This window comes from Acinonyx jubatus, chromosome F2 (assembly GCF_027475565.1).
Source record: "Acinonyx jubatus isolate Ajub_Pintada_27869175 chromosome F2, VMU_Ajub_asm_v1.0, whole genome shotgun sequence".
NCBI classification, from domain to species: Eukaryota; Metazoa; Chordata; class Mammalia; order Carnivora; family Felidae; genus Acinonyx; species Acinonyx jubatus.
In genome coordinates this window covers 61,745,345-61,867,240 of record NC_069394.1, presented here as the reverse complement: position 1 = coordinate 61,867,240, position 121,896 = coordinate 61,745,345, and the positions used below count along the sequence as shown (strand labels likewise).

At 37.1% G+C, this 121,896-nt stretch overlaps 2 protein-coding genes across 6 annotated transcripts; one reads left to right on the top strand and one right to left on the bottom strand.

The window, feature by feature from the left end:
• Positions 1–624: 624 nt before the first annotated feature.
• On the bottom strand, positions 625–32,901 carry LACTB2 (lactamase beta 2). The gene is made up of 7 exons (XM_015064704.3): positions 32,410–32,901; positions 19,660–19,823; positions 14,071–14,197; positions 7,564–7,742; positions 5,206–5,354; positions 1,559–1,640; positions 625–950 (listed from the first exon to the last, which is right to left on the bottom strand). The coding sequence occupies exons 1-7, from the start codon at positions 32,838–32,840 to the stop codon at positions 907–909; spliced, it is 1,176 nt and encodes a 391-aa protein (XP_014920190.2). The 5' UTR covers positions 32,841–32,901; the 3' UTR covers positions 625–906.
• XKR9 (XK related 9) lies at positions 32,774–71,163 on the top strand. Of its 5 annotated transcripts, XM_053208594.1 has the most exons (6): positions 32,774–32,900; positions 35,226–35,306; positions 37,978–38,080; positions 41,378–41,912; positions 62,456–62,676; positions 70,467–71,163. In XM_053208594.1, exons 4-6 carry the CDS (start codon positions 41,641–41,643, stop codon positions 71,093–71,095), a joined length of 1,122 nt encoding a protein of 373 aa, XP_053064569.1. In that variant the 5' UTR covers positions 32,774–32,900; positions 35,226–35,306; positions 37,978–38,080; positions 41,378–41,640; the 3' UTR covers positions 71,096–71,163. The 5 variants fall into 5 exon arrangements, with proteins under 5 accessions (XP_053064569.1, XP_053064568.1, XP_053064571.1 ...); XM_053208593.1 differs by lacking the exon at positions 37,978–38,080; XM_053208595.1 differs by lacking the exon at positions 32,774–32,900 and having other exon boundaries at positions 34,621–35,306.
• The last annotated feature ends 50,733 nt before the right edge of the window (positions 71,164–121,896 follow it).

Genomic DNA, 121,896 nt, shown 5'->3' with positions numbered 1-121,896 from the left:
GGAAAAGGAGCAGAAAGAGGTGAGGATATCAAAAAAAGCTTAAAAAAATTTTGTAGTCTTACCTTTACGAAGGAATTTTAAAAGGGCCATTTCTCAGGATTCTGAGCTCATTTTAGTATTGTAGTTTGGCAACCTTGTGGGTTAAATAAGCACTGGAGAGCTGCCCTGAGAACCTAACCCCTATTCAAGAACACTACTTCTATAAAAAATGCCCTGTCTTATAAATCCTCTAATTAATTAAAAAAACAACTTTTGGTATATAATTCATATATATGCTGATGACTACATACTAAAAACTAAACTTGAAAAAGTATGTTGGTTGTAGTAATGGACTACAGAAATAATTATTATATAATGACTTTACTTGGCATTATGCCAATGTTGATGTTCATAAATTATTGTGGGATACCATTATAAGAAAATATACAAGATACAGGGCTATAGAACTAAAATAAAATCATAATCGATAGAAGCATGAAAACAAAGCTGTTATCTACAGATGTAAAGAAGGATTATGTAGAAATCTGTGCTGTTAACTGCAGCAGCTGGAGAAAATGGTATTATTGGCCATTTGTAATAGATAACTAATCTCCAAGAATAATATTCAGTTTTAAATTACACAAATTCTATTATTTTTAAAGTAGCCATTTTATTGAATTTGTTGAACATGGATACATTGTTGGATTCTGAATTTTTGATAAAATGTTATACGACTCAGGTTAGATAAGTAACATGTAAAATGTAGAATGTAATATTTATTTTAGAAGAAAATATGACAATATTTTAAAGTATATCTAGGGTTGTTTTCAATGTTCTATACTCTGTCTTTCATATAAATAATTAATAGTTAAGAAAATCACACCATTCTCTAAAAACAAACCAACACAAGCTTGCATCAATCTGCAACTAAAGATTAGCTTTCCATTTCTTGTCAGGATCCATGTTGCTAACTGTGGAAAGAAAATTAGAGAGTAAAAATTTAACAACAGATAAGCAAATTTAATGGATTTTAAGTTATTTTGTGGCTAGTAAAAGCATTCATTCCTAAAATAATTTTATTGCTCAATATAAAGTGGGTATTTTTTTTATTTTTGGACATATAAGAGCATTGTTGAGGCTTCTACACAAAATTCAAGCTTTAAGCTTCTTGATTTTAAGGATTAAACTTCTAGAAAGATTAATTTGATGAATTAACCTAAAACTAGTAAAGACAGATTGACTGCTTTAATATCTTTGTGTTACTACCTTTACTACTGCTAAAACATTTGGCTGTTCCCAAGCCTTCTACATGTGAAATTCTTTGTGGTCTTGTGGTTGGGAGAGGAGAAACTATCTTTCCATTACACGCCTTTGATTATAGTTCTGGTGGGTAAGAACTGCAACCCCTAAGCAAAATTCTAATTCCTGTGGGAACTTTAGGTTCCAACTTGTGGTCCACTTTCACTATTAACCCTTCCTAGTGCGTTTCTCCATCTTACAGTGACGTTCAAGGAGGGACTTGTAAGAAAATATTTTAGATGCTGGTAATAAAAGAAGTGAAGTTTGGAAGTATACTTACAGATTTTTCCTTCTTTTTCTAATTTTATTAAATGAAGCAAGACATTATGTTCAGCCATCTTATATAAATGCTCAGGAACAGTCTAAAAGAAAGACAAGAGTGAAAGAAAATATTTCCTTTTTAAAAAAGAAGTAAATCGTTTTGAAACTATTGAAGAAAAAATGCATCAAAAGGGGAAAATTTTAACTTAAATACATTTTTATAGAGGAATAATCAAAATGATTTCACCTTGTACATGTCTTGCTTTAGGCCACTGTATTTCTATCTATATACCTGTAGATCAAATAGACTGAACAGTCTAGACAGTTAATAGTGTCAGTTTTGTTCATCACTGAATACCCAGTGCTTAGCATAATGGCACAGAGTAGGAACTCCACATTTTATGAATGAATGAATAAATAAATAACTATAAAAATTATTCTAGATAGTTTTGATGATGCCACAGATCCATCGGCCCTATGGTTTATTTATTAGGTTACATGATAGTATCTTTGTATGTTTCCATTGGTTATACTACCTCTCCCATCATTTAGTTTTCATCCTGAAAATTTCCTTAGACTTCTCTGAAAACACTCATTAAAAAAAAAAAAGTTTATTTAAGTTTTTTGAGGGGGAGGGGCAATGAAAGAGGGGTACAGAGGATCCAAAGTGAGCTCTGCATGGACTCATGAACTGCAAGATCATGACCTGAGCTGAAGTCAGATGCTCAACTGACTGAGTCACCCAGGCACCCCTAAGCATTCATGCAACAATGAGTTGTATTGTTGACTCACTTCTTACACAACCAACTTGGCACAGCAGTATCAGATATTAATGTTTCCAAATATAAACTTCTAACCCCCAACTCTCCCTTAAGCTCCATTTACCATATCTGCCATTGTGATCTTCTAATTTTTTTTAAATGTTTATTTTTCAGAAAGAGAGAGAGAGAGAGAGCAGGGGAGGGGCAGAGAGAGAGGGAGACAAAGAATCCTAAGCAGGCTCCAGGCTCTGAGCTGTCAGCACAGAGCCCAATGCAGGGCTTGAACCCACAAACTGCAAGATCATGACCTGAGTGGAGGTTGGATGCCCAACCAACTGATCCACCCAGGCGCCCCCAGCATTGTGATCTTCAAGATCTGATTATGTGACTCCTCTCCCAAGATCCTTGAGTGGCTATGCCCAGGTTTATTGGCTAAAGCCCAACTTTTTAGCATGGTGGTGAAAGCTTCCATGATCTGATCATGCTTGCCTTTCTGCCTCATTCCCTGGGATTCCTTTCCTGCCCATCCCCATATGCATTGTGTGCTCCAGTCATATGCAGTTTCTTTGTGGGTTTTCAAATGTACACAATGCTGGTTTATTACGCCCAGGGCATGTTTTTCTTTCTGTCTAGAATGGCTTCTTTTCTCCTATACTCTGGCTTGGGAAATGCTTACTCTTTAAGACTCAATTAAATGATTAAAATTTTAAAGCTTTTCCAGGCAAGCCTTAATACCCTGCATCTTCCATCAGATATAATTTATTCTTCTTTCTTTAATGCTCTGATATACTATAAAGAGGTCTTGGAGGAAGCCTGGTGTGATAGAAAAAGCAAGATATGAGTAGTATCTGACATCTCACTTTTGAGTATGTGACATCTGCTAGTGGTGTACCTTTGGAAGTTACTTAACTCAAACTTTCTGAGTCAGTTTAAAAAAAATTTTTTTTTAACATTTATTTATTTTTGAGAGACAGAGAGAGACAGAGTGTGGTGGGGGAGGGGCACAGAGGGAAGGAGACACAGAATCTGAAGCAGGTTCCAGGCTCTGAGCAAGCTGTCAGCACAGAGCCTGACACGGGGCTTGAACCCACGAACCATGAAATCATGACCTGAGCCTAAGTTGCTTAACTGACTGAGTTGCTTAACTGAGCCTAAGATGCTTAACTGACTGAGCTGCTCAGGCGCCCCAGTTTTTTGTTTTTTAAGTCTATTAAATTGGAATAATAGTATCTTCATGTATTGAGAATTCGAGGTATATGAATTAAGGACCTCAAATTACATTTGTAAGTGTGAAACAAGGAGTACAGCATCTAGCACATAATAATGTGTTCAAAAAATGCGAGTTAGTATTACAACTATCTGTTGAACGTGTCTGTCTTCACTAAACTATGAGTCCTTTGAGGGCAGAGATCTCTAATCATCTGTGTAACTCTGTATCTCGTCCATTGTGTGGCACAGGAATCTAGTAAATGTTGACTGAATACATCTCTGTGTAATACCTAGTACTATTCTGTATGCAACAGGTACTTGACACATATATACAGTGAGTATACCTCTGAACATACCTCTGAATGCAGAACCAGCATTTTTTAGGGTATGGGAAACTGCTTAATGACTCATCTGGGAGGGTTATGAGTTCTGCTGTCTATACTTAAGTTAGGAGAGAAAACCCCAGTGTACCAATGTATAGTCTAGAGTGGCTATACTCTAGTATTATGAGGAAATGGACTCTTTCACAGAATTTAAATATTTATGTTACCAGGGGCTCGTGGGTGGCTCAGGCAGTTAAGCATCCGACTCTTGATTTCGGTTCAGATCATGATGTCATGGCCGTGGGATTGAGCCCTGAGTTGGGTTCCACATGTGGAGCCTGCTTAGGATTCTCTGTCTGGCTCTCCCTCTACCCCTCCCTTACTCATGCATAAGCATTCTCTCCCCCTCTCTCAGAGAAAGAAACTTTATATTACCGCTTTGCCAGTGGCACTTTTTATCTTTAGCCATTTTAACCACTCATCCCTCCTTTTTAAAACAAAGCACACTGAGTATGATGTGATTGTCTTGATAACTTAGGCCTATGGAACGTTACAGTTCTTTACTAATTATAACTGGGCCCAGGTACTTTTCAAGCTCATCTTTATACTCCCATGTATCTTATGGCTATACAGGTTGTGGTAGTAGTTATATGTGATATGCTCAGAGACCACTGACGCGAGGGTTTCTTTTCTCTATATACTAAGTTATTTACTCATGTTCTGTTACATGTACTTTCTCCTTCTTCTTCCTTGTTAGGCATTGCTACTTCTCCCTGCTATCCCAGTATGTCTCTAGCAGATAACCCTTCTCACTTGCTACAGACTAGGACACCAACAATCAAGAGGGATACAATAATACATAAATCGCTATAGGCTGTTGGTAATGGTCTCTCCTACAGAATGAAGTACATAAGGTTTAACGATAGTTCAGAATGGTTTGTTTGGTATCCCGTGTCCATTTTTGTTTAACTTCTGTGTTCTAGAACGTTGAGATTGTTGATCTCAAATTTATACAAGCGCACTACTTATAAAATTAACAGACTTATTCTGTTCTGGGATGTGATAAGTCTACCATATGTGTTCTATTACATAGATTCTTCTTCTTCTTTTTTTTTTCATCTATTTATTTATTTTTGAGAGAGAGAAAGTGAGAGCAGGGAGGGGCAGAGGGAGAGAGAGACAGAGAATCCCAGGCAGGCTCTGCTCTGTCAGCTCAGAGCCTGATGCGGAGCTTGAACTCACAAACTGTGAGATCATGACCTGAGCTGAAATCAAGAGTCTGATGCTTTAACCGACTGAGCTACCCAGGTACCCCTGTGTAGAGTATTCTAATAAAACTGTTGCTATGTACAAATAAGATAAATGAAAATTACCTTGTAAATGTTTTTTACCAGGTCCATTGTTGTAAATGATTTTTCAAAATTATCATGAAGTAATGCAAGAATTTGCTGTTCTCGCATATTTCTGTGAGAAATGTATTCCAGAATTTTATCTTCGGCATTATGGATTACTGGGCCGTGTCCTGAATTAGAATTATAATATTTATTTCAAACAGATAAAAACCCCTAAGTACAACTGAAATTAATTCAGTCTGTTTAAAAATAATGCACATGATGTACTAAAAAAGCATACTAAGTGTTCTAAATATGAATTTGTGGAAAATGATACAGGTGTAAGAGATTTAAAAATTACATACAAATTTTAAAAATTACATACAAAATTTAAAAATTACATACAAACTCTGGCCAAAACCAGAGTATTATATCAGATAAAATCTGCATGAAATGTTACTATATACTTAAAAAAAAAATTAACAACAAAAACAGTAAGCACATGAGTAAGGATAGGTACTATTTATAGTGTGCTCATTATCTGCTAGGCACTGCTCTAAATGCATAATATATATTATTGTTTTTTTTAAATATGAAATTTATTGTCAAATTGGTTTCCATACAACACCCAGTGCTCATCCCAAAAGGTGCCCTCCTCAATGCCCATCACCCACCCTCTATATATTATTATTATAAGAGTCCGATGAGGTAGGCACTCTTATCATACCTTCTTTATAACAGAAGTGGGAGTGTAAGGAGGGTAAATAATTTGCCCACAGTTCAACAGTGAGGAGGGGACGGTGCTGGGGTTCTGACTTGTGAGCTTTTAATTACTCTTGTGCTCTTACCCACCATGCCACACTTATAAAAGATTGAAAGGAGGAATGTAAAAAGTAGCTTCATGTAAGTGACCAAGATCTATTAAAAATTCACAAGAACCACAGTAAAACTTTAAGCATCTTATGTATAGGCTAGTCATTCAGAAATGCTGACAACCCCGATTAAGTTCTAGTAAAAGTTTTTTTTTAAGTTTTTAAAATTTTTTTTTTAACATTTATTTATTTTGAGAAAGAGAGAGCACGAGTGGGGGGAGGGCAGAGAATCCAAGCCGGCTCCATGCTATTGGCGCAGAGCTTGACGTGGGGCTCGAACTGAGATGAAACCAAGAGCCAGATGCTTACCTGAATGAGCCACCCAGGTGCCCCTAAGTCATATTGAAATTTAGTTGCTCTTTCAGATAGTGCAAATTATGTATGACCCAAGTCTGCAAGAGGGATGTTTAAAATACTTGAGAACAAATTCAGCAGACAGAGCATGGGCTTTGGTTGGAATATTGACTATCACTTACTAGTTGCGTGGCCATCAGAGGTCTGAATCCCTGAGCTTGTTTCTTCAGCCGTGCAATGAAGATCCCACGACCTGCTTCACTGGGTTTTTGTGAGGACAACACTGTAAAGGTCCCTGCACAGTACCTGAGAGGTAGCAGGCCTTAATATATAGTAGCTATGGTTACAGAACGTATTTTAAGTTCCTGCTATGCCAGTAGGCCAGTTCACTGGAGTCACTAAAGCAAACACGTTAAGAACCTTTACCAAGGCAGCCTCTCATTAGTTTTACTCCAATGTGAGTACATCAAACATGTGCTCTCTTCTCTTTAAAAACAGCTGTCAGCTTCCATTCCTCTTAGGTCATAATAAATCCAAATGCCCAGCTCCACTATGTTTCCTATCCCCTCAGCAGTAGAAACTCATGAAAGAATATAAGGGGATTGAAGACACTGTAATTACAAGTCTCTCCATGGCTCTCTGGTTAGGAACAAGTTGGAAGGACTTAAACAATTAGGTAACCTCGTTTCTTTTTCCTTCTGGGCCCTCTTGTCCAGTCCTATGTCTTTCTTCACTTTTAGGATAAAAGGGAGGTTCATATTGAAGAGCAATGCTGTGACAGCTGAGATACTAAAACAGGCTTCTTTTTCTGGAGAAGTGAAATGAATACACAATTTTACAGTTGACATGGAAGCTACTGATATTTCAATAGCGTGAGTTAAAGAAACTAGAGCTCAGAGTTTACTGCTAAAATGCAGTCTACAACAGAAATCAAATTGACAGAAGTGAAGACAGTTTGTGGAATGAAAATGTAAACTTATTTCCTTTGTTTAACAGTTCTATTAATAGCTGTGTAGATATTAAAAAATAACCCTTATATCTTTATATAAAGTTATTAATATTACTCTTAGCCTTTTTAATTGCATGGCTTGATAAGACCTGGGGGGGGGTGATTTAAAGAAGCACTGTCTATCTCTTCAAGCCCTGAAAACATAAATACACATACAGACAAACCAAAATGAACCTTCTCCATCATGTCACACATGTGGATCGCTACATGTAAGAAACTACCCACCTGGATATATAATATCAGCTTTGACTTTCAACAGTTCTTTTAGGGAGTTCATATAATCATAAAGGTCCTCAAATATAGTTGTCCCTTCTCCTAGGATGCAATCTCCAGAAAAGAGAGCATTTTCCTCTTCTAAAAGTAGAGCCATATGATCATCAGTGTGGCCAGGTGTGTGTATAACTCTAGTTAAAAGACAAAGAAGAAATAGTAACAATTATAGACTCTTAGGCTTAGAAGAAATTTTGAGAAGTAAATTATTCTCTGTCCTCATCTCAGTAAGACACAAATAAATGATGTTAACCTGTTAGAAAGCTCCTTTAAAAATTTTTTAAAACTGTTTTTATTTTTGAGAGGGAGCGAGAGAGAGAGCACGCGCGCGAGAGAGAGAGCACGCGCGCGAGAGAGTGCACGAGCGAGCACGAGTGGGGAAGGGGCAGAGAGAGAGGGAGATACAGAATCTGAAGCAGCTCCAGGCTCTGAGCTGTCTGCACAGAGTCCAATGTGGGGCTCGAACTCATGAACCACGAGACTGTGAGCTGAGCCGAAGTTGGAGGCTTAACCAGCTGAGCCACCCAGGCGCCTTGGGAAAAAAACCAAAAAACAAACAAAAAGTCCTTTTTTTCTTGTGGCCCATTGAAAATTATCACCAGAAAATTCTCTCCTTTAAATCAGATTTCTCATTCTGAAGTGCAAACTCAATACTTTCCCACCTTTTTCTCAATAATAAGCATGCACTGATTACAACAAATTTTGAAAAGAGAAAGGAAAATACTTAAAGGAGACAACAATTCACAATCATTGCACTACTCAAAGACAGTGCTTTTATTATTTAAAAACAATTTTTTTTCAATTTCCTTTGCATATGTTTATTTTACAATATACTTTATGGCAAGACTATGAGAAAAAAGCACTTTCGTGAGTTGCTGGTGGGAGAGCAAAACAGTAAAGCCCACAATGAAGGGAATTTGGCATTTTCTAGCAAAATTACATAACCCTTTGACCCATCGCTCCCACTGCTAGAAGTTTACCCTGAAGATATACCTTCACAAAAACAAAAAATATATACAAGTTATTCATCACGCTATTTATAAAAACAAAGTATTAGGAACAACCCCATACCTATCCATAGGACACTGTGGTCACATTGTGGTACATCCTCACAATGGAATATATGCAGCAGCCATCAAAAAAAATGATGAAACTCTCTATGAACTGATATTGAGTAATCCGCAGGATATACGGTCAAGTGATAAAAAAAAAAAAGACAGCAAAGCGTGGTTCTTTTCATGCTTTGCTTTGTTGCTGGTGCAGGCTGCCAAGTCTACTTGGCGTTGCACCCTGGTCTTTCAGGCCATGCGCGGTGGGCCTCAGGACGAGGTGGCTGGTATGGTTCTGGGAGCCTGCGGGTGGGTGTCTGGCCTGGCGTTTGGACCCCGGAGACACACAGGCAGCTGTACTCCAGCACCCCGCACTGCCCTGATGAGAGCGCGTGGCCCTGGGCCAGCCCCTAACATCAACTTTGCTGAATGTGCCACGAAGCAGATCCTTGACCTCCCTCCGCCTACAGACCCCTCACAGTTGGGTAAGCTCTCCCCCTGCCCTGTCTCCATTTGGCCTTATCACCAAGCACCTTTTCCACACAGCCATCCAGACTGAGGAAGACCTGGAAATTTCAGGGCCACGGGAGCCACAGCCACAGACCCATCAGTAAGCACAGAAGCGCCCAGAAGGCTGGGATAATGCCGGTGGCATGCATCAGCACGGGACCGACTTTGACAAGTATCATCCAGCTTGCTTTGGGAAAGTTGATATGAGGCATCACGACAGAGGAACCGGGGCTTCTGCCCAACCGTAAACCTTGATAAACTGTGGACTGTAGCCAGTGGGCAGACACGGGTACATGCTGCCAAGAATAAGACTGGAGCTGCTCCTATCACTGGCGTGGTGTGATCGGGGTACTACAAAGTTTTGGGGAAGGGAAAATTCCCCAGACAGCCTGTCACCTTGAAGACACAGTGACAGTGGGAGAGCTGAGCAGAAGATTAAGCGTGTGTGTGTGTGTGTGTGGGGGGGGGGGGGGGGTGGGGGGTGGGGGGGGGTGCTGTGTCCTGGTAGCTTGAAGCCATGTGGAGGGAGGTTCATTAAAGGCTAACAGATGCTTTTCTCTTAAAAACAAAGTGTGCAAGAGTGTTGATAATTGCTCTTTTGTATAGAAAGTTAGGGAAATGAAAATGTATCTATTTCCTTATTTTTGTAAAAAGAAAAGAAGGATAAATAAAAAAATGAATGAATGTAGTTGCCTATAGGGGTAGGCAGGTAGGATGTAGGGAACAAAGATACAAGCAAGAAGTCTCTGATAGTAACTTTTTATTGGTTTTAACTTTTAAGCTAATATATTCTAAACATGAAACTAAATAAAAGGTGAAAGAAAATGTTAACATTGAATACAGAAAGAAGCCAATCTTACTATGCACCAGATAGATAACAGCCATACTAATGTTAACTCCAGTAACTTTTAAGTACTAAGATTATACATCCTTAATAGAATATATCCCAAGATTAAAAGAACTGGAAGGATTTTGAACTTGGCTTAATAGGTTTATTTTTGGCAGTGTGAAGGTTACCGTGTTTCTGAGATTATTTTGTGTTTATTGTATCATAGTATAAACGAGTAAGTAAATTGATGTTGAGAAGCAAGGTTTTTACTGTGGGATAAGGAAGAAATATATATGAATGAGGGAATTAAGGTTTTGGGTTGTTTCTCATCTGAACTGAGGAATCATTATGAATTCATTTTTTCTTTTTTCTAGCTCCATGAAAGGCCCAGAAGTAATGATACTCCGGTAGTAATGAGCACACCTCACACTTAGTTCTTTGTTTCTAAATACCATTTCCCACTTAATGAAGTCAGGGTTCTTGAAGACATGGCTGGCTCCAGGTCTGGGGCAGGGAAAGTAAAAAGTGATACGGAGACATCTCTTTTGTCTGGTTCAATGTTACATGAAAATAATTCCGGGAGGTGTATTTTCACAGCTATAAACATGTGTGGGTTGTTTGATATCTTATGGACAATCTTATGAACAATCACACATCCAATGCATTTATAAACAGAACCCCAATCTTGTTTGTTTTTTTTTAATCTACAAAAATTGATCAGGAGAAGCACTCTTTTTCAGAGTCTGCGGACTGTCTTATTATCTGTCACTGTGCTTGCAATGCGTCCTTTCTTTTTCCCTCCCATTCCCTACTCCTGAACTCAGTAATGGTTTTCTTTGATAACCAAGGCAATAAGATTTCTTAAATTAGGGGATCAGAAATTCCAGTTCTCCAGTCACCTGGGCAGCAAATGCTTTAATCTGCATAAAAACGGTATTAAAATTCACTTCACATAGGCAGGGGGAGGAAAGGAGATGACATCAGAGGTGCTTTGCCACAGATCAGAGGGACTGCAGCTGTGGCCTTCCCATTCATCAGGTGCCACATTTATCTAGTTCTGCCACTTGTGTGATACAGCAGACTTTATAAGGACGGCTCTCTTAAAAGATTTAGAACAGGTAACAAAAGCTGTCAGACTGACTTGTCTTTGAGAAATTGAATTTAGGTCACTAGAAAATTCTTGAAGGTTATATTCAGAATCAAATCCTACTGAAACACCTGCTTTCTTCTTTTTCACTAAAGGGTTCTTGGTGGGTCTTGTCTCTATCTCTATTGTATTTCTCCCCCCAAATTGGCAAGTAGACCAGATCAACTGGACATGAAGTACTTGAGGACTTAAGTAGATTTTAATCTTCTGTTTATGGAACTTTTGCTGAACGAATCTTCTCGTTAACATTTAAAACTGGGTTTTACTAACTTTATTAAAGATGGAAATTGGAAACCATGTCATCAGTAAACTAAATGTTTTATTCAAATTCTAGTATAATTTGGGGCGCCTGGGTGGCTCAGTCGGTTGAGTGTCCGACTTCAGCTCAGGTCATGATCTCACAGTCTGTGAATTCGAGCCCTGCGTCAGGCTTTGTGCTGACAGCTCAGAGCCTGGAGCCTGCTTCCGATTCTGTGTCTCCCTCTCTCTGCTCCTTCCCCACTTGTGCTCTGCCTCTCTCTCTCTCAAAAATAAATAAACATTAAAAAAAAAAAGGAGAATCAAACTCTGGTATAATTAGATTTTTGTGCAAAGGTTATTTACTAAGTCATTTTTAAAAAGTGTGTCTACTTTTTTTGATTCTTTTCATTTACCTCCCAGATCTTAAAATAGATTCCCATAATTCATCTTAATCAGAATTCAGTGAAAAATTAAATGCAATTCAGATAATATCTAGGGCTTTGGCATCAATTCACCCCATGAATCTAAGATCACATTCAAGTGAGGGGGAGGCAGTGACACGAAGCACGCACATGAGAGGCTTTAGGGCACTGATACTGTCATCACTTGATCCAGTGCTGCTCACATGGTTTGTCCAGTTTGTAATAATTCACCATGTTGCACACTGATATGTACACTTTTCTTTTTGTATACTTTAATAAAAAGCTTAAAAAGATATGGCCTGTTCATGGCAGATGGGTGGTAATTAGTTATCTGGGACCAAATGTTCTCAATCTGCAAATTAGGTATAAATCTAATATCCATGATTCTGTAATAACTAATAAACCAGTACCATGGTTCCCAAGCCTTTGAGACAGACCCTTACTGTGTGATGGGGGAAATTCATCATTGCTGAGAATACTCCCTGAAGAAGTAGTAATGTAATGTTTATTATCCTTAGGTATCATGAACAAATTATAGGAGATACTACCGTATTTCCAACAAGAGCATTTTTAGAAAATTGCCCATAAATTTATGGTTTATGAATTAAATTTATAAATCAATGGCATAGTAGGAAAAAGGGAACACTGGTTTGAAAGAGGGCACGGATACCTAGTTCTTCATCTTCTCTTTCTCATTCATCTGTTCATCTATTTCCCTCTTTGTAGATATTTACTATGTGTTGGTAAATATTCCGTGCCTTCTATGTGCCAGGGACTGAGGATCTGAAGATGAATCTGGTATCTGCCTTGTGTCAGAGAATAGCCAGCTTATCATCAAACCTTTCTCCTTTTTTCTGGGCATGAATTTAAACCATTTTTCCAGCCTTCCTGCAGTCAGCAGTGGCCCACCATGACTGAATTTACAGCCGATGTAACAAAAGGTCTGGTTTGTGAAAGCCTCCCATGAAAGATCCCTTCCATGCTCCTTCTCTACAACCCAATGGATTGACTGAGGTGAACAAGGTGACCTTGAAAACCAACTATTGAGGATGGTGGAGTCGTAAGATGAAAGGTATCCGAAACATTATTTGCAGGGGCAGGGGGCACTGGATGAATCAGGAAGCTTTTCTGGATTTTATGTGACTGGGAAGAAAACTTAATTCATGTATGAACCAGCATACATTTTGGGATTGGTTTATTACAGCAACTGTCATTAACTAACACTGTGAACCTAAGGGGTTTATTACCATTTAAGGAAATACCTACTCACACACACAAAAATTACAATACAACTCAATAATTACTATAATAAAATACAAGTTATATGAAAGTTAGAGGAAGGAGCAGTTAATTCTGCCTGGGTAAGTAACATGTGAACTGAAGTTGGAATATTTGGATACGGTTAATTGTGTTTACAAGGAAGTGGTAGAATTCAGGCCAGGAAAGTGGTTTGGGGCCAGACAGTGACATGGTAAGGAGAATAAACATGATCTTGTATGCAGTTGAGAGTTATTCAAGGTTTCAAGTGACATGGGGTATGAAGGGTAGATTGAAAAGGGGAGCCTGGAGACAGAAATATTAAGCAAGAAGCAGTGGTGGTGGACACGAAGAAAAGGGGACAGAATAGACAAATATTTTTAAGGTAAAAACTAACCTCGTTAGATGTGGTGGGTGGGGAAAGGGGGAGCGATAAAGGTGAAGTAGAGCAAGCTTTCATCTTAGAAGAAAAATTAAAATCTTACGTGCTGAGAGCAATAGGTGTTCTGAAGTCGGAAAGCAAGTCGATCATGGGGGACAGAGGAGAACCATCAGTTCGGTTTTTAAACTACTGAGTTTGAAACAACTCTTCAATCTCACTTAGGTTATGGGAGATTATGGGTCTGGCCTAAAATGTATTTACTTTAGGTACGGATCATCTTTTGGAACTGACAGCATGAGAAGGTCCTTAATTTGACTGAGAGCTCTAAACCACCCTGGCAGGAAATGCTGATCTATTTTTTTAATTTAAATTTTATTAAAAAATGGTAATCCTATAATTCAAACAAATTAATTTTAAAAGGGTAGATACAGTGAAAAGTCTCTTCCCCTATTTCTCAAGCAACTGGTTTTTCTTCCCAGAGTAACCAATGTTATCAGATCTTTTATATCCTTCTTGAGATACTCTTCACTCTTATAAGCAAATATGCAGAAATCTTCCCCTATTTACTTTTTATAAGACATACATAACCTCCTCCCCCCTTCCCTGGCTAAAGGATGTTTACTGACCTGAGAGTGGCACCCTCAGTTTTAATCATGTCTCCATCTTGCAGATAAACATATTGTTGCTTTCCATCTCCTATAATTTCTTCTCTTGGAGGGTTCCGTGGGAGTTTTTTAATGCAATAGGCAGTGTCTAGTAACAAAACATGTAAAATAGATTAAGTCATACTTTCAATGACAATTCAGCCTTTTAAGAGATCAGCTTTCATAGAACTAACACTGTGCATGACAGCAAAAAATACTAACATTAAGAGAGAGACAAGAGGAAATGATGGGTTATAGCAGCGTTACCTCTGGAATAGTATTTTTTCTACCCCAACAAAAGAGCTTTTTATTCTTTCATGTGCTTCTAGGTCTACATAAACGCCCTTGAGATTTTCTAATCACCCTTATTTTATACAAAAGTTTGAAAGTAGTTCTTCATAATCTCAGCTAGTTTTGCTATCAAGATGGGTGTTGAAGAGGCAGTAATACAGTACCTGAGAATTTTCTTTCTATCTAGGTCTTAACATAGAGTAGAAGTAGTCATGGCATCATGGCAGTACTTAATAATAAAAGGATGAGAGCACAGTGTTCTTTCTGTGAATGTTGAACGGAAGCCTCAAACCTGGGGCTAAGATATTAAATTGTTAAAATAAATTTAACCCATACTGGACCTCTCACTGATGTTAAGAAAATCAATTAACCAATCAATAGCTGAGTGTGAATTATCTAACCGGTATACTATACATAGTGAATAGAAGCACCATAACATCCAGATGCTTAAAAACTGTCACAGTTGGGGACATAAAATTTACAAACCAGAAATAATTAAAGAACTATCCTTGGTCTCATTTAATGAATACTACGTGGACAATTCAGCTCATAAATGCAATGCTAGTTAGGAGAAAGAAGAAACAATTAGGAAAAAAATTCATAGACTTGATATAACTTGAAGCGTGGCGTAAAGGATGAGTAATTTGGGAAAAGGTACTGAGAAGGACTTATAGATAAGGGGAACAGCATCTGGAAAAGCACAGAGATGACCACATGCATCTACCAACCTGTCTAATGCAAAACACTGGCTGAGAAGCGGAGATAAAGTGGGATTAGATGCGCTCAGACCATGGAGGGCCTTATATTGCCTTTCACAGAATAGAGGAATTTAAACTTTACCGTATGTGGCCACTGTACACTCTTTGGAAAGAAAATGAAATAATGTTAACCCGTTGATCAATATGGCAGCTCTAGGTGGGACAATGGAGGGGAAGAGATCAGAAAGACCAGGAGGGGATGACTAGGTGTCAGAACTAAGGTGACAGCAGTGGACAACATGGAGAAGAACACATTCAGGGAAACACTGACAAGGCACAGAAATCAGGCTAGAATGGAAGAGAAAAGAGATAGAAATACTGCAAATGTAATAAAAATAAAACAACTGGGACCAGACCTTCCCTCTCCAGCCCCAAACTCCACTATTTTGTATCTTGGAGGCTGAAGCAAAAAATAATATGCTATTCTGGGAACTGGCATTACATAATAAGGCTGTCTTCATTCTGGAGTGAGATGGGGAGGTTTTTTGGTATGTGTTTATTTTTAATCTGTATAATTTTGTCTTTCAGTAGAGAAGTAGAGGTATTACATTTCTTCTGGTTATGAGACCTTTGGTACACAATCCTTCCAAAAAACTCACCGTTATCTCAAAATTATAAAACAAATGTCGTACAATAACTTTGTGTTAGTTTTTAAAGTTACGTGCAAATATGAAAACACATGTCCTCCTCAAATTAACAACCTATATAGGCAGGATGGAGAAGGGCATGCTGAAAGCAATCATATAATAATAATTCTATTTAATAAAAGCTTATTGAGCGATAATTCAATAGTATAAAATTCATCCTTTTAAAGTGTACAGTTCAGTGTCCTTAAAGTATATCCAGGGGTGCCTGGGTGGCTAAGTTGGTTAAGCATCTGACTCTTGGTTTCAGTTCAGGTCATGATCTCACACAGTTGGTGGCTTTGAGCCCCGCATCTGGTTCTGCACTGATAGTGCGGAGCCTGCTTAGGATTCTTTCTCTCTCCCTCTCACTCAAGATAAGTAAACAAAAAAAAAAAAAAAAAAAAAAAAAAGAAAGTATATCCAAAGAGCTGTATAACTATCTCCGCTATCTAATTTTATAACGTTTTCAAAATCCCTCAAAGAAACCCTTTACCCAACTGTAGTCACTCCCTATTCTCTCCTTCTTCCAGCCCCTGACAACCACTTACCTACTTTCTGTCTCAATCATATAATTATTCTAACAGGGGGAAACCCTCAGTCATTTGTTAAGGTTCGAATAATGGTTTATAACATCATTGTTAATGCTAATTACTGAAGCTGATACAAGTGATATTGTTTATAATACCTTCTAATGAGAATACATTCTAATTGAATGGCATAGAAGCAAACATTTGACTCGTAAGACTGGGATGGGAAATAAACGGCAAAGACCCAGCTTTAGCTGCAAAATAACAGCTATCAGATTACAAAATATATTTTGTAAGATTTACTTAAAAATAAACCAAAATATTGGGCAAGGCTGGGGCTATATAGTTCTCATGTCTAGTAAAATTCTGGTTTCCTGCCAGCTACTGGGAGTTCCTAAATTATACACTGATTTATATTAAACGTTTGAAAGCAGGATGCTTCGAAGTTACTGTATCTTCTCACAGAAGTCTTTTTTTCTTAAAATTTTTAAATGTTTATTTTTGAGAGAGAGAGAGCAAGCAGGGGAGGGGCAGAGAGAAAGAGAGACACAGAATCCAAAGCAGGCTCCAGGCTCCAAACTGTCTGCCCAGAGCCTGATGTGGGGCTCAAACCCACAAACCCACATGAGATCATGACCTAAGCCGAAGTAAGACATTTAACCAACTGAGCCACCCAGGCACCTGGTCACAGAAGTCTTATAAATGGCATTCATAATTTAGGTGTGGCCTATAAAACCACAGGTTGTTAGCATCATAAAGCAGTTGAAAAATTTCTGCCATCTGATAGTTAACCAAAAATAGTAAAATGATATGGAGCAAAGAAAGTAATAAAATAAAATGGAACAAGAATGCCAGTAATTAAGGATTTAGAGAATGAAGAAATACATGGGACTCTTGCGGGGAGATTCTGAAAGGTACCTTTGTATGATTTCAGTGCTGAGCAACTCAAGGTCTGTATACAGTTGGTCTAGCTTCAATAAAGTTCAGAATCAAAGTCAACAAGTTACTTCTCAAAATATTAAAATTTTAGTGGCTATAGAGCAGTGTCAAATTTTTTTCTTTATTTCGGGGCTTGAACTCACGACCCTGACATCATGACCTGAGCCACCCAGGTGCCCCTTCTCAATTTTCTTTAAATCAACCTAATAGGTAATCTATTATACAAATATTCATTATTTTATATGGAACCCAAAACTTTTAATTTTTAATTTAAAGAAATAGGTCAAATGTCCATTGGCAGGTGAATGGATAAACAAATCATGGTATAGTCCCACCATGGATTACCACTAGGCAATAAGGAACAAACTACTGATATATGAAACCTAGGTGAATCTCAAAAACAAGACGCTGTGTGAAAGAAGCCAGAGAGTGATTCTGTATGCTTCTATTATGTGACATTTTATTTATTAAAAACATTTTTTTAATGCTTATTTATTTTTGAGAGAGAGCGAGCGAGAGAGCAAAAGCAGGGGAGGGGCAGAGAGAGGAGGACAGAGGATCCAAAGCGGGTCTACGCTGACAGCAGCAAGCCCGATGTGGGTCTTGAACTTGCGAGCTACGAGATCATGACCTGAGCCAAAGTCAGACACCAGACTGAGCCACCCAGGTGCCCCCCATTATGTGATATTTTAAACAGGCAAAACTAATCTATAGTGAAATAAAGCAGATTAATGACTGCTGGAGGGAGACTCACTGCAGAGAGGCACCAGGGGACCTCTTTTTAGGGGCATGAGAGTGTTCTTTATCTTGACTGGATTGGTCACAAAGGTGTTTATCAAACTATACTTTTAAAATGGGCACACTTTATGTATATAAATTCAAGTTCAATGAAGTTGATTTATGAAACAGTACGCCATAAACATTAAAAAATTTCAAACTGACCCTCATGCTAAAAGAGTTGGCCAAAGCTAGTCAAGAACCTTCAGCATTGATTTTTAATTCACAAAATTTAATGGGTAGACAGATAAGAGAAGGGTGAGGAAAAGTGACACTGAGAGATAATGATTTCCTATGGCATACGGTCCCCTAGGATTGTAAGAAAGGAGGTAAGAGGGGGAGACTGGGTGGCTCAGTCAGTTAAGTGTCCGACTTTGGCTCAGGTCATGATCTCACTGTAAGTTCGAGCCCCTCATGGGGCTCTGTGCTGACAGCTCAGAGCCTGGAACCTGCCTTGGATTCTGTGTCTCCTTCTCTCTCTGCTCCTCCCCCACTCACACTCTGTCTCTCTCTCTCAAAAATAAATAATAAAACATCAGAAAAAAAAAAAAGCTAAGAAGGTAACAAATGTTGGAGCGTTTTTAAATAATGGGCCTGGTGATATTGGGTGCCCTGGCTGAAAATATCTTGGTGTCCCAAATGTAATCTCAAGCCCAAAAAAGACGACACTTAAAAATATTTAAAACATGAGTTGAATGCAGATGTGCATTCCTTTTGTGAATGAATGCTCCTGACCTTCTGTCCTTCATGTGTCTTGAACTTGCCAAGCACACCCCAATTCCAGTATCTCTGCTCTTGCAATGCCTTCTGTCTGTTCAGACACGCCAGCCAGCCAGCCATACTGTATGGCTTACTCCCCCTCCCCGTCCACTCTTGATACAAACCACTGCCCTTCCGCCACTTTGGCTTCTCTCCCCTTTTACTTTACTTAGCTTTATTTTTTTCTTCATGGCACCTATCACCATCTGACCTATTATGTATTTACCATTTACCTTCCCTACTAGAATGCAGGCTTCAGGACAGCAGAGCCTTTGTGGTGTTCGCTGCTATATCCCTTGTGCCAAGAACAGTGTCTGGATATAGTGGTCACTTGGGTATTTGTTAAAGGAAGGAATGAATGAATCTGTGTGTGATGGCGAGATGGGGGAATAAAGAGAGAAACAGTAAAGTGTCAGTTCTGAATGGGTTTCAGGTACAGAGAATTATCAGTGCAATTTACCAGCATTTCAGTGTATTGCAGTAAGTGCCTTAAAGTTACAGAGGACCTGAGACCAGGTTTAGAACGTGGACAAAAACAGCTGCTCCCTGTAACGCGTTTAGCACAGTGCCTGGCACACAGTAAATGCTCAATACTGGTTAGTTATTGGATCTGAAGTAGTAACTGTCACACAGACAAAATTAAAACCGACCTTCATCACTGGGCAAAGGGGAAAAATAAGTGGGATAAGAGATCTGAAGTAGAAAACAGGACTTTCCCTCTCCTCTTTTGTTAACATTGGGGCAGTGTTAAAGTATATTAACTTCTAAAAGTATGACATAAATATATAAGGTACTCAGTAAATGACCAACTAGCTTACATAGTTATGTAACTGAAATAAATTATTCTGAAAACGTACTTTTCCTCAATGAGCTCAATTAATGCTTTCTGTTTACCATTACTGATGCTTTTACAAATATCTCCTATGCCCCCAGTATGATCACGGTGCCAGTGAGTCACTACGATTTCCTGGATTGTTGTATTAAATTCAGTCAGAGCCTGCTTTAAACAGTTGATATATTCTGGAATTGCTGGTTCTCCAGTGTCAATGAGGATTCTCCTGAAAATTAAATGGAAGATAATCACACAATTGGAACAGAGAGTATCAGCATATGTCTCACATAGATAATTCATATTACATTTAAGAAACTACATAAATTGCTTGGCTTTCAACCTCCTCAAAAACCAACTAAAGGATACTTTGCCTTAACCACAGTAATCTCACTGTAAGAAAAGTTCTTTGAAAAAAACTTATAGGGGCGCCTGGGTGGCTCAGTCGGTTGAGCGTCTGACTCTTGATTCCCCCTCAGGTCATGATCTCAGGGTTGTGGGATCAAGCCCCATGTCGGGCTCTGTGCTGACTGTGGAGCCTGCTTGGGATTCTCTCTCTCCCTCTGCCTCTCTCCAGAGCCTGTGTGTGCATGCTCTCTCTTTCAAGAAGAAACAAAAAACAAAACAAAACAAAACAAAACAAAACCTATAGTTAAATGTGAGTCTGAACTTGGCAAGTTCAAGGCACAATAATATCGAATACTTACATAGCACTTAAATATGGCATTGTTCTAAGGACTTTACATATTTTAACAATTATGTTCCTTATGAAACTATTTTTTTTAATGTTTATTTTTGAGAGAGACAGAGAGAGAGAGAGAGAGAGAGAGAGCGCGCATGAACAAGCGGGGGGAAAGGCAAAGGGAAAAGGGAGACACAGTATCTGAAGAAGACTCCAGGCTTTGAGCTGTCGGCACAGGGCCCAATGTGGGGCTTGAACCCACAAACCACGAGATCATGACCTGAGGCGAAACGGGATGCTTACCCGACTAAGCCACCCAGGCCACCTCACTCCCATAAAACTATTTAAAATAGGTATTTCATGGGGTGCCTGGGTGGCTCAGTAAGTTAAGCCTCTGACTTCAGCAGCTGATGATCTCACAGTTTGTGAGTTTGAGCCTTGCATGGGGCTCTGTGCTGAGAGCATGGAGCCTGGGGCCCACTTCCATTTCTACGTCTCTCCCTCTCTCTGCCCCTCTCCTGTTCACACTGTCTGTCTGTCTCTCTCTCAAAAATAAACATTAAGAAAATGTTTTAAAAATAGGTATTTCATTATTATATCCAGAAATTAAGTAACTTGCCCAAGGTTACTCTGCAAATAAATGGCCAAACCAGCATTCAAACCCAGATATTCTGGCTCCAGAATGTGCTTTTATGCACTCTCTCTTTAATGTTTATTTTTGAGAGAGGGAGACAGCATGAGCAGGGGAGGGGCAGAGAGAGGGGGACAGAGGATCCAAAACAGACTTTGCGCTGACAGCAGAGAGCCCGATGGGGGGCTGGAACTCATGAACTATGAGATCATGACCTGAGCTGAAGTTGGAGGCTTAACTGACTGATCCATCCAGGTGCTCCTATCCACCCTTTGAGATCTTTTATGACATCCTCAAATGTCTCATAGATATGGAAGAATTAGATTCAACGGTATTCCTAAAGAAACCTCATCTTCTGCGCTACATAAAAACTTACACTCAAGTTTTACATTGGTTCCCTTCCACATAAAAATGAAGGTAGGAGGGAAACATGGGGAAATGCCTGAGTTGCTTTATTTCTTGACTTAGACAACCCTGTTATATTTTTCGGCTTTGTGGTTCTGAACCTTCCTTATACTTTGTTTGTGCTTCCTCACTATTTTATGGGATGATGTTCTTTCTCTGTGAGGTTTTCCTGAACTAAAGAACCAGCTCACAAACTTCTTAATCCATGCTGCTTCACAGTAACACCTCCCTAATTTATATTGGGGGAGAGAAGATTAGTCTTAATGAAAAGTCTGAGTCATTCATTAATATAATAACTGTATGAATTATCTACTATATGCCATGCCTTTCTTACAAGACAAAAAATCCTGTTTATACTAGTGGAGGGTGGGAAGAGCTATGAAAACAAACAGTAACAGTTGACAGATAAACAGTTCAGCATTCTGCAGAACATTAATATGGGGTAAATGACAGGAAGAAACCGTATGGCTCTTTTATATTGGATGGCTTGTTTCCCTAACCCTATTCCCAGAGACCCAATAAAAACAAACTGTCTGCTTGCAGGATTGGGGTGTTTCTGTGTGTGTGTGTGAGGGGGGGCATGAATGGCCTTGTGGTCCACAGCCTTTTATCTACACCTTAAGTTCCATGGAGCAGTGGCCATACTTCACAAGTACATAGTATTGTAACTGTCCCTTCTGGAGACAGGGAAACTAGATGGTTATATTGGCCCAAGAATGCATTACGAGGTCCTGTAGGCAGTGGAAATGTAAGGAGGAGATGGTTAAAAAACATTGACACAATCAGCAGGATTTTTTTTTTTTTGAGGGAGACAGAGTGAGCGTGCACGCACATCTGTGCGTGCACGTGGTGGGGAGGGGCAAAGAGAGAGGCAGAGAATCTTAAGCAGGCTTCATGTTCAGTGCAGAGCCCAACTTGTGCTTGCTCTTACGACCATGAGATTGTGGCCTGAGCTGAAATCCACAGTTGGACACTTAACCAGCTGAGCCACCTGGGCACCTCAACAGGATTTTTTTTTTAAACAACTGGAGTCGGAAGGGAAAGGAAAGAGTTGACGATTCTGTGGTTTCTAGGTGAGATGACTGGTATGTCATTAACCAGGACTGTAAACACTGGAGGGAACAAATGTGAGATAAATCTGGTTTGGGCCAGGGTGAATTTTGATGACATTCCAGCCATCTTCCCTTGCTGTTTCTCCGTAGCACCTATTACCATGTGACACATTATATACTTACATGTTTATTTATTTATTGCCTATCTCCATACCCTCCCACAACCTACAAATTTAAGCTCTCTGAGGACAGAAACCTTGTCTGGCTTTGCTGGAACCTAGATAGTGGCATGTACTAGGGAATAAATGTTTGTTGGAGGCATTGGCTTTATTTTTATCTTATTTAATATATATAGATGAAGAAACTGAGGCCTTGACAAGTTAGACATATAAGTAATATAGTAACTTGCTCAGAGTCGCAAACTCTAGCAGAGAATATAATTGCATCCATACCTTTCTAACTGCAATGCACATTTTCTTTGGATATGAGGAATACCCTTTGAGGTGGATACTATTCAACTCTCATTGCACAAATAAGGAATCTGAAGCTTAAGTGAGTCAACTGTCTTGTCCGAAGTCATAAGCTAGGATCCAGATTTAGGTACAGAGTCTTAACTCTAGTTGCTACATTAGACTGCCTTTTCCTATTAAGAGATATACTATTTGCCATCAAGCGAGTTACAATTTTGATAGTAAAGGTTAAACTTGCAGCTTTTGGAGATTCTTTTTTTTTTTTATGTTTATTTATTTTTGAGAGAGCGAGAAAGACAGAGCAAGAGTGGGAGAGGGGCAGGGAGAGAGAGGGAGACACAGAATCCAAAGTAGGCTCCAGGACCCGAGCTGTCAGCACAGAGCCTGACGCGGGGCTCGTACCCCATGAACCGTGAGATCATGACCTGAGCCGAAGTCGGACGCTCAACCGACTGAGCCACCCAGGTGCCCCAGCTTTTGGAGATTCTTGAGCAGAGGAGGAACACGGAAACACTTGTCAGAAGATCTGGCTATTATCTGTCCACTCAAATGTTTACCGAATACCTGTGTACTGGGCATCACAGGATGGTTAGTAATGCTTTAGGGAAATTTATTTGGCATACACAGGCTAATGAGAATGAAGAATACCAGCTACAACTGCAGTAATTCAGAAATCTGAATCATAGTACTGATAATGAAAAGAAAACCTACAGAACCCTCATTCATTCATTCAGCAAATATTTACTGTACTACTGCACCATGTACAAAGCTCTGTGTGAGGTGCTGGGGATACAGTGATGAGTAAGCCTTCATTGCACTTAGTTTGGTGGGGAGTGGAAGTGAGGAAAGACATGAAGTTTCTTCTTACACAAAAATTCATTTTTTGGAGGAAAGATGGCGGCGTAGGAGGACGCTGGGCTCATGGCGTCCTGCTGATCACTTAGATTCCACCTACACCTGCCTAAATAACCCAGCAAACCACCAGAAGACTAGCAGAACGGATTCTCCAGAGCCAAGCGTAGGCGAGAGGTCCACGGACGAGGGTAGGAAGGGTGGCGAGGCGGTGCGCGCTACACGGACTGGCGGGAGGGAGCCGGGGCGGAGGGGCGGCCTGCCGGCAAAGCAGAGCCCCCGAGTCTGGCTGGCAAAAGCGGAGGGGCCGGACGGAGTGTGTTCGGACAGCAAGTGGGACTTAACACCTGGAAGGTTATAAGTTAACAGCTCTGCTCAGAGAATGGGAGGGCTGGAGGACAACGGGAGGGAGAGTTGTTGAGCACAGCTTGGCGGGGAACAAAGGTGCTACCCAGCACCATCTCCCTCGCCCATCCCCCAGCCAAAATCCCAAAGGGAACCGGTTCCTGCCAGGGAACTTGCCTGCACTGCGCAAACACCCAACGCTGTGCTTCTGCGGATCCATCCCTCCGGCGGGTCTGACTCCCTCCCGGTGCTGCAGGGCCCCTCCCGAAGCAGATCTCCAAAGGAAAAGCGAGCTGAGCCTGTCCCTCCTGCCCCCCTTGCACCTTGCCTACCCACCCCAGTTAATATGCCAGATCCCCAGCACCACAAGCCTGGCAGTGTGCAAGTAGCCCAGACAGGCCACACCACTCCACAGTGAATCCCGCCCCTAGGAGAGGGGAAAAGAAGGTACACACCAGTCTGACTGCAGCCCCAGTGGTGGGCCAGGGGCAGACATCAGGTCTGACTGCGGCCCCGCCCACCAACGCAAGTTATTCAAGACAGCACAGGGGAAGCGTCCCGCAGTCCGGCACCACTCCAGGGACTATCCAAAATGACAAAACAGAAGAATTCCCCTCAAAAAAAAACCTCCAGGAAAGAACGACAGCTAACAAACTGATCAAAAACGATTTAAACAATATAACAGAAAGTGAATTTAGAATAATAGTCACAAAATTAATCGCTGGGCTTCAAAACAGTATAAAGGACAGCAGAGAATCTATTGCTACAGAGATCAAGGGACTAAGGAACAGTCAGGAGGAGCTAAAAAATGCTATAAATGAACTGCAGAATAAAATGCGGATGACCATGGCTCAGACTGAAGAGGCAGAGGAGAGAGTAGGTGAACTAGAAGATAAAATTATGGAAAAACAGGAAGCTGAGAAAAAGAGAGATAAGAAAATCCAGGAGTATGAGGGGAAAATTAGAGAACAAAGTGATGCACTAAAGAGAAATAATCTACGTATAATTGGTATTCCAGAGGAGGAAGAGAGAGGGAAAGGTGCTGAAGGTGTACTTGAAGAAATAATAGCTGAGAACTTCCCTGAACTGGGGAAGGAAAAAGGCACTGAAATCCAAGAGGCACAGAGAACTCCCTTCAGACATAACTTGAATCCATCTTCTGCACGACATATCATAGTCAAACTGGCAAAATACAAGGATAAAGAGAAAATTCTGAAAGCAGCTAGGGATAAACGTGCTCTAACATATAAAGGGAGACCGATAAGATTCATGACGGATCTGTCTAATGACACCTGGCAGGCCAGAAAGGAATGGCAGAAAATCTTCAATGTGATGAACAGAAAAAAATATGCAGCCGAGAATCTGTTATCCAGCAAGTCTGTCATTTAGAATAGAAGGAGAGATAAAGGTCTTCCCAAACAAACAAAAACTGAAGGAATTCGTCACCACTAAACCAGCCCTACAAGAGATCCTAAGGGGGATCCTGTGAGACAAAGTACCAGAGACATCGCTACAAGCATGAAACCTACAGACATCACAATGACTCTAAACCTGTATCTTTCTATAATAACGCTGAACGTAAATGGACTAAATGCGCCAACCAAAAGACACAGGGTATCAGAATGGATAAAAAAACAAGACCCATCTATTTGCTGTCTACAAGAGACTCATTTTAGACCTGAGGACACCTTCAGATTGAAAGTGAGGGGATGGAGAACTATTTATCATGCTACTGGAAGTCAAAAGAAAGCTGGAGTAGCCATACTTATATCAGACAAACTAGACTTTAAAGGCTGTAACAAGAGATGAAGAAGGGCATTATATAATAATTACAGGGTCTATCCATCAGGAAGAGCTAACAATTATAAATGTCTATGCCCGAATACGGGAGCCCCCAAATATATAAAACAATTACTCATAAACATAAGCAACCTTATTGATAAGAATGTGGTAATTGCAGGGGACTTTAACACTCCACTTACAGAAATGGACAGATCATCTAGACACACAGTCAATAAAGAAACAAGGGCCCTGAATGATACATTGGATCAGATGGACTTGACAGATATATTTAGAACTCTGCATCCCAAAGCAACAGAATATACTTTCTTCTCGAGTGCACATGGAACATTCTCCAATAGATCACATACTGGGTCACAAAACAGCCCTTCATAAGTATACAAGAATTGAGATCATACCATGCATACTTTCAGACCACAATGCAATGAAGCTTGAAATCAACCACAGGAAAAAGTCTGGAAAACCTCCAAAAGCATGGAGGTTAAAGAACACCCTACTAAAGAATGAATGGGTCAACCAGGCAATTAGAGAAGAAATTAAAAAATATATGGAAACAAACAAAAATGAAAAGACACCAATCCAAATGCTTTGGGATGCAGTGAAGGCAGTCCTGAGAGGAAAATACATTGCAATCCAGGCCTATCTCAAAACAAGAAAAATCCCAAATATAAAATCTAACAGCACACCTAAAGGAACTAGAAGCAGAACAGCAAAGGCAGCCTAAACCCAGCAGAAGAAGAGAAATAATAAAGATCAGAGCAGAAATAAACAATATAGATTCTGAAAAAACTGTAGAGCCGATCAATAAAACCAAGAGTTGGTTGTTTGAAAAAATAAACAAAATTGATAAACCTCTGGCCAGGCTTCTCAAAAAGAAAAGGGAGATGACCCAAATAGATAAAATCATGAATGAAAGTGGAATTATTACAACCAATCCCTCAGAGATACAAGCAATTATCAGGGAATACTATGAAAAATTATATGCCAACAAACTGGACAACCTGGAAGAAATGGACAAATTCCTGAACACCCACACTCTTCCAAAACTCAATCAGGAGGAAATAGAAAGCTTGAACAGACCCATAACCAGCGAAGAAATTGAATCAGTTATCAAAAATCTCCCAACAAATAAGAGTCCAGGACCAGATGGCTTCCCAGGGGAGTTCTACCAGACGTTTAAAGCAGAGATAATACCTATCCTTCTCAAGCTATTCCAAGAAATAGAAAGGGAAGGAAAACTTCCAGACTCATTCTATGAAGCCAGTATTACTTTGATTCCTAAACCAGACAGAGACCCAGTAAAAAAAGAGAACTACAGGCCAATATCCCTGATAAATATGGATGCAAAAATTCTCAATAAGATACTAGCAAGTTAAATTCAACAGCATATAAAAAGAATTATTCACCATGATCAAGTGGGATTCATTCCTGGCATGCAGGGCTGGTTCAACATTCGCAAATCAATCAATGTGATACATCACATTAATAAAAGAAAAGATAAGAACCATATGATCCTGTCTATCGATGCAGAAAAGGCTTTTGACAAAATTCAGCAAACTTTCTTCATAAAAACCCTCGAGAAAGTCGGGATAGAAGGAACACACTTAAACATCATAAAAGCCATTTATGAAAAGCCCACAGCTAACATCATCCTCAATGGGGAAACACTGAGGGCTTTTTCCCTGAGATCAGGAACACGACACTGCTCTTGTTTAACATAGTGTTGGAAGTTCTAGCATTAGCAATCAGACAACAAAAGGGAATCAAAGGCATCAAAATTGGCAAAGATGAAGTCAAGCTTTCACTTTTTGCAGATGACATGATAGTATACATGGAAAACCCGACAGACTCCACCAAAAGTCTGCTAGAACTGATACATGAATTCAGCAAAGTTGCAGGATACAAAATCAATGTACAGAAATCAGTTGCATTCTTATACACTAATAATGAAGCAACAGAAAGACAAAGAAAGAAACTGATCCCATTCACAATTGCACCAAGAAGCATAAAATACCTAGGAATAAATCTAACCAAAGATGTACAAGATCTGTATGCTGAAAACTATAGAAAGCTTATGAAGGAAATTGAAGAAGATATAAAGAAATGGAAAAACATTCCGTGCTCATGGGTTGGAAGAATAAATAGTGTTAAAATGTCAACACTACCCAAAGCTATCTACACATTCGATGCAATCCCAATCCAAATTGCACCAGCATTCTTCTCGAAGCTAGAACAAGCAATCCTAAAATTCATATGGAACCACAAAAGGCCCCGAATAGCCAAAGTAATTTTGAAGAAGACCAAAGCAGGAGGCATCACAATCCCAGACTTTAGCCTCTACTACAAGGCTGTAACCATCAAGACAGCATGGTATTGGCACAAAAAGAGACACCTAGACCAATGGAATAGAATAGATACCCCAGAACTAGACCCACAAAAGTACGGCCAACTAATTTTTGACAAAGCAGGAAAGAACATCCAATGGAAAAAAGACAGTCTCTTTAACAAATGGTGCTGGGAGAACTGGATAGCAACATGCAGAAGGTTGAAACTAGACCACTTTCTTACACCATTCACAAAAATAAACTCAAAATGGATAAAGGACCTGAATGTGAGACAGGAAACCATCAAAACCCTAGAGGAGAAAGCACGAAAAGACCTCTCTGACCTCAGTCGTAGCAATTTCTTACTTGACACATCCCCAAAGGCAAGGGAATTAAAAGCAAAAATGAACTACCGGGACCTGATGAAGATACAAAGCTTCTGCACAGCAAAGGAAACAACCAACAAAACTAAAAGGCAACCAATGGAATGGGAAAAGATATTTGTAAATGACGTATCAGACAAAGGGCTAGTATCCAAAATCCATAAAGAGCTCACCAAACTCCACACCCAAAAAACAAATAATCCAGTGAAGAAATGGGTAGAAAACATGAACAGACACTTCTCTAAAGTCTAAAGAAGACATCCAGATGACCAACAGGCACATGAAAAGATGCTCAACGTCGCTCCTCATCAGGGAAATACATATCAAAACCACACTCAGATATCACCTCACGCCAGTCAGAGTGGCCAAAATGAACAAATCAGGAGACTATAGATGCTGGCGAGGATGTGGAGAAACGGGAACCCTCTTGCACTGTTGGTGGGAATGCAAATTGGTGCAGCCCCTCTGGAAAACAGTGGGAGGTTCCTCACAAAATTAAAAATAGACCTACCCTATGACCCAGCAGTAGCACTGCTAGGAATTTACCCAAGGGATACAGGAGTGTTGATGCATAGGGGCACTTGTACCCCAATGTTTATAGTAGCACTCTCAACAATAGCCAAATTATGGAAAGAGCCTAAATGTCCATCAACTGATGAATGGATAAAGAAATTGTGGTTTAAATACACAATGGAGTACTACTTGGCAATGAGAAAGAATGAAATATGGCCCTTTGTAGCAACGTGGATGGAACTGGAGAGTGTGATGCTAAATGAAATAAGCCATACAGAGAAAGACAAATACCATATGTTTTCACTCTTATGTGGATCCTGAGAAACTTAACAGAAACCCATGGGGGAGGGGAAAAAACAAACAAACAAACATAGGTTAGAGTGGGAGAGAGCCAAAGCATAAGAGACTCTTAAAAACTGAGAACAAACTGAGGGCTGATGGGGGGTCGGAGGGAGAGGAGGGTAGGTGATGGGTATTGAGGAGGGCACCTTTTGGGATGAGCACTGGGTGTTGTATGGAAACTAATTTGACAATCAGTTTCAAAACAAAAAACAAAAAAAAAAAGAAAATCATTTTTTTCCCCACTAAGACAAGGACCATGAAAAGCATAGAGTGCTAACACAGTGCATTATGTCAACCTAACATAGTCTAAGGGGCCAGGGACAGCTTCCTTGAAGAAACATTTTGGAAGAGTTCATCCTGAACTCTACAGGATGAGTGAAGATAGCTTGGTAAAGAGGAGAGGGATAAGTGGGAGACTTAGGGGAAAACCTGCATGAAAGCCAGGGGGCAGAATGAATACAACCCATCTGGCTGGGATGGAAGGGTTGTAGATGAGGTTGATGAGACAAGTGGAAGCCACAAATGCAAGACCTTCTAATTTTAATTTTGAAAATACTATTCCTGCCACATGGGGGAGAATGGATTAAAGAAGGACAAAAACAGTTCCAGAGAAGCCAGTTAGGCTTTCTAGAAGCGTAAGCAACAGTCATACTGGCCCAGTCTGGGTGACAGAAGTGGACATGGAGAGATCCTCCAAATGGCATGGAAGTGTGTGCAGGAAGCCGAGAAATGGCAGGGAGGGTGCTAAGCATTTGCACCGATCAAATGTGGGGATGGTTCTGTTTACCGAGATATGGATGACTGGAAGAGGACCAGGTTTGGTGGAAAGCACAGGAGTTCAGCTTGTGAAACACTGAGTTTCAAGTGGCTGTGTCATCCAAGTAGAGATTTAAGAAAAGGAGCTGGATATCCTAGTCCGAAGATCAAGTTTGTATTTCACCTAAACTGGAGCTATAACGTTGGGAGCTATTAATGGATAGATAATACGTGAAGCCAAGGAAGTAGACAAGATCCCCTAGATAGAGAATATAGCATGAGAATAGAAGAGAAACTACGATTATATCCTGAGGAACTCACACACTTAAAGATCTGGTAAAGAGGCTGATTCTATAAAGAAGATTGAGAAATAATAGCTAGAGAGGTAACAGGAAACCAGGAGACTGTGGTGTTAGTAAACCGAGGGAATGGTCAATAGTGTCAAAAGGTACTGAAGTCCAAGTAAGATAGGAATGGAGAAATATCATTAGGTTTGGTGATATAAGCACCACCTGTGATCTTAGAACTGTTTTGTGCAGAACAAGTGGATACCAATATCTGATCTCTTATTTGTACCAAATTAATATTCATCTCTTGCCACCCGACTTCTACTTTATACAGTAGAGTAACATCATCTGCACGTTATTCTAGCTCCACTGTAGGAATTCGTCATATATATGTCATATATGAGCGATTCCACTGGCCATTTCACCCCATGAGTTGACGTGAGTGGTAACATAAGCAGTATAAAGTGGGAGACTATGAACGTTTCCCTTAGTCACTTCCAGGTTCTCTATGTCCCTTTTACCACAAGCACTCTGCTACAGTGAAAGTGATTCCAGTGTTTAAAGATACAGTATGTATTTTTCATACAACATGGCCCCTAAATGCAAGCCAACTTCGTCATCTGGTTTTCAAACAGAACCAGCCATCTGCTTCATTGCTGGAAGAAAAGCAGGCTGCACTGAACTCATTGTTAGATAGTACACGACCTCCAACTTAGTGCCTCCTAAGAGACTTCTCAGGGTAATTCTGACTATATTCCATTTTATCATGGTACTGATGTGGGAACTAGTTTAAGATGACACGCTGAAGAGAGAAGAAATGCCTAGGGACTTCCTGGGGTGAGGGAGTCCCAGCCAAGACAGAGTCTATCCTAGCTCTGAGGTATGTTTTCTGCTGAATTTTCTATCCTTCTAGTTCTGGAGGCAGCCCAAAGCAAAGCTTTTGTACCTACTTGATCCTACCTTGTTACTCTGAACTTAAGTTTTGTTTTCCTGACTTTAGCATTTCCGATTCCTTAAGTTTTGTTTTCCTGACTTTAATACTTCCACTTCCTTTCATCCTGCTCCATCTAACATTCAGCAAATACAGCAGACACTTCAAATGAAAACTCCAATTATTCTTACTAAACTGTTTTTGGAAATCACATCTTGAAATATACGATTAAATTCTAGGTTCAAGGAAAACTATTATCTTATTTTTATTTTGTATTACATAGGATATATACTAAAGACGAAGCCTACAAAAACTGTTCAATGCACATTTGTGCAGTACAACACCTCCCCACTTCTGCAGAATTACACTAAAACAATGCAGCTGAATAAGAGAAAAATCTTAGAAATACAGATAGGTTATTCCACCAACAAAATAACTTAAATGAGTCCACACAATAGTAACAAAACCCAAAATCTGTTAGTGGGCTCCTCTTTCCCAAGAGCTGGGGGGGGGGGGGGGCTCTAGACTTGAGCAATTTGCAAGCAAGAAAATCCTGCCCTCTGCTGCTGAATTAAGAAAAAGGTCTCACCACAAGAAATCTACTTTCGTGAAGGGCAAGTTATACTCTGAGCAAAACACTAGGTCAAAGGCAGAAGGTGAGCAAAGTAAACGCTTTTCTGGATTACTAACTCTAGGCGATCCTAATTTCTCAACATCTTAAATACACTCACTCTGACATTCAACATCAAGCAAAGTAAGTGGGGTTTCAAAAACAGGAAGGTTCCCCCTCCTCCATTATTTCTCCCCCATCGGCTATTTGTCAGTTAGAGGGGCTATCACCCGGTACTACAGTGATTTAGGGGATGGCTGGAATCGGGGCATCTGACGGTGGTCCTGAGTGGGGCAGCCTGGCCCGGGCAGGTCACCGAGCTCCAGGGTGCCGGCTCACAGCCTCTCCGTCTCCGGCGAGCAGTCGTCGCAACCCCAGTTCCGTGTGTCCCGCAGGCCCGGGTGCTTGTCGGAGAGGAAGAGGGACGTTTACCTGCTGCCGGTCCCTACCAAGTAGGTGTTGGTGCCCTGCAGGGTCATGGGTCCCGGGTTACAGCCCAGAACGCGCACCACCCTGCTGGACAGCCGCTCGATGCGCTGCAGGATAGTCGACATCTCGGTTTCCGCCACCCGCCGACGCGCGGAGACCTGAGCGCGGAACTGGTGACTAGGCTCGGGGCGGGGCCGGCAGTCTGCTGACGCCGCGCTCGCCCGACGGGAGGAGAACGCAGCTGTGCTGGGGGCGGGGCCAGGGGTCAAAGGACGCCTCCCGGGCTGCGCGGGCACCGGCGGGAGGGCGGGCGAGCGAAGGCGCGTGGCTCGAGGCCTCTTGAGGCCGGGTTGGGTTCCGGCTCGTCGGGCGCTGTCGCCTGTCACAGAGCCTGGTGCCTTCACAGGGATTTGTGTCCAGACAGGCGAGTTCATCTCAGTGGTCGAGAGACGTTTTAACCCAGGAAGTCTTGTAGTGGAGCAAAGGGCAGGCAGGTGTGGGGTTGGTTACAAAACACTGGCCTCTCGTTGTTTTTAGGCCATGGCGGTGTGTGAGTGTGTGTGTGAGGGAGAAGGAGCTTGTGAATCTTTTATAATAGCGGCAGCTAATATTTACTTCGTCCTTACTGCTATGCTGAGTGCTTTCTCTAGACACTATTTAACCCTCACAACATTAAGACGTAGGCGCTATATTTATGACCGCTTTACAAATGAAAAACGATTTGGAGACTTGCCCAGGTGACAGCTATGAACCCCCGCCCAGCGTCTGCTGCTTTGCCCCCATCTGGTCACGTTCACGCAGCTTGTCACTCCCTCCGCGGGCCGTGTTCCTGCCCAGACACCTCGGTCGGCCTTGAGGAGTTGTGTGCCTGAGACCTAAGGGAGTTATTTTCTCTATAAGGAGTCCCTTTCTAAGCTGTTCAGCACTAACTATCCCAATATTAACCACTGCTACCTATTAAAAAAAAAAAAAAATCTAGTTAAAAGTTACCTGAAAGGAAATGCACAGATCCTATGATCAGTTTCATTGAGGTACGACAATCGTCTGTAAGCCCTACCTCAAAAGCGATCTAGATCATCTTCACTGTCCCAGCCCACTTCTTTTTCAAAACAAATGAGAAATTGACAGTAGATGCTTGTGGTTCTGAAATTTAGGAAACACAGTTTAACTTTTTTTTTTTTTTGCGGGTATTTCTGAAGAAAAGACTGCTATTAATTTGTACAATATTTATTTTGCAAATCATTAGTTTACTATTCCAGATTTCTTGAAAGACACACCTGTATCATGTATAACATTTTCTTTGCCTTGTGTCTCAAAGATGTACTTTTAATGGAAAAGTGTTTCAAAAACCTTTGCTGAAATAATCACGTAAATTATCCCCGTTGTTATAGGAAGGCTGGCAATATGCCCTTTAAAAAAAATGTTTGGAAGAATCATAAAAATTCCCCACATCAGGCATTTTCAACTTCCCAATTTTATTTATTTGTAGCCATCACTTAATGGGTATTCAGTCAGGAAGCTACTTCCATTTTCCTTTTTTAAAATCCCTGAGCTGGAAAGTCAGCCAACCTTTGAGAAAATGGTGGAACAATAATTTCTGGGACTTGTGGGCAGCTCCATTCTTCTATCCCTCGACTTTTTGTTTTAGGTTAGACTTTCCTTTGTGGGTTCCATCTCAAGTTCTTTTAATCCGTTGCCAAGCTCTTCATTTGGCAGAGAATGGACCCAACAAATAATATAAAAGTTGAGTGACTTGATTTGAGACATTAGACACCAGCAGAAGAGGAGGAACAGAGATTGGGTAGTGAACTTGGTTTGGACAAACTGAAATTAGGATGATTATGGGATATTCTGGTAAAGAAATATATAGACAGTTGGATATATGTGTTGAGCTCAGAAGAGTTCTAGGCTGCTGATACAAAATTGTCTTTGTGGATATGTTTAGAAATGTGACTTGAAGTTAAAGCCCTCCTTCAAGAAATAAGATGAAATATTTTATATTCTGTTCAGTTAATTTATTTACAATCATTTATCATCTGCCTACAATGTGCAACGTATTGTTGTAGACATATGGGGGGGTGTTAAAAATGTTAGTTGGCTTTCTAGAGGTTTATAACTAGGAAGGAGACATACGTTATCTTATTTTAAAGCATGTGTGGGTAAATCCTAGAGAAGTATAGTTGAAGTGGTGGGATTGCAGGGGGGAAGGGGAGGATCAGATTAACTGGGAAGATCTGGGAAAGCTTAAAGGTGGTAGGGCTTTGAACTGATTCTTAAAGGACTGATAGAACTTGATCAGATAGACGGAGGTAGGAAGGGTATTCTAAACAGTAAATAATGTTGAGAAAAGGCTTGGAAATAGAAGAACTGTAGGATTTATTTGGGGAAGAGAAACCAGTAATCATATGTTCTTGGGGCATAGGGTTTGAGAAGGTATATAGTTTGAAAAAGGTAGGTGGTACTAAGTTAAAAATACTTCGTGAATTTCTTTATCAGAGTACTTCAAATTGAACAATCTCTCTCCTTCCTTTTCATACACTTGTCATCTACTTGGATATGCTGGGAAGCAAATTGTATTTTCTTGAAACTGAAATTTTGAATACAGTAAAACCTTGTAACCTAGTTAACTTATAAAAGGGGCCATGTGATTCCTTCTCCCAATGTGATAGTTATGAAAGGGTGTACTGTAAGTTCCAGTGACATAAACTCTGTTATCGCTAGATGAGGAAATCCCATAATATGACTAACAGATGATTTCAGTTTCATTTTAGTATTCGATCTTAAAGGTTTACATACCCTTTAATGACACTTATTTTCAGTGAAGAAGAAATAAAAGATGCCAAGGATGAAGATTTTCCAGAAGGGACTTTGAGTTAAAGACAGCTTTTTATACTTGGCAAGTAAGTCTGTATTTTATATGTATTGAATTTGGTTAACAAACGAAAGTTTGCTAGTTTTTATTTCTTCAGATGTCTGGATTATTGCAAAGAGATCCCACACAGCGGGCAAAGGTTATTTATTTTGGCTGGCAGCCAGTTAGCCATACAGCTGGGTTGACCTTTGACTGAAATTGGATTGAAACTGTCCTATTAAGTCAGCAAGTATCACAAATTCTCTATGAAGTCAAATTTTGTAGGTGGTATTATTTGTCCTAAGGTGATAAATGGAACAGTGATTATGCTGTAGGGATAGATAGGAACCATCCTTTATATAATTTATACAACTATGTGGTCATTGAAGGAGCTGGAGAGCCTCTTTATGAGAGCTGCTATGTTTATTTCCTTGCTATGTAGTTTTCTTTCCAGTTGGCATTACGTTCTGCCTGACTAAGTTAGGAATATAGAAGTTGCCATGTCAGATCAGTCTATTGAGTCTGATGTTTTGCCAATAACTTAGAAATTATTTTTGCCATTTTGTAAAATTTGTTTCAGAATTGCAAGTGATTTCCATATCCAGGCCAGGTAAAGGAAACTATCTTTGTGGGGATAGTGATTAAGAAATGTACCCATGGAGTGCTTAGGTCTGTAACGTTAAGGAAATTATCTACATTAAAGTCAGTTTACTCATTAGAGATAACTCACAAGCCTCAGAATTCTGGCCAATAATACCCTTCTCATAGAGATTTGTGAGTATTAAATAAAATGTGTCTAAAAATACTTCACACATAGTAAACCCTCAGCAGTGGTAGCTATTGTTACTATTATCTGTTCTTCCATTATATATGTGATATTCTTTTCCCTAGGTAGTGAAGCTTAACAAATTTCATTTTTAAAATTAAAAATAGGACTACTCTGTGACCCAACAATTGCACTACTAGGTATTTACCCAAAACGGATACAAAAATACTGATTGGAAGGGGCACATGCACCCCGATGTTCACAGCAGCATTATCAACAATAGCCAAATTATGGAAAGAGCCCAAAGGTCTATTGACTGATGAATGGATAAAGAAGATGTGTATATCTATACAATGGAACATTACTCAGCCATCGAAAAGAAGGAAATCTTGCCATTTGCAGTGATGTGGTTGGAGCTAGAGTGTATTATGTCTAGCAAAATAAGTCAGTCAGAGAAAGACAAATACCATATGATTTCACTCATATGTGGAATTTAAGAAACAAAACAGATGCACATAAGGGCAGGGAGAAAAAAAAGAGGGAGGCAAACCATAAGAGACTCTTATTGATAGAGAATAAACTAAGAGTTGCTGGAGGGGAGGTGGGCGGGCGATGGGCCAAATGAGTGATCAGTATTAAGGAGGGCACTTGTGATGAGCCCTGGGTGTTACATGTAAGTGATGAATCACTAAATTCTCCTGAAACTGATATTATATACTATATATTAACTAGAATTTAAATAAAAACTTACAAAAATACTATATTTTTTAGAATGATATTAGAACAGGGTTTGGATGCACATTGAACACATCCAGTATGACCATGGTAAGGAATTTGCCAAGTTTTGATGGAGCTTTTGTTTCTGGAGGATATATTTGAAATCTAGTACATTAGATTTTCAAACTAGCTGTTCTTTTCACCTGGAAAACTTTTCCACATGATATAGACATAACTAATTTCATTACTCATTTGTCTACCTCCTCAGTGAGGCCTGTCCTGACTATTCTAAGTTAAAATTGCAACTCATGATGGGGGGCACCCGGGTGGCTTAGTCAATTGGGGGACCGACTTCAGCTCAGGTCATGATCTCATGGTCTGTGGGTTTGAGCCCCTCATCAGGCTCTGTGCTGACAGCTCAGAGCCTGGCACCTGCTTCAGATTCTGTGTCTCCCTCTCTCTTCTCCTCCCCCCCCCCACCTAGTGTTCTATCAAAAATAAGTAAATATTTAAAAAATTAAAAAAATTAAATTTCAACTCATGATGAGCCTATCTCTACTCTCAACTCCTAGAGTTGTGTTTTTTTCCATAATACTTATCACCTTCCAGTATAATATTTCATTCACTTACTATTTTTGTTGTTAATTGATTGTCTTCCTCTGCTAGGATGTAAGTTCCACAAGGGCAGGAATTTTTGTCTCTTTTGTCATTTGATATATCCCAAAAGCCTAAAATAGCACATGGTAGGTTCTAAGTAAGTATTTAATTCAATTGAACAGAACCTTCTGATTAAATCTCATCCTCCTAAACTCCATGCTTATGTTGGGCATGATGTCTTTCATTTTAAAATAAGAAGCATACTGCAGGGAAATTCATGGCCTGCTGGATAGGGAAAACTCAGATTTTAAAATTATTTTTTTCTATCCTGTTGGCCACAGCATTCTTGACAGGAAAAGTAGTAATAGCGAGCTGTTTTTTTTTTTTTTTTTTCTGTAAGAAGAGTGAAATACCTTTTAATATAATTTTGAAGACTTTTAAACAAAATACTTATACGTGGTAAAATAACGAGAACATTGTAAGTATTGGGTTGTGTGTGTTTTTAGTAACATTGCCCCTTCCTGGTTTTTAAAGTAATAAATGTCCTTTGTAGAGCATATCAGGTGTTAGTCTATTCAGGCTGCCATAACAGAATACCGCAGACGATGTGGCTTAAACAACAGAAATTAATTGTTTACAGTTCTGGAGTCCAGAAGTCCAATATCATGTTGCCAGCAGGGTTGGTTTCTTGTGAGTCCTCTTTTTGTTGGTTGCAGATGACTGCCTTCTTGCTGTGTCCTCATGTGAGTGTATGGGAGGAGGGTGTGTGGGGGAGATAGGTCTGTGCTGTCACTTCATTGAAAAAAAATTTAACGTTTTATTTTATTTTTTGAGAGACAGGGAGAGACAGAGTGCGAGCAGGGGGAGGGGCAGAGAGACAGGGAGACACAGAATCTGAAGCAGGCTCCAGGCTGTGTCAGCACATGGGGCTTGAACCCATGAATGCGAGATCATGATCTGGGCTAGAGTCGGATGTTCAACCAACTGAGCCACCCAGGCACCTCTGTCACTTTGTTTTATAAGGGCATCAGTCCTATTGGATTAGGGCTCTGTCCTTATTATTCCTTTTAAACTTAATTACCTCCTGAGAGGCCTATCTCTAAATACAGTCACACTGGTGGTTAGTACTTCAACATAAGAATATGCCACAGTATTTATTTTTACTTAACATTCTTTTTTTTTTAATTTTTTTTTTTCAACTTTTTAAATTTATTTTTGGGACAGAGAGAGACAGAGCAGGAACGGGGGAGGGGCAGAGAGAGAGGGAGACACAGAATCGGAAACAGGCTCCAGGCTCCGAGCCATCAGCCCAGAGCCTGACGCAGGGCTCGAACTCACGGACCGTGAGATCGTGACCTGGCTGAAGTCGGACGCTTAACCGACCGTGCCACCCAGGCGCCCCATATTTTTACTTAACATTCTTGAAAGTGAAGTCAAAGATGCCAAACTCAGATGCTTACAGGGATCAGGGAGGCAGGCAAGGTAATGATGGTAACTTAACATTTATTGAGCTCTAACTGTATGCCAAGTGCTAGAGGTTTATGTGTGTTATACATATTACCTTTCTTAGTTTTCACAACAACCCTGTGAGGTATATGCCATTATTATTTCCATATTTCAGGTGAAAGAAAATAAGGCATAGGCAGGTAAAAGAACATGTTTAAGGACACACAGCTAGTAGGTAGCTGTATTAGCATTGAGACCCAGCTGCTGAAATGACTGAAGTTAGGTGGCTTGCTACTGTGGTGAACTTGAGAGAGCATGCCCCCATTAGTAGGAGGCATCCACTACTAATGAAGGAATATTAGCCTATTGTAGCAGATCTTTCAGTTTTTTGATAGCCGTGAAAAATCTGGATTTTTATATGAAATATTGGCAATTACTTAGGAAAATTAAAAAAAAACACTGTTGACTCAAACTTTTTTTCTTTTTCCTTTTTTTTGTAGCTTTGAAACATTTTATTATAAAAAGCTGGCACTCTTAAACATAAACTAATAAGAACTTAAAATTCATTGCACATGCAGCACCTGGGTGGCTTAGTTTGTTGAGTGTCTGACTCTTGATTTCGGCTCAGGTTATGATCCCAGGATCAAGCCCCACGTCAGGCTCCATGCTGAACATGGAGCCTGCTTGGGATTCTCTCTATCTCTCTGCCCCTCCCCCCCCCCCACTCTCTCTCTCTCTCTCTCTCTCTCTCAAATTAAAAAAAAATCATTGCATATTTACTTCATTTTTTAGCTTGACCTTGTAGTAAATCTGTAGCTTCATTGATTTTGGCTGCTATAAGGAGATCCTCTCTTTTCTAGGTGATTTAAAATCGTAATTCGTTGATGAGCATCTCTTGTTTTTCCTTTATTGGCAGTAGAGCTTATGCCTACTACTTATTTTTTATTTTTATTTTATTATTATTATTTTTTTAGCTTACTCCTGCTATTAGTGCTGCTTCTCATTTTGTCATTTCAGGTTCAAACCCACCTCTGTAATAGCGACCACTGAAGGCAGATTTTGGTAGACTTTGAAAAGCTTGTTTTGCTTTAGGCTCCGTATGGTTTATGGCTTACAAAATTATAACAGCCTGCAAATCCTGCAGCAGTAATGGTCAATCCATTTGCTACCACTGTACTGGCTCTGGCTCTGGGTCTGGTTTAAGTCCCCTGCTTCTACCCAGCCTAGAGGCTGCAGCCACCAATTCCATGCCTTTACCAGAGAGCACCACTGGCCAGTCCAAAGGGCCCAGACACACACACCCCACGAAATGTGGGAGCATCTTTCAAGTCAGACAGATTTTGTCTGTGGATTGCATTCAGCCCACATTTATAAAATAGGGGTCATAATAGTAGTACCTATCTCCTAAATTTCATGTAAGAATTAATCTTACATCAAATTTAACCTTACATCTAAATCTTGTATAAGATTTAGTTTAATGCCTGACACATAGGGCTAAGTAAATGTTAGCTAACATTAGTAGCATAAACATTTTTTCCAGTCATTCAAATTCTTTAAAAGTATCATTTACTATTATTTTTATTTTAAGAGATTGTATAAGTAATACATGAGTACATGTCTCTGGAAAAAACTCCAACAATATAAAAGAGTAATTAATTACAGGATTGAAATTGCATTTACTTTCTACTCCCAACTTCCTTACTTTCTCCATATATAATTGAAAACCATAAATGCTATATTTTTCCTTCTGGCACTTGCTTTTTTTGCTTAACATATCTTGGAGATCTTCTGAAGTCAATTTATACAGAGCTGCTTCATTCTTTTTAAAAGTTGCATAGTATATTCTTTGCTATGGAGGTAAATTAACTTCTTGAACTAGGTCTCTTGTCATCTAAATAGTTTTCAACTTTTTGCTGTTCTAAAAACAGGTTTTGCAAAGAGCACATATCTTTGTACACATTTGTGACTATTTCCCTAGGCTTGATTCGTGGAATTGCTGAATCGAAACTATATAAAGTTAACTATAGAGAACAAACTGATTGTTACGAGAGGGGAGGTGGGTGGGGGGATGGGTGAAATAGATGATGGGGGATGAAGAAGTGAATTTGTGGTGATGAGCACTGGGTGATGTACGGAATAGTTGAATCACTATATTGTACACCTGAAACTAATATAACACTGTGTGTTAACTAATGAATTAAAATAAAATTTAAGAACCATATTAAAAATTTTCACAGCTGTTGCACCTTTGTTAAATATTTTTTGGTAGCTGTGTAATGTTGCGTTTTGTGAATCTACCATTAGTTACCAATTCCTTATGTTGCCATATTTAGATCATTTCTAGTTTTTTGCCACTTTAGATAGACAAGTGATAAATATTTTTGTTAGTAGGTTATGGTTTTTAAAAGGTAAGTAGTCTGACAGGAAGTTGTCAACTAATAAGTTTATTTCTGAGGCTTTACTTTACCAAAGCTATTATAAGAACTGTATGTAGTGGTAATATGTTGTTTTTAGAAAAAGTACATGTTTGATAAAGTCATGGACTAATATTATACTCAAGATTTTTAGAATCTTTTATGTATCTTTCATTTTAGGTGTTGTCATCTGTAATGAAGATCATTGAGAAAACTGAATGAAGACTTTTAACATTGGATCTGGATAGGAGGTTTAGAAAAGAAAATTAAAATTAGTCACTTTAGTTTTAGTGTTCCAATCTCATAATATTTATTCTTTCTTCTGAATAAATTCAGGGAACAGAAACTAAAATTCATTGCTATCCTAATGGACACAAATATTTGTTCTTTGTGTGTGTGTGAGAGAGAAAAAAGTAGCTAACCAAGAGCTATAGTGATTCATAATGAAATACACTAAATTGAATTTTATGATGTCAGTTCTTGGCATTGTAATCTATATAACTGATTTAATTGTGGACATCTGGGTGTCTGTCAGGTTTTTCCATGAAGGACAATATGTTTTTGGTATTTTAACAGTAAGCTTTATGTTCTTTGGAACACTTGTGGTTCAGTGTTTTAGTTATTCTTGGTTCAAGGCTGATTTAAAAAAAGCAGGCCAAGAAAGTCAGCATTGTTTTCTTCTACTTCATTGCTTGCAAGGAGGAGTTTTTACAAGGTGAGCATACACTTTTGATCATTAACACTATTTTTCCTTCATCCAAATAAAAACTATGTTTCTGTGTTTGGGTAGTGAAATGTACAAAGATCCCCTATTTGCATGTAGCACAAAGGTTACTTGCTCCTTAGTATCAGTGCTTATATGAGTCATTGCTGTACTGTTAGAATTTTCCAGGTTCATTAATAGAATGTTTTAATTTACCTAATTAAGTTATTTTTTCTGATATGTATTCACTTAATATAGGAGGGAAATGACTCTTTTCTGTGCCTTGTGAATCTTTTATCTTCTATTTTATATTCTAAGCCTGATAACGTAAATATAGATTATCACTTGCAACTCTGATAGAGCACTTAATTTTTCAAGTTACTTATGCCACTGATTTAACTAAATGAAATTTTTACTGCAATAATGCAGTAGCCATGTGCAGAACTAAAAACAACCTTAAGAATCATCTTGTTCAAAACCTTATTTTATAGTTAAAGAAACTAGGATCCAAATAGTCCTGAGAATTCTGTGATTTTCTGTATGTCTAATTTCATCTGACATTTTCATTATTATATTAAGGAATTTAATTATGTTAAAAGCAATATATATATTCTAGGTAAAGAGAAAAATTAAAGACAAATATTAAGATGATAGGATTAATTGTTTTGTTACAGTTAGATTTTGAATTTGGGCTATTTTAATAACCATCTATCTTGAGAGATATTTTAGTGGCTCTAGAAATCTAGTGAGTAGTTATTTTGTCTCTGCATATTATATTTTCTTGGGTTTCCATTGTTGCTATTCAGAAATTAAATGCCAGTCTTTTCTAAAGTTTTGCCACATTTCCTTCTGGGATTCCAAGAAAATATAAATTAGACCTCACACTATCTAACGTGAGTGTTACATGTTAGATGTTTTCATTTTTATTTTCTGACTCTGTGGTACATTCTGTGAATTTTTTTCATAACTCTTTAAAAAATTTCACTAGTACTTTGTTTTGCTGTGGGCAAAATGTTATTACATCCAACCACTGAGTTTCAAATTTTGACTATTATAATTTCTATATTTGGAAACTCTATTTGGTTCTTTTCAAGTCTGCTCTGTTACTTTTTATAATTTCCTTAGTTGTTTCATTTATAATTGCAATGTCTGAAGCCTTTTCAGGTTTGTTCCAACTGGTTCTGCTTCTGCTATCGAGTACTCATATTGCCTTGTTTTCCTGTGTACCTGGTGTCAATGATCATGTTCCGGTCATTGCTCTTGAAAAAATTATTTGTGGGGCCTTCACCAAGCCCTCTGTAGAGGCTTTGAGTTTACTCTTAGGAGATGCCTAAAAGGTCTATCAGATGGGATCTACATTTAAATTCTTAGCTTGAGGTTCCTTGGTCTTACTTAGGTAATGCATAACTGGTATACGACTCTGTTCCAGGAAAGTCTGTGTCAACAATAAATATACTGATCAGTTTTTAAACAAATCAGCTTATTAAGGTATAATTTTACATATGATAAGATGCGCATATACCTATATAAAAGGCATCTTAAGAGTTTTGAGTCATTTAGTCTTCTAGTCCATGAACAAGGTTTTTCTGTCCATTTATTTAAACTTTTGAAAATTTCCTTAAAGAAAGTTTTGTGGTTTTTTCACGTATAGGTCTTTTTTTAAAGTTTATTTATTTTGAGAGAGAGAGAGAGAGAGAGAGAGAAAGAGCATGTGTAAGAGGTAGGGGAGCAGAGAGAGAGGGAGGGAGAGAATCTCAAGCAGATTCTGCACTGTTGGTGCAGAGCCCTATGTAGGGCTTGATCTCATGAACCATGAGATCAAGCCCTATGTAGGGCTTGATCTCATGAACCACGAGATCATGACCTGAGTAGAAATCAAGAGTCTAACACTCAACAGTCTGAGCCACCAGGTGTCCTTAATGTATAGGTCTTATATATGCTTTGTTATAGTTATCCCTAATTATTTCATTTTTTTGGATGCTATTATAAGTGCTATTTATTTTTAATTTTAATTTCCAATTTTTTATTGCTGATATATAAAAGTATAGTTTTTATTTTTTAAATGGATTTTAAAAAACTGAAGTATAGTTTATATATTAGTTTCAGATGTACAACACAGTAATTCAACTATTATATATGTTACAAAATGCTCACCAGGATAAGTGTGGTTACCATCTGTCACCACACAAAGTTATTATATTATTGACTACGTATCCTATGCTGTACTTTTTTATCCTCATTTATTTTATAACTGGAGGTTTGTACCTCTTACTCCCCTTCACCTATTTTGCTTATCCTCTCATTCCCTGCTTCTGGTAACTGCCAGTCTGTATTTATGAGTCTGTTTCTGTTTGTCTTGTTTTGATTTTTAGATTCCACAGATAAGTGAAATCATATGATATTTGTCTTTCTCTGACTTATTTCACTCAGCATAATGCCTTCAAGGTCCATCCATGTTGTTGCAAATGGCAAGAGCTCATTCTTTTATGGCTGAGTAATACTCCATTGTGGGAGTGCCTGGGTGGTTCAGTCGGTTAACTGCCAGACTCCTGATTTTGCCTTAGGTCATGACTCACGGTTCGTGAGATCGAGCCCTGTGTTGGGCTCTGCACTGAAAGCATGGAGCCTGCTTGGTATTCTCTCTCTCCCTCTCTGCCCCTTCCCCACTTATGCACACGTGCACATGCACTCTCTCTCAAAATAAATAAACATTAAAAAAATACTCTGTTGTGAATATACTACATCATCCTTATCCATTCATCTATTGATAGATACTTTGGTTGCTTCCGTATCTTGGTTATTGTAAATTATGCTGAAGTACACATAGGAGTACATATATCTTTTTGAATTAGTATTTGTGGGGGGGTAAATGTGGAAGTGAAATTATTGGATTGTACAGGATTTCTATTTTTAATATTTTGAGGAAACTATGTTGTTTTCCATAGTGGATGTACCAACGTATATTCCCACCAATAATGCATGAGGGTTTGCTTTTCTCTACCTCCTTGCCAACACTTATTTTATGTCTTTTTGATACTAGCCATTCTGATTGGTGTGAGGTGATATCTCATTGTGGGTTTTGATTTGATTTCCCTGATAATTGGTGATGTCGAGCATGTTTTCATGTGTCTGTATGTCTTTTTTGGAAAAAAATATCTCTTCAGGTTGTCTGCCGATTTTTTTATCAGATCATTGTGGGTTTTTGGTGTTGAGTTGTATGAGTTCTTTACATATTTTGAATATTAACCCCTTGTCAGATATATCATTTGCAAATATGATAGGTTACCTTTTTTTGTTGTTGATGGTTTCCTTTGTTTTGTAAAATCTTTTTAGTTTGATGAAGTCCCAGTAGTTTATTTTTGCTTTTGTTTCCCTTGCCTGTGGAGACAGATCCAGAAAAATGTGGCTAAGGCTGATGTCAAGAGTTTACTGCTTGTGTTTTCCTTTAAAAGTTTTATGGTTTTAGGTATTACATTTGGGTCTTTAAACCATTTTGAGTTTATTGTTGTGTTAAAAAGTGGTCCGGTTTCATTCTTTTTGCTTGTAGCTGTACAGTTTTCACAGCACCATTTATTAAGGAGACTGTCTTTTTCCCATTGTATATTCTTGCTTAGTTTTTGTGGATTAATTGACATACAAGCATGGGTTTATTGCTGGACATTATTCGTCGATTTATGTGTCTTTTTTTTTTTGGTGCCAATACCATACTGTATTTTTAAAAAATGTTTATTTTTGAGAGAGAAAGCATGAGCGGGATAAAGGCAGAGAGAGAGGGGGGCAGAGGATCTGAAAACGGGCTCTGTGCTGACAGCAGAGAGCCTGATGTGGGGCTTAAACTCATGAACTATGAGATCATGACCTGAGCTGAACTCAGAGGCTTAACCGACAGAGCCACCCGGGTGCCCCAATACCATACTATTTTGATTACTATAGTTTTGCAGTATAGTTTGAGATCTGGGATTATGACACCTCCAGCTTTGTTCTTTCTTAAGATTGCTTTGGTTTTTCAGGATCTTTTGTGTTTCCATACAATTTTAGGATTATTCATTTTAGTTTTGTGAAAAGTACTGTTGGTATTTTGATAGGGTATTTTGTGTTGGATCTTTAGATTACTAGAGTAATATGAACATTTTGACAATATTTGTTTTTCCAATCCACAAGCATGGTATATTTTCTCACTTGTTGTGTTTTCTTCAGTGTCTTACAGTTTTTAGTGTACAGGTTAAATTCACTTCCTTGGCTAAATTTATTCCTAGGTATTTTATTCTTTTTTAATTTTTTTTAATGTTTATTCATTTTTGAGAGACAGAGAGAGACAGAGCATGAGCAGGGAAGGGCAGAGAGAGGGAGACACAGAATCCAAAGCAGGCTCCAGGCTCTGAGCTGTCAGCACAGAGCCCAACGTGGGGCTTGAACTCACGAACTGCGAGATCATGACCTGAGCTGAAGTCGGATGCTCAACCGACTGAGCCACCCAGGCACCCCCCTAGGTATTTTATTCTTTTTGATGCATTTGTAAATGGGATTTTTCTTTCTTTCTGCCAGTTAGTTGTTTGTGTGTAGAAACACAACACATTTCTGTATGTTGATTTTGTATCCTGCAACTTTACTGAATTCGTTTATCAATTCGAATAGTTTTTTGGTGGAGTCTTTAGGGTTTTTATATATAGTATCATGTCATCTACAAATAGTGACAGTTTAACTTTTTTCTTACCAATCTGGATGCCTTTTATTTCCTTTTTTGCTGTGGCTAGGACTTCTAGTAATAGGTTGAATAAAAATAATGAGAGTGGACATCTTGTCTTGTTCCTAATCTTAGACGAAAGCTCACAGGTTTTCACCAATGAGTATGATATTGGCTTTGGGTTTGTCATACATGGTTTTTATTATGTTGAGGTATGTTCCCTCCAAGCCCAATTTGTTAGAGTTTTTATCATGAATGGATGTTGTGCTTTGTCGGATGATTTTCTGCATCTCTTGAGATGATCATGATTTTTATCCTTCGTTCTTGTTTTTTATAATGATCTTCTACCCTATGACTTTGATAGGTCACTTATTAGTTCTAATAGCTTTTTTTGTAGACATTTACTAGTTACAGTAACTCTTTTGTAGACGCCTTAGGAATTTTTTTTAGGAATTTTTTACATAGGGAAGCATGCCATTTCGAAAGAAACCATATTGTCTTGATTACCGTAGCTTTATAATACTTCTTTATGTCATGTATGCTTTTCACTCCTTTAGAGTAGACTTTATTTTTTTAGAGCAGTTTTAGGTTCAAAGAAAAATTGAGTAGAAAGTAAAGTTCTCATATATCCCCTAATCCCCCATCAACAGCTTTCTATACTAGCAACATTCCTTACCAGAATGTTACATTTGTTACAATTGATGAACTTATATTAACACATTATCATCACCCAAAGTCCATAGTTTACACTGGAGTTTATTCTTGGTGTTGTACATTCTGTGGGTTTTGACAAATGTATAATGACACGTATCCACCATATAGTATCTTATGTAATAGTTTCACTGCCCTAAAAATCCTCTGGGCTCTGTCATCCCTACTGCCTCCCTAACCCCTGGCAACTACTGATCTATTTACTGTCTTCCAGTTCTTTCCCAGAACATTATAGAATCGTGAAGTTAGAATCATGAAGCATGTAGCCTTTCAGATTGGCTTCCTTCCCTCAGCAATAGGCATTTAACATTCTTTTGTATCTCTTCATTTCTTTTAGCACTAAATGATATTCCTTTGTCTGAATGTATCACAGATTATTTATCCATTTACCCAAGGAAGGATATCTTAGTTGTTTCCAAGTTTTGGGAATTATGAATAAAGTTACTGTGAGTATTCATGTATAGGCTTTGTATGGACATAAATCTTCACTAATTTGATACATACCAAGGAACTGGTATGTATTGCTGGATCATATGGTAAGAGTAAGTTTTTGTTTTTTTTTTAACAGAGTATGTGTGTGTGTTTTTAAAGTTTATTTATTTTGAGAGAGAGAAAAAAATGAGTGGGGGAGGGGCAGAGAGAGGAAGAGACAAAATCCTATGCAGGTTCCATGTCATCAGTGCAGAGCCTGACATGGGGCTTAAAATCAAAAACTGTGAGATCATGACCTTAGCTGAGATCAAGAGTCAGACGCTCAGCTGACTGAGCCACCCAGGTGCTCTAAGTATGTTTAATTTGGTAAGAAAATGCCAGACTATTTCCCAAAGTGGCTGTACCCACCAGCAGTGATTGAAAGTTTGTATTGCTCCACATTCTTGCCAGTATTTGATGTCAGTATTCTGGATTTTGGCCGTTCTAATAGATGGGTAGTGGTACCTCATTTTAACTTGCATTTACCTAATAACATATGATATGGAGCATGTTTTCATATGCTTGCTTGCTATCTATGTATCTTCTCAAGTGAGGTATCTATTCAGGTTTTTGCCCATTTTTTTAATCAGGTCATTTTTTTATTGTTGAGCTTTAAGAGTTCTTTATATATTTTGAATAACAGTTGTTTATCATATGTATTTTACAATTATTTTCTCCCAATCTTTAGCATGTCTTCTCATTCTCTTGACGTATCTTTACTTTCAATCTGTATGTGTCTTTATGTCAAAACTGGGTTTCTTCTAGACAACGTATAGTTGGGTCTTGAAGTCATATATTCATTATGTTTTTTTTCAAAATTGTTTTGTCTATTTTAGGGCCTTTGTATTTCTACATAAATTTGAATCAGTTTTGCAGCTATTATAATTGGCATTGTCTTTAAAATGTCATTTTTCAATTATTTGTTTCCACTGAGTAGAAATACAACTGACCTTTTTTTTAACTTAATCTCCTGAGAACTTGCTGAACTCACATAGTCTATTTTTTGTTTGTTTGGTTTCTTGGTATTTTCTGTGTTAATCATCATGTCATTTACAAATAGGAATAGTTTGATTTCCTTTTTAAAAATGCTTATTCCTTTTATTTATCTTTTGTATTGCATCATTCTCTGTCTAGGTCTTCCAGTAAAATATTGAATAGAAGTGATGACAGTGACATTCTTGGTTTGTTTCTGATCTCAGGGATAAAGTGTTGCATGTTTTGCCATTAAGTTTGGTGTTAGCTGTAAGGTTTTCATAGCTGCCCTTTATCGGATTAAAGAGATTTCATTCTCTTTTAATAATCTTGAGAGATTTATTTTTATGGATTGATGTTTAATTTTGTCAAATATTTTTTTGTACCTGTTGAGATCATATGGTTTTTCATTAATTCATTTTTCATTGATTGATTTAAGGCTATTAAACCAACTTTGCATTCCTGGGACAGACCCTAATCGATCTTGATTTTTTTAATACATTGCTGAATTTCATTTGCAAATATTTCATCAAGCATTTTTGTGTCCATGCTTATAAGGGATATTTGTTTTACAACAAATTGTTTTACAATTTTCTTTTTCTTTTTTGGTGGGGGGTGGGGGAGGGAGAGTGTGCACATGTGTGCAAGTGGGGCAGAGGGAGGAGGGTGAGAGAGAATCTGATCCAGGACTTGATCTTACAACTGTGAGATCATGACCTGAGCCAAAAATCAAGAGTCAGATACTTAAGTGACTGAGCCCCCCAGGTGCCCTACGATTTTCCTTTAATGTCATTGGCAGATTTTATTTTTTGTTATTTAGTTAAAAAAATGTTTATTTACTTAGAGAGAGGGAGGGAAGGAGGATGGCAGGGGCAGAGAGAGGGGGAGAGAGAGAATTCTAAGCAGGTTCCACGCTGTCAGTGCAGAGCTGGACTCAGGGCTGGATCTCCTGACCTAAGCCAAAATCAAGCTTAACTGAGCCAACCAGGCACCCCTCACTGGCAGGTTGTAGATAGTTTTATGGTAGCCTCATAACCCAAGTTGGAAAGTGTTCCTTCTTTGTTTATTTTCTGAAGGAGTTAGTATAAGGCTGGTGCTATTTCTTCCATAAATGTTTGAAAAATGTATTGGATGGAGTTAATGAATGGAGTAGATTTTTTAGAACAATTAGATTCATTCAGATTTTCTGTTTGATCGTTTGTCAGTGTTAGTAAGTTGTGTTTTTCAGGAAATTTTTCTGTTTCATCAGAGTTGTTCAGTTTATTGGTGTAAACTTGCTCCTAATATTCCCTTATTGTAGCTTTGCTCTCTATAGGCTCTTTAGTGCTGTCACCTTTTCTATTCCTGATATTGGCATTTTGTGTTCTTTACCTCCCCCCACCCCACAGCAGTCTTGTTTGAAGTTTATCAGTGTCTAATGTCTTTTTAAAGAACCAGGTTTTGACTTTGTTTTTTCTATGTTTGTCTCTTACTTATTTTATTGATTTTTGCTTTTATCTTTATTGTTGTCTTCTTTCTATGTGTTTAGGGCTTTTTTTCCCCTCTTTTTGTAGTTCATTTCTATGAAAACCTATATCATTACTATTAACCCTTTCTTTTTTCTAATAAAAGTATTTAAGCTATAAAGATTTTCCAAACCTTTGAATTAGCTCTTTTCCAGACATTTTGATAGTTTGTGCTTTTATTATCAATCAGTTCAAAAACTGCTTTCCATGTGACTTCATCTTTTACCCAAATCTTAGGCTGTATTTAAAGAATTTTTCAGGTATTCAGGTGTTCTGTAGATATTTTAATATTGATTTCTAATTAATTCCATTATTATCAGCTAACATACTTTTGACATTTCAATCTTTTGAAATTTATTTTGGTTTGTTTTACTGTCCTACATATGGTCCATCGTTATGATTTCATGTGTACTTGAAACATATGTGTTCTGTTGTTGTTAGTTGTAGTATTCTATAAATGAAATTTAGTAAATGTAGTTGATAGTATCACATAGAAATTCTACATTCTTAATGATTTCTTGCTTTGTCGTTAGGTGTGTTGGGAGAACTGGGTAGCTAGTTGGGGGAAAAAAGCATATGTGAATTATAATTAGATTGGACCTTCATATAAAAGTCAGGCTTAGCCCATAACCTAGCATGGCACATGGTCTTGAAAAGGGTTTAGCTTGTTCAGTGATAAAGGTGAACTCTTTAGAAGTAGCTTGATAGAAACATACAGGTGGGTATTGGGAGAATTTTAAAATGTTGCAATTTATGTCTTCAGCCTCCCAGTCTTTTATGTGAGAAAATATGTGTTCTAATTCCTGCTAGACAGAAGAACATATGAAAGGATAAATTGGAAGACTTTTGTTTCCAGGGTAGCACTACTCCCTACCCCTCCAAATCCAAACCACAAGGATAAGAAAAGAGGTGTTTTTGTCTGTATGCCATGTAAAGACCACAGATTGTAGAAATATACCAGACTAGAAGAGGAAACAATAGCAAGTATATGCAGCATTAGAACAGTAAAGTTTTGATTAACTTTAGAGTAGGGATAATTTAAGATTGCATGTTATGGATTATATTCTAGGTAAGTTATCAAACACCAGGATAGATTCCAATTAAATAAATAGTTACTGTAAAAAAAGCAAAAAAAAAAGGTGCTATAAGAAAACATGGGAGAATTTCTTTATAGCCTTGGAGTCAGAACTTTCTAACCATAACTCACCCATAAGCCATAAAATTATAGGTTTGACCTATAAAAATGCATGTCAATAAACAAAAACAAAAATTCCCCAAGTCAACAAAAACAAAAGCAAAGCAAGAAGAAAAGGCAACATTAACAGGGAAGAAAAATATTTGCAGCTTATAACAGACAAAGTGCTAGTCTTCTAATATTAAAAAAAAATTTTTTTTAACATTTATTCATTTTTGAGAGACAGAGACAGAACATGAGGGGGAAAGAGGCAGAGAGAGGGAGACACAGAATCTGAAGCAGGCTCCAGGCTGTGAGATGTCAGCACAGAGCCCAATGCAGGGCTCGAACTCACACACTGTGAGATCATGACCTGAGCCGAAGTCGGTCGCTCAACCAACTGAGCCACCCAGGCGTCCTAGTCTTCTAATATTTAAAGAGCTTGTGAAGTAAAAAGTAAAAGAAAAATATAATAGAAATAGAATAAGAAAATGGGAATTTTATTTTTTTTTATTCATTTTTTTCATTTTTTAAAATTACATCCAAGTTAGTTAGCATATAGTGCAACAATGATTTCAGGAGTACATTCCTTGATGCCCCTTACCCATTTAGCCCATAACCCCTCCAGCAACCCTCTGTTTGTTCTCTATATTTAAGAGTCTCTTATGTTTTGTCCCCCTCCCTGTTTTTATATTATTTTTCCTTCCCTTCCCTTATGTTCATCTATTTTGTCTCTTAAAGTCCTCATGTGAACGAAGTCATATGGTATTTGTCTTTCTCTGACTAATTGCACATAGTTGCAAATGGCAAGATTTCATTCTTTTTGATTGCTGAGTAATACTCTACTGCATGTATGTATATGTATATATATATATATATATATATATATATATATATATATATATATATGCCACATCTTCTTTATCCATTCATTCGTCAGTGGACATTTGGGCTCTTTCCTTACTTTGGCTATTGTCGATAGCACTGTTATAAACATTGGGACGCATGTGCCTCTTTGAAACAGCACGCCTGTATCCCTTAGATAAATACCTAGTAGTGCAATTGCTGGGTTGTAGGGTAGTTCTGTTTTTAGTTTTTTTGAGGGACTTCCATATTGTTTTCTAGAGTGGCTAGATCAGTTTGCATTCCTACCAGCAGTGCAAAAGAGATCTTCATTTTCCACATCCTCGCCAACATCTGTTGTTGCCTGAGTTGTTAATGCTAGCCATTCTGACAGGTGTGAGGTGGTATCTCATTGTAGTTTTAATTTATATTTCCCTGATGATGAATGATGTTGAGTATTTTTCATGTGTTGGTTGGCCCTCTGGATGTCTTCTTTGGAGAAGTGTCTGTTGATGTCTTTTGCCCATTTCTTCACTGGATCATTTTTTTTTTTTTTTTTTGAGTGTTGAGTTTGAGAAGTTCTTTATAGATTTTGGATACTAACCCTTTATCTGGTATGTTGTTTGCCAGTATCCTTTCCCATTCCATCAGTTGCCTTTTAGTTTTGCTGCTTGTTTCCTTCACTGTGCAGAAGCTTTTTATTTTGATGAGGTCCCAGTAGTTCATTTTTGCTTTTGTTTCCCTTGCCTCTGGAGATGTGTTGAGTAAGAAGTTGCTGTGGCTGAGGTCAGAGAGGTTTTTGCCTGCTTTCTCCTCGAGGATTTTGATGGCTTCCTGTGTTACATTTAGGTCTTTCATCCATTTGAGTTTATTTTTGTGTATGGTGTAAGAAAGTGGTCCGGGTTCATTTTTCTGCATGTCGCTGTCCAGTTTTCCCAGCACCACTTGCTGAAGAGACTGTCTTTATTCCATTGGATATTCTTTCCTGCTTTGTCAAAGATTAGTTGGCCATACGTTTGTGGGCCCATTTCTGGGTTCTCTGTTCTGTTCCATTGATCTGAGTGTCTGTTTTTGTGCCAGTACCATACTATCTTGATGACTACAGCTTTGTGATAAGCTTGATGTATGGAATTATGATGCCTCCAGCTTTGATTTTCTTTTTCAGGATTGCTTTGGCTATTCAAGGTCTTTTGTGTTTCCATACAAATTTCAGGATTGTTCTAGCTCTGTGAAGAATGTGAAGAATGCTGGTGTTATTTTGATAGGGATTGCATTGAATATGTAGATTGCTTTGGGTAGTTTTGACATTTTAATGATGTTTGTTCTTCCTATCCGGGAGCATGGAATCTTTTTCCATTTTTTTAGTGTCCTCTTCAGTTTCTTTCATAAGCTTTCTATAGTTTTCAATTTATAGGTTTTTCACCTTTTTGGTTAGGTTTATTCCTCGGTATTTTATGGTTTTTGGTGCATTGTAAATGGGATCAATTCCTTGATTTCCCTTTCTGCTGCTTCATTATTGGTGTATAGAAATGCAATCAATTTCTGTGCATTGATTTTATATCCTGCAACTTTGCTGAATTCATGCATCAGTTCTAGCAGTTTTTTGGTGGAATCTTTTGGGTTTTCCACATAGAGTTTCATGTCGTCTGCAAAGAGTGAAAGTTTGACTTCCTCCTTGTCGTTTTTGATGACTTTTATTCCTTTGTGTTGTCTGATTGCTGAGGCTAGGACTTCCAATACTATGTTGAATAACAGTGGCAAGAGTTGACATCCCTGTTATGTTCCTGACCTCAAGGGAAAGGCTCTCAGTTTTTCCCCATTGAAGATGGTATTAGCGGTGGGTTTTTCATATATGACTTTCATGATCTTGAAGTATGGTAATTTTATCCCTACTTTCTTGAGGGTTTTTATTAGGAAAGGATGCTGTATTTTGTCAAGTGCTTTCTCTGCATCTATTGAGAGGATCATGTGGTACATGCCTTTACTTTATTGATGTGATGTATCATATTGATTGTTTTGTGGGTATTGAATCAGCCCTGCATCCCAGCTGTAAATCCCACTTGATCATGGTGAATAATTCTTTTAATACATTGTAGGATCTGGTTGGCTAGTATCTTGTTGGGAGTTTTTGCATCCATGTTCATCAGGGAAATTGGTCTGTAGTTCTCCTTTTCAGTGGGGTCTTTGTCTGGTTTTGGGACTAAGTTAATGCTGGCCTCGTAGAATGAATTTGGAAGTTTTCCTTCCATTATTATCTTTCCATTATTATATTCCTTCCATTATTTTTTGGAAGAGCTTCAAAAGAATAGGAGTTAACTCTTGTTTAAATGTTTGGTAGAATTCCTGTGGAAAGCCATCCAGCCCTGGACTCTTGTTTTTTGGGAGATTTTGATTACTAATTCAGTTTCTTTACTGGTTATTGGTCTGTTCAAATTCTCTATTTCTTCCTGTTTCAGTTTTGGTAATATATATGTTTCTAGGAATTTGTCCATTTCTTCCAGATTGCTCAATTTATTGGCATATAATTGCTCTTAATATTCTCTTATTGTGTTTCTGCAGTGTTGGTTGTGATCTCTCCTCTTTCATTTTTTATTTTATTTATTTGGGTCATTTCCCTTTTTTTTTTGATCAAACTGGCTAGGGGTTTATCAATTTTGTTAGTTCTTTCAAAGAACCAGCTCCTGGTTTCATTAATCTGTTCTACTGCTTTTTTGGTTTCACTAGCATCAATTTCTGCTCTAATCTTTAGTATTTCCTGTCTTCTGTTGGTTTGGGGGTTTATTTGCTGTTCTTTTTCCAGCTCTTTAAGGTGTAAGGTTAGGTTGTGTGTGTGAGATCATTCTTCCTTCTTTAGGAGGGCCTGGATTGCTATACACTTCCCTCTTATGACTGCCTTTGCTGTGTCCCTGAGGTTTTGGGATGTGGTGTTATCATATTCATTGGCTTCCATGTACTTTTAATTTCCTCTTTAACGTCTTAGCCCATTCATTCTTTAGTAGGATGTTCTTTAGTCTCCAAGTATTTGTTATCTTTCCAGATTTTTTCTTGTGGTTGATTTTGAGTTTCATAGCATTGTGGTCTGAAAATTTGCACAGTATGATCTTGATCTCTTTGTACTTTTGAGGGCTGATTTGTGTCCTAGTATATGATCTGTTCTGGAAAATGTTCCATGTGCACTGGAGAAGACTATGTATTCTGCTTTAGGATGAAATGTTCTGTATATATCTGTTAAATCCATCCAGTCCAGTCATTCAAAGCCATTGTTTCCTTGTTGATTTTCTGTTTAGATGATCTGTCCATTACTGTGAGTAGGGTGTTGAATTTCCCTACTATTATAGTATTATTAATGAGTTTCTGTATGTTTGTGATTAATTGATTTATATATTTGGGAGATTTCATGTTTGGAGCATAAATGTTTACAGTTGTTAGATCCTCTTGATAGACCCCTTAATTATGATATAATGCCCTTTTTCATCTCTTGTTACAATATTTATTTAAAAATCTAGGTTGTCTGATATAAGTGTTGCTACTCCAGCTTTCTTTTGGCAACCATTAGCATGATAGATGGTTCTCCATCCCCTAACATTCAATCTGCAGGTTTGTTTAGGTTTAAAATGGGTCTCTTATAAACAGCATATAGATGGATCTTGTTTTCTTATACATTCTGTTATCCTGTGTCTTTTGATTGGGGCATTTAGTCCATTGACATTTAGAGTGAGTACTGAAAGATATGAATTTATTGCCATTATGTTGCCTGTATAAAATGGGAATTTCCAATAGAAAAATGCGAAAAGAATAAGATACTTCATAAAAAAAGGAAATGCAGGTGGCTCTTAAATTATGTGAAAGGTGCTGTGCCTTGTTCATAATTTAAAAAATGCCAACTAAAAGTTCACTGAGATGTTTGTCACTTACCAGATTGGTAAAAATCCAAGTGATAATATACTCTGTAGGAAAGGCATGGGAAAACAGGTACTCTCATATTTCGTTGATGGGAGGATGGATTGGTACAATCCCTGTGAAGGCAATTTGATTATATTTCAAATGTATACATATACCTTTTGGCCAGACGTTCCTCTTCTGGGAATTTATCATACCTGCATACATGTAAAATGACACATATGAACACAATTTTCAGTCATAGCTTTTTTTTTTTTTTGTAAAAGGCGAATGATAGAAACAGTTTCAATAAATGTCTGTTGGGAGAGTTTATGGTATATCCAAGGCAATGGGGTATTTCATAGCTATTACAAAGAATATTAAGTACTTTATGTACTGAGATGAAAAGATCTCCAAGATGTATTTTTTCTGAGTTTTTATTTAAATTCCATCTAGTTAACATACAGTGTAATACTAGTTTCAGGTGTAGAATTTAGTGACTAATCACTCACCTACATCACTTGGTGCTCATTACAAGTGCCCTCCTTAATACCCATCACCTATTTAACCCATGCCCCACCCCCCCTTGCCTCCAGTAACCATCAGTTTGTTCCCTATAGTTAATACTTTGTTTCTTGGTTTGCGTCTCTTTTTTTCCCCTCATATGTTTGTTTTGTTTTTTAAATTCTACATGAGCGAAATCATATGATATTTGTCCTTCTCTAACTCATTTCACTTAGCATAATACTCTCTAGGTAAGCGTAATCCTCTCCATCCATGTCATTGCAAATGACAAGTTTTCATTGTTTTTGTGGCTTTGTTATATCCCATTGTGTGTGTGTGTGTCTGTGTGTGTCGCACCCCAGACACACACCACATTTTTTTTTATCCATTCATCAGTCAGTGGACCTTTGGGCTCTTTCCATTGTTTGGCTGTTGTTAATAATGCTGCTATAAACATTGGGGTGCATGTATCCCTTCAAATCAGTATTTTGTATCATTTGGGTAAATACCTAGTAGTGCAACTAATGGATCACAGGGTAGTTCCATTTTTAACTTTTTGAGGAACCTCCATACTGTTTTCCAGAGTGGCCGCACCAGTTTGCCTTCCCACCAGCAGTGCAAAAGAGATCCTCTTCTCTGCATCCTCACCAACATCTGTTGTTGCCTGAGTTGTTAATGTGAGCCATTCTGACAGGTGTGAGGTGGTATCTCATTGTGGTTTTGATTTGTATTTTCCTGATGATGAGTGATGTGGAGCATCTTTTCATGTGTCTGTTAGCCATCTGTACATTTTCTTTGGAAAAAATGTTTTTTCATGTCTTCTGCCCATTTTTTAACTGGATTATTTGTTTTTTGGCATGTTGATTTTGATAAGTTCTTTATATGTTTTGGTTACTAACCCTTTATCAGATATGTCATTTGCAAATATCTTCTCCCATTCTGTAGGTTGCCTTTTAGTTTTGTTGATTGGTTTCTTCACTGTGCAGAAGCTTTTTTTTTTAATGAGGTCTCAATAGTTTATTTTTGCTTTTGTTTCCCTTGCCTATGGAGACATATCTAGAAAGAAGTTGCTATGGCTGATGTCAAAGAGGTTACCACCTAGAATTTTGATGGTTTCTGGTCTCACATTTAGGTCTTTCATCCATTTTGAATTTATTTTTGTGTGTGGTGTATCAAAGTGGTCCAGTTTCATTATTTTGCATGTTGCTGTCCAGTTTTCCCAGCACCATTTGTTGAAGGCTATCTAAGATATACATGTGTGTATGTGTATATGTATATATATATATATATTTTTTTTAAATTTTTTTGATGTTTATTTATTTTTGAGAGAGAGAGTTAGAGAGAGAGAGAGAGAGAGAGAGAGAGAGCGAGCAGGGGAGGGGCAGAAAGAGAGGGAGACACAGAATCTGAAGCAGGCTCCAGGCTTCAAGCCATTATCACAGAGCCCAACGCGAGGCTCAAACCCATGACCTATGAGTTCATGACCTGAGCCAAAGTTGGATGCTCAACCTACTGAGCCACCCAGGTGCCTCTAAGATATATTTTTAAGTGAAAAGACAAGGTGCAGGCAGTAAGTATGATATGATACAATCTGTGTAAAAGAAGGTGGTGAAAGGCTTATATGCTTGTTTTTGTTTGCATACACATTAACAAACTCTAGAAAGGTATGCCTGAAACCAGTAACAGTGAATTCTTGTGGTCATAGGGGAGGGTAAAAACTGGGTAGTTGGGCCAGAGGAGTGGGAAGAAGTTTTTTCAGTGAATAACTTTTTGTATTTTTTGATTTTTGAATTATGTATTTTGCCTGCTCAAAGAATTAAACAAAAGAAGAAAAGAAAAAGTTGAATTAGATTGGCTCTTAGTGAAAAATGCCTGCCAGCTAGATAAAAACTCTTCCTTCTTTTTGTCTTTCTTTTTCTTTGTGTTTTAGTTAGTGTAAGAAGTGGCAGAATACTGAGACAAATAGAAATAAGCAAAAATTAAAACAGTAAAAATGGGCAAATTATCCTGGGGTTTGTCCAGACTAAGTAGAGAAAAAATTGAGACATACTGAATTATGGATTCATTTCTTTATAGGATAGCTAAATTGGGTTTGTGTTGGTAGATGAAAGACAAGGAATATCAACATGAATTATTTATTAGATATAAGTGCCTGTTGTTAGTAAGTATGCTGTTACTGCTCAGGGGTCTGTGGAAAAAAATGTTTCACTTTTCAGAATATAAATTAGATGACCCTTTCGCATTTCCATTTTATGTATGATTTGTGATAAAACCTTTTTCTTTGTCAAAGGAGACTTCCCTTTGATAGATACATGAAAGACATTTGAATTATTTAAAATATGGAATTTATTTTTGCTCCTTTTGAATACATTGTAAAAAAAAGTTCAAATTGTATAAAACAGAATACAATGGGCGATGAGTCTCTTCCTTCCCACAGATCCCTACACCCTTCTTTATAGAGTTTCTCAAATGGGCATTAAATAGTTGAACCCTCTTTCTTATTTATTTTCTACCTGAAACTCTTTAGAGACATGTCCTTTAGTAATGTTCAAATTTCCTAGGTTGCAATATTTATGAAACTTTAGGATCTGGATCTTTTACCTCAAACTCTAAATATTTGGGGATTTTCCTAGATATTTTATTGTTGATGATCTCTCATTTAATCGCACTTTGTATGATTCAGCCTTCTCAAATTTATTGAGACTTCTTCTAAGGCTCAGCATATAGTCTAACTTGGTGAATAGTCCATGTGCATTTGAAACGAATTTATAATTTGCTATTGTTGGGTGCAGTGTTCTATGCATGTAAATTAGGGCGTTTAGGCTGATAGTGTTATTAAAATCTTCAGTATGCTTATTGATTTTTTCTTTTGGCCTTTTTCTTTCAGTTACTGAGAGATGCATGTTAAAATCCTCAACTAAGATTATGAATTTGTCTTTTTCTCCCTTTATTTTTGATACTTTTTGCTTCAGGTATTTAAAGCTCCAATATTAGGTACACACAGATGTCTTCATGAAGAATTTATTCTTACATCGTTTTGACATGACCCTCTTTTTCCCTGGTAATAATCCTTGATCTGAGGTCTCTTTTGTCTGAGATATTAATATAACCCTACCAACTACTTTTTTCTAATTTTCTTTCAAACTATCTGTATATTTATGTTTAAAGAGTGTCTATTGTGGGGTGGCTGTGTGGCTCAGTCAGTTAAGCGTCTGACTTCGGCTCAGGTCATGATGTCATGGCTTGTGAGTTTGAGCCCCGTGTCGGGCTCTGTGCTGACAGCTCAGAGCCTGGAGCCTGCTTCAGATTCTGTGTCACCCTCTCTCTCTGCCCCTCCCCTGCTTGTACTATGTCTCTCTCTCTCTCTCTCTCTCAAAAATAAACACTAAAAAATTTTATTAAAAAAGAGTGTCTACATAGATCAATGGAATAGAATAGAAACCCCAGAACTAGACCCACAAAAGTATGGCCAACTGGGGCGCCTGGGTGGCGCAGTCGATTAAGCGTCCGACTTCAGCCAGGTCACAATCTCGCGGTCCGTGAGTTCGAGCCCCGCGTTGGGCTCTGGGCTGATGGCTCGGAGCCTGGAGCCTGTTTCCGATTCTGTGTCTCCCTCTCTCTCTGCCCCTCCCCCGTTCATGCTCTGTCTCTCTCTGTCCCAAAAATAAATAAACGTTGAAAAAAAATTAAAAAAAAAAAAGTATGGCCAACTAATCTTTGACAAAGCAGGAAAGAACATCCAATGGAAAAAAGACAGTCTCTTTAACAAATGGTGCTGGGAGAACTGGACAGCAACATGCAGAAGGTTGAAACTAGACCACTTTCTTACACCATTCACAAAAATTAACTCAAAATGGATAAAGGACTTGAATGTGAGACAGGAAACCATCAAAACCCTAGAGGAGAAAGCAGGAAAAGACCTCTCTGACCTCACTGAGGGCACCTGAGATTTTGAGACCATTTTGCGACTTCAGGTTGAGTGGCAGTGAACTCAGGAGCTGGAGCAGTCCATTCACCCTAAAATTTCTCTTTGGTCACATCCTTTTCAGCAGTAGCCTGCTTCTTTTTTCCAGTTTCCTCAAGATCTCTGTAGAAGTAGAGATCGGGCATGACCTCCTATGGGTGTTCACAGGAGATGGTGCCACACGTGTGTAGAACTTCCTGGAGCAGCGTCTGCCACATCTTACCCAGAAGAGTTCCAGGCAGAGGCGGGTAGCAAAGATAAAGCCTTTAAATTGGAAAAAATAGCAAGAAGAGAATACCAAAAGTGTGAGAAAAATATGATGGAAAGGTAGCGGGAGTAATGCATGTGAGGCAGATTATGAAGGGCTATGTAAAAAGTGGTAAGACTTTGTTTTTTTTTTTCTAAGTTTGATGGAAATCATTGGAACATTTTGAGCAGAGTGACATCAGAACTATGTTTAACAGGTTCAACCTAGATGCTATCTATGGAATAGAATGCATTGGGAGCAATAGAATCAGAGAGCCCAGTTATGAAACTATTGAGGTAATATAGACTGGAGATGTTGGCTGCTTAAACTAGGATTGAAGCGGTGGAAGTGATGATGTGTTTAGATTTGGATATATTTGAAGTTAGAACCAAGAACCAAGAGAACCTGGTGAGGAATTTTTTTAGGTTGTGAGAAAAAGAAAGGAGTTAGAAATTATTTCCGTGTTTTTGGTCTGAGCAGCATGGTAAATGTTGGTACCATTTACTGAAATGGGAAAAATTGACAGAAGAGGCAGGTTGAAAGAAGGTATATATCACTGCCCTTATTTTATATATGAGGAAACTGAGGAATAGATAAAGAGTTTTGATAAGCTTTGGGCTAGAATCCTGGTTGCCTTGTTGCTAGCTCCAGATTTCTTCTAAATAAGTGTCTCGATATGTTTTGTTATTAGTTTTACTTGCATGGTGAAAAATCATGTTCATTTTAAAATTCTTTAAAAAGAAGAGTTTGAGCAAGAATGTTTTAAAAGTCTTTGAGAAATTACATTTTTTCTAGGATGGTAGTGGTCAAAGAACGTAGCACTTTGCAGATATTGAGTAATTGTTTGCTAGGTTCAGTCTTATCTTCAACCTTGACATTATCATAAAACCATGTATCTGTCTTGTATTTAAGATAAATCGCATGAATTGAAAATTGCGATTTGTGTTTCAGAAAGTAGTGGTTAAGACTAGGAATCTTAAGATCTACGTTTGGAGTCTATGTCTGCCTCTTATGCTCTGCATAGCTTTCAGTGAATCACTCTAACATTCTCAGCCATAGATTTCTCATCTGTGAGAATGGAATAATACCTACTCATTTCCTATAATTAATGTGAAGATGAATTGAGATCATGTATGCTTAGCATGTGTGCTAGCATACAACTACAAATCAAACATGCAATTAAAGTTTATGGAGTCTGAATCTCAATATAGCCACTATGAAATATTCAGAATTGAAAGAAATTTTGTAGTAGACAAAGTTTGTATGAAAATTCTATACTTAAACATGTTACCTTTTCCAAAATTATTATGTATATTAACATACATTTATAAAGAATATATTACTGGAGGGGCGCCTGGGTGGCTCAGTCAGTTGAGCGTCCGACTTCGGCTCGGGTCACGATCTCACGGTTCGTGAGTTCGAGCCCCGCGTCAGGCTCTGGGCTGATGGCTCAGAGCCTGGAGCCTGCTTCCGATTCTGTGTCTCCCTCTTTCCCTGCCCCTCCCCCATTCATGCTCTGTCTCTCTCTGTCTCAAAAATAAACATTAAAAAAAAATTAAAAAAAAGAATATATTACTGGAGATAAACGTTTGTGTTTACAGGTATTGGTTTGCCTTGAAAAAAGGTTATCATGTGGCTTTCAAATACAGCAGCAAAACAGATAACTTCATGGAAGAACAAATTGATCAGCATAAAGAAGTTATAGATAGAATGACTGATTTGAGCATGCTCAGGCTGTTTGAGACCTACCTGGAAGGCTGCCCGCAGCTTGTTTTGCAGCTCTACACCCTTCTGGAACATGGTCAAGCAAATTTCACTCAGTGTAAGTCTTTCCTCACACCCTATGTTAAATGAATACACTGAGATCTTGTGTCAACTACACAGCTCTTTGGCAGGTTTTAGAATTTTTCTTACATTTTTTTTTTTAGAATTATTCTTTTTTTTTGAAAAGAAGTACATTGTGGAAATATCAAAAAGTATATGAAGACATAGTCTCTCTCTCCCTTATTCCCATTCCTTCTCTTCATCTGCCCAGAAAGGAAACTATTATTGTCAATTTTTTGATGATTCTTTCAGAAAAATTTTTAAAAAGCCTATATCCTTTTTTCCTATTGTTTCTTTTACAGAAATGGTAAACATAAAAACTGTCTTTGCTTTTTGAACTTAACAGTATGTGTTGGAAATCTATCCATATCTGTACAGCAAGAGCTCCCTCATTCATTTTTATTATCTGTATAGGATTACAAATTATGGATGTACAATGAGTTATTTAACAAGTCCCATATTTACATTAATTTAAGTTGTTTCTAATATTTTGCTATTGTAAAATTACAATGAGTAATCTTATGTAGTCATCATTTTGCATGTGTGAAGTTTATTCATAGGGTAACTTCTGGGAATTTCCAGAATCTGGTATTTCCATTAAAAAAAAAACCTTTTTAGGTATTTAATTTAGATATTAAAAAAACCTACTTGGTAAATAATAGACCCAGTTTTCAACAATGACTATTGTTCTGTGCAGACATGGATTCATCTCAGAGGAACAGATTATCATCTTCCCTGGAGTTCTTTCTGTGGTAGAGTCACCCATGAGATCAGTTCATTCTCCCAGGCTTCCTGTTTCTGGTTTCCCATAAACCTTTAGACTGCAGCCCTTTTTAATGTTTTTACCTTTGATAGTAAGAGATTGAAGAGAACCTACTTATGAGACATTTTATTCCTTGTGATACAAAGACTTTGTGGGTTTGGGCTTAAAAGCTCTATATCATATAGTTCCTGAAGCTGGAAGATCAACATTTAGAACTTACAGCCTATATTATGGTGGATCTTCTGATGATTTTGAGTAGTACACAGCATCCAGACTAGCAATGGGTTCAAATGACAGCCAGCTCTATGTTACGGTTCTATCCTCATCCTTTAGTTTCTTCATGAAGTAAGAAGTTGAGGTATTAGTAAAAAATAGCAAAAATGAGAAACCTAATTGGCTAACAGTGGAATTAGCAAATAAATTATTGTACACTGTTAGTATAAAAAATGATATATAAAAAAAAGAAATAGTACTTACAGATAACTTTTGATGACAAGAAAGTAATTCTAAAATAAAATTTAGGCAAAAAGCAGTTTATGAAATTTTCTATCAGCATACTTTTAAGGATACAAAGAAATCATTATATAAAAATGTCTGGAAGAAAATACGCAAAAATGTTAACTGTGGCTGCTTCTGGGTAGTAGGATTATGAGTGATTTTATTTCATCTTCTTTATACTTTTCTGAATTTAAAAATTTTCTGCAGAAATCACATATTGTTTTGACAATCAGGAAGAATAATTCAAAATGTAAAAAATAATCAGGTTATATATAGAAGTACTTCAGAAGACTGAACATATTCTTTATCTTTGCACTTCCCTGAAATTATACTAAAAAGGAGAGTAAAGGAGTAAAAACAATATAAACCCACAAGGACAAAGAGAATGCAGAGTAGAATAGCAGATTAGAAATATCAACAAATGTTTAGAAGATGGAAAGCAGATGGAAAACTCAGATTATTTAAATAAACCCTACCACTGAAAGGCTAAATTACTTGAATTAATCCTCTCTCTGAAAATATGTAAGACAATTGGATAAATATTTTCAAAAGCCTTCCTAAAGCCATAAAACAATCTGATACCACAAGCCAAAATATGTGAAAGTGGGAACACAGCAGGGTTAAGTAAGACTTTGAAGGCATACCTGGAGGTTTTAACCAAACCTATAAATAGTAGATTCAGTTTCAATAGCTTCCAGTGTGTGGAAGACTGAAGACAAAACTCAGAGTCCTCACAAGGGAAGGACATCTGGTAGAAAATTCTAATCTGTAAAACTGGTACTCCAAAACGTACCCTCCTCAAGATAAAAGTGTGAAGTTACTTACCTCCCTCTCTACTTTGAAGAGACAGCAAGGAATATTGCCTGGCGCCGAGTAGAGAAGGTAAACATCACACTGTAACAATTGTGCAATCAAAATTCTCACCTTTGGTTAGTCCAAAAAACAAAACAAGACAAAAAACCCCCCAAAAACAAACCAATAAAAGCCTATAACCTATGAATATAGATTAAAGTGGTTCCAGACTGATAGTGACCCTGTCTAGCACAAACAAGTATAAATCCTCCCTGGAGGAATTCACTTTCTCTTAGGCCTCAAATAATTTTCACAGTTTTCCAAGGAGAATGAATGTTTTACAATAATTTATAGCACCAGAAGGAATAAGGCATCATGAGTAAGAATCAGCAGAAATAGAAAAAAATGTATGTAGTAAGGCTTTAGATATTGGAAATTAATGGTTGCCAAGTATGTATGACATACATCCTATTATGTTGAAAGAGGTAAATGATGAACTTGAAAATATGGAATAGGAAGCTATAAAAAATGAATTGTGTAGGGGTGCCTGGGTAGCTCAGTCGGTTAAGTGTCTGACTTCAGCTCAGGTCATGATCTCCCAGTCTGTGGGTTTGAGCCCCATGTCAGGCTCTGTGATGACAGCTCAGATCCTGGAGCCTGCTTTGGATTCTGTGTCCCTCTCTCTCTCTGTCCCTCCCCTGTTCATGTTCTGTCTCTGTCTCTCTCAAAAATAAATAAACATTAAAAAAATAAAAAAAAATGAATTGTGTATTTGACAAAAGAGCAGAATTTTTGAGAATTAAAAATTTTAAGAATTGAAAATGAAAACTTAGCAGATAAGACACAACTGTATCGACAATTAGTGAGTCAAAGCTAGATCAGAAGAAATTATCCAGATTATAGTTTACAGAGACAAAGAGATGGGAAATATGTAAGAGATATTAAGAGACATGGAAGAAGAGATGAGAAGGTCTAATATACATCTGAACAGAGTCTGGGAAGGAGAGAGAAAGAATGGAACAGAGGCAATATTTGAGAAGTTAATGGCTGAAAAAATTTCAGAACTGATGAGAGTCACTTACCTACAGATTCAGGAAGCCCTTTATCTCACAAGCAACTAAGTAGAAAGAAATTCATACCTTAGCATATCCCCACTAAAGGAAATTCCAAAGAATGTACTTCATACAGAATGGAGGTGTTCTGAAATGCAAGAAGGAATAAAGAGGAAAGAAAATAGTAAATATGTGGGTAAATCTATATGAAGATTGTATAAAAGGAAAATAATACTATGTGGTTAAGAAAAAGAATGAAAGTATAAAACAGCAAAAATGTGTAAGTCCGGTAAAAGATAATGAGCTAAAGTGTTTTAAGTTCCTTGTGTAGTCCAGAAAAAAGGTAAAGCAAAGGTAGATCTGGGTTTTTTGAAGTGTAAAGCTAAAACATTTAGAAAGACACTATTTAAGAAAAAGAATGTAATATGTAAACAAATTAGGTATTGTGTTAGTCTGTGTAGGCTTCCATAATAGAATTTTATAGCTTAACCATCAGAAATATATATTTTTTTATAGTTCTGGAGACAGGAAGTCTAAGATCAAGGTGCCATTTGGGTTGGTTTCTGGTAAGGGCTCTCTCTTTGGGTTGCAGATGGCCACCTTCTTGCTGTGTCCTCACATGGCCTTTCCTCTGTGTGTGGCGAAAGTTCTCTGGTGTCTCTTCTTCTTCTTATAGGGACACTAGTCCTATCAGATTTGAGCCATGCCCATGTGACCTCATTTAATCTTCATTACCTCTTTAAGGCACTATCTCAAAACAGAGTCACACTGAGGGTTAGGGCTTCACCATATGAATTTTGGAGGACCACAGTTCAGTCCATAAAAAGTATGAAACTAGACATTTAAAAAAATTTTTTTTAACGTTTATTTATTTTTGAGACAGAGAGAGACAGAGCATGAACGGGGGAGGGTCAGAGAGAGAGGGAGACACAGAATCCGAAACAGGCTCCAGGCTCTGAGCTGTCAGCACAGAGCCCGACGCGGGGCTCGAACTCACGGACCACGAGATCATGACCTGAGCCAAAGTCGGCCGCTCAACCGACTGAGCCACCGAGGAGCCCCGAAAGTAAACATTTTTAAAAAATAAAATAAATTGTAGTAAATTACAGATATAAGAAAGGTGACAAATACTATAAATTTCACAAGAGAGAAAAAAGTAATATGTTTTTATTATTTTGATACTCTTTTAAATTTTTTGGCATGTACTCTCTGACTGACTTGATTTGATAATCATTTTATAATATTTATGGAGAGAATAGAAAATTTCAATCCGATTTTTAGCATAGTTGATTGAAATTTGTTTTTTATTTTAACTTAGAAAAGCTTCATTCAATGTCACAGATTATTAATAATATGCATAGTTTTTTGATTTTGTTAAATTTGGGAAAAACCCTGGCAATTTTGTCAATAATGTGCTATAATATCAGAGTATATAAAATTTTTTTAGATGAAGTAACTAATTTTAAATATTGTGTGAATTGACAACATTAGTTTATTGTTGATGGCTCAGTAAATATTGAGAGTCTTAGGTTTTCTTCACCGTGTCAATAATGTCAAATCAAAAAGAAATTAATAAGGATCTGTATATGTGTAACTGGGCAAGGGCATTTCAGACTGAGAGAAATACATAGGCAAAGACATGGTTTGGCAAAGACAAGGAATTCAGTTTGGATAGAGTATAATACAATGTTACATTAGCTAAATTACAAGAAAAATATGTTAGAGCATATAGATTAGTAAGAAATGGGAAGTAGTGTCAAACTAATAACGTCTACTGGATGAGGCAAGATCATCGTGCCTTCCTGTTACATAGTCAAAGGCCTGTTGATGGCAATCTAGTGAAGTGTTAAAATCAGGCAAACAGAATTCTAGCTCTGTCACTTACTAATCTTAATTATTGAAACAGATCTTATAAACATGTCCCTCAGACCTACACTTAATGTATTCTCAACTCAATTTCCCTTTAGCCAGATCTCCAAAATGACCCACAACTACTTCAATACAGCAAGGGAAAATGTAAGAGAGAGTAAGTAGGGGTAGAGACAGGAATTTTAATCAACTTCAATTAAAATGTTTTATTTTCCTGAATCTTATAAAAATATATGACAAAGTGAACACATTGCTAGGGCTTTGCTAGGCTTGGAAGGAACCTGGGCAAGTGTGAGTCCCTGAAATTTAAGCTTCATTACCATTGTTGTAAATCCACCTCTGAGGTAGAGCATTAACTTATAACTTTGATATATTTGATATGCATATTGTGATTTGTAGTGAAACCACCAAAGAATAAAATAGCATATCACTGAAGGATGTGGGTTATTAGATTGAAAGCATGAATAAAAATGGGCATACCAAGCCCATCATTATAACATTCAGAGAAGCAAGAATAAAGATAATTTTCTGTAAGATTTGAGAGAAAAAAAAAGATTACTTAAGGATAGAGAAACTGAATGGCATTGAAATTCTTAACCCTAGTACTTGAAATTAGAGCTTATAGAGCAATGACTTTAGAATTTTAATGGAAAACATTTTTAAACACTCAATTCTATTTCTAGCAAAACTGTGTATCAAATTTGAAGGTAGAGTAAAGACATTTTGAGGCATACATGGTCTTAAAAATTTTTGCTTAGATGCAGCTTCTCTCAGGAATATCTGGAGAATGCTTGGTAAAAACATGGGAATAAAGCGAGAAAGAAACATGAGAACAGGAAACAGAAGTCAACACCGAAGAGAAGTGAAGGGAAGTTCTTGGAAGGCAGGAAGCAAACCTTGGGAACAACCACCTTAGACCAGGAGGATTATATTCTTAAAAAAATAAGAACTGATAGATATATATATATAGGGGAGTTTTATTAATTAATTTGAAGATTTTCCTAAGAAATATTAATACAGTTATAAAAAACTAAACAAGTAAAGGAGCAATGGGCAGTTTTAAAGGAAAGAAAATATAATGAATGTAATACTTGGCTGAGCAGTAAAAAAAAAAAGCTCTACTTGTGTAGTTATAGTAAGATAAACACCGAATATAGAGTTTTACCAAAAATTGTGATGTTACTCTGTTGGGCAGATGGAGGGAGAGGAAAATGCAAGGAGCATGTGCATATATGTGTATATGTGCTAAGTTTTCCTCTTTCCAAATAGAAAATCAGTAAGCACTGTCTAAAGCAGATAGATTATGAAATAGAATAGGTGTGTTTTATTTGCAAATATGGCAATAAGTGTCAGAAGAAAAACTAGAAATTGATAGTGATTTCTTCTGGGGGTTGCGACTGAGAAGTGAGGAGGCGGGTAGAACAGGGTATTTTTCTTATAAGTTTTATAGTACTTACTGACTTAAGTTATATATGTGTATTAATTTGTTTTTGTTTATTTGTTCAATTGTTATGTATATGTATTTGGTAGAAGATAAAACTAATTAGAAAAAAACAAAATTTAGGGGAAAGAGATGCTTTAATTAAAATATGTTTGAATTAAAGAAGAAAAAAAAAAAGTCCAACTGATTGTGTGGTCCAGAGTGGAATATGCTAAAACCAGGAGGGTAGATGAAGGCATTTATAATCATCATAATCCTCTTTAATAGGTCAGTTTATTTTAAGTCTGCCTTTTTATCATAATATATAGACCTCCAATGAGGCTAAATGGGAAGGAATAGCATTCTGTAGTCTGCTTTAAATTCTAACTCTCTAATGTCTTTGCTTTCAGTTCTGTTAAAGTTCCCAGATTGGCAATGGGGCTAATGGCATACCTTTCTACAGTAGTAATGAACTTACTCTTCTGTTACTTGTTGGGGGAAAAAATGGGACAAAGATGTCAAACCTATAGAAATTTGTAAGTTTTAGAATATATTTGCTCATTTGACTCGTCTTATAGAAATGGAAATTAAGCTTGTTGATACCTTATACTGACATTAAATTTTCTGTTTAACATCCCTCTTTTCCTCTTTCCCTTCCTACCCCCATCCCCCATCTTGCTGTCTCTTGGAGAATTAGGTATATGTCCAAGGTCAAAGCCAAAAAGACTGGAAAGACTAGGACTGTAACTGTAGTCTCTTAGAGAACTTCTAGAGTGTGCAGTTTTCAACGTTTTTTTTTTGTTTGTTTGTTTGTTTTAATTTATTTTTGGGACAGAGAGAGACAGAGCATGAACGGGGGAGGGGCAGAGAGAGAGGGAGACACAGAATCGGAAACAGGCTCCAGGCTCCGAGCCATCAGCCCAGAGCCCGACACGGGGCTCGAACTCACGGACCGCGAGATCGTGACCTGGCTGAAGTCGGACGCTTAAGCGACTGCGCCACCCAGGTGCCCCTAGAGTGTGCAGTTTTCATTATATAAGTTGCTCAATAAGATTTGTGCAGTGAATTTATTTAAAATTTTATAAAGCAGTCTAATATAGCATTTAAGTAAACCAACTTTGGAACCCTCAGGCAGATTTAGCTTCAGATCTCTGCAACTTGCTAGGTGTGTGACTTGGGTCAAGTAATATGTATATTCTCTAAGCATCAATTCTTTCATATGTAATATGGGAATATTAATTTCTACTTCAAAGATTAGATGAAATGAATATATAAGGTACCTGACATGTTTGTGGGCATGCGTATATACAGATAAAGCATGTATGGCATATAGTAATTTGATATTGCTATTGTTATTCCTATAACAATATATGTTTTTATTTTTTGTTTTGTAGATGCTGCCATCATGGTTTCTTGCTGTGCTATTTCTTGGTCGACTGTTGATTATCAAGTAGCTTTAAGAAAATCCTTGCCTGATAAAAATCTCCTTAATGGATTCTGTCCTAAACTCACATACCTCTTTTACAAATTGTTTACATTATTATCTTGGATGCTGAGTGTTGTACTTCTTTTGTTCATAAATGTTAAGATTGCATTATTTCTGTTGTTATTTCTTTGGTTTTTAGGGATATTGTGGGCATTTAAAAAGCAAACTCAGTTTTGTGCTTCTATAAGTATGGAATTCTTATACAGAGTTGTTGTTGGATTCATACTTACCTTTACATTTTTTAATATTAAGGGACAGAACACCAAATATCCAATGTTCTGTTATTATATTGGAAGGGTACTGGTCACAGTGGGGATATTAATTGTGTTTTGGGTTTGCCCAGTCTCTATTTTTAATTCAGACTATTTTATACCTATCAGTATCACTATAGCTCTTAGTCTGGTCCTTGGAATTATTTTTCTTATTGTTTATTATGGGACTTTGCATCCAAACAGAAATGAAGAAACAAAACCTGATGAAACTGATGGAATAGCAGCTGAAAGAGATTGTAGAGTGAAGTATTTTCTAATGGAATAGCTATTCATTTATGAGATATGTTTTTTTATTTTTTGTTTCATTGGTTAGTAAAGAAAATGTCATATGTATGTGTTGTTTCTTATTTTTGCCTCCTTCCTGCCCCCCCTTCCTTCATAGCCTCTTTCTTCCCTCCCTCTCTCTTTCTTTCCTTTATTTTGAGATCAGTTTTGGTATATTAACTATGAATATGAGAAAGTATTGTAACATTTTATTATTTAAATTAATTTCTCATTGGGCTTTAAAGATCTTGAGTACTCAGATACGTTTCCCTATTGCCTGGTAGAGTTGCCAACTTGACCTGAATTGGAAGAAATGTTCTGGTTCCCCCAAATCAGAAGCCTGGAATTGAGCTTCCCTCCAATTTTCCCCTCACTGTTTCTGAACCAAAACTAATGCTTCTTGTGGAGAACTGCAAAGGGGGGAGAAGAACAGAAAGCTCATTTTTCCTTCCTCTATTTTGTTGATTCGGTGCATATATGTTGAGTTTGGGACAGATTGGGTAGAGGGAAGGGGAATGGAAAGAAAGAGGAAGGAAGCAAAACAAAGTGTACCATTGTTAAATGCACAGTTTAATCGTGTTAACTAGCATTCACCTTGTGCATCCCTATAACTTTTTCGTCTTGTAAAACTGAGACTCTTTTCCCATTGAACAACTTCCCATTTTCCTCTCTCCAGCCTCTGGGAACTATAGTTCTATTTTCTGTTTCTATAAATTTGAAACAACTATCTACTTTAGATACCTCATACAAGGGGAATCTCAGAGTTTTTGTCTTTTTGTGACTGGTGCATTTTATGTAGCATGTTGTCTGTTGTGCTGTGTGACAGGATTTCTTTCTTTTTAAAGGCTGAGTAATATTTTGTTGTATGCAGGTGCCACATTTTCTCTGTTTATCCATCGCTGGGTTGCTTCCATCTCTTGGGTATTGTGAATAATGCCATTGTGAACGTGGGTTTGCAAATATTTCTCCAAGATCCTGCTTTCATCTCTTTTGGATGTATACCCAGAAGTGGGATTGCTGGATCATACAGTAAACTCTATTTTTAATCTTTTGGGGAATCTCCATACCATTTTTTGATAGTGGCTGGCTGCACCATTTTATAGTTCTACTGATAGTATACTAGGGTTTCTTCCAGTTTCTTCATGTCCTCACCAACATTTTCTATTTTTTCTATTTTTGATAGCGGCTATGCTAATAGGTGTGAGGTGATACTCTCATTATAGTGTTGATTTGCACTTCTGTATGAGTGATGTCGAACATCTTTTCATATACCTGTTAGCCATTTGTATATCTTCTTCAGGGAAATGTCTGTATCTGATAAGGCATCAATATCCAGAATGGAGGAGGAACTACAGCTCAACAATAACAAAACTAAAATAGCCTGATTAAAAAATAGGGAAAGGACTTTAACCAAATCGTATATTAATAGCTTTTTGCATTACTCCTTACAGTAAGAAGTAAATTTTGGTCCTAGGAGTAAATAGGACAATAAGATTACGTTGAACTTCTGGAAATAATCAAACTGTTTCCATCAGATTCTCTTTTCTTTTTCAGTTTCTTACCTTTTCTTTTCCTTGGGTCAGCTGTTAATGAATGAGTCCTCAAACAATAGCCTTCTCTAATACCAGGAGAAAAAATTTCCATTTCCACATTTAGTCTTATAACTTAAAATTTTTTTTAATTTATTTTTGAGAGAGAGAGAGTGCGTGAGAGAGCGCGCAGGGGAGGGACAGAGAGAGAGGGAGACACAGAACTCAAAGTGGGCTCCAGGCTCTGGACTGTCAGCACAGAGCCCAACACGCAGCTTAAACTCATGACCTGAGCCAAAGTCGGACGCTCAACAAACTGAGCCATCTGGGCATCCCTAGTCTTCTAAATGAATGTAAAACTACCGTATAACTTTTGGGATGAGATTAAACTTAACTGGATACAACACATTTTAACTATGAAAGCTATTTGAAAACAATAAGTAAATGTTAAACACTCACTCTGCCCAGCATTCTGTTAGGTATTGTTCAGGGTAAAAACAAGTGTATAATAGAGTTCTGTTCCTTGAAAAGGTTATATACTGAAGCATTTATAGAAACCGATGAGTTATCTTTCAGAATGTTTAATGTTTGCAGTTTTCATTTTATAGTAAGTGAAACAAAATATTGACTAACAAAAGTGGTTATATTTATAGAGTATATAAACTCAGTATCTCCATTGAGAAAGATAGGCAGTGTGGAAAAACCTTGCAGGAACTAGAGAATCTACAGTTTACTTTGGGCACCTAATCCTTGTATATGTGAATACCACTTATTGAATATCTCCCCATCCCTGCATGTTTGGTGCTATGTATACATGTATGTTTGAGAAAGTAAAGTTGGGAAAAGAAGTTAGGCCCATTTAGTAGCACTTTAATCAGAATCTTTGAGTCATTTTAAAAGACACACTTTGAGGCATAAACAGAAAGTGCTCTTTATTCCTTTCTGGTGATTTGAATACTCATGTGTTATCATTTCCCTTCAGCCTAGAGAACATCTTTTAGCATTTTCTGTAGTTTAGGTTTGTCGATGATGAATTGTTTTCTTTGATCTGAACATGTCTTTTTTTTTTTTTTTTTAAGTTTATTGATTTATTTTGAGAGACTGAGAATACAGTGTGGAGCCCGATACAGGGCTTGAGCTCATAAACTATAAGATCATGACCTGAGTGGAAATCAGGAGTTGGAGGCTTAACCAACTGAGCCACGCAGGTGCCCCTTATCTCAACATGTCTTTATTTAAAAAAAAAATTTTTTTTAACGTTTATTTATTTTTGAGACAGAGAGAGACAGAGCATGGACGGGGGAGGGTCAGAGAGAAGAAGACACAGAATCCGAAACAGGCTCTAGGCTCCGAGCTGTTAGCACAGAGCCCGACGCGGGGCTTGAACTCATGGACCGCAAGATCGTGACCTGAGCTGAAGTTGGCCGCTCAACCGACTGAGCCACCCAGGCGCCCCTCAACATGTCTTTATTATTCCTTTGTTCTTATATTTTTTCTGGATACAGAGTTCTGGGTTGACAGTTTTCTTTTCCCCTTATGCATTTTAAAGATTATTTTGCTAATTTCTGGCCTCCATTGTTTCTGATGAGAAGTTAGTTATCATTCAGATTATATCCCCTATATGTAATTGGTTGTTTTTCTCTGGATGTTTTTAGGTTTTACCTTTAGTGTTTTGTTTGCAGTAGTTTGACTACTGTGTTTATGGGTGTAGTTTTTCTTTGTATTTATCCTAATTGGGGCTCTCTGTGCTTCTTGAACCTGTAAATTTTAGTCTTTTACCATATTTAGAAAGTTTCGAGTCATTATTCTTCACATATTCTTTCTATCATTTTACTTCTCTTCTTGGACTCCATTGACACATGTGCTAGACTTATTGATGTTATCCCACAGATTTCTGAGAAGCTCTGTTCATTTTTTTTCCAATTTATGTTTTCTGTTCTTACTGGATTTGTTTTCAAGTTTGTTGACTTCTTCATCTTAAATCTACTGTTAAGTTCATCCAATGAATTTTTAAAAAAATGTTTGTATTTATTTTTGAAAGAGAGAGAAAAAGAGAGAGCCAGCATGTGAGGGGGGAGGGGCAGAGAGCAAGGGGGACAGAGGATCAGAAACGGGCTCTGTGCTGATAGTAGAGAGCCTGATGTGGGGCTCAAACTCACAAACCATGAGATGATGATCAGAGCCGAAGTTGGATTCTTAACAAAGTGAGCCACCAGGCACTCCCATCCAATGGATTTTTTAAAAATTTCAGAGATTTTATGTTTATGTTCTAGAATTTTCATTTTTTATGGTTTCTATTTCTCTGCTAAGATTTTGTATTACTATGAGCATGTTTCCTTTATATCCTTGACCATAACTGTAATAGATGCTTTAAAATCCTTGTGTGTTAATTTCAGTATCTGAGTCATCTCAGGTGTGGTCTCCATTGATTGCCTTTGCTCTTGAGTACAGGTCATATTTTCCTGTTTTCTCATAGGTCTACTAATTATTTGTGTGTCCTGGATGTTATGAATGATGTATTTTAGACCTCCCATGATCATGTTTGTTTTTCAGAAGAATATTTTTTTTTCTTTTAGCAGACAGCTAACCTGAACTTCAAACTCTGAACGGTCTTTATTTGCTTAGCCTTCATTGTGCTGATTGGATTTTGCCCTTCTATATATTTTTCAGAGTCAGAGAATTAGGAAGACTATTTAATATATGGAGTAAGGCTTACTTTCTATTGGCTCTCTCTTTCCCTAGGATTTTCACCCTCACTTTTCAGCTGCTGTGGTCACTCCATACTCTGTCTTCTAGGCTTTAACCACTAAGACTTCAGGTTTTCCGTGTTTGTGTACTCAGTGTGTTGACTGGGGTCTATCCTTGCTCAGTGCCATTCTTTCTTATAAATGTTGACCCCCTCTTCAATGTCTGCTTGCTTTTTTTCCCTCAAGTGCTTTCAGGTAGTTTTTTTCTATATTTTGTGCAGAGTTCATAGTGGTTATTTGTAAGGGTTTTGTGCAGTAGGAAATACGGCCATCATTTTATTAATCAATAACAATTTTAATACTCTGTAATATATGCCATTCTTTCTGGGATATTTGCTTAAACATGATGTGTAAGTTTCTTTTAACATTTAATCTTCCTTTAGTCTTATGTACTTGACCCTCACAAAACCTCAGTATTATAGATATCATTTTTTTCCACTACTCTTTAGCTGGGAAACCATGACTTATAGAGTTTAAGTAACTTACCAAAGGTCACATAGATCAAATCTCATATATATATATATATATATATATATATATATATATATATATATATGTTTTTTTTACCTCAAGTCTATTTTGCTTTTTGTAGAACCACACCATCTTTATCTGATGAACAGAGTAAGTGACCATTAGCAGCCTAGAGCTGACACTAAGTTATACATGATTTAAAAATTATTGAAATATTTATTCAAAATATAATTTTTAAAAAGTCTGGCTTACATAGTTTTTGGCCTTAGCTCCGGATGTGGCTGAGGTACTGTCTCTGATCGTTTGAATAATTCAATTAACAATATATGTAATGGGAAGTAGCAATTTATGTAATGGAAAAATGGGTAGAAAATAATAGACATCCATTAAAGAGCTTGGATATTAAATTCCCCACCCAAACCTGGATTTAATATTTAGTTCATTGAACAAACATTTTCTCACTGACTTATAGACAAGTAACAAATAGGTAGATCCTGATCAGATGTTTTGGTTAGTCAGCAAGGTCTTAAAATGAATTTACTTTTATTCATTTTATCCTATGTTTTTCTGTATCAGTTAGTCATGGCTTTTTAGCACTTTTAAATCTCCCCAAATGAATGTAAGCTTTTCTTAGAGTATTCTGTGCATATAAAAGACCTTTCAAAATTCAGAAAAAGCATAGGAATAATTATGAGCAGTACTCTTATAAAAGAACACTTATATTTACTGCATTAGGTTTCTTCAGAGAAAGGACCAATAGGAGATAGATAGATAGATAGACAGATACATACATACATACATACATACAAGAGGAGATTTATTATAGGAATTGGCTCATATGGTTAAGGAGGCTGAAAAGTCCCATGATCTCTGTCTGCAAGCTGGAGAATCATGAAAGCCAGTGGTGTAATTCAGTCTAAGGCTGAAAGCCTGAGAATTGGGGGGCTAATGGTGTAATTATTCATCTGAGTCTGAAATCTTAAAACCAGAAATGCCAATATCTGAGGGCAGGAAAATATGGATGTCTTAGCTCAAGTAGAGAGAGAGCAAATTTGCTTTTTCTCTGCCTTTTTGTTCTATTTAGACCCAGTAGATGATACCCACCCATGTTGGGGAGGACTTTTGCTTTACTCAGTTCACCAACTCAAATGCTAATCTCTTTAAGAAATACCGTCACAAACCGCCAAGAATAATGTTTTATTTAATAGCTATTTGGACATCCCTTAGTCCAGTCAAGTTGACACACAGAACTAACCATCACATGCACCTATCTGTATTCACATTTACTTCAAATTGAATAAAATGCTTCCCTTAGACTAGTGAGTGGTTCCCAAAAGCTACTGTGCACCAGAATTGCCTGGAGGGTACATTGAAACAGATTGTTGCGTACCATCCACAGAGTTTCTTTTCACTAGATCTTAGGTAGGGCTTGAAATTTGTATGTCTAAGTTCCTGGATGTTGCTGATGATGTTGATCTGCTTACACGCTTTGAGAAGCACTTGCTGACTTTCAAAGGCTACCGTTAATAACTAGTTGCAAAATCTCCACTAGAGGGCAATGGAACCATGGACAAATTGGATGTGCTGCTTAATAGGTTCCCTGGTTTATGCCATAAACTACAATATTGCTATAAGCCATGAGAATACCCAAGCCAAACATTAATTTCCTGTACAATATCTTGAGGCTCATTCTCAATTGTAATATAAATCAAAGCTTGTCCTTATGATTGTGGGGGTCAGAGATGTATAATGCAGCTCTAACTCTGGATGAAGCCCATTTAGTGATCATGATAAAGTAAAAGTTGGACTTCTTTAAGTGAGCATTTGCACATATACCTAGTAGTCTTTGAGGTTAAAAGGAACTATTTGTGGTTTCCCAAAGAGACTACATTTTGATAATAGGTTTAGTTTGTTATGGAGATAATGCCACACTTAAGTGGTATTGTTTTAAGACCCACCTTTTATTTTATGAAAGCGAGATCGAAGTACTTTTTAAAGATACTAAACTTAGTAGATTAAGTTTATACTAAACATGAACTCACAAAACATAAAGATCCACACAGTATATGGAATTTGTAATTTTTTTCTCCTAGATACTTGCTTTGTTAGCAGACAAGGATTAGAGAAAAATCAAAAGATGTAGTCTGTAGGGCTGTTATATTTTTTGTTTGCCTGGCCTAGTACAGAACTTGAAAGCTGCCTTTAGTGCTGCTGTTATTAGTTTAAAAAATCATTTTTGATAGATCATGGCTGTAGACATAGACATCTTTCTGAGTAGGCCTCTTTCTTAGATGGAACCAGCGATTGCTTTTCATTGTGTTGCAGAAATTTTGATTTGAAAGCCCAAAGACTTGAGTTTGATTCCCTGCTTTGACATTATTACCTATGTGACGCTGATGAATCATTTAATGTCTCTAAGTCTCAGTTTCTGTGTATGTAGAGTGAGAATTATGGGTAAAATAATTTGTTTGCATTTTCCAAGGATATGGAGATTAGTGGTAGTGGTGGTATTAGTGGTAGTTTGTCCTTTTGAAAAAAAATAGCTTTATTGAAGTGTAATTCACATACATTTCACCTATTAAATTGTACAGTTCAGTGTTTTTTAGTGTATTTACAGACATGTTCAACCATTACCACAGTCAATTTTAGAACATTACTAAATTGGTAAGTTCTTTATAGATTTTGGATACTAACCCTTTATCTGGATATGTCATTTGCAAATATCTTCTCCCATTCTGTCAGTTGCCTTTTAGTTTTGCTGGTTGTTTCCTTCACTGTGCAGAAGCTTTTTATTTTGATGAGGTCCCAGTAGTTCATTTTTGCTTTTGTTTCCCTTGCCTCTGGAGACGTGTTGAGTAAGAAGTTGCTGTGGCCGAGGTCAAAGAGGTTTTTGCCTGCTTTCTCCTCGAGGATTTTGATGGCTTCCTGTCTTACATTGAGGTCTTTCATCCATTTTGAGTTTATTTTTGTGTATGGTGTAAGAAAGTGGTCCGGGTTCATTTTTCTGCATGTCGCTGTCCAGTTTTCCCAGCACCACTTGCTGAAGAGACTGTCTTTATTCCATTGGATATTCTTTCCTGCTTTGTCAAAGATTAGTTGGCCATACGTTTGTGGGTCCATTTCTGGGTTCTCTAATCTGTTCCATTGATCTGAGTGTCTGTTTTTATGCCAGTACCATACTGTCTTGATGATTACAGATTTGTAATACAGCTTGAAGTCTGGGATTGTGATGCCTCCAGCTTTGGTTTTCTTTTTCAAGGTTGATTTGGCTTTTAGGAGTCTTTTCTGGTTCATACAAATTTTAGGATTACTTGTTTTAGGTCTGTGAAGAATGCTGGTGTTATTTTGATAGGGATTGAATTGAAAATGTGGATTGCTTTGGATAGTACTGACATTTTAATAATGTTTGTTCTTCCAATCCAGGAGCATGGAATATTTTTCCTTTTTTTTGTGTCCTCTTCAGTTTCTTTCATAAGCTTTCTATAGTTTTCAGTGTATAGATTTTTCACCTCTTTGGTTAGATTTATTCCTAGGTGTTTTATGGTTTTTGGTGCAATTGTAAATGGGATTGATTCCTTGATTTCTCTTTCTGTTGCTTCATTGTTGGTGTATAGGAATGCAATCAATTTCTGTGCACTGATTTTATATCCTACAACTTTGCTGAATTCATGAATCGGTTCTAGCAGTTTTTCGGTGAAATCTTTTGGGTTTTCCACATAGAGTTTCATGTCATCTGCAAAGAGTGAAAATTTGACTTCCTCCCTGTCGTTTTTGATGCTTTTTATTTCTTTGTGTCGTCTGATTGCTGAGGCTAGGACTTCCAATACTATGTTGAATAACAGTGGCGAGAGTGGACATCCCTGTCTTGTTCCTGACCTTAAGGGGAAAGCTCTCAGTTTTTCCCCATTGAGGATGATATTAGCATCAGGTTTTTATTGGCCATTTGTATATCTTCTTTGGGGAAATGTCTATTCAGAACCTTTGCTCATCTTTTTAGTTGGGTTATTTGTCTTTTTATTACTGACTTGTAAAGGTTCTTCATATATTCTAGATTCAAGTCCCTTATCAAATATATGATTTACAAATATTTGCTCCCACTCAGGGGTTGCTTTTTCACTTTCTTGATGGTATCCTTTGAAACACAAAAGTTTTAATTTTGATGAAGTGCAATTTATCAATTATTTCTTTTGCTATTCATAATTTTGGCATAATATCTAAGAATAATTTGCAACTTCGAGATCATGAAAAGACTGTTCTTTCCCCAACTGACTGGTCTTGACATCTTTGTTGAAAATCAGTTGACAACAGAAGTAAGGGGGTTATTTCTGGACTCTTAATTCTATTCTTTTGCTCTATGTGTCTTTCTTTGTGCCAGAACCATGCTGTGCTGACTACTTTTGCTTTGTAGTAAATTTTGAAATTGGAAAGTATGAGTCCTTTTAGTTTTTTCTTCTTCTTTTATTTATTTTTTATTTTGAGAGGGAGGGGAGCAGAGAGCGAGCACACGCATGCACGTGCAAGTTGGAGAGGGGCAGAGAGAGAGAGAGACAGAGAGACAGAGACAGACAGACAGTGGGAGATAGAATCCCGAGCAGGCTCTATCCCGCAAACTGTGAGATTATGACCTGATCTGAAATCAAGAGTTGGATGCTTAACTGACTGAGCTGCCCAGGCGCCCCTAGTTTTTTCTTCTTTTTCAGAATTGTTTTGGCTATTCTGATCCTTTGCAATTCCATATAAATTTTAGAATCAGTTTGTTAATTTATACAAAGAAGTTGGCTGGGATTCTAATAGGGAATATGTTAAATCTATAGATTAGTTGGAAACTAATACTATCTTAACAGAGTTAAATCTTCCAGTACATGAATGTGAGATGTTTTTCCATTTATTTAGATCTTCTTTAATTTCTTTCAACAGTGTTTTATGCTTTTCAGAGTATGAATTTTACACTGCTTTTTATCAAATTATTCCTAAGTATTTTATTCTTCTTGTTGCTATTGTGAATGAAATGATTTTCTTGATTTCATTTTCAGATTGTTGCCAATGTAGAGAAATACGACTGTTTTTTTGTGTATTGATCTTATGTCCTACAAACTTGTTAAACTCATTTATTAGTTCTAATAACTTTTTAGTGGGACCTTAGGATTTTCAATTATACAAGGGCATATCACCTGCAAGTAGAGATAGTTTTATTGTTCCCTTCCTATCTGGATGTCTTTTGTTTCTTTTTCATATTTAACTCCCTTGGCTAGAATTTCCAGTACAGTGTTGAACAGAAGTGGTGAGAACAGACATCTTTGTGTTGTTCTTCATCTTAGAAGGAAAGCTTTCAGTCTTTCACCATAAATTATAATGTTAGCTGTGGGTTTTTCATAGATGCCCTTTATGAAGTTGAAGAAATCCCATTCTATGCCTGGTTTATTTAATGTTTTTTTAATCATGAAGGGGTGATGGGTTTTTTCAAAATCTCTTGAGATTCTTTTGTGATTGAGATGATTATTGATGACTTTTGTTTTTTGTTCTATTGATATGATGTACTGTGTTAGTTGATTTTCAGATGCTAAACCAATCTTGAATTCCTGGGAAAAATTCACTTGATCCTGGATTTTTCCTTTCTTCTTTCCGGGTACTGCCTTTATCTGTATGTTGTTGTGCTTAGTGGTGTCTCACATTTCTCTGAGGCTGTTTATTTTTCTTCATTCTTTTTCCTCTTCTGTTCTTTAGTTCCCATAATCTCCATCAATCTATCTTCAAGTTTACCAATTCCTTCTTCTGCCAGCTCAAATCTACCATTGATCCCCTTCTTGTAAATTTTTATTTCAGATATTGCATTTTTAACTCCAGGATTTCCATTTGGTTCTTTTTTAAAAGTAAGTTTTGAACGAGGAGGGAAGATGGCGGTGTAGGAGGACGCTGGGCTCACAGCGCGTCCTTCTGATCACTTAGATTCCACCTACACCTGCCTAAATAACCCGGAAAGCCGCCAGAAGACTAGCAGAGCAGAGTCTCCAGAACCGAGAGCAGACAAGAGGCCCACGGAAGAGGGTAGGAAGGGCGGCGAGGCGGTGCACACTACACGGACTGGTGGGAGGGAGCCAGGGCAGAGGGGAGGCCCGTTGGCCAAGCAGAGCCCCCGAGTCTGGCTTGCAAAAGCAGAGGGGCCGGACGGAGTGTGTTCCGACAGCAAGCGGGACTTAGCATCTGGGAGGTCATAAGTTAACAGCTCTGCTCGGAAAACAGGAAGGCTGGAGGATAACGGGAGGGAGAGTTGCTGAGCCCCGGACGACAGATCTCAGTTTGGCGGCGAACAAAGGCGCTCGCCAGCGCCATCTCCCCCACCCATCCCCCAGCCAAAATCCCAAAGGGAACCGGTTCCTGCCAGGGAACTTGCTTGCTCCCCGCAAACACCCAACGCTGTGCTTCTGTGGAGCCACCCCTCCGGCAGTGGGTCTGACTCCCTCCCGCTGCCACAGGGCCCCTCCTGAAGTGGATCACCTAAGGAGAAGCGATCTAAGCCTGCCCCTCCCGCCCCCGTGCACCTTGCCTACCCACCCCAGCTAATACGCCAGATCCCCAGCACCACAAGCCTGGCAGTGTGCAAGTAGCCCAGATGGGCCACGCCACCCCACAGTGAATCCCGCCCCTAGGAGAGGGGAAGAGAAGGCACACACCAGACTGACTGTGGCCTCAGCGGTGGGCTGGAGGCAGACATCAGGTCTGACTGCAGCCACCCACCAACTCCAGTTATACACCACAGCAGAGGGGAAGTGCCTTGCAGGTCCACACCACTCCAGGGACTATCCAAAATGACCAAACGGAAGAATTCCCCTCAAAAGAATCTCCAGGAAATAACAACAGCTAACGAACTGATCAAAAAGGATTTAAACAATATAACAGAAAGTGAATTTAGGATAATAGTCATAAAATTAATCGCTGGGCTTGAAAGCAGTATAGAGGACAGCAGAGAATCTCTTGCTACAGAGATCAAGGGACTAAGGAATAGTCAGGAGGAGCTGAAAAACGCTATTAACGAGATGCAAAATAAAATGGAAACGACCACGGCTCGGATTGAAGAGGCAGAGGAGAGAATAGGTGAACTAGATGATAAAGTTATGGAAAAAGAAGAAGGTGAGAAAAAGAGAGATAAAAAAATCCAGGAGTATAAGGGGAAAATTAGAGAGCAAAGTGATGCACTAAAGAGAAATAATCTACGCCGCATAATTGGTATTCCAGAGGAGGAAGAGAGAAGGAAAGGTGCTGAAGGTGTACTTGAACAAATCATAGCTGAGAACTTCCCTGATCTGGGGAAGGAAAAAGGCATTGAAATCCAAGAGGCACAGAGAACTCCCTTCAGACATAACTTGAATCGATCTTCTGCACGACATATCATAGTGAAACTGGCAAACTACAAGGATAAAGAGAAAATTCTGAAAGCAGCTAGGGATAAACGTGCTCTAACATATAAAGGGAGACCTGTAAGACTCGTGACCGATCTCTCTACTGAAACTTGGCAGGCCAGAAAGGAATGGCAGGAGATCTTCAATGTGATGAACAGAAAAAATATGCAGCCGAGAATCCTCTATCCAGCAAGTCTGTCATTTAGAATAGAAGGAGAGATAAAGGTCTTCCCAAACAAACAAAAACTGAAGGAATTCGTCACCACTAAACCAGCCCTACAAGAGATCCTAAGGGGGATCCTGTGAGACAAAGTACCAGAGATATTGCTACAAGCATGAAACCTACAGACATCACAATGACTCTAAACCCGTATCTTTCTATAATAACACTGAATGTAAATGGACTAAATGTGCCAACCAAAAGACATAGGGTATCAGAATGTATAAAAAAACAAGACCCATCTATTTGCTGTCTACAAGAGACTCATTTTAGACCTGAGGACACCTTCAGATTGAAAGTGTTGAAAGTGAGGGGATGGAGAACTATTTATCATGCTACTGGAAGTCAAAAGAAAGCTGGAGTAGCCATACTTATATCAGACAAACTAGACTTTAAATTAAAGGCTGTAACAAGAGATGAAGAAGGGCATTATGTAATAATCACAGGGCCTATCCATCAGGAAGAGCTAACATTATACATGTGTATGCGCCGAATACAGGAGCCCCCAAATATATAAAACAATTACTCACAAACATAAGCAACCTTATTGATAAGAATGTGGTAATTGCAGGGGACTTTAACACTCCACTTACAGAAATGGACAGATCATCTAGACACACGGTCAATAAAGAAACAAGGGCCCTGCATGATACATTGGATCAGATGGACTTGACAGATATATTTAGAACTCTGCACCCAAAAGCAACAGAATGTACTTTCTTCTCGAGTGCACATGGAACATTCTCCAAGATAGATCACATACTGGGTCACAAAACAGCCCTTCATAAGTATACAAGAATTGAGATCATACCATGCATACTTTCAGACCACAATGCTATGAAGCTTGAAATCAACCACAGGAAAAAGTCTGGAAAACCTCCAAAAGCATGGAGGTTAAAGAACACCCTACTAAAGAATGAATGGGTCAACCAGGCAATTAGAGAAGAAATTAAAAAATATATGGAAACAAACGAAAATGAAAAGACACCAATCCAAACGCTTTGGGATGCAGCGAAGGCAGTCCTGAGAGGAAAATACATTGCAATCCAGGCCTATCTCAAGAAACAAGAAAAATCCCAAATACAAAATCTAACAGCACACCTAAAGGAAATAGAAGCAGAGCAGCAAGACACCCCAAACCCAGCAGAAGAAGAGAAATAATAAAGATCAGAGCAGAAATAAACAATATAGAATCTAAAAAAACTGTATAGCAGATCAACGAAACCAAGATTTGGTTTTTTGAAAAAATAAACAAAATTGACAAACCTCTAGCCAGGCTTCTCAAAAAGAAAAGGGAGATGACCCAAATAGATGAAATCATGAATGAACAAGGAATTATTACAACCAATCCCTCAGAGATACAAGCAATTATCAGGGAATACTATGAAAAATTATATAACAACAAATTGGACAACCTGAAAGAAATGGACAAATTCCTAAACACCCACACTCTTCCAAAACTCAATCAGGAGGAAACAGAAAGCTTGAACAGACCCATAACCAGCGAAGAAATTGAATCAGTTATCAAAAATCTCCCAACAAACAAGAGTCCAGGACCAGATGGCTCCCCAGGGGAGTTCTACCAGACGTTTAAAGCAGAGATAATACCTATCCTTCTCAAGCTATTCCAAGAAATAGAAAGGGAAGGAAAACTTCCAGACTCATTCTATGAAGCCAGTATTACTTTGATTCCTAAACCAGACAGAGACCCAGTAAAAAAAAGAGAACTACAGGCCAATATCCCTGATGAATATGGATGCAAAAATTCTCAATAAGATACTAGCAAATTAAATTCAACAGCATATAAAAAGAATTATTCACCATGATCAAGTGGGATTCATTCCTGGCATGCAGGGCTGGTTCAACATTCACAAATCAATCAACGTGATACATCACATTAATAAAAGAAAAGATAAGAACCATATGATCCTGTCAATCGATGCAGAAAAGGCCTTTGACAAAAATCCAGCACCCTTTCTTAATAAAAACCCTCGAGAAAGTCGGGATGGAAGGAACACACTTAAACATCATAAAAGCCATTTATGAAAAGCCCACAGCTAACATCATCCTCAATGGGGAAACACTGAGAGCTTTTTCCCTGAGATCAGGAACACGACAGGGATGTTCACTTTCACCGCTGTTGTTTAACATAGTGTTGGAAGTGCTAGCATCAGCAATCAGACAACAAAAGGGAATCAAAGGCATCAAAATTGGCAAAGATGAAGTCAAGCTTTCACTTTTTGCAGATGACATGATAGTATACATGGAAAATCCGATAGACTCTACCAAAAGTCTGCTAAAAGTGATACATAAATTCAGCAAAGTTGCAGGATTCAAAATCAATGTACAGAAATCAGTTGCATTCTTCTACACTAACAATGAAGCAACAGAAAGACAAATAAAGAAACTGATCCCATTCACAATTGCACCAAGAAGCATAAAATACCTAGGAATAAATCTAACCAAAGATGTAAAAGATGTGTATGCAGAAAACTACAGAAAGCTTATGAAGATAATTGAAGAAGATATAAAGAAATGGAAAGACATTCCCTGCTCATGGATTGGAAGAATAAATATTGTCAAAATGTCAATACTACCCAAAGCTATCTACACATTCAATGCAATCCCAATCAAAATTGCACCAGCATTCTTCTTGAAACTAGAACAAGCAATCCTAAAATTCATATGGAACCACAAAAGGCCCCAAATAGCCAAAGTAATTTTGAAGAAGACCAAAGCAGGAGACATCACAATCCCAGACTTTAGCCTCTACTACAAAGCTGTAACCATCAAGACAGCATGGTATTGGCACAAAAAGAGACACCTAGACCAATGGAATAGAATAGAAACCCCAGAACTAGACCCACAAAAGTATGGCCAACTAATCTTTGACAAAGCAGGAAAGAACATCCAATGCAAAAAGACAGTCTCTTTAACAAATGGTGCTGGGAGAACTGGACAGCAACATGCAGAAGGTTGAAACTAGACCACTTTCTTACACCATTCACAAAAATAAACTCAAAATGGATAAAGGACCTGAATGTGAGACAGGAAACCATCAAAACCCTAGAGGAGAAAGCACGAAAAGACCTCTCTGACCTCAGTCGTAGCAATTTCTTACTTGACACATCCCCAAAGGCAAGGGAATTAAAAGCAAAAATGAATTACTGGGACCTTATGAAGATAAAAAGCTTCTGCACAGCAAAGGAAACAACCAACAAAACTAAAAGGCAACCAACGGAATGGGAAAAGATATTTGCAAATGACATATCAGACAAAGGGCTAGTAACCAGAATCTATAAAGAGCTCACCAAAATTCCACACCCGAAAAACAAATAACCCAGTGAAGAAATGGGCAGAAAACATGAATAGACACTTCTCTAAAGAAGACATCCGGATGGCCAACAGGCACATGAAAAGATGCTCAACATTGCTCCTCATCAGGGAAATATAAATCAAAACCACAGTGAGATATCACCTCACGCCAGTCAGGGTGGCCAAAATGAACAAATCAGGAGACTATAGATGCTGGCGAGGATGTGGAGAAATGGGAACCCTCTTGCACTGTTGGTGGGAATGCAAATTGGTGCAGCCACTCTGGAAAACAGTGTGGAGGTTCCTCAGAAAATTAAAAATAGACCTTCCCTATGACCCAGCAGTAGCACTGCTAGGAATTGACCCCAGGGATACAGGAGTACTGATGCATAGGGGCACTTGTACCCCAATGTTTATAGCAGCACTCTCAACAATAGCCAAATTATGGAAAGAGCCTAAATGTCCATCAACTGATGAATGAATAAAGAAATTGTGGTTTATATACACAATGGAGTACTACGTGGCAATGAGAAAGAATGAAATATGGCCCTTTGTAGCAACATGGATGGAACTGGAGAGTGTGATGCTAAGTGAAATAAGCCATACAGAGAAATACAGATACCGTATGGTTTCACTCTTATGTGGATCCTGAGAAACTTAACAGAAACCCATGGGGGAGGCGAAGGAAAAAAAAAAAAAGAGGTTAGAGTGGGAGAGAGAGCCAAAGCATAAGAGACTCTTAAAAACTGAGAACAGACTGAGGGTTGATGGGGGGTGGGAGTGAGGGGAGGGTGGGTGATGGGTATTGAGGAGGGCACCTTTTGGTATGAGCACTGGGTGTTGTATGGAAACCAATTTGACAATAAATTTTATATTGGAAAAAAAGTAATTTTTAAAAACTTATTTATTTATTTATTTATTTATTTATTTATTTATTTATTTATTTATCTATCTGTTTTGAGAGAGAGAGAGAGAACACATGAGTGAGGGAGGGGCAGAGAGAGAAGGAGAGAGAAATCTCAAGCAGGCTCCATGCTGTCAGAAAAGAGCCCGTGATGGGGTCGAACCCATGAACTGTGTGATCATGACCTGAGCCAAAATCAAGAGACAGTTGCTTAACCAACTGAGCCACTCATGCCTAAGTAATTTTTATCTCTTTTTGATATTTTCTTTTTGGTACAATATTGTCAATATACCTTCCTTTACTTCTTAATCTTTATTTATTTTTGAGAGAATGAGAGAGAGACATAGTGAGGGCAGGGGAGGAACAGAGAGAGAGGGAGACACAGAATCCGAAGCTGACTCCAGGCTCTGAGCCATCAGCACAGAGCCCAATGCGGGGCTTGAACCCACGAACTGTGAGATCATGACCTGAGCCAAAGTCAGACGCTCAACTGACTGAGCCACCCAGGAGCCCCATTGCTTTACTTCTTAAAACATGGTTTTCTTTAGTTCTGTGAACATAATTATAATGGCTATTTTGAAATGTTTTTCTGTTATATCAGACCTCTGGTTGCTTTCACAAGAAGTTTCTGTTGCCTGCTTTTATTTTTTCTGAGGTATGGGTCATACTTTTCTATTTCTTTGCATGCTTCTTAATTTTTATTGGTATTATTGATATGGTAATTTTATGGCCTTTTTAGACAATATATTGTAGTAACCCTGGGCAGTGTTCCCCTCATTCTGGGGCTTGTTATTGTTACTTGCCTATTTATTTGTTTAGTGATTGTCTGGATCATTTTAGTGAAATCTATTCCCTGCTTTCCCCACCCACCTCCTCACCCCCCCAAGGTTATGAATCTGATGTTGCTCCTCAGGGAGGCACAGCTTTAGGTGTGCCCACCATCACTTTGGGATGACAGTAGCAGTGGTAGGGCTCTTTTCCACTCTTTCCCTGACTGTACTCAGCTGTTAAAACTCATTTCTGACATCAGGGTGATATTTGTCCTGACTGAAGGAGGGCTCTCTACTTCCCCAGTTCTCTAAATTACTAGCCAGGCCACAGTCCAGGCCTTTTCTTCTTTACATACACGATTCTCTTCCCAATGGCCTTTTACCATAGCCTCCGCTGTTCTGTTTGTTCGTTCTCTTTCTTTCTTTCTTTCTTTCTTTCTTTCTTTCTTTCTTTCTTTCTTTCTTTCTTTCTTTCTTTCTCTTTCTTCATTCCTTCCTTCCTTTTTTTTTTTTAGGTTTTATTTATTTTTGAGAGAGCACAAGCAAGGGAGAGGTAGAGAGAGAGGGACAGGGGATCCAAAGAGGGCTCTGTGCTGACAGCTCTGTGAGCCTGATGTGGGGCTTGAACTCACAAACCGTGAGATCATTACCTAAGCCAGAGTCGCTCAACTGACTGAGCCACCCAGGTTACTGTTCTCAAGAGTGCTCTTAGGTTAAACTTCTCCAAAGCTCTATTGCAGATGAAGTCAATTGCTTTGCGAAAATATCAGGAACTATCTGTTTTATGGCTGCTTCTCCCCTAGGCAAAATCTGTGGGCTAAGCTCTCTGGAGCTGGGAGTGGAGACTATGACAGGTTCTGTTTGGGTGACATACCACCATAGGAACCTCAGTTCCACAAGTGGGAGTTGGGTGAAAGAAGAGAGCTCCCACCTCGTGACTGTACTTGCCTGGGACTTATCCCCAGCAATGGGCAGCCGGGTGCAAGATGAGAAGCACTGAAATCTTGCTAGCTTCCAGAAAGAAAGCTCTCTCTCTCTGGGAGAGAACAGGGGACAGAGGGAGGAGTTCCCTGCCACAGCAGTCTTGAATGAAGTGTCTGCCTCACTGTGCTGGGTGTGGGATGGAAGAAGTGGTCTTCATTCAAATGCCACAGACTGTCACTTATCTTATAAGAAATTTCTTAGGTTTTATCGAAAAGATGTTTTTCTTCATTTGCTGTTTACCCACAGGACCATTTCCAGAGGCTTCAGTTGCTTGCTTTTTAATAATCCTGTCCAGTTTGGGAATGAGTCAGTGGAGCTCTTCGTGCTGTTATGCCGCTTTCATAGCGGTCTGTTGCTCTTGACAACTGTCCACTAACCTGACATTATGAAGATTCATTCAACTCAAGCCAATAAGAAAGTCTCTTAATTCATTATGAGAATTCAGGGCTGTTTAGGCACCCATTTAAATAGAGCTCTTCCTTATACGAAACTGTCCAGATAGTTTGAAATCAAGGGTGCTTGGAGACCCAGCTCCCAGTTCCGTTCTTTCTAAACACTTTTCCTGTGACACGATGGTGACATTTTTTTGTCTTTCACAAATAACAGTTACATTTAGACATTGCCTTTTTAAAAGTCAGTCTTGGTGACACAATTTCTTGGGTTTAAGATTTGAGTGGCTTAACACCTTGCATTTTCAGTTGTCCTTTACCCTCTTGTTTATATTATCAGCAATAGCCAAGCCAGCGGGCTTGAGCAGTGCAGTTATATAGTAATGGCAGGGTTCTGTATTTGTGGCCTGACTCAGCTGGCACTTCATGTGGAGCTGTCTGGCTGGTCTAGTGGCAGATCTCTGATGTGTTGGCCTGCATTACTTGCAATTGTTTGGGATGAATTATGCAGAGGTCTGTCTAGCAATCTGTGACAGGCAGAGATCCTTCGTTTTGTACTGCTAAGTCGTGGTGTGTGAACAAAAAGGGCAGAAGCCCTTTTTAGTTGTATTGTATGAGAAAGCATAAAATTTCTGTTTCCATCACAGAATATAGTCAAATATCTTTTATTGTATGTGTTGTTCTTTCTATAAAGGAAAAAATACCCACATAGAAATAAAACTGAATCATTAAAACACTTATAACAAGGAAAGATTTATAATGGCTAGAGATAATTATAACAAATTTGTAATATTAAGAGGCAGAATTCTTAGATTTTATTTTATTTATCATGCTAGTCATTCAAATCTGATTTTTCTACATCTTTCACTAGGTTTAGACAGTCTAATGTCAAGAAAATTTCTTACTCTTGGTTACAATACACAAATTGTGCTTTCATTACATACCGCATTCCCCTACCTTTTCATGGTTGGTACATTTGGCCTATAGAGGGACATTGACAAGTCTTTAGAGTTAAGAGTCTTTCCAATTTTCAGTTGCAATGAGTTTGTGGTTTTGCCAGAATTTTCTTGTCGACTGTTTTCTTTTTTGGCAATGAAGAATGTAAGCTTTTATCATAGAATTTTTCATACAACTCAGATCCATGCAATATATTGCTGAATTGTGCTATACTGGTCCCAGTACACTAGGCCTTATTAATAAGACTCACTTCTTCAGGAAATAACTTATTTAAAAGGGGGGTGGAAGATAAGGAAGGGAATAATAAAAATAAAAAAAGAACAGTTCTTCTAAGGACATAGTTCAGACAGGGGATATATGCAGATGATTTTTTTCCCTTTTTATTATGAGGAATCAACTGTCTGAGAGATCATGTATCATTCTTGACCTTGTTATTTTAATCCAGCAGTAAATAGAAAGCAATGTGTTTCTTTTTCCTTTAAGGTATGGTTATGACATCTTTAGTAATTTAAAGATAATAAGCTTTTATTATTTTTTAGTAATGTAAAGATAATAAGCTATTTCTTCCTCTGTCTTCCCTACTGTCATTGTGTAGGAAAAGGACAGCATTCCATGGACTTGTTTTAATTATCCTATCGGTATGTGCCATGACATCTGGTGGCATTGGTGAGCTCACCTGATGGGCCACAATGAACCCTGATTTATGAACCCATAATTGGGTTTCCAATAAACATTTGTCAAAATAATGTATTAGTTCAAACCAAAGCCTTCTTTATTTATTCATATAAAAGAGCACTTAACTTTCAACAAAGAATTGCCTATCATCAAAAACACTCTATAAATGATTCAAATTTATGAAGACACAGTTCTAGAGGGTGACCGCTCACAGACTACAGCTTATTTTAACTCTTTAGAGGACTTAGTGTTCTAACTTGCTTGTATTCACCATATTATTTCATATTTTTACTTTCAGATATATATTTTAATATTTACTTGTTGAGGTACTTATTACAGAATAAACATAGTGACTTTTAAAAATATTTAGTTGTGAAACTAGCATATCTTTAAAAGGTATCATTCTTTAGCTATTTCAAATTCTGTTACAACATATTTTTATCTCTTCTTATTCAGTGTACATCTAAGTAAGAACAAAATGTACATTGCCCTCAATCCAGTCTGTAAATTGTTAAGGCTTCTGATGAGGAGATAATTATTGATCTTTATTTTCAATATTTTAGCTGTTTTACTTGTATTCCCATTAACAGATTCATCTGTTTCTGTTGGAAATTCACATCGGTAACTAAGATCTGTAATGTATACAGCGTGTATCCCTTGGAGACTTTTTGTAGGGTGCATTGTTACAAAACACCATATGAAGCATTGTTTTAATACTTACTAGTTACTACCTTTTTTATTGTTACATAATATACATAACATAGAATTTAGGATTTTAACCATTGTAAGTGTTTATTTTAATTCCAATTAGTTAACATACAGTGTTATATTTCAGTACAATATAGTGATTCAGCAATTCCATACATCACCTGGTGCTTATCACCACAAGTGCATTCCTTAATCCCCAAACCTATTTAACCCATCCCTTCATGTACGTCCCCTCTGGTAACTATTGGTTTGTTTTCCATAGATAAGAGTGTATTTCTTGCTTTGTCTCTCTCTCTGTTTTTTGGGGTTTTTTTTTGAGAGAGAGAGAGAGAGAGAGAGAACATGTGCTGGGGAGGGGCAGAGGGAGAGGGAGAAAATCTTAAGTAGGCTCCCTGCCCAGCATCGAGCTGGACGTGGGCCCAGATTTCACGACTGTGAGATCATGACCTGAGCCAAAATCAAGAGTCCCACGCTTAACCAACTGAGGCACACCTCTCTCTTTTTTATTTTCCTTTTTCTTGTTTGATTTTTAAATTCCACATATGAGTGAAATCATATGATATTTGTCTTTCTCTGACTTATTTCGCTTAGCATTATATTCTCTAGCTCCATCCATGTCATTACAAATAGCAAGATTTCATTCTTTTTTAATGACTGAATAGTATTCCAGTGTGTGTGTGTGCATGTGTGTGTACCATATCTTCCTTATCCATTCATATATCGATGGACGTGGGGCTGCTTCCATAATTTGGCTGTTGTAAATAACACTGCAATGAGCATCAGGGTGCATGTATCCCTTTGAATTAGTGTTTTTTTTTAATGTTTTAATTTTATTTTTGAGAGAGAGAGAGAGAGAGAGAGAGAGAGAGAGAGATTCCAGACTCTGAGCTGTCAGTGCAGAGCCCACCATGGGGCTTGAACTCATGAACCGTGAGATCATGACCTGAGCCAAAGTTGGACGCTTAACTGACTGAGCCACCCAGGTGCCCCGGAATTAGTGTTTTCGTGTTTTAGGTAAATATCCAGTAGTGCAATGACTGGATCTTAGGGTAGTTCTATTTTTAATTTTTTTAAGGAATCTCCATACTGTTTTCCACAGTGGCTGCATCTGTTTGCATTCCCACCAACAGTGTAAGAGGGTTCCTTTTTCTCCACATCCTCATCAAACACTTGTTGTTTCTTGTGGTTTTGATTTTAGCCATTCTGACAGGTGTGAGGTGATACTTCATTGCAGTTTTGATTTGTGTTTACCTGATGATGAGTAATGTTGAGCACCTTCTCATGTGTCTTTTAGCTATTTGTATGTCTTCTTTGGAGAGATGTCTATTCATGTTCTCTGACCATTTTTAATTGGATTATTTGTTTTTCTGGGGTATTGAGTTGTATTAGTTCTTTATATATTTTGGACACTAACCCTATACTGGATATGTCATTTGCAAATATTTTCTCCCATTCAGTAGGTTGCCTTTTAGTTTTGTTGTTTTCTTCACTATGAAGAAGCTTTTTATTTCGATGTAGTCCCAAGAGTTTGCTTTTGTTTTTGTTTTCCCTTGAGGAGACTTATATAGATAAATGTTCCTATGGCCAGTGTCAGAGAAAGTACTGCCTGTGCTCTTCTATGGGATTTTTATGATTTCAGGTCACACATTTAGGTCTTTAATCCATTTTGACTTTATTTTTGTGAATGGTGTAACGAAGTGGTGTGGTTTCATTCTTTTGCATGTAGCAGTCTAGTTTTCCCAACACTATTTGTTGAAGAGACTATTTTTTTCCCATTGCATATTCTTTCCTCCTTTGTCAAAGATTAATTGACCATATAATTGTGGGTTTATTTCTGGATTTTCTATTCTGTTCTATTGATCTACATGTCTATTTTTTTTTTAATTTTTTTTTCAATGTTTTTTTATTTATTTATTTTTGGGACAGAGAGAGACAGAGCATGAACGGGGGAGGGGCAGAGAGAGAGGGAGACACAGAATTGGAAACAGGCTCTAGGCTCCGAGCCATCAGCCCAGAGCCTGACGCGGGGCTCGAACTCACGGACCGCGAGATCATGACCTGTTTGAAGTCGGACGCCTAACCGACTGCGCCACCCAGGCGCCCCTACATGTCTATTTTTATGCCAGTACCATACTGTTTTGATTATTACAACTTTGAAAATATAGCTTGAAGTCTGGAATTGTGATTCCTCTAGTTTTGTTCTTCTTTTTTCAAGATTACTTTGACTTTTTGAGGTCTTTTGTGGTTCCATACAAATTTTAGGATTGTTTTTTCTAGTTCTGTGAAAAATGCTGTTGGTATTTTGACACAGATTGCATTAAATCTGTAGATTGCTTTGGGTAGTATAGACATTTTCACAATATTTATTCTTCCAATCCATGAAGATATCTTTCCATTTCTTTGCATTGTCTTGAATTTATTTCATTGATATTTTATAGTTTTTATAGTACACCTGAAAAAGAGGTTTTCACCTCTTTGGTTAAAGTTTTTTCCTAGGTATTTTGTTCTTTTTGGTACAATTGTAAATGTGATTGTTTTCTTTATTTTAAGGGAGATTGTTTTCTTAATTTCACTTTCTGCTGCTTCAATATTTATATATAGGAATGCCACAGATATCTGTACATTGATTTTGTATCTAGCAAATTTACTGAATTCACTGATCATTTCTAGGAGTTTTTTTGTTGCTTTAGGGTTTTTTTATATGTAGTATCATATCATTTGCAAATTTGAAAGTTTTACTTCTTCCTTACCAATTTGGATGCCTTTTATATCTTTTTGTCATCTAATTATTGTGGCTAGGACTTTCAGTACTATGTTGAATAAAAGTGGTGAGAGTGGATAGACTTCTTTTATAGAAAAATCTGTGATGGAGTCAGATATGCATTTTCATTTGTTAAACAGGGACCTCAAGGAATTTAGAAAATCCTTTTCTCTCCTACAAAGCCTGCTTTCAAGACTATTTCTTATCCTCATTGACTTGAAAAGATTGACTTGAAAATTCTATGTTGTGGTCTAAGTGATTACTAATTTTTATTTCTACTTATTTTAATGCTGCCACAATCCTAATCTCCTCACCCAATTTCAAAGAAGATAGATAATTTATGATGTTTTGTGGTATATAAAAGAGGAAAGCTGTTGATACACTATAAAAAGTATTATGCTTGTTATATATAGATCAAGTGACTCTTAGTTAATCTGGCTTGAATATGATATTAGCCTATAAATGAAGATAAGGTGAGACTATCTCAGAAGAAAATGTGGCCTATACCCATTGATAGATGGCTGGTAGTACCTAAAATGTTCCTTGACTGTGTGTTCCACTAATGGTGTCCTGTGAGTAGACCTTCAGAGAACCCACTCACACTTGTCAAGCCCTGTTTTCTGGGAATTGGGTGAAGCAGATGATCCAGTCCTGCCGTAGCATGAATTGTTTAGGACCTGGCAAAAAGATAATTGTGGATATTTACAGATCTTTGCCAGTCTTTTAAAAAAAATAAAAATTGGCTAAAAAAAAAAAACCCCAAGAAAATTGCCTAAATGGGCTTTAGGTAAACAAAATAAAATATACAAAATAAAAATGTTTTGTTTGCCATGTATAATGTACCATTGAACACTTTTATAGTTAGATTTTATTTAAGATGGTCTGGCTAACTACCAAACTTACACTTATATATCAGAAAGTTAATACAATAACACCACGAAAATGCCTCTATTTTTGTGTAATTAAAGGATGTTTTCTTTATTAGACTGTAAGCAACTTGAGACCAGGACTCTGCCTTAATCACTTTTGCAACCTTAGACTGTAGCATGATAATTGGAACACTGTAAATACTTAAGGTATGTTTGATGTCTGTATAGATCTTTGCTGATCTCTGAACAAAAGACTCGTAAAAGAGAACACAAAGGAAATGATGTATGTCTCTTTTTAGTGTTTTATGCTTAGGATAATACTCCATGACAAAGGAACCTAATGATTTGAATTTCAACTTGTGTTGACCCCGAAAGGATTTTGGATGGCCCAATTTAATAATAGGCAGGGATAGTGGGGAGAAACAGATTTCTTGGCAATGTACTCTAGTTTAAAACACCATGAAATGCTTTGGTTATCACAGCCTCCATAAGCTAACAAGCCAGGAATCCTATAATGTTTATGACACTGATAGGAGTTTAATAATGTATGCTGTGTAAGATTTCATTTGATGGACTGCAAATATTCTGAATTGTGATATCTCCTCATAACATCATGCTGAAATACCATGGTGACTCTTTCTTTTTATTCATACAAATATTTTTAAAATATAAAAAGATCTGTGTAAAGATGAACAGCAAAATTAGTCCTTTGATTTCTAATTTATGAGTTGTAAGTCTTTGCTTATTAGGACTTGAAAAATCTTTTAGTTTTCCCCATTTCTAGCCAGGTATCCAGTAAAGGGGAATATTTTGGTATGAAACAAAGAATTTTAATGGCAAGGACAAAAAATGTTGGTTCCAGTTGAATAATTGTTTTGAGAATTGATTTTTTTTAATGCTGTGTCCATAGGCTGGATAGGAAATTAATAGATCATGAAAATATTAAGGTATAAGGTTATTTATACATGTAAGGGAAATGCATTTTTGTGATGAACTTACTGTATAGTTATTGTACTATGAGAGAGGTCTTGTTACTTTGTAAAAAGCCCCAGTATTGTGATTACTGAGTGCTCAGAAATGTTCTTTGAGTGGTTATAAACAGATCTAACCAACAGATATGGTGAGGTAAACAGTTTATAAGTGTCATTGAGGGATTTTTAATTAAGGTTGCCCGACTGAAAAAGGAGTATTATTTGGCATGTCTATGGATATAATGGTATGCAGGGCAACAGGGCTATGGCCTAATTCAGCAGAGAACATGTGTTAACAAATTGGCTCTGTCAATGATGGATTATGCCTGAAAGAAGTTAAGTGAATGCAATCTACTGGCCATGGTCATAGAGGAACACAGCTTTTTTTCTTCCCATCAGGCTGACTTTTCTTTTGGCGTAGCACTTAACAAACTCCACATGCAAAATTGGATGATCCCGATTGTTGTAAAATGGACTCAACTTGTGCATTTTGAGAAAAGGAATAAATGCTTGGATTAAATTTTGTGTGTTAATCTTTTGGAATGTGTGTGGATCAGACTCCAGGAATGAAATTGATAGCTCCATGGTGAAATGTTGGCATACCATTTCTAACTTCCATTTGTCAGTTAAAAAAGAGAAGTGTTCAGAGTCAAAAACATTGATCTATTTGCTACCTACAAAGACAATGAATGGACAAAATGAGTGTGTCATTGTAATATTTGGAATTAAAGTCCAGCATGAAGTCCAGCTATTTAATTAGTCCCTGAGCCAGTTGGTTGCAATGGTGTCTTCATTTCTTTGTAATCTTGGTAAGATTTAGTTAGAAAACAGAACTCAGCTATTGGTACAGAGTCATCTTTATGTAGAATAAAAGTATGGAGATTTAAAATCTAGAGCAGTGGTTTATTAGAAATGATTTCATACTTTTCTCTTGGTGTTCTTTTAATAATACTTTTCTATTTTTTTTTCTTTTCCCAAGTCACCTTTAACAGCATTTTTCTTTATTGAAGTCTTACCTCCAATATCATGCTTGATTGAAGTTCTCAACTGATGATTTGCCAGATTTATAGATTAAAAGTGCCAATAAGATCTTACATTTCTAAGAAAAATAGCATATGAACTGTATAACCAAAACATTTATTACTGACTGGTCTAGAATATGCTTCAGTAGCAAAGAATGCCCAAATATCAGTGGTTTAACATAACAAAGGTTTAAGTCTCACTCATGCTACGCATCTACAAAGGATCTCTGCACTTTGCATTTTGACAGATGCTTTCATGATTACATGAGAAAAGGAACATGTTATATCATACCCTGGCACTTAAATCTGCCCGTTCATATCCATTCACATTTTTTTTTTTGGGCAAAAGCAAGTCAATATTTGCTACTCCAAAGTCTCAAAGATTTTCTCCTGTGTTTTCTTCTAGAAGCTCTATAATCTTCACTTTAATTCTGTGAGCCATTTTGGGTGATTCTTATGTGTGGTATGAGGTAAGGATTGAATTTAATTTTTTTTCCATATGGCTTTCTAGTTGTTCCAGCAAAATTTGTTGAAAAGACTGTCCTTTCCCCATTGAATTATCTTAGCACCCTTATAAATAATGAATTGACTGTGTGTGCATATGTATGTATATATATATATATATACACACATATACACACACACGTACATATATGTATATGTATATATATACATATACATATACATCGTATACATACATACATACATATGCCCATAGCCACTGGTTTAGCCTGTTCTATTTGTTGTCCTAAGGTCAATTAATAATGTTCTGATAACTGTAGCTATAAGTATTGAAATAAGCTGTAAGTATTGAAATAAGTAGTGTAAGTTCTACAACTTTGTCCTTCTTCAAAACTGTTTTCACTATTCTAGGTCTTTTGATTTTCCATATAAATATTATAATTAACCTGTCAGCCTTTATAAAGAAGCCTCCTGGGGTTTAATTAGGATTGCATTGAATCTTTGGATCAATTTAGGGAGGGATGATTTATATCTTGTTTTTACATTTATTTATTTTTGAGAGACAGGGCGTGAGCAGGTGAGGGGCAGAGAGAGAGGGAGACACAGAATCAGAAGCAGGTTCCAGGCTCCTAGCTGTCAGCACAGAGCCCGTTGCGGGGCTCGAACCCACGAACTGTGAGATCATGACCTGAGCCGAAGTCAGACGCTTAACTGACTGAGCCATCTAGGCACCCCAGGGATGATTTATATCTTATATCTTAAGCCTATTGAGTTTCCCAATATTTTCTCATTGTGTGGGTCTTCATTTTTGCTCAGTAATTTTGTAATTTCAATGTACATATTTAATTTTTCATGCTAATGCAAATGATATTATTTTCTCAATTTCTCCAATTGTTCATGCTAAGATATATATAAATACACTGATTTTTTTCGTATTGATCTTGTATCCTATAAACTTGCTAAATTCACTTAATTCTAGTCACTTTTTCTTCATAGATTTCTTAACATTTTCTATGTACACAGTAATTTTTTTTGCAAATTAAGACAGTTTTACCTTTTTCTTTCAGACTGTATGCTCCTTCTTTCCTTCCTTCCTTCCTTCCTCCCTCCTTTCCTCCCTCCCTCCCTCTCCATTTTTCTTTTCTTCCTTCCTTCCTTTCTTTCTTTCTCACTTTCTCTTTCTCTTTTCTTTCTTCCTTCCTCTTTCTTTCTTCCTTCCTCTTTCTTTCTTTCTTTCTTTCTTTCTTTCTTTCTTTCTTTCTTTCTTTCTTTCTTTCTTTCTTTCTTTCTTTCTTTCTTTCTTTCTTTCTTTCTTTCTTTCTTTCTTTCATGTAGTCCCAATAGTTTATTTTTGCCTTTGTTGCCCTTCCTTGAGGAAACATATCTACTTCATTCTTCTGCTTTTTCCAGCCTGCTGTTCATTGCATGAAGCTTGTTTCCAAACTTGTTCATTGCATTCTCCATCTGATTGATTCTTTTTTTTACTCTTTTATCTCTCTGGTAAAGGTCTCAATGATTTCTTTTATTCTTTTCTCAAGCCTGGTGAGTATCCTTATGATGTTTGCTTTAAATTCTCCATCAGGCATGTTACTTATATTTGTTTTGCTTAGATCTCTGGCCATGGCCTTGTCTTGTTCTTTCATTTGGTATAAATTCCTCCATCTTGGCATTTTATCTAAGTCTCTGCATGTCTCCTGCTCCTGAAAGTAATGGCCTTATGAAGAAGAGGTCATATAGTGCCCAGGGCATGGCACTTCAAGGAATGTCTCTGGTGTGAGCTGTATGTACTCTGCTCTTGTGTTTTGGCTGCTCTGTCCTTTAGGCCAATTATCTGCAGAGGCTCTCTTTGCCTGTTGTGGGAAGTGTTTGGTCCCTGGCCTGAATGTGGCAAGTTTTAACTAGGTATGCTCTGGTCTGCCTGTGAAATGAGATCTGACACCAACTCCACCAGAACTGAGGTCCTGCAGAACTCTCTGGTTGAGAGATGTGGTGTGGGCAGGAGTTTGTGCTGGTCTACTCAGGAAGGGGCCCACCACGCTGGGACTGAGGCAAGCTTGACTGAGAAGGGCAGTCCTGCCAGAGTGTAGGGTTGTGGGGCTTGATCTAAGCAGCAAGTTAGTCAGCCCATGTCAGTGCTGTGCTGCTTCATTTGGGTGGTTCTATGTTTGTGCTGAGAGGTGAGGGCTGAAATATTGCCAGCCACTCTTTGTTCCTGCAGAGGTGTCTCCATGAATGCTGCCTCTCAGGGACATGCTCAGAGTAGAGCTACTAATCTCCCCTGTGTGTGCCTCAGGAATTCTTCTGATGCTGTTCCCACACTGTGAACCACACCCCCCCCCCCACCCCGCCCCCCCAGCTCAGGTTGTTTACCTGTCTTCTCTCCAGAAGCAGGGAAGTGCCCTCCAGGCTATATCCCAGCCAAGCCTGATGACCTTTAAAACTCCAGGCTTTAAGCCCTGCTGGTTGCAAGAATCCACAAAATTCAGCCCCTTTTATTTTCTAAGCCAATGGCTTTGGAAAATGTCCTCCTGTGTTCCCCTGTATGCTGCTCTCTCTCTTGCCCTTCTCTGTGACCATGGCTCCCTCCCCTCTGCAGCACCTTTGATCCATTTATCCCCTAAACCGTGTCTCCACACTTCCTACCTTCAATGTGGTCTCTTCTCTCCTTTTAGTTGTGGAGTTCTGTCAGTTTTCAGGTCGATTTTGGTGGTACTTAGGATGATTTGATAGTTATCTAGTTGTGTTGGTGGGACAAGATGAGCTTAGAGCTCCTCCTATTTTGCCATCTTCCTCTCCTTATCAGAGTCTTTTAAAGAGTAGAAGTTTTTAATTTTGATGAAGTACAATTAGTCAATTTATTTATTTGTAGCAGTCAATTTATTTTTTAAAGAATTGTCCTTTTTGTTTTATCTTTAAGAAATTTTAGCCTAACCCAGGAATCAGCCAACTGTGACCTGGAGTCCAAATCTGGCCTGCTGATTGTTTTTGTATTATTTCAATTATTTTAATTGAAATTTTTGAGGTAAATGTAGATTCATGTGCGATTGTAACAAAATGTAGCAAGGTATCCATGAACACTTTCCCTAATTTCTCCGGATGGTAAAAAGGATGGTAAAAAGGATACAATTTAATATCGCAACAAAGATACTGACATTGACAGAATCCACAAACCTTATTAAGATTTCCAATTTTACTTGTACTCATTTGTGTGGGTAAGAATGATTTTCACATTTTAAGTTAACTCCATGCCTATCATGGGCTCAAACTCACAATCTTGAGGTCATGTGTTGCATGCTTACTGAGTGAGCCAGCCAGGTGCAGTTTTTACATTTTTAAGTGGTTGAAAAAGTCAAAATAATAATATATCTTGACTTATGAGTATGATATGAAATTTGCATTTTAGTGTCCATAACTTTTATCGAAGCATAGCTACATTTATTCATTTATGTATTGTCTATGGCTGCTTCTGCTCTACGATAGAAGAATGGAGTAGTTGTTACAGAGACCATATGTGGTGATCTCATTGACTTCTGCTGCTCAGTGAACTATAAATTGTAACGATGCAGTTATAATTTGACAGCATTTTGTGTACCATACATCACCGTACAATTACATTATATTTCATTTTAATTTCCAGTGCATTCCCATCATGTCGTAACAAGAAAAGAAGGGAAGAGCAGACTTTGAATATCATGCTTATAAAGCACAATGGAGTTTAGATTATTTTCTTAACAAACCAGATGGTAAAGCCTTGTATTTATTATGCAGTGACACCATACCTCTGCTGAAAGAATGAAAAATACATGGACATTATCAGACTATGACAATGTTCCTGACTCATAGGAAAGAAACAGAAAAAATTAGAAAATTCAATGTGGAATATCTCATCATGGCAAAATTTCATTCCAAAAATAAAAAATGAAGCTGCAACCAGAGTCAGTTTTCAAGTGGCCCATTTGTTAGCCAAGCAAGGATTTCTGATGCTGAATTAATTAAATCATGTTTGTAGCAGTTGAAGAAAAAGTGTGTCTAGAGAAAACATTTCAGATTATTAATCTTTTGGCAAAAGCAATTTCTCAAAGATTTGAGGATATTAATATATTAATAGTAACATCAGTAATTAGTTAAAAAAGAAGCCAAATTATTTCAAGTGGTTTTCCTTGACTCTTGATGAGTTGAAAATGTTATTAATATTTCTCAATTGTTTTTACTTATTCCAAGATTAAATACCAAGTTTTAAATGATAAAGTATTAGCCCTATGAATAGTCTGTATGGAACAGCTACAGGTGAGAATATTTTTAAATAAGTTATGAAAATGCTAATATAGTACAACCTGAAGATGATATCTGCTAAAATGTATTACAACTGATAGTAGTAAAAATATGTGTGAAGCAGGAAAGATTTTGTTGAACAAATTAACAAAGCATTTGAAAACAAAAGATGTTTATTTGGTTATTCAGTGGCACTTTGCAAGAAATATTTCAATCTGTCATTTGTTATTGAACCAGTAGTGTTAACAGTGGAGTTCATTCACTCTTGTGGACTTAACCATCATGAGTTCTGTGAATTTTTGTCAGAAACAGAAGTGAAATATCCTCGTTTGCTCTTTCACATAACAATTCAATGACTTAGCAGTGGTAATGTTTTATTGTGATTTTTTTGAGCCCAGAGCCAAGATTGAAATTTTTCTGAAAGAGAAGAATGTCTTTGAATTACTGTTATCAAGCACCAAGTAGCTTTCGAAATTGGCTTTTGCTGCAACTTATAAAATGTATTAATGAGTTCAACCTAAAATTACAAGGAAAACAGCACTTATGTAACTTGTACCAAGGCAAAGTCATCTTGAGTTTTGTTGTTTGAATCACAAGTAATGTCAAGCTATTTTATATACTTTCTCTATTTTGAAAGTTAAAAAAAGAAATGAGATCTTTTTTCCTACACAAATTTGTAGCAGACATTTTTTTTCCAGCAGCATATTTTGGACTATGTTGCAAATGTATAATGATAAATATACTCAATTAAAATCAGATAATTATGGATTGATATCAGTAGTTTGTAGTACCTGTGTGAAAGATATTTTCAAAGGTAAAAATCTATAAAATCTCATTATAGATGAGCATTAACAGTTGCACATTTGCAAATATTTTTTAAAATTTATTTTTTATATTGAGATATACACGTATCAGAAAATTCATCATTTTAAAGTATCCACTTCAATCATTTTTAGTATTTTCACAATGTTGTACAACTATTATCCAGTTCCACAACACTTACGTCAGAACCAAAAGAACCTCATAACCATTAGTAGTTACTAATTTCCCCCTTCCCCCATCCCCTGCAACCACTACTTACTTTCTGTCTCTATGGAATTGCTTATTCTGAACATTTCATATAAATGAAATCATATATATATGGCCATTTGTGCCTGGCTTCTTTCACTTAACATAATGTTTTCAAGATTTATACAGGGATATCCTATTTCAGTACTTCATTCCTTTTCCTGGTTGAATAGCTTTCCATTGTATGTATGTACCACATTTATTTATTCTCTTATTAGTTGACAGATATTTGGATTGTTTCCATGTTCTACTATTATGAAAAATACTCCTGGGAGTGCTCATGCACAAGACATTGTTTGAGCATCTATTATTAATGTTTTTTGGGTATATACTTTATAGTGGAATTTCTGAGTATTGTGGGTTAAATTGTATCTTCCCCAAAGATGTGTTGTAGTCCTAACCTTTAGGACCTGTGATATGACTGTATTTCAAATTAGGATCTTTGTAGGTATAATCAAATTAAGATGAAGTCATACTGGGTTCAGATAAACTCTAATCCAGTGATGGATGTCCTTATAAGAAGAGACAAATTTGGGCAGAGAGACAGACATACACAGAGAGAAGACAGCCATGTGAAGACAGAAGTAGAAATTGAAGTGATGCAACTCCAAGCCAAGAAAGCTAGGGATTGCTGGCAACCACCAGAAGCTAGAAAAGACAAGGAAGGATTCTTCTCTAGAATCTTTGGAAGGGGTGTGGTCTGAAATCACACACTAATTTAGAATTTCTAGGCTTCGGATCTGTAAAGGAATAAATTTCTATTGTTTTAAGTCATCCAGCTTATGGTAATTTGTTTTGGAAGCCCTATGAAACGAATACACTGGGTTATATAATTTTATGTTTAACTTTTTTAGAGATGTCAAACTGATTGAACAACAGCTGTACCATTTTACAATTCCATCAGCACTATTTGAGGGCTTCAACTTCTCCACATCCTCGCTAATACTTTTTTTTAATATAGCCATTCTAGTGTGTGTGAAGTGGTATCTCATTGTGATTTTGATTTGCATTTCCTTAATGAGTAATGGTGGTTAGCATCTTTTCATGTGCTTTTTGGTCACTGTGTATCTTCTTTGAAAAAATATCTGTTGAAAAATTTTTCCTATTTTTAAATTGGGTTGTCTTTTTATTGTTGAGCTGTATTCTTTATATATTCTGGATATTAGACCTTTATCAGATATATGACTTACAATATGTTCTCCCATTCTGTGGATGTCTCTTCACTTTCACTTCCCATTCTGTGGATGTCTTTCATTATTCTTTGATACATACTAGTTTTTAATTTTGAAGAAGTCATGTAATGTTTTTTTCTTTGATTGCTTGTATTTTTGGTGTCATAGATAAGAAACCATGCTTGATCCAAGGTCATTAAGACTTAAACTTATGTTTTCTTTTAAGAGATTTATAGTTTCACCTTTTAGATTTAGGTCTTTGATTCATTTTTAGCTAATTTTGTGTATGGTGTGAGGTATGGGATCAAATTAATGTTTTTGCATGTTGATATCCAGTTGTCCCAGCACCATTTGCTGAACAGATTATTCTTTCCCCATTGAATGATCTTGGTACCTCTATCTAAAAGTGCATGTGTTTACTTGTGGAATATCAACTCTATTCCTTTGATCTATATATCTGTCTTTATACCAGTATCACACTGTCTTGATTACTGCAGCTTTGTAGTAGAATTTGAAATAAAAAAGTGTGAATCTCCCAACTTTGCCCTTCTTTTTCAAGATTGTTTTGTCTATTCTGGATCCCTTGTAATTCCATATGAATTTTAGGATCAGCTCTGTATTTCTATGAAAGAAAAGGCAATTGGAATTTTAAAAGTGATTGTGTTGAATCTCTGGATCAATTTGGGAAGTATTGGTATTTTAACAATATTAAATGCTCCATTCAATGAACACAGGATGTGTATCTGCCACATATTTATTTCTTTAATTTCTTTTAAGTATAATTCTTATACTTCTTATGTTGAATTATATCTAGGGGTGCCTGGATGGCTCAGTCGGTTAAGCACCCAACTCTTAGTTTTGGCTCAGGTCATGATCTCACTGTTGGTGAGATCAAGTCCCAGGTCAGGCTCTATGCTGACAGCACAGAGTCTGCTTGGGATTCTCTCTTTCCCTTTCTCTCTCTGCCCCTCCCTCTCTAACACATGCAAGTGCTCTCCCTCTTTCAAAATAAATAAATAAATTAAAAAAAATTATGCCTAAATATTTTGGTATCTTTTGACACTTTTGCAAATGAATTTGTTTTCTTCATTTCATTTTCAGATTGTTCATTGCCAGGTTATAACTGATTTTTATTGAACTTGTATCCTGCAACCTTGCTAAACTCGTTTATTCTAATAGATTTTTTCTTTTCTTTTTTATATATTGAGGTAAAATTGTTACATAACATTATGTTTCAGGTGTACATTATAGTTTGACATACATATATAAGACAAAGGAATCACCACTAAAAGTTTAGTTATCATCCATCACCATACAGTTGACCCCCTTCTTTCATTTCACCCATTCTTCCTCCCCTCTTCCACTTTGGTAACTCCCATTCTGTTTTCTGTATGTATGAGTTTGATTTTGTTTTGTTTTATTTATTCTTTTGTTTTTTGTGCTTATTTAGATTTCATATATGAGTGAAATCATGTTGTCTTTCTCCACCTGGCTTATTTAACTTAGCATAACACCTTCAAGGTCCATCCATGTTGTCATAAATGATTTTTTTGTATGTGTGTGGCTGAATAGTATTCCATTCTATATTCCACATCTTTTTCCACTAATTTATTGATGGGCATTTAGTTTGTTTCCAACCCTTGGCTATTATAAATAATGCTGCATTGAGTATAGGGATACATATCTCTTTTTAGATTAGCATTTTTAATTCTTTGTATAAATACCCAGAAGTGGAAGAGCTAGATCATACGATAGTTCTAGTATTAATTTTTTTGAGGAATTTCCATACTGTTTTCCATATTGGCTGTACCAATTTACATTCCTATCAACAGTGTACAAGAGTTCCCTTTCTCTACATCTTCTCTAACCCTTATTATTTCTTGTCTTTTTGATAATAGTTATTCTAACTGGTGTGAGGTAATATTTCTTTGTGGTTTTAATTTTCATTTCCTTAATAATTAGTGATGTTGAAGATTTTGTCATGTGTCTGTTAGCTATCTGTATGTCCACTCTGGAAAAATGTCTATCCAGCTTTTCTGCCCATTTTTTAATCAGGTTGTTGGTTGTTGTTGAGTTGTGTGAGTTCTTTATATATTTTCAATATTATATCCTTGTCAGATATATGATTTGCAAAAATCTCCCATTCAGTAGTTTGCCTTTTGGTTTTGATAATGGTCTCTTTTATGTGCAGAAACTTTTTGTTTGATGTAATTCCATTTGTGTATTTTTCTTTTGTTACCCTTGCCTTTGGAATCAGATTCACAAAAAATATCACTAAGGCCAATGTCAAGGAGTTTACCGCCTGTATTTTTTTCTAGCAATTTTATGGTTTCAGGTCTTACATTCAAGTCTTTAATCCATTTTGAGTTAATTTTTGTGTATGATTAAGATAGTTTAGTTTCATTCTTTTGCATGTTGCTGTCCAGTTTTCCCAGCACCATTTATTGAAGAGACTGTCCTTTCTCTGTTGCTTATTCTTGGCTCCTTGGTTGCAAATTAATTGCCTATATATGTGTTGGTTTGATTCTGAGCTCTCTATTCCGTTACACTGATTTGTGTGTCTCTTTTTATGCCAACACCATACTGTTTTGATTACTATGGCTTTGTAGTATAGTTTAAAATCAAGAAGTGTGATACCTTCAGTTTTGTTCTTTCTCAAGATTGCTTTGGTTATTTGTTACCTTTTGTGGTTCCATACAAATTTTAGAATTATTTGTTCTAGCTCTGTGAAAAATGCCTTTGGAATTCTGATAGAGACTGCCTTGAAACTGGTTTGCTTTGGATAGTATGGACACTTTAACAGTTCTTCTATTCCATATGCATGGAATATCTTTCCATTTACTTATGCCATCTTCAGTTTTTTTCCTCAGTGTCTTATAGTTTTCAGTGTGCAGGTCTTTCACCTCATTGCTTGAATTAATTCCTAGGTATTTCATTCTTTCTGATGCAATTGTAAATGGGATTGTTTTCTTAATTTCTCTTTCTGATGATTCATAGATATTAGTGGAATGTTTTGTGGGAAGCTTTTTGAGTACTAACTAAATCTCTTTACTTGTTATATGTGCATTCAGATTTTTAATTTCTTCTTGAGTTAATTTTGGCAGTTTGTGTCTTTCTAGGAATTTTTCCATTTTATTTATCTAATTTGTTGGTATATAATTGTTCATTATACTCCCTAGTAATCCTTTATATTTCTGTGTGGTTAATAGGAATGTTTCTCCTTTTATTAATAATTTTAGTAATTTGAGTTTTCTTCTCTTTTTTCCTTTGTTAAAGGTCTGTCAATTGTTTATCTTTTCATACAACCAACTTTAGGTTCCATTGATTTACTGTGTTATTGTTATTATTTTTTTTAAGTTTATTTTTGAGAGAGAGAGAGAGACAGCATGAGCAGGGGAGGGGCAGAGAGAGAGGGAGACACAGAAACCAAAGCAGGCTCCAGACTCTGAGCTGTCAGCACAGAGTGTGATGCAGGGCTTGAACTCACTAACCATGAGATCATGACCTGAGCCAAAGTCAGACACAACTGACTGAGCCACCCAGGTGCTCCTACTGTTTATTTTTCTATTTTCTATTTCATTATTTTAGCTGTAATCATTATTAGGTTATTGATCTGAGGTTTTTAAAAAAAATATAAGCATGTACAGGTATAAATTTACTTCTGAATAGTGCTATTCCTACATTCCATAGATTTTGGCATGCTGTTTCTTCATTTTCTCTCATCTCAAACTATATTTAAATTTGCCTTATGATTTTTTCCTTGATCCATTGCTTAAGAGCACACTGTTTAGAGGGTGCCTGGGTTGTTCAGTCGGTTCAGTATCCAACTCTTGATTTCAGCTCAGGTCATGAACCCAGTGTTGTGGGATCAGGCCCTGCATTGGGCTCTGCACTGAGCATGGAGCCTGCTTAAGATTCTCTCTTTTCCCTTTGCCCCTCTCCCCCACTCATGTGCTCTCTCTCTCTCTCACTCTAAAATAAAAATAAAAATAAAGAGTGTACTGTTTAATTTCCATATATTTGTAAATTTCTCACATTTTCTTCTCTATGTGTTTTCCTCTCAAACTTTTGTCATTGTCATTGTCAAACTTTGTTTGATTTCAATCTTTCAAGATTTATCGAGACTTGTTATACAGCCTAGCATATGATCTATAATAGAAAATGTTCCATGTGCATTGAAGAATGTGTATTCTGCTGTTGTTCTGTAGATACCTGTCAGATCTAGTTGGCTTAAGTTGTTGTTGAACCTGTGATTTCTTTGCTGGTTTCCTGTGTAGTGGTTCTATCCATTATTGAAAGTGAGATATTGAAGCTTCCAACAATTGTTGAATTGTCTATTTCTTCTTTCACTTCTGGCAGTTTTTTTCCATGTAATTTAGGATGTTTATTGTATATATATATATGTGTATATATATATATATATATATATATATATATATAATTGTTATATCGTTTTGATGATTCACCCTTTTATCATTATAAATGTCTTTCTTTGATTCTAGTATCAATACTAGTCTTAAAGTCTAATTTGTCTAATATTAGTGTAGACTCTCTAATTTTCTTTTGCTTTTACTATTAACATATTTTTGTCTTTGAATTTAAGCTGTTATGTAGTCAGTGTATAGTTAGATCATGTTTTTAAAACCAAGTCTGCGATTTTCTGACTTTTAAATGGAGAACGTCATCCATTTACATATAATTTAGTTATTGCTAAGGTAAAATTTATACTTTCAATTCACTATTTGTTTCTCATATTTCTTTTTTTCCCCCTCAGTCCCTCCATTAATGCTACCTTTTGTGTTAAATGGATATTTCTACATGTTTTAATTCTCTTATAAATTTTTGGTGTATATATTTTTAATCTTTTTTAAAAAAAGTTTATTTATTTATTTTGAGGGAGAGAAAGAGAGAGAGAGAGAGAGAGAGAGAGAGAGAGCACGAGTCGGGGAAGGTCAGAGAAAGAGGAAGAGAGAGAGAAACCCAAGCAGGTTCTACACTATCAGCATGGAGATTGATGGGGGGCTTAAACTCATGAATCATGTGATGTTATGACCAGAGCCAAAATCTAGTATCCTTTCATTTCAGCCTGAAATACTCCTTTTAGTATTTCTTGTAATGCAGTTCTGCTTGTAACAAATTTTCTTAGATTTTGTTTATCTGGGAATATCCTAATTTCTTCTTCATTCTACAAAATAGACATTAATTTTTTTAATGTATTATTTATTTTTGAGAGAGCACAAGTGGGGGAAGGGCAGAGAGAGAAAGAGACAGAGGTTCCAAAGAGGGCTGTACACTGACAGCAGTGAGCCTGATGGGGGGCTTGAACTCACAAACCATGAGATCATGACCTGACCTAAGTCAGATGCTCAACTGACTGAGCCACTCAGGTGCCCAAAATAGACATTTTTAAAAAAAGAAAAACACACAAAAAAGAACAGGTTTAGGGGTGCCTGGGTGGCTCAGTCAGTTAAGTGTCCTACTTCGGCTCAGGTCATGATCTCATGGTCTGTGGGTTTGAGCCCTGCATTGGCTCTGTGCTGACATCTCAGAGCCTGGAGCCTGCTTTGAATTCTGTGTCTCCCTCTCTCTGCCTCTCCTCTCAAAAATAAAACTACTCTCTCAAAAATAAAATAAAAACATAAAAAAAAAGAACAGGTTTAGTGTTATCTCCTTCATTTTTGGAGGATAATTTTGCCTGATTTAAACTTTTTGATTGACAGGTTTTTTTTTTCTTTCACTAGTTGAATGTTATCCTAATGCCTTCTGGCCGCCATGATTTCTGATGAGAAATCAGCTGTTAATCTTATTGAGACTCCCTTGTATGTGATGATGTGATGAGTCTCTTCTCTTTGACTGCTTTCAAGATTCTGTTTTTGTCTTCTGCTTTCAACAGTTTTATTATGATTTGTGTAAGTGTGGATATCTTTAATTCTTATCCTATTTAAAATTTGTTCTGCTTCCTGATTGTACATATAAATGTTTTTCAACAATTTTTGGAAGTTTTTGACCATCATTTCTTCATATATTCTTTCTACTCTTTTCTCTCTCTTTCCCCCTACAATATTGTGTATGTTGGCATATCTGATGGTGTTTCACATGTCTTTGAGGTTCTATTCATTTTTCTTGATTCTTTTTTATTTCTGTCCTTCAGACTGGATAATATTAATGGACCAGCTTTAAGTTTGCTAATTGTTTTTTCTGCCTGCTCAAATCTGCTGTTGAGTTCTTCCAGTAAAGTTTTCATTTATTTTCTTTTCAACTCTAGAATCAGTTTGATTCCTTTTAATAATTATATTTCTTTATTGATATCTTCTATTTGAATGTACATAATTTGCTACTTTATTTATTTAAATATATTTTTCTTAGCTCTTTGAGCATATTCAAAATAGCTGATTTAAAGTCCTTGGCTAGTATGTCCAATGTCTGGCTTCCTCAGGGACAGTTTATGTTGATAACTTTTTCCTGAGTTCTTCTAATTCTTTCTGTGTTTTCACATGTCTTGTAACTTTTTGTTGAAAAATTTTTTGTTGAAAAACCGGACATTTCAAATAATATAGTGTAGTGCTCTGGAAATTAGATTCTGTCCCATCACTAGAATTTAGGGTTACTGTTCCTTGTAGTAGTAGTAGTTTTTTGTTGTTGGTGTTGTGGTGGTGGTTGTTTGTTTGTTTGTTAAGTGGATTTTCTGACCTAACTTTGTATCTTTTTTGTGTGAATCCACTGAAGTCTTCATTTGTTAGCTGAGTGGTCAGCTAACTATTAAACAGAAATTTCCTTAAATATCTGGAACCATTAGATTTCCCAGTATTTTCCAAGGGATTATGAATGCTTTTTGAGACATGTTTTCAACCCTCAGCCAAGAAGTTTACAACACTGCCTTACCCTTCATTTCCTACTTGTACAGAGACTTGAGGTCAGTTAGAAGTGAGAGAATGAGGCATTTTTAGGTCTTTTCCTTAACATACTTATAGCCCTGGGCAGGCATATGGCCTTCTACATGCCTGGGAATATGTCAGATCTTTTTTTCAAAGCCCATATGGATATTTCATTTCTCAGGTTTTCCTTTTAAACTTTTTGATTAGTATATTGTTTGCTCCAACTGTTATCCATCACCCCAGGTATGTGTGATATTAAGCATTTGGCAAATGCTTCCCAGAAAGAGACATTTGGTACTGGACAAGTTCAAGTGAGATCAATAAATGCAGGTATTTTAAGTGGAATCTTCCAGGTAACCACCAGATAGGTCAAAGAATAATTCTTTGAGATGAATTTTGTTGTACTCCCTCTGGAATTGAGAATGTGAGCTATGAATTTTTTTTCAAGACTATCTGGGATAGGGTATGGGACTAATGCAAGTTAAAACAAAGCTCAATTTCTTATTGAGATTTAGTTTTTTTTTTTTTTTGATTAAATGCTTCCTGGATTGCTACAAGCCTTTTGTTAATTTCCAGAGTTCTAAAAAAGTTAATTTTGACAATTTTTTGGGGGGCATTTTTTGGTTGCTTTTATGGAGAGGCAAACTTGTGGATGTACTTTGCCAGTTTCATTGATGTCATTCTGAAATCAGTTTTGATGTTAGAAAACACTAACTTGGGGTCCAATTAAGTGAAATATTATCCCTCCACCAATTCCATTATTCATATTGACAACCATATTGTGGACATGCACCACAATGATTGCACTCAGTTATCATGATTCTATTTTGAATTTCTTCAAAATTTTATGGAAATTTGTTTTCTTTCTTGCCATATAAGTACCTATATAATATTCTTATTTTTTTTCCCTCTTGATCCCGAGCTTAAAATATTTACTCTCTGGCCCTTTAAAGAAAAAGTTTGCTGACCTTTGGTCTAATTCAAGGTCCAGAGATTTTCTCCTATGTTTGTTCTAGAGGTTTTATAGTTTTAGATTTTTCATTTAGATCTATCATCCATTTTTAGTTTTTTTTTATTGCAAGATGTGGATCCACATTCATTTTTTCTATATGGATATGCAGTAATTCCATCACGTTTTATTGGAAAGGCTTATTTTCTCCACTACATTTTCTTTGCACCTTTGTCAAAAATCAGTTTTCTGTTTCTGTGTGGATTTATTTCTGGGACTGTATGCATTTCCATTGATGTATTTGTTTAATATTTATGCCAACACCATACTGTTTTGATTATACAGTTTTGTAATAATTCTTGAAATAAGTAGTATAAATTATTGAACTTTCTTATCATTTTTTTTCATAGAATTGTTTGACTATTATAGGTCTTTAACATTTTTTAAGTCTTTAACATTTTTATATGCAATTTAGAATTAGCTTGTTAATTTCTACAAGAAAGTCTTGCTGAGACTTTTATTGAAATTGTGTAGAAATATAGATCAATTTGAGGAGAGTTTACATCTTAATATTGAGTCTTTGGACCTGTGAATAAGGGATATCTCTTCATCTGTTTAGGTCTTATTTGATTTTACAGCAATATATTTTTTCTAACCCAAGGGCCTTGGAAATTAAGTACTACATATACTACTGTGCTAAGCATAAACATGGGAGCTCTGACTTTTAGTCCAGTTTGCTTGGTTTTTAATTTCAGCTTCACTACTTACCAGCTGTGTGATCTTGGGGAACTCCTTGACTTCCCTTTGCTTTAGTTTACCATTTATAAAATGGGATAGTGGTAGTATTTATTCACAGGATTACTATGAGTTAATCTATATAAATTGCTTAGGACCCTTCCAGGCACAGATTAATTACTATGTAAAGATCAGCTTTTGTATGCTCTGATAAGGAATTCATATATGTAAAATTTGGTTAATGCTATTAATACTAGTGGGATGGTATGCCTAAAACTTTTGTATTGTATAAGGGCAAATAAAAATTAAAAATCTAGGGGCACCTGTGTGGTTTAGTCAGTTAAGCATCTGACTCTTGGTTTCAGCACAGGTCATGATCTTATGGTTTGTGAGTTCGAGCCCTTCATTGGGCTCTGTGATGACTGTGTGGAGCCTGTTTGGGATTCTCTCTCACTCTCTGTCTGTCCGTCCCCTGCTTGCTCTCTCTCTCTCTCAAAATAAATAAACTTAAGTGAAAAAAATTAAAGATATAGCAAGTGACATTAACTGCAAAAACATTTTTCCTGAAGCACAGTCTTTAAATTCATACGTAGTGATGATGCTAAGTGACATAGTATAGTCTTTTGAGTACTGTGGATAATAATAGTTTGCATTTGTAAAGAACTTTTAGCCTTTAATTAATTTTACAAAAATTATTTGAGCACATGGTAACTGTGAATGGCTTTTAAACTATTGCAGTTACAGAAGAGAAACTCGACTAGCCAAATAATATGAGTTAGACTATTTCCCATTTTGATTTTTAAATAAACACACAAAAAACTTTAATTTTAACTAGTGAGAGCTTTGTATATAACAATAGACTATGTTATTTATAGTATATGTAGCATAATGATTAAGAGAATAAGACTGTAGCATGACTGACTGGGTTCAAATATCTGCCTCATGACTTTCTAGATGTGTAAATGTGGGCAAGTTACTCTATACCTCAGTTTCCTCATCTGTAAAAGAGAAATAAAAAATAGTACTAATCCTCATGAGGTTATATGATGATAAATGAATTAATATACATAAGGTATATTTCTATACTGTTAGTTACATACTGTTATTTATTATTATTATCAGTACCAACAGTAGTAGTATTTTGTTATTGCTATTATTTTTAAAAGGACATTTTTCCTGATTATAAAAGTGATGCCTGTTTATCGTGGAAAATATAAATAATTCTTAAGAAGGAAAAGAAAATCATTTATCGTTATATCCCCTGAGATAATTGCAACTAACCCTCTAGTGTGTGTGTGTATGTGTATGTGTGTGTGTGTATCTATCTATATCTATATCTATATCTATATCTATATCTATATCTATATCTATATCTATATCTATCTATATCTATCTATCTATCTATATCTATATCTATATCTATATCTATATCTATATCTATATCTCTATATCTATATACATCGCCAGATTTTTTTCATTATTACCACATGAGTTTACTTCTTTTAATAAAAAATATATTACACCATAAATATTGGTTGTCTCAGGTGTAAACTTCTGGAAGAAAATAAATTTTGGTCAATTGAGTTTCCCAGCTCAGTTTATTACTTATGTGAAGATAGACAAGTTTTATTGCCTTTCTTTGCTTCAGTTTTCACATCTGCCAAATGTGATAATTGTTAAATGAAATTAAATGATATCGTGTATGTAAAGTTCTTAGCATACACCTGGCATATGGCTGTTGTTTGTCAGATAAAAATTGGGAAACAACTTGGAGATATAAGGTATAGTAAGGTGGTAGATATGTTATCCATGGATAACAAACAGGGACAAGGAGTTATAAAACATACTATTTTCTCTAAAAATGGTTTCATACTAAGAGTTTTTATGTTAGCTGAATCTAGTATGTGTAATTGCCAAAATATATCTTGAATCAGTTTACATTTCTGCATCTCTGCTGCCATTTTCTTAGGCAGTACATCATCATTTCATGTATAAATAGCAATAGCATCCAACTGTTTTTCTTTTTGTCTCATCTCTTTCCAATTGATTTCCACATATTAGTGAGAGTCAATGCTTTTAGAAATGTAAGTAGGTTTATGTTAGTTCTTAGCTTAAAGCACTTAACTGGTTTTACATTGTATTTATAAATAAAATCAAAACTTTGTGTCATGGACTGCAGATCTTACATGTTCTATCCTATGATATTTAGCCTTTCTAATCTCAATGCTCTTCTCTTTGCTTATACTCTATCCACTATGATCTCCTTTCAGGTCTTTAGGTGTCGTAAAAACTCAGGTCATCTGCTTGTGGTGTGGGATAGAAGCAGAAAAATGTTCACCTTTAGCCTAGAAGGCTGACTTATAGCCTGCATAATTTCAATAAAGATAAAAAACATGTTAGTTGCTACAGTTTTAAAGGGTCTCATAACCATCTGTACATCTCACTGATAGTTAATATCAGGCTAAATGATAAACACCAGAGAAATCTTGTGAAAGTAGTTTTAGGAGTATAAATTCTAAGAAAATGTTTGTGATCTAATACTCTATGCATCTCTCCTCTCCTTTGAGCACTAAGAATGTAATCACCAGTTTCATACAGCAAAAGTGCAGCTCTTTCTGCCCATGGGTCTCCATGCTACTTAAATAAACTTACTAAGTTGCATTATAAAACATCCCAAGAATTCTTCCTTGACCATTGTGCTCAACAATTTTGCAACATTTTTGGTGGCCTGGACCAGGACAATGGAGTGAATTCAAGAGTGTCAATGAGACTTGGTAAGTCTTCTTTACTGCCAGTCTTTGTTTCTTACCTCTTCTTTTTCTTTTTTGAGGATATCCTGAATAGTATGACCCTTCAAAATGTGTCTCTCCTGAGTGCTCAGGAATCTCTTGCCTGTGAATACACTATGGGGAGGGACAAATTCCTGCCACCCAGCTGGACACCAGTACCTTGGCCATAATGGTGTTGAGCTCAGAAATCAGGAAATCCTTCTTTTTACCTGTTCTTTTAATACTTGTATTCTCCTAGGGCATGGGATGACCATGCTAGTTATTAGGACAGTTATGAATCTGAAGACTCCTATGTAAGTCTTCCTTCTAAATAACCCTGTGTGATCTCTTGGTGAGCAAAAATCCAAGATACATCTGACTGTGAGCTTCCTGAAAGGGACTGGTTGGAGCTATTACCAAGTTGGGGCACTCATCCAATCTGGTGTACTCCTTTGGGACTGGATCATGGACAAAACTCACAAGAAAGGTGCCTGAATTAGATAGGAGTTCCATACTTTCATTTTTTCCCATTGTTTTTTATTTGTTCTTACCCATGGGTGATTTGGTGTTCTTGGTCCTGCTCTCAGATTGAAAGTACTTCTAGCTTAGATATGTGGCTTAATATGATATAAAATAGCTGCCCCTTCTTAACAAAGGCCAGAATCTCTACCCCATTCATTAATACTAGATCTACAGGCTTACAAATGGTATTATTATTGGTCACCAAATGTACCGATTACTCCAAAATGGAAAGAGGCAGCCCCAATTTCTTTGGCATTTCAGTTCATCCACGAACACCTATTGTAATCTGGAATGCAATGGGGAAGCAAAGGGAGGTAGTACAAAGGTGTTAGAGCGTTCAAGAAAGAGGGATGCCTCCTGCCATTCTGAACCTCAGGAACCTTCAGCAGTATTCCTGATGGGATGCCATTCAGAAGCTGAAGGGAATTTTTGGTAATGGACTCCTAGTTAGTTAATGTACTCTCCTCGTTTTGTAGGAATCAGCCTTGGGATCAGCTTCCTTGATCTCAAAATATTCCCTCTTGAGCTCTCTTTTAGCACACTGGCATCAATTTGTATTTAGAGAAAAAGCACCCCAAGCTTTTGGGCTATAAAAGATAGAAACCCAACCCTCAGGGTATGCAGCTCTCCTGTAAGCTGGTTGCTGCCAAGATCCTATACATGCCTGTCTATGTTTTTCCTGAGTCACTCGTCTCCTCAATGTTGGCTTCTCTTGTGTGTCAAATCTGGAATATATTTTGAGAGGACTGGATGAATGTTGCCTGGCACTTGTTGTATGTGGGGTTTTCTCCTTCGTTCATTACCCAAGTTAATGGCTATGATAATTGGAGCCAATAGTCTGGTTAGTCTATCTTGGGACAGGGACTTGAAGGAATATTCCAAAGAAGCTGCTGAAATTCCTTTTGTTTGGGGAGGTTCCCTGTCTTCTCTGGCCCAATATGGACTACTTTCACTTTTTGTTGGTGGAAGGAAACTGTGTGTCTGTTCGTCTGTCTGAGTGGACAAGCTTTAGGACTGGGAGTTTTCTTTCTCTGCCCTCTGGGCTTTTATCTGTGTTCAGCCTTGTGGTGGCACCTCAACTCTTCTGCTCCCACCTGCCCCTCCTCCTGTTTCTGCATCACCATGGGTTCGGCTTGCATAACCACCTCCTATACTATCCTCCATGCCTCTGGCACCATTGGCTCCTGTTTCTCCTACTCTACCAAAGAGCAAAGGGCACCCCAAGCTGTTGGGCCACCTCCTTAACACGAAGGGACCCAAAGGTTCCCTTGGACTTAAATAAACTGCCCACTTCATTTCCCCCACAGGTGCTCCAAGTAAAAATTGACAGTGGAGAATAAATTGAATTTTAGTGGACCCAGCTGCAACATATTCAGTATTTAAAGTAATTTAAGTTTTTTAGTTTAATTAAGGTAGACATACCTTCAGACGTATCAGCATTAAATATAACTTTTATTCTACCAATATTTACTAAAGATCAAATATGCTTATGGTATCTCTTGCAATTTGTCGCAAAAAGATGACTTAAATGATTGGTTAATTTTGTCTCATAAGAGTTTTCATGGGTAATTGTCGAGAACAAATAAGTTGAATAAATAAAAATGTTTATTGGTAAAACTTTTTTTTTTAAAGTTTATTTTATTTATTTTGAAAGACAGAGAGAGAGAGGGAGGGGGAGGGAGGGGGAGAGAGAGAGAGAGAGAGAGAACAAGCGGGGGAGGAGCAGAGAGAGAGGGAGAGAAAATCCCAAGCAGGCTCAGTGCTGACAGTGCGGGGCTCTATCCCACGAACTGTGAGGTTATGACCTTAACTGAAATCAAGAGTCAGATGCTTAACTGACTGAATCACCCAGGTATCTTTATTAGTAAAACTTTTAAATAACTTTTGAAATTTTTGGTAACCTGAAACTTTGAGGTTTGGCCAAATTAAATGGATTGAATTCATTAGATATATAAGTCTTTTCCAAATAAGATAAAATACTAAAACATTGATTCCTGAATGTAGGTTTATCTACTCTGACTTCTTATCATGGAGAAACTGAAGATACTTGGGTCTGTTGGTAAGTATGCTTTATTGAAAGATTGTACTATGGAAAAACATGTTTTGTTTTTTGTTTTTGTTTTTTTTTAAAGAAATTGTGGAATGCATTAATGTATTTCAGATCTAAAGAATTCTTGTGTAATACTTCATAATTAGTTACTATTTAATTTTTGCTGGAACTAAGGTTTCTAAGAGTTAAAATTCTGCTCAATGTAATTAAGACTGATGAAAACAAGGAAAGAATCTGTATGTAGGAAAATAGATATATGAAAAATATATAAGGAATAGCAATATATTTTATTGTGAGTAAAAGACAATAATTTTGTCCTGAGACTGGTTGTTTAGAGAGAAAAGGCTTAGGACAAAATCAGAATGAAAAAGAAAATTGTAGAAGGTTTGTGAGGGGAAATCTTTGGAAAAGAGTTTTATGTGTGGTCAGGACTGAGCTTGAAATGAATGAATTTTAAAAATATACTTGTATAAGCCTGAAATTCTGCTTTTCTCTTTGTTAAAAAGACTAACTTTTCTTGGATTGTTGGTCTGCTTTCGATAAGAAAATATAAACAAAGTTTTTTTTTCTTTATCTGCCCAGAAAGCCAAAGTTCTTGTTTTGTCTTTATCAGGTCTTTGATTACTTAAGAAAGTTAAATCTTCTCAGTGTTAAAGGAGCTAAGTTTTGGTAACAACTATATAGCTTCCTGTAGAACCCCTTACTGCCACATTTGTTAAATATAAATATTAAATTTATAATGTTCTGTAATCCTATTTAGGCACATGCTTTAAAACTTTCTGAGATTTTTAACAAACTTCCCAATATTTAAATGGTAAATAAAGTCTTTTTGACTAGTTAGGCTTGTTTTTTTCCTATGTTAAATTACTTGGAAAGCACTGTCAAGCCCATAATGATAGGCCTTATGTTGTATTGTATGGATAAATGTTCTAATTATTCTAAGAAATATATGAAATTCCTGAAGTTTTAGTATATCCTGGTAAAAGGTCACTATTTGAATTATTGAAATGTGTGTCACAGAAATAACTGGATTTCTTTGTCAATTTCATTATAATGAATCCTCATATCAGACTGTTAACTATGTCCATTTCTGGGTTTGTCATTTATAGTTATTGTTCTGATGTTCTTGCAAAATGTGTTTCATCTTCAAGTAGATTCATAAAATGGAATTTTTTCCTTTTTAAAAAAATTTTTTTACTTTTTATTTTTTTAATTTGTATCCAAGTTAGTTAGCATATAGTGCAGTAATAATTTTTGGAGTAGAATCCAGTGATTAATCCCCTACATATAACACCAAGTGCTCATGCTAATGAGTGTCCTCCTTAATGCCCCTTGCCCATTTAGCCCATCCCTCCACCCATAATCTCTCCAGCAACCCTCAATTTGTTCTCTATATTTAAGAGTCTCTTATGGTTTGTCCTCCCCCCTGTTTTTATATTATTTTTGTTTCCCTTCCCTTCTGTTCATTTGTTTTGTATCTTAAATTCCACATATGAGTGAAGTCATATAATATTTGTCTTTCTCTGACTAATTTTGCTTAGCATAACACCCTCTAGTTCCATCCACATTGTTGCAAATGGCAAGATTTCATTCCTTTAGATTGCCAAGTAATACTCTCTTGTGTATATATACCACATCTTCTATATCCATTCATCCGTCAATGGACATTTGGGCTTTTTCAATACTTTGACTATTGTCGAAAGTGCTGCTATAAACATGGGGGTGTATGTGCCCCTTTGAAACAGCGTACCTGTATCTTTTGGATACATACCTAGTAGCGCAATTGCTGGAAGATAGGGTAGTTCTATTTTAATTTTTTGAGGAGCTTCATACTCTTTTCCAGAGTGGGTACACCAATTTGCATTCCCACCAGTGATGCAAAAAGATTCCTCTTTCTCTGCATCCTTGCCAGCATCTGTCATCGCCTGAGTTGTTAATGTTAGCCGTTCTGACAGGTGTGAGGTGGTATCTCATTGTGGTTTTGATTTGTATTTCCCTGATGATGAGTGATGTTGAGCATTTTTTCATGTGTCTGTTAGCCATCTAGATGTCTTCCTTGGAGAAGTGTCTATTCATGTCTTTTGCCCATTTCTTCACTGGATTATTATTTTTTTGTTGTTGAGTTTGATAAGTTCTTTATAGATTTTGGATACTAGCTCTTTATCTGATTAGTCATTTGAAAATATCTTCTCCCATTCTGTCAGTTGCCTTTTAGTTTTGCTGATTGTTTCCTTTGCCTTACAGAAGCTTTTTTATCTTGATGAGGTTCCAGTAGTTCATTTTTGCTTTTGTTTCTCTTGCCTTTGGAGACATGTTGAGTAAGATGTTGCTGTGGCCAAGGTCAAAGAGGGTTTCCTGCTTTCTCCTCTAGGATTTTGATGGCTTCCTGTCTTACGTTGAGGTCTTTCATCCATTTTGAGTTTATTTTTGTGTATGGTGTAAGAAAGTGGTCTAGGTTTATTCTTTAGCATGTCACTGTCCAGTTTTCCCAACACCATTTGCTGAAGAGACTGTCTTTATTCCATTCCATTGGATATTCTTTCCTGCTTTGTCAAATATTAGTTGGCCATGTTTGTGGGTCCATTTCTGGATTCTCTATTCTGTTCCATTGATCTGAATGTCTGTTTTTGTGCCAGTACCATACTATCTTGATGATTACAGCTTTGTAACACAGCTTGGTGTCCGGAAATAGGATGCCTCCAGCTTTGATTTTCTTTTTCAGGATTGCTTTGGCTATTTAAGGTCTTTTTGGTTCCATACAAATTTCAGGATGTTTGTTCTACCTCTGTGAAGAATGTGAAGAATGCTGGTGTTATTTTGATAGGGATTGCATTGAATATGTAGATTGCTTTGGGTAGTTTCGACATTTAAAATTTTTTTTTAAATTTTTTACTATATGAAAATTATTGTCAAATTAGTTTCCATACAATACCCAGTGCTCATCCCAAAAGATGCCCTCTTCAATGCCCATCCATCACCTACCCTTACCTCCCTCCCACCCCCCATCAGCCCTCAGTTTGTTCTCAGTTTTTAAGAGTCTCTTATGCTTTGGCTCTCTCTCCCACTCTAACCTCTTTTTTTTCATTTTTTTTCCTTCCCCTCCCCCATGGGTTTCTGTTAAGTTTCTCAGGATCTACATAAGAGTGAAACCATATGGTATCTGTCTTTCTCTGTATGGCTTATTTCACTTAGCATCACACTCTCCAGTTCCATCCACGTTGCTACAAAGGGCCATATTTC

What these genes read in the sequence shown, in the direction of transcription:
- LACTB2 (XM_015064704.3), bottom strand. Translation starts at nt 32,840, where the DNA reads ATGAACTCGCCTGTCTGGACACAAATCCCTGTGAAGGCACCAGGCTCT. An exon ending in TTGGTAGGGACCGGCAGCAG is followed by an intron (nt 19,824 to 32,409) that starts GTAAACGTCCCT and finishes TTTAATTTTCAG; the next exon opens with GAGAATCCTCATTGACACTG. An exon ending in ACTGAGGGTGCCACTCTCAG is followed by an intron (nt 7,743 to 14,070) that starts GTCAGTAAACAT and finishes TCTTTTAACTAG; the next exon opens with AGTTATACACACACCTGGCC.
- XKR9 (XM_053208593.1), top strand. Translation starts at nt 41,641, where the DNA reads ATGAAATACACTAAATTGAATTTTATGATGTCAGTTCTTGGCATTGTA. An exon ending in CAAGGAGGAGTTTTTACAAG is followed by an intron (nt 41,913 to 62,455) that starts GTGAGCATACAC and finishes TTGTGTTTACAG; the next exon opens with GTATTGGTTTGCCTTGAAAA. An exon ending in TCAAGCAAATTTCACTCAGT is followed by an intron (nt 62,677 to 70,466) that starts GTAAGTCTTTCC and finishes TTTGTTTTGTAG; the next exon opens with ATGCTGCCATCATGGTTTCT.